The following is a 144,179-nucleotide window of genomic DNA, read 5'->3' as shown; positions in this document are numbered from 1 at the left end:
ACAAGCAACTAAAACAAAAAGCTAGTTAAGCCAATAATGAGCAAAAAATTTATATCCATATAAATTATGCATACTATTTGCATCCATAGAATGGAAAAACCTGAAAACTAGTAAATATATAGTGTTTAACCCTACTAGTGTTAAAAAATTAAAAAATAGATCTGACACCACTTTGTAGCTATCACCCAGAAAACACTAAGTGTCAGCAAACCGATACTAAACAAAAACATCTGTTCTTCTGGTAGAAGAAGAAATGGTATAATCTTTCTAGAGAGTAATCTGGCAATACTTGTACCATAAGCCTTCTTCCAACTGCTGGATGTATATCCCAGAGCAACTCTTCCCAACTTCTCTACAGGTACATATAAATGCATATGCATCTATGGCAGGGGATACTGAAGCACCCTGGATGACCATAGCCAGAGTGGAAAACTAACATGCTGGATGGACAAATCTTGAACAACACAAAAATGAGTGGAAAAAATAAAAAACATTGAATGTATTTTACATCCCATTTAATTAGAAATAAACACATTTATAAAATAATGCTGTATGATTTTATATAAAATGTATATATTCAAAGACACATAGCAAGTGTGTTAAATAGGACTTACTGAAAAGGCAGTGGAAGAAATGGGAATGATAATTGGAAGGGAAAAATAAAAGCATTAAAATTAAGGTAACATTAAACAAAACTGGTCCCTTGCACTGATAAATACTGAGAAGTACACTGAGTTAGAAGCAAGACTCAGCTTCAGTCATGATAGCCTCATTTACTGAGACCTTGATCTGTACTAGTTACTGTACTAACAGCTTCACACATGTTATTTTATTCCTCGCACAAAAACGTGCACAAACATATAGAACTCATATTATTATTCCCATTTTACAGATAAAGAAGCAGAAACTCAGAGAAGTTATATTATTTGCCTAAGGTCAAACAGCTAGTAAGTGTATAGCTGGGGTTTTAATGCAGGTCTACATGACTCTGAATCTCATGTACTATGTTTCTGCTATCTGTTCATATATTCAAGAAATAAGTGAAGGTACCAAAAATAAGTTCATTCTTTCTGACCCCATTCCCCAATCGTCCATCACTGACCACTTTGGTTTCTTTGGTAGGCTGAATAATGGCCCCTTAGATATGCTCACAGCCTGACATCAAAAACCTCTGAATGTTTCCTTGCATGGTACAAGAAACTTTACAGGTGTGACCCAGTCAAGGATCTTGAGATGAGGGGATTCTCCTACACTACCCAAGGAAGCACAATAAAGTCAAAAGGGTATTTATACAAAAGACGTTGGAAAAGTCAGAGAGGAGTAGGAGACATGATGATGACGGAAGCAAGAGGTGGAAGTGATCCCAGGAAGGGGCTATGACCAACGAGTGCAGGGGCCTCTACAGGCTGAAAATGGTAAGGAAATGGATTTTTCCCTAGAGATTCCAGAAGGACCTAACACCTTGATTTTAGCCCCATGAGACCCATTTTGGACTTCTGACCACCCTCCAGAATTGTAAGAGTTTATATTGTGTTCTTTAAACCACTAAATTTGTGGTAACTTGTTACAGTGGCAACAGGAAACTAATATACTTAGAAATCATTCATATTCACTTCAAGATATTTCAAGCTGTCATAGGAATAGTAGTTACATTTCCAAGAGCAAACAATAGCTAAGTAATGCCAAATCCAGAACTAGAATCCAGATCTCTTGACTGCCTCAGTGCTAGGCTCTTTCCACTATACCTAGCAGTCAACAAGTGTAAGTCTCTGAAGTAATAGCTATAGGGAATTTAAAATCAAGTAAAATGTAGACATTAAAAGTGGATACCTTGTTTCCAAGGGAGCACTGTGGTTCTGTTACAGAGAATAGCCCAAGATATGCAAAGAAACTTTTCTGCATTTAACTTCTGTACTGACTATTTGTGATGTAGAATAATTTAGGTTTGATTCCACTGCACTAGCAATGCTATCTATATATACAAATGTGCTCTTAATACAAATCCCTTTTATAGGGCAAGGACGATTTTTAAAAATTATTGAATTTTTAAAATGTTAATAGTGTAAAAAAATTACTGAATTTGAAATCAGAATGCAGTTCATCTCTCAACTCTGCCATTAGCTCTATGACCTGAAAAAGTCAGTTCACCTCTCTAGGTCAGATTACTTATCCATGGAATGACCGGCATAGTCCATTACAGATCTCCTGTGCTAGACTAACGCAGGCAGTGCTCTCCTAAGGAGATGGTGCTGTCCCAATATAGACACTGGGCTGATTCTAGAAAGAGGAGCCTTGACATTCACCAAGTGCTTCCTGTGAGCTGTGCATCACACTTCACTTCTGTGGCTTTGGTCAATATTCATAATACACAAGGTTGCATTATGACACATATTTTACAGCTGAGGAGACAGATACCCATAGAGCTCAAGTAACACACTCAAATTCATGCAGCACATACTAGTTACAACTAGTTCTGTCTGACTTGAAATGTGGTCTGTGACAATGTCATCAGTTACCTAAAGATTAAATAATAGTGATTCGCACTCTGACAACACTTTTCAGGTTGCAGACACTGCCACATTCATTAGTTAATTTAAACCCATCAAGAACCCCACGTCGAAGCCAAGGAATGTGAAAAATAGGACCAGATATATTTCAGGAATCTGTCCAAGGTAACACAGGAAATGACAGAGATGGTGGAAGTTGAATTCAGGTCTCTCTGATGCCGTGCCCTTTCCAGTATGCCCCAGCACCCTACTCTACCACCACTAAAGCGACCTTGGACAAATCACTTAACATCTTTAAACTTCAACTCCCTTTACTAGAAGCTCTCAATTATAATACCTGCCCCTGGCATCATCCTGAGGGTTAGGGAACTCATAGAAAGTATTTTGCAAGTGTTTATAAACATGCAAATGACAGGGTGTTTCAGCTTTTCTTGAGCAATGACCATTTGTGTCATCCAAATTGGCTCCTTCTTTAAAAGTTTAGAAAGAACTATCAAAACAAATTGGGGACTAAATACCTCTGTGATATACACTTCTATAAGGCCTGGCACAGGATGAAGGCTCAATAAATGTGTGTTTTCTATTGTTGGTAAGCAAAGAGGCTTTAATCAATAGCTGTCCAGAATGACAATTGTAGCAAATCCTGATCATGGATAACACGTATCTAGAATAATAGCTAGTCCATCAAATCATGTTAAAACCACAATACCACATCCCTGCTGTGCTAGGGAAGAATTCTTTTGTCCTGAATGAAGTTCAGTATAATATCAAAACTTCTGTGAGAAGGATAAATCCAAAACAATTAAAAATAAAAATTGTTGTGTTAGGACAGGTCATACAAGTAGTTTCCCTGGTGATAGCCCCTGTGATCCTGGTAATAAAGCTATTATGTGGTTAGCAGACACATCATCAACCACAAAGAAAGAGCTGTGTGCCATAGCAAACTGGCCACACCATTAAGTTTCTACTACCTGAATGCACCTATTGTGTGGAGTCATGTGGAAATGTAACACGGGTTCTTTTTTGTTTGAGATTGACCTGGTTTTTGTAAATCATTAAATTTTCTTTCAGAGCAATTGGATTAACTTTTGTTGTAAGTAAAATGCAACTTCTTTTGGTTTGTTTAGAACAATGTATGTATAGTATGTGGGAGGAGAAGGAGAGGGGAGAATGGGAGAAGCAGGAGGGGAAGAAGATAAGCAAACGGGAAAGGAGATAAAAATGGCCATTGTGAAATAAATGTTTTCATTCAAGAGAAAGACAAAATATTTCCAAATCTTTTTTTTAACTTTTATTTTAGGTTTCAGGGGTACATGTGCAGTTTTAGTATGTAGGTAAATTGCCTATCACAGTGGTTTTATGTGCAGATTATTTCATCACACAGGTAATAAGCATAATATATGATAAGTAGTTTTTTGATCCTCTCTCTCCTCCAGCTCTAAATTGTTATGTATGTAATAACAGAGCCTCAAAATAAATTCTCAACAAATTTCAAAGGGACAAAATCATATAGAGTATATATTTGACCACAATAAATTAAGAAATCAGTAATGAAAAGGAGCTTGAAAAAAAACACATATTTTAAATGACCCATGTGTTACAATAAGTCACAATGAGAATTAAAAAATATTTTGAACACTTCTTTGCAATGATAAATGGATATATCCTTGCTTAATTTGTGCAAAAGTCTCTGTGTTTATTTTGTGGTTTCTAAAACACTGGGCATACCTCTGCTTGGCTGAAAAAAAAAACCAGCATGGTACCTTCATGCCAAGTGTAATTCTCTGCTTTATAGAAACAAATTCTGAAAATCAGGATTGAATCTCCATTTGCTTAACATTAATAACCTCCTGCTCTATCTCAAGTTAGTTGGTGTTGGCTACAAGCCAGGTTTATATTTTAAAATAACAGTGGAAGAAAGCTTTGTACTGTGGTTATCAATTGCTGAAGGAAAAAAAAAAAAAGGTCTTTTTAACAAAATTTTCCATATGACAAGATAGGTGTTTATGAGTTAAGGCAATATTGTAGTCAAAATAGTTTTTCAACCTGATATATTATTGTTAGCTTGCTAGAATTAAAATAGTTTTACTTTCAAGATGTTATGCAGTAACTAGCCCGAAAGGAAAAACTTTTAAAAATTTTCCTTTAATGATAGATTTATTTGTTGACAATTTTTTATACTAGCATTGTAGTTCAGTTTGATTATGAATTAATAACCTGTGTATTTAAAATAATCATAAATGTTGCTGAAGAATCACAGGTGGTACATTTAAAAAGATGTTTCTAAAGTGTTTTAATTAGGCATTTTGAAATATGTAGGATCATTTCAACTTATTCAAGGTAATGGGAATGATTTAAATTCATATACATCCCCAAAGTTGCTTTTTCCTGATCAAGCCCTTGCCATGCACAAATCCTGAAGATAGAAGACAAAAGTTTAAGTCCTACCTCCACCATGCACTAGCTGAATGGTTAAACTCTGAGCATGCTTCCTTACTGATTATATGAGTATAATGGTGATACCTAAAAGGTGTATTTTTTAATCAAATTCTGAAATGACTAATAAAACATTTTATAAATTATAAATGTAAATTAGTACTGAATACTAATAAATGACAAAACAGATACATTTGTTTCAAGTTCTAAAAGAAGTTATTGCGCTTAGCAAACAAAGAGAATACATTGTACATTTTTCTGTGTTCTGTTACCATATTGAGAAAGCAAAGAAGAATATTTAGAACACTCAGAAAAAGAAAGGCATGATTTAACCTGGAATAACTGAATCTGTGAAATAATGAGGAGCTTCAAAAATTGTCTCCAGATAATTTCTCATGCTAACTCTAGATGGAATATGTTAGTACAGTTTAGCAAAAAAATTATGAATGCCCTGCCACATGAAGTTGGCAGATAATGTTGTGTGTTAGAGAAACTATAAAGATGGGTAAGGTAAAATTTCTGCCTTCAAGAGCAAAGAGTAATGAAGGTCTTAATTATTCATTATTAGCTGGGATAGTTGGCTCCAAAGTTATTTACCCCTTACCTCTCTCTCATTATCTTCCTCTCTTTCTCTCTCCTTCTCTCTCGTTATATATCTGCATATATTAAATCTATGCATGTATATATGAACAATTGAATATACACTCATACATATTCTTAACAACTTCTAGAATCATTCCTTACAAAATTACATACTTTTGTCTCATTTCTCCTATTTTAGTAAAGGGCATCATCATCAACCTGACTGTTTAAACTACAGGGAGCCTGGGAAAATACAAGTTAGAATAGCTATTATGTTATAAATGTGCTTGAAATCATAAGGGAAGATAATAACAATAGTTCATAATAATTGAATGCTTACAGATCTTATATTGCCCATCTCATTTCAGCTTCAGAACAGTGCTGATGGAGTGGCAACAAACCACCCCAAAGTATATACAATACCTAACCAAAACACCTAGAAAATTGGTTCATGCTATATTTCACATTGAGCTACAGGAGCAAAAACCAAGAATGTATAATGACTTGCTCAGATTTTTAATCAAGTTGAAGCTAAATAACAACTTCTTATTGCTTGCAGCTTTGTGGTGACTATAAATCTTTTGTTAATATAATGTCAGTAGTGATTTATTTTTGCTGTTTAAATTCGTAAATTGCAGGATTCTAGGCAAACATCCCACTAACCCCTCAAGGGTAATATACCAGATTTTAAAAGGTTATGATAAAAATCCTGAGTCTTTCAAGAGATATGATTTAAAAACTGGGATACCTGAACAAATTATAAATAGAAAATGATTCATCTCAAAGTCTTTTTCAGTTTATTTAGTTTAAAACATCATAAATTAAATTTAGTGAAGCTGGAGAGTTTGAGAAAAAGAATAAGAAAAGACAAACAAAAATCAGAAATTGTTTTACAATAGCTGGAGACAGAGTGAGATTAATTTTTTTCTTTTAATTCCTGCCAACCTGGGAAAGAGATGAATAAACGAGCTCCAAAACCTAACTTTATCCACAGACTGGGCATTCATTTTTACCTTCTCCTCCACTAAAGTTAAATGAAGAGCTACTTAGGTGAGCAGCATTTCCCTGGGCTGCATTCCAGATTCCAACCACCCTTCCAAGGTCATCTGGTGAAATTAGAAATGGCCAGAATATAGACAAAACCAAAGACTAAGAAAGAGTCCTGAATATTAAGAGACATTTTAAATGCACAAAATGTTTACTCCAAAAACCTCTGCAGAAATTCTGGAAATAAAAGCCTTCTGTCTGCCCTATATGTCACTCTATTTATCTTTAGAGCTGATGGTTGACTAGCGCTGTTGAGAGTCCTGTCTCCTCTAAGTCTCATGTATTCCTCCCAGTGCTAAGAGGTCAGCCCATGAGGACAATATTCCTCTCCAAGCATACACGAGTAACTGCAGTTCCCTAAACTTTTCTTCTCTAACAAAAGTCTATTTGTATCAAAGTATTCAGGAAATATCTTGAAATTATATTAAATGACAAGGAACCTCACATTCCAAGAATCTCTAGCTTTTTGACCTTTCCAAATCTATTTATGTATTAATCTAATAAACCTAAGTGATATAACAAATTTAAGAAATAATCAATGTATGCTCTAAGCTCTGAGCTAGAGAATGAATGTTAAAAGTAAAGAAAACATGGACACAGGCAGGGGAACATTATACACCGGGGTCTATTGGGGGGTAGGGGTCTAGAGGAAGGCTAGTATTAGGAGAAATACGTCATGTAGATGACGGATTAATGGATGCAGCAAACTATCATGGTATGTGTATACCTATGTAACAAACCTGCACATTCTGCACATGTATCTCAGAACTTGTTATAATAAGAAAAAAAGAAAAAAAAAGAAGCAATGAACTTTCTAAAAACATAAAGAAAAGCAAAGAAATTCACAAACTATATAAATCTTTATTGGTAAAAGTAATTATTTAGATAAGAGTCTCAATCATTACAATGAGCACAAAAAGTGATTTTGCTGAATGGAGTTCTCTGATACAAAATGAAATAATAATATACTATATTTTTCTTAAATTCTAATTTGTTTTATTTTTAGTAGCTAATAAATGCATGTGGTTCAAAATTCAAATTATATAACACAAAAAGTCAAATTTCTAACCTGTCTTCCCTCTATCCAGTTTCTCTGCCTACAGTTGCTTATGTACTCTTCTCAAGATATTTTATGCCTTTACAGGCATATATTCCCCACCCCTACCACCACAGGTTTTTAAAATGCAAGTGGCGACCTTATATTTGTATATTATTCCACAATGCACATTAAGGTAAATGTGCACTTATTTTTTAAGTTTCAGATCTCCTTGAGGTAGTCATTTGTTCCAATTTTACAAATAAAAACACTGAGAAAACATTTAAAATATTTGTCCACAGGCAGAGATCAACACTCCTTGAGGTAGCCTTTTACTTCAGCTTCACAAATAAGGGCACTGAGAAAACACTAAAACACTTGCCCAAAGGCAGAGACAGCAAATAAACCTACCGCTTCTTATTCCAATTAACATTCCTTTCACTGTACTCCAGCATCTTTATTTATTTATTCATTCATCCATCTATTTATTTTCCAAATACATACTAAGCTCTCATTCTATGCAAAAAATTATGTTAGGTAGTTTGGAATGTGTATATTTTGGTAATACACAATTTCTTCTTCCTAAGCTTAATTGTATAGCAGAAACAAAACAGACATCAACCACATAGATGATTACGGTGATTTTAAGACTGTAAAATAAATATGGATATCCTAAAGAGAAAACAACTATTTTGCCTGGAGATATCAAAAAAGGTTCATGATGAAAATAACATTTTTGTCAAGTCTTGAACTACAAATACAATAAAAAATATTCAAACATACCTGTACAACTAAAATGTTTGTTTGCAGAGCATTATACATAAAACAGAGGCCTTTAAGTAAGTAAATAAAACATTGTCCAGAGAAATAAAATGTGAAACCCCCATACTTCATTAATTCATTCAATAGTCTTCCCTTATTCAAAATCAGAATAGTTATAAATATGGATTTTTTATATAGAGTATAGCATATTTTGGACATTCAATAAAAAAGTAAAACACACTCATCTAGCAATGGCAAACAAGGTAATCAGAGCAATCCTTCCACTGAGAACCTATAAAAAGAAGTGAAAAAGCTTATGCAAACATGGATCTCACAGCATCTAAGCACTAAAAATATAGAGAAAAATTAGGTGGCCAAATTCTGGGAGAAACCCAGAGTTAAACCAGGCACCTCAGGCTGATTTTCCCCTAGGGATATCTGCCAATTCCAGGAGACACAAGTGAGCGGCTGAGAAGCTGAGCAAGGATGTAAACAGATTTCATAGTTTGTAGGACAAAATTGGGGTTCAAGACCTGCCAAGGATTGAGGATCCTGATGGACTACAGGTCTTTTGTTGGAACCCTAAAGGGTACTACAGTAAGAGGAAGGAAACACTAGAAATTGACAGGGCTTTGTAGGGACTGATATTCAGCTTAATATACTAATTCCTGATTATATATCTGGATTTGTAAACATAAATCATTTCTAGAAGAACATGACATCATTCTAAACTTCTAACAATCTCTATAATTTTCAAATACAATTTTGAATGACCAATAATTGAAAGTAATAAGACATATCATGAGGCAAGACATAGATACACCAAGTAAGAAAGTAGACCCGTATGAGATACAAATAATGGTTATTAAACATGTACTTTAAAAAAAGAAAAAACCATGATGAATATAGTTAACAAAATTTTTTTTAAAGATTTGGAAGGTAAAACATCAGGGAGGGTCCAAGATGGCCAATTAGAAGCAGCTGAGGTCCACAGCACTCACAAAGAGGAACAAAAAAGGTGAGTGAATACAGCACCTTCAAATGAAATACCCAGGTTCTTGCATTAGGACTGATTAGGGAAACAACTCGACCCATGGAGAACAAAAAAAAGCACAATGGGGTGAAGGCCCACCAAGGAGTGACACGGAGCCAAGGGAACCCCCATCCCTAGCCAAGGGAAACCGTGAGTAATTGTGCAACCCCAGGAAACCAGGCTTCTCCCATGGATCTTTGTAACCCATGGATCAGTAGTTTCCTCTTGTGAGCCCATACCACCAGGGCCTTAGGTCCAACATGCTGAGCTGTGTGAAGTCTTGGCAGAGCAGCTGTTCAGGCATGCACAGAGACCCAGGTGCTTTATATACTCTGGCCCTGGGATTTCCAACAAACACGTTTGCAACTCAGGCAAGGCAAGAGATCTGCACATACACCTAGGAAGTGGCCAGAATCCAGGGAGCTGAGCAGCATTGTTCTGCAGGCCACACTTCCATGGCACTTGAAAAGATAAGACCCACTGGCTTGGAATTCCAGCCAGATACCAGCAACAGGGTAGAGCTTGCCTGAGACCAGACAGAGCCCCAGGGGGAAGGGTGGGCACCATCTCTGCTGTTTGGTCAACAGCTGTTCCAGCTCATAGGCTCTGGAGAGTCCAAACAGTTGGGACAAGTAATGGTCCCCCTAGCAGCAGAGCATAGTGGCTTTGCCAGATCGTGGCCAGACTGCTTCTTTAAGTAGGGCCCAATCCATTCCTCCTCAATGGGCAGGACCATACAGCCAGGCCCTCCAGCCAGCCTGCCCTCCCCTCTTATGGACAGAGCTCTGATATCTCCATAAGATGGAGTACCCAGGGGAGGGGAGGCCACCACCTGGGTTGGTTGAACAACTCAGCCATTCCAGCCTGTGGGCTTTGGGGAGTACAAGCAGACAGGGGCAGAGGCAGTTCCCCAACACAACACAGCTGTTTTGCTGAGGTGTGACAACATTGATTCTTTAATTGGGACCCCAATTCACTCCTTCTTACAGGGCAGGTCCTCCCACTGGGGTTCTCCCAGATGGGGCCTCTAGCCACCCCCACCCATATTCTACCAGCCAACAGAGCCCTATTTCTCCCTGGGACAGAGTGCCTGAAGGTCAGGGCAGACTGCTACCTTGGCCATTCAGGTTTCTTAGCCAGTCCACCCTGTGGCCTTTGGAGAGCCCAAACCAACTGAGAGCTGAAGGGATCCCCAACACAGCACAGCTGCTCTACTAAAATGCAGCTTGTCTGCTTCTTTAAGGGAGTCCCTAATCCTGTTCCTCCTAACTGGGTGAGACCTGCCAACCGTGGTCTCCAACTACTTCCTACAGGCACCCTTGGGCCAGCAATAGGTCAGTCTCACCTGGGACAGAGCTTCCAGAGGAAGGGGCAGGCTGCCATCTTTGCTGTTTTACAGCCTTCACTGGTGATACCCCCAGGTATGAGGAAAACTAAGGCAACTAGGGTCAGGAGTGGCACCCCAGTAAACCACAGCCCACCTATGGAAGAGTGGCCAGACTGTTAGAAGAAAAACAAACAAACAGAAAACAACAAAACCACCAAAAAAATAAAAAATCCAAAAGTCAGCAACCTCAAAAATCAAAGGCAGATAAGCCCACAAAGATGAGAAATAATCATTGCAAAAACACTAAAAACTCAAAAAGCCAGAGGGCCGCTTTTCTTCCAAATGACTGCAACACTTCTCCAGCAAGGGTTCAGAATTGGGCTGAGGCTGAGACAGTTGAAATGACAGAAGTAGGCTTCAGAATGTTGGTAATAACTAACTTCACTGAGCTAAAGGAGGATGTTGTAATTCAATGTAAAGAAGTTAAGAATCATGACAAAATAATACGTGAGCTGATAGCTAAAATAGCCAGTTTAGAGAGGAAAATAACTGACTTATTAGAACTGAAACACACACTACAAGAACTTCACAATGCAATCAATCATGAGTATTAATAGCAGAATAGAAAAAACAGAGAAAATCTCAGAACTTAAGGACTATCTTTCTGAAATAAGACAGGTAGACAAAAATACAGAAAAAGGATGAAAAGGAATGAACAAACTTCTGAGAAATATGGGATTATGTAAAGAGACTGAATCTACAACTGATTGGGGTACCCGAAAGGGACAGGGAGAATGGAACCATGTTGGAAAACATATTTCAGGATACCATCCAGGAGAACATTCCTGACCTAGCAAGTCAGGTCATCATTCAAATTCAGGAAATGCAGAGAACCCTGGTAAGATACTCTATGAGAAGATCATCCCCAAGACATATAATCATCAGATTCTCCAAGCTCGAAATTAAAGAAAAAATGTTAAGGGCAGCTAGAGAGAAAAGCCAGGTCACCTACAAAGGGAAGCCCATCAGACTAAGAGTGGACCTCTCAGTGGAAACCCCACAAACCAGAAGAGATTGGGGAAAACTTTCAATTCTTAAAGAATTCTTAAAGAAATTCATAAAGAAAAGCATTTCCAACCCAGAATTTCATATCCAGCCAAACTAAGCTCCATAAGTGAAGGAGAAATAAGATCCTTTTCAGACAAGCAAATGCTAAGTCAGTTCATTACCATCAGACCTGCCTTGTAAGAGCTCCTGAAAGAAGCACTAAATATGGAAAGGAAAAACTGTTACCAGTGACTACAAAAACACACTGAAGTATACAGACTAGTGACATTATGAAGCAACCACATTAGCATGTCTATAAAATAACCAGCTACCAACATGATAGGATCAAATCCACACATAGAAATACTAACTTTAAATGTAAATGGGCTAAATGCCTCAATGAGAAGACCCAGAGTGGAAAGCTGGATAAAGAACCAAGGCCCACCGATATGCTGTCTTCAAGAACCCATCTCACATGCAAAGACACACATAGGTTCAAAATAAAGGAATGAAGGAAAATCTACCAAGCAAATGGCAAACAGAAAAAAAGCATAGGTTGCAATCCTAGTTTCTGACAAAACAGACGTTAAACAAACAAAGATCAAAGAAGACAAAGAAAGACATTACATAATGTTAAAGGGTTCAATTCAACAAGAAAATCTAACAATCCTAACTATAAATGCACCCAACACAGGAGCACCCAGATTCATAAAGCAAGTTCTTAGAGGTTTTTATAGAGACTTACACTCCTACACAATAATAATAGGAGACTTTAACACCCCACTGACAATATTAAACAGATCATTGAGACAGAATATTAACAAAGATTTTCAAGACCTGAATTCAGGTCTGGGTGAAGTGGACCTAATAGATATCTACAGAACTCTTTACCCAAAAACAAGAGAATACACATTCTTCTCATCCCTACATAGCACTTACACTAACATTGATCACATATATGAACAGACACTTCTCAAAAGAAGACATTCATACAGCCAACAGACACATGAAAAAATGCTCATCATCACTCGCCATCAGAGAAATGCAAATCAAAACCACAATGAGATACCATCTCACACCAGTTAGAATGGCAATCATTAAAAAATCAGGAAACGGCCAGGTGCGGTGGCTCAAGCCTGTAATCCCAGCACTTTGGGAGGCCGAGATGGGCAGATCACGAGGTCAGGAGATCGAGACCATCCTGGCTAACACGGTGAAACCCCGTCTCTACTAAAAAAATACAAAAAACTAGCCAGGCGAGGTGGCGGGCGCCTGTAGTCTCAGCTACTCGGGATGCTGAGGCAGGAGAATGGCGTAAACCCAGGAGGCAGAGCTTGCAGTGAGCTGAGATCCAGCCACTGCACTCCAGCCCGGGCAACAGAGCAAGACTCTGTCTCAAAAAAAAAAAAATCGGGAAACAACAGGTGCTGGAGAGGATGTGGAGAAATAGGAACACTTTTACACTGTTGGTGGGACTGTAAACTAGTTCAACCATTGTGGAAAACAGTGTGGTGATTCCTCAAGGATCTAGAACTAGAAATACCATTCGACACAGCCATCCCATTACTGGGGATATACCCAAAAGATTATAAGCCATGCTTCTATAAAGACACATGCACACGTATGTTTATGCGGCACTATTCAGAATAGCAAAGACTTGGAATCAACCCAAATGTCCATCAGTGACCGACTGGATTAAGAAAATGTGACACATATATACCATGGAATACTATGCAGCCATAAAAAAGGATGAGTTCGTGTCCTTTGTAGGGACATGGATGCAGCTAGAAACCATCATTCTCAGCAAACTATCACAAGAACAGAAAACCAAATACCACATGTTCTCACTCATAGGTAGGAATTGAACAATGAGATCACTGGGACACAGGAAGGGGATCAACACACACTGGGTCCTATTGTGGGGAGGAGGGGGGAAGGGATAGCATTAGGAGATATACCTAATGTAAATGATGATTTAATGGGTATGGCACACCAACATGGCACATGTATACATATGTAACAAACCTGCACATTGTGCACATGTACCCTAGAACTTAAAGTGTAATTAAAAAAAAAAAAAGAATCTGAAAGTCTAAAACAGAAAAAAAGGGAGGTCTTTAAATCTATAAAAAGTACTGTAACAGTCCAATGGGTTCACCTTGCCTGCAGCCTAGACAGAACCAATTTATCAAGAGGAATTGCAGTGGAGAAGTAATTCACGCAGAGCCAGCTGTGTGGCACACCAAAGCTTATTATGCAACTCGGTCTCCCCAAGCATTCGGGGATCAGAGTTTTTAAAGATAACTTGGTGGGTAGGGGCTTGGGCATGGGGAGTGCTGATGAATCAGGTTGGAGATGGAATCGTAGGGGGTTGAAGTTCGGTTTTCTTCCTGTCTTCCATTCTTGGGTGTGATGGCAAAACAGGTTGGGCCAGATTACCAGCCTGGGCAGGGTCTGCAACACATATCAAGCCCTAATCTTAGGTTTTACAATAGTGATGTGATGTTACCCACAGGAGCAATTTGGGGAGGTTCAGACTTTTGGAGCCAGAGACTGCATGACCCCTAAACTGTAAATTCTAATCTTATAGCTGATATGTTAGTCCTGCGAAGGCAGACTGCTCCCCAGGCAAGAAGGGGTTCTTTTCAGGAAAGGGCTGTTACCAATTTGCTTTCAGAATCAAACCGTGAACTAAATTCCTTCCCCAAGTTAGTTCAGCTTACACCAAGGAATGAACAAGGACAGCTTAAGGGTTAGAAGCAAGATACAGAGTTGGTTAGGTCTGATTTCTTTCACTGTCATAATTTCCTTAGTTATAATTTTGTAAAGGCAGTTTCAGTACTTCCATCAGTATGCCTAATAGGTTTTTATATGTATTTGTGCGTTGTGTACAGAATGTTCCACTACTAAAAATATATAAAAGAGTTCTAATTAAAAAAAAATTGATCACATAATCAGAAGTAAAATACTCCTCAGCAAATGCAAAAGAACTGAAATCATAAACAGTCCTTCAGACACAGCACAATCAAATTAGAAACCAATATTAAGAAATTCACACGAAATAGCCCAACTACATGGACAGTAAACAACCTACTCTGGAATGACTCTTTGGTAAATGATGAAATTAAGGCAGAAATCAGTAAGTTTTGAAACCAATGAGAACAAAGAGACAACATGCCAGAATCCCTGGGACACAGATAAAGCAATGTTAAGAGGGAAATTTATAGCACTAAAAGCAGAGACATCAAAAAGCTTTGCCCACATCGAGAAGCTAGAAAGGTCTCAAGTTAACAACCTAACATTATAACTAAAAGAATTAGAGAATTAAGAGCAAACAAACACCAAAGCTAGCAGAATACAAGAAATAACCAAAATCAGAGCGGAACTGAAGGAGATAGACACACACACACACACACACAAAACCTTCAAAAAATCAACAAATCCAGGATTTGGTTTTTTGAAAAAATAATGAAATAGACCACTAACCAGACTAATGAAGAAGAAAAGAGAAAAGATTCAAATAAACACAATAAGAAGTAATTCGGGGGTATCATCATTGACCAACAGAAATGAAGCCATCAGAGAATACTATAAACACCTCCATGCACATAAACTAGAAAATCTAGAAAAGATTGATAAATTCCTGGACAAGTACACCCTCCCAAGACTGAACCAGGAAGAAACTGAATTTCTAAATAGACCAATACTGAGTTCTGAAATTGAGGCAGTAATAAATAGCCTGCCAAGAACAACAACAACAACAACAACAACAACAAAAAAGCCCAGGTCCAGACAGGTTCACAGCTGAATTCTACCAGAGATACAAAGAAGAGCTGGTACCATTTCTACTGAAACTATTCCAAAAAACTGAAAAGGGGGGACTTCACCCTAACTCATTCTGTGAAGAGAGCCTAATCCTGACACCAAAACCTGGCAGAGATACAACAAAAAAAGAAAAATTCAGGCCATTATCTTTGATAAACATTGATGCAAAAATCTTCAATAAAATACTTGCAGCACATCAAAAGGCTTATCCACCACAATCAAGTAGGCTTATCCCTGGGATGCAAGGCTGGTTCCCCATATACAAATCAATAAATGTGATTCATCACATACACAGATCTCAAGAAAAAAAAAACACATAATTATCTCAATAGGTACAGAAAATGCCTTCAATAAAATTCAACATTCCTTCATGTTAAAAACTCTCAATAAAGTAGGCATCAAAGAAACATATCCGAAAATAATAAGAGTTATATATGACAAATCCACAGCCAATATTATACTGAATGGGCAAAAGCTGGAAGCATTTCCCTTGAAAACTGACACAAGACAAGGATGCCCTCTCTTAGCACTCCTATTCAACGTAGTATTGAAAGTCCTGGCCAGAACAATCAGGCAAGAGCAAGAAATAAAGAGTATACCAATAGGAAGAGAAAAAGTCAAATTATCTTTGTTTGCAGATAACATGATCCCATATCTAGAAAACTCCATTGTCTCAGCTCAAAAACTAATTAAGCTGATAAGCAACTTCGGCAAAGTCTCAAGATACAAAATCAATGTACAAAAATTACTAACATTTCTAGACACCAACAACAGGCGAGCCAAGAGCCAAATCAGAAATGAACTCCCATACACAATTTCTACAAAGAGAATAAAATACCTAGGAACACAGCTAACAAGAAAAGCAAGCGATCTCTTCAAGGAGAACTACAAACCACTGCTCAAAACAAACTGAGATTATACAAACAAATGGAAAAATATTCCATGCGTATGGATAGGAAGAATCAAGATTATTTAAATGGCCATACTGCCCAGAGCAATTCCAAATTCAATACTATTCTCATCAAACTACCATTGACATTTTTCACAAAATTAGAAAAAACTATTTTAAAGCTCATATGGAATCAAAATAGAGCCTGACCAGCCAAGACAGCCCTAAGTAAAAAGAATCTACATGGAGGTATCATGCTACCTGACTTCAAATTATTCTATAAAGCTACAGTAACTAGAACAGCATGGTACTGGTACAAAAACAGACACATAGACCAATGGCACAGAATAGAGAACCCGGAAATAAGACCACACATCTAACACTATTTGATCTTCAACAAACCAGACAAAAGCAAGCAAAGGGAAAGGAGTCCCTATTTAATAAATTGTGCTGGGAGAACCGACTAGCCACATGTAGAAAATTGAAACTGAACCCCTGTTTTACACTATATACAAAAATCAGCTCAAGATAGACTAAAGATATAAATGTAAAACCAAAAACTATAAAAACCCTAGAAAAAAATCTAGGCAATACCATTCAGGACATAGGCACAGGCAAAGATTTCTTGATAAATATGCCAAAAGCAAAGACTGACAAATGCAATCTAATTAAACAAAAGAGTTTCTGCACAGCAAAAGAAACAATCATCAGAGTGAACAGACAACCCACAGAATGGGAGAAAATTTTTACAATATATCCATCTGAAAAAGGCCTAATATCCAGCATGTACTAGGAACTTAAACAAATTTATGAGAAAACAAACAACCCAATTAAGAAGTGGGCAAAGGACATAAACAGACACTTCTCAAAAGAAGATGACATGCAGCCAAAAAACATATGAAAAAAAGCTCAGCATCACTAATCATTAGAGAAATGAAAATCAAACCACAATGAGATACCATCTCACATCAGTCAGAATGGCTACTATTAAAAGTCAAAAAAACAATAGATGCTGGTGAGGTTGTGAAGGAAAAAAAATGCTTTTACACTGTTGGTGGAAGTGTAAATTAGTTCAACCATTATGGAAGACAGTGTGGTGATTCCTCAAAGACCTCGTGGCAGAAATATCTTTTGACCCAGCAATCCCATTGCTGGGTATATACCTAAAGGAATATAAATCAATATATTATAAAGATACATGCACCTGTATGTTCACTGCAGCACTACTCACAATAACAAAGACATGGAATCAACCTAAATCGCCATCAATGATAGACTAGATAAAGAAAATGTGGTACATATACACCATGGAATACTATGCAGTCATAGAAAAAATGATATCATGTCCTTTGTAGGAACAAGGATGGAGCTGGACACCATTATCCTCAGCAACCTAACACAGGAACAGAAAATCAAATACCACATGTTCTCAGTTATAATCGGGAGCTGAATGAGGAGAACATATGGACATATTGAGGGGAACAATACACACTGGGGCCTGTTGGAGGATAGAGGGTGGGAAGATGGAGAGCATCAGGAAAAATAGTTCATGGATGCTGGGCTTAATACCTAGGTGATTGGGTGATCTGTGCACCAAATCACCATGGCACACATTTACCTGTGTAATAAACCTGTGCAAACTGCATATGTACCACTAAACTTAATATAAAAGTTGGAAATCAAAAAATAAATAAATAAAAAGTAACATTTAAGAATGTTTAGAAGATATTCAGAAACTCAAGAAAATTTTTTAACTAAAATGGATCGCTAGAAGAAAGAATGAAGTTCTGACACATGATACAACATGGATGAATCCTGAAGACATTGTACTAAGTGGAATAAGCCAAGAATAAAAGGATAAACATTGTATAATTCCACTTACATGGCATACCTTTATTAGTCAAATTCACAGAGACAGAAGATGGAGTAGTAGTTCCCAGGGGTTAGAGAAAAGGTGAAGTGGGTGTCACTATTTAATGGGCATGAAGTTTCAGTTTTAGAAAATAAAAATGTTCTGGAGATGGATGGTGGTAATAAATGCACAACAATGTGAAGATGCATAAATATATCAGCAATTATATTAAATATTAGTCCACTTTTATGCTGCTGATAAAGACATACCCAAGACTGGGCAATTTACAAAAGAAAGAGACTTAATGAACTCACAGTTCCACATGGCTGAAGAGGCCTCACAATCATGGCAGAAGGAGAAAGGCAAGTCTCACCTGGTGGCAGACAAGAGAAGACGATGAGAACCAAGTGAAAGGGGTTTCCCCTTGTAAAACCATCAGATCTCATGAGATTTCACTACCATGAGAACAATATGGGGGAACATGTCCCTATGATAAAATTATCTCCCTATGGGCTCTTCTCACAAAACCAGAGAATAATAGAAGTTACAATTGAAGATAAGATTTGAGTGGGGACACTGCCAAACTACATCATTCTGCTCTGGCCCCTCCAAAATCTCATTTCCTCACATTTAAAAACCAATCATGCCTTCCCAACAGTTCCCCAAAGTCTTAACTCATTTAGCATTAACTCAAATGTCCATTGTCCAAAGTCTCATCTAAGACAAGGCAAGTCCCTTCCACCTATGAGCCTGTAAAATCAAAAGCAAGTTAGTTACTTCTTAGATACAATGGGTGTGCAGGTATTGGGTAAATACGCCCATTCCAAATGGGAGAAATTTATCAAAACAAAGGGGCTACAAGCCCCATGTAAGTCTAAAATCCAGCAGGGCGGTCAAATCTTAAAACTCCAGAATGACCTCCCTTGACTCCATGTCTCACATCCATGTCATGTTGATACAAGAGGTGGGTTCCCATGGTCTTGGGCAGCTCCACCCCTGTGGCTTTGCATGGCACAGCCTCCCTCCTGACTGCTTTCACAGGCTGGCATTAAGGTCTGCAGGTTTTCCAGGTGCATGGTGCAAGATATCAGTAGATCTACTATTCTAGGGTCTGGAGGATGGTGGCCCTCTTTTTACATCTCCACCAGGCAGTGTCTTAGTAGGGATGCTGTGTGGGGGCTTTGATCTCACATTTCCCTGCCACACTGCCCTAGCAGAGGTTCTCCATGAGGGCCCTGCTCCTGCAGGAAACTTCTGCCTGGACATCTAGGCATTTCCACACATCCTCCGAAATCTAGATGGAGGTTCCCAAACCCCAATTCTTGACTTCTGTGCACTGGCATGCTCAACACCACATGGAAGCTGCCAAGGCTCAGGGCTTGCACCCTCTGAAGCCATGGACTGAGCTGTACCTTGACTCCTTTTAGTCATAGGTGGAGCAGCTGGGATGCAGGGCACCAAGTCCCTAGACTGCACACAGCAGAGGGACCCTGGGCCTGGCCCAAAAAACCACTTTTACCTTTTAGGCTCCCAGGCCTGTGATGGAAAGGGCTGCCCTGAAAACCTCTAACATGCCCTGGAGACATTTTTCCCATTGTCTTGGGGATTAACATTCAGCTCCTCATTACTTATGCAAATTTCTGTAGCCAGCTTGAATTTCTCTTCAGAAAATGGAATTTACCTTTCTATCACATTGTCAGGCTACAAATTTTCTGAACATTTATGCTCTGCTTCCCTTTTAAAACTGAATACCTTTGACAGTAGCCAAGTCACCTCTTAAGTGCTTTGCTGCTTAGAACTTTATTCTGCCAGATACCCTAAATAATCTCTGTCAAGTTCAAAGTTCCAAAAATCTCTAGGACAGGGGCAAAATGCCACCAGTTTTTTGCTAAAACTAGAGTCACCTTTGCTCCAGTTCCCAACAAGTTCCTCATCTCCATCAGAGACCATATTAGCCTGGATTTCATTGTCCATATCATTATCAGCATTTTGCGCAAAGCCATTCAACAAGCCTCTAGGAAGTTCCAAACTTTCCTACATTTTCTGTCTTCTTCTGAGCCCTCCAAACTGTTCCAACCTCTGCATGTTACCCAGTTCCAAAGTGACTTTCACATTTTTGGGTATCTTTTCAGCAGCACCCACTCTACTGGTACCAGTTGACTGTAGTCATCCATTTTCCTGCTGCTGATAAAGACACACCTAAGACTGGGCGCAGTCGTGGTGGAAGGCAAAAAAGTCACATCTCACCTGGTGGCAGACAAGAGAAGAGAATGAGAGTCAAGCAAAAGATTTCCCCTTATAAAACCATCAGATCTCATGATACTTATTCAGTACCATGAGAACAGTATAGGGGAAACTACTCCCATGATTCAATTATCTTCCACTTGGTCCCTCCCACAACATGAGGGAATTAGGGGAGCTAGAATTCAAGATAAGATTTGGGTGGGGACACAGCCAAACCATATCAAAATATAAATGGATTAAGTGTCCCAAATAAAAGACAAAGATTATTGTACTGGATATTATAAACCTATCTATATTCTGTTTACAAGAGACACACTGTAAAATATTAGAATGAAATGTTGAAATTAAAATAATAGAAAAATGATATACCATAAAAATTTTAACCAAAATAAAACTGGTATAGATATATTAATATTAGAAACTAGACTTCAAAACAGAGAGCATTTTTTAAAGATAAAGAGGCTATATAGGCCAAACATGGTGGAATACTATGGAGCAATTAAAATGGAAGAACTGTAGCTCATCACAACATAGATGAATCTCTCAAACATAACAATAAGCAAAAGAAACCAAATGCTGAAGAATACATACTGTGTGGTTCCATTAATATAAAGATTAAAAGCACCAAAATGGCACAAGAAATCAGAATAATGTGTTCTGAGACTTTGTGCAGTGTCTTTAGTTGTAGCTGACTTCTTGTCTTTAGTTTCACAGAGGAGTATGTTACTGAAGTATTTCTGGTGTTGAAGCTTTGGGATGTGATCCAATAGGTGGCACTGATAGTTTATTGAGCAGAACACATAATTTATTCATTTTTCTGGATTGACATACTTAATTCTAACTTTTTCCATTTTAAAAATATGAATATAAAAAAGCATGTCTTTATTTTGTTTATTATGCTTCCACAGTGGAAAGTAGGAGTTGGTAAAAATTATTTTGAGTTGATAAAGTGTGATGACAATATGTAGCACCTGCTGTGATAACTGTAGAAACCTATTAGCAAATGAGCACATTACGGACATCTAAGTTTGATGTTTAGGAAGTGCCTCTTTAATCAACATTACAAATCACCATTAGATAGCGTTACTTTTCCAATTATATTATTGGATTCTGATATATATTAATATATGTTGCTTCACCTCAATATGACAATTGAATGATTTATGAAATTATTGAGATTTTATTAATATCTCCAAGGTCATAATTTTGTCAACATACATATATAGGCATTTCTTACATTTCTGCTTGTAGTAATCATACATTGGGACAAAATGAAAGGGAACAAGCCTTGAATTCTATATGGACTCTGGTACAAGAAAGAAACTAACAATCTCCAACCACTCGGTGATGACAAGGATGTCTTGATTCCTATTGCTGGTACGTGTATAAAGCAGATAAATTCATGATAAATAAGGTTCCCACTTCTAATGAGTTTCTTGTTGGAGGAAGAAAGCAGTGAGAGATAATCCTTTATTTTTGACGTAACTCTAGAAGAAGAATCTGTGAGAAACAGAATTCTGTAAGTAGATGAACTCTGGCCACAAGAGGGCGATATGAGGTGCACAGCACACTGATTCCAAGGCTGTGAGATCTGTGGCCACCCAGTCAGTAATACAATAGAAATCACTAACATCACCTTAATCACTAGCTGCATCCATTCCAAACCCTGTGCAATTTTCTGCCCTTGTCCAAGAAGGGTAAAAGGGGTACTCAGTGGCAGTTCTTTTTCCTGCTTCTTGATTGTACTTAATAATAGACTTCTTCCATGTTTAGGAACCTGTTCTTGAACACTCAAACAGTCCATATATTAGGGAAAATTGAATAAGCTCTCTTTTTCCCTCCTCAATTCTCCTAGTAAACTTCATTCTGTTCCTACCAGAATAAAATATGACAATAGAACTGTTCTAGAACCATTCCAGTCTTTTATGCCGTTGAATGCTATCTATATTTACTAGGCTAATACTAGTCTAATAGTTAATTCTAGTCTAATACTATTAGACTAATACTAGTACTACTAGACTAATACTAAGACTAATATTCTGCTCTACATCTATGTGAAAAATAAAATTAAAGGAGAATGAAAATGAAAGTTGGCAAGGTTCTGTAACAATTAGATATATCTCTAAAAGGTACAACTATATTATGTCTGTAATAATATTTAATGGCAGCTTTTTATTTTATAAATTTATAAATGTTATCTATAAAATACTTATTTAGGTTGGAATTGGTTGACTGTTCAAAGTTAACTAGAAGTCAACAAAAAGGAAGTATTTATAATGACAAGGTAGATGATGAAAACCCTTTGACCACATATTTAACCGCAAATCTGAAAACACTTTAAGATAAAGCCATCAGTAAGAGTTGCCCATTTTCACCACTATGGCAAAAACAGGCTGATTGATGTCAATGCTTTATAACTTAGCCACAGATGCAAGATATTTTCCTTTTCACCTGAGCTATAGCATAACATTTAATAACATCTTCCTTTACTGCCTTCATATAATACTACTACTTAATTCTTTACTTCTGGGGGAAGCTGGGTTACTTTAAGATATTTTATATATAAAATTTTATATTTTACATCTTAAAGTCACACTGAAAAACAAAAAAGTTAAAATTATCTAAAACTATTTTCTTCAGTCAGCATGTTGCCTATGGTGGTTTGGAAAGTATGTCCACAAATTATTTGACTCTCCTCCCTTTAAGAGCTATAGCCTAATTCCCCTCCCCTTGAGTATAGGTTGGTTTTAATGACTAATTCCTAATAATTTGAATACACCAAAAGTAACAATATTCACTCTTTTTATTATTATTATTATTATTATTATTATTATTATTATGCTTTAAGTTCTAGGGTACTTGTGTTCGCTCATAGGTGGGAATTTAACAATGAAAATAACAATATTCGCTTCTAAGACTAGGTTATTACAAACCTACAGCTTTTATCCTTGGAATCTGGTTTCTTTGTCCCTGGGGGAAGCCATGTCACGAGCTTTATGGAGAAGCCGACGTGAAGAGGAACTGAAGCCTCCTGCCAATACCTATAGCTGTCAGTCAAGCAGCTCCTCCAGACTCAGTTAAGACTCAGATGGCACCAGCCCTGGAAGATACCTTGACTGAAGCCACATGAGAAACCTAGAATTACAACTATCCACCTAAGACTCTCTCATATTCCTGACCCACAGAAGCTATGAGACAATAAATATTTATTCTTTTTCAGCTGATAAGTTTTAGGTAATTTTTACACAGCAATAAATGAGGAATATAGTGACACATGCTGAACTGGATGGACAAATTTCACAGAAGCTTAAGCGAACAACAGATTTGGCCCCTCTTGTTTTTTCAAATGTTTAACAAAAAAAAGTTACAGAAATAGACTCCATGCTTTTTCTACTACTACTGCTATCACTCTATGACTGTTTATAGCTAACAAAACAAAAGGTACAATTTAATTCAAAAGTTCTCTTAGCTTAACTTTATTTTTTATCCATATAATAAATTAAGATTCTTCAAGGAATATGAGGGCAATAAATCCCATAGAGGAACACAGAGTTCACCTTCCTATCTAATAGACTGACAAAAATTTATGATTCTAGGTCATTTTGACAGCCCATGTGGGGAGACGGTACTGCCAGACATGGAGCATGATAGAACTGATGACTAGTGCTTATAAATTGTTTTAAGGGTAGTTTTTAAATCATTTTAACTAGTTTTCATCTTTATTAGTTAAGACAATTGGTGTTTTTCCCATTTTACTGATAAAGAGCCTGGGAAAGAGGAATACTACATTCCTGAGTCAATCAAATATCATGAGAGTCCAAGTAGAAATCCACATCTCTTTAATTTAGATTAATAAGCATGTATTGAGTTTCCACAATATTCTAGACAATGTGCTAGGCACGGGAAGCACCAATGAAAATAAGTATATCTCATTTTCTCCAGAAGCTTAAAATCTAGTAAATTTAAAAGCAAATGGTAAGAGCTATGATAGTAGCAATATATAAAGTACAGTGGAAGCAACGAGGAGGAGCACTTACCATATTCTCTTATGATCAGGAGATGATACCTGGGCTTCAGTTTCTAATGATGAATAAGGATACTTATTTTTCCTATTTCTTTTGTATCCCAATGAACTCTAAATTACCTGTATCCTAATTCTCGTCTGTTTATGAGGACCTTTTTGATCGATCTATTTTGTTGTATGATAGGATATCAAAGAGGAATTTTTATCTCACACATCAAGATACAATAGATACTGAATCCCAAAGTGAGTGTCAGACTCTACATAAATTTTCAAATAAAATTATGAGAACCAGTTTTGATACATTTAAAACCTGTCATCCACATTGAAGACATAAAAGGTTGAGAATAGACACAGAGGGTAGAATTACAAACTTACCTCTTGAAAAGAGCTTTGTCCTTCAAATAGGTCTAGGAAGTGTTTCAGGAGACCCTTGGAGACCTTAATCAGTGCTGCTTGCAGTTAGGGAGCACACTGGACGGGTGTGGGACACAAGTCTGAGCTCTCTGTGGCAGGATGCTGTGACTGTTTGCCTGAGGGATCCAGACAGAGACATCTAAGACACTTGCTGTTGGCTTTTCAGGAAATGGGATCTGGGAGGATCTCTGCCTGGAATCATTATGGCAGTGATCCTGCCAGGTTAACTAGAGCTTTGGGTAGATGGCAGGGAAATTCTAGCAGAGTCTGGGCTTGGCATGGGCTGCTTAAAATCCAGAAGCTAAGGGGCAGTGGTAGTGATCAGCAGAATGAGGACACTGCCAGTGCTGTGTCAGGTATGGTCACAGGGGCCCAGCAGGTGAACTGTCAAAGAATCCAGACCGGCCCCACAGAGAAATTTTTACCTTTAAACATCAGTCAGGCTCAGAGAGTAAAATGGCAGAATTAAAGCATGGTCAAGTAAGAACTTTCTAGTCCCTTTCTTTTTGTCCTTCCCTGAGCTCTATACTTGGAGAGACCTGAGGGTGCTTAAGTGGGGAAAGCAACCCACTGCCCTCCCTGCCAAGGCAGATTAGAAAGCAGCAAGGGACAGAAGGGGGCAGGAGAGAGGAAGGAAGTCTTACTTTTAAATAAAGATTAAAATTTGGACTAGAATTTCTGAATCAAATTCTGTTTTGCAACTTGAACCAACCATGTGATTTTTTGTCAAGTTCCCTTGGGTTTTTATCCAGCAGCAGAAAAAACCTTTATTCCACTAAATACACTTGAAAGTGACATTGGGAGACAAAATTAAAATTGTTTTCCTTATTACATTGTTCAACCCATATTTAGCCAATATATCAGTTCTATTTACATTGATTGAAATATTATTTAGGTTAGCTTGTGAATAAAAGCAGGAATTTAAGTGGGATATTTCATTGCTATCATGAAAAAAATATGACTATAAGTAACAGCCACAGGCCAGGTACGGTGGCTCATGCCTTAATCCCAGCACTTTCATAGGCCAAGTCAAGGGGATTGCTTGAGCCCAGGAGTTTGAGACTAGTTTGGGCAGCATAATGGGACCTTGTCTCTAGACAAAAAAAAAAAAAAAAAAAATAGCTGGGCATAGTGGCATGTGCCTATAGTCCCAGCTACTCAGGAGGAAGAGGTAAGATAATTGCTTGAGCCCAGAAAGTCAAGGTTGCAGTGAGCCATGATGTTACAATCGCATTCCAGCCTGCTCGATTGAACAACACTCTGTCTTTTAAATAAAGAAATAAATAAATACAAGCCACAATGCCTTACATCTAAAAAAACTTTTTAAAAACTTAAAAGTCGCTTTTACATCTATATTTCATTATCTCTACAACACTTCACAGTAGTAGCAGAATATATTAAGCACCACATAGAGATCCACATACACATAGCCAACAAAACTCTTCTAGGAAAACAGGCTGTTGCATGTCAAGAGTAATGCTATCTTGAAGCAAAACCACCATCATGGCCGGTGTTTGACCCCCACATACCAAGGTGTTCTGCAATAAGGTTTTTACACAATGTCTGTAGCCTAGATAACTCCTCATAAAGATGCTTCTCTAACCTCTCCATGAGTTTTGGCAAGAAAGTCTGAAACTTGACCAGCTGCACATATTTTACCCTAAAATCTTGCTTTATAAAGAATACTTTCTGGAGGGCAGGTATGCAGAGCCACCATCTAGTGACTGCTCAAGACATTGCTTCTATTTTTATATCCCAATTAAATGTTTCTTTCTGAGAAATGGGACTTGTCAGCCTCTCTCTTCAGTCTGTCAGCTCCCTCAGGATTTTGGGGTAGGTTTGCACAGACCTGATCATCGTGGAACATTTGATGGTTTGGGTCCTGGGGCACCTGGTAGCAGAGGCTGCATTGTGGTTTAGACATTATACTGAAATGTTTTTTTATGGTCTTGTTTTTGGCTTTACTGTTACTGTGGAAACTGCCTCCAATGGAGCTAATGCACTGCTGTTAAGCTATGCAAAATTAGGCACATTTCCTCTAGACCCAGGGACTATTGAGGAAGAGGTAAAGGAGTAAGACTGTAAGGGCCAGTTTGGGCTCAGGGGAAAAAAAGAGGTTTAATGAACTTACAGTTCCACAGGCTACAGAGGCCTCACAATCATAGTGAAAGGCAAAGAGGAACAAGTCACATCTTACACGGATGGTGGCAGGCAAGAGAGAGCTTGTGCAGGGAAACTCCCATTTTTAAAACCATCAAATCTTGTGAGACTTATTCACTATCAAGAGAACAATGTAGAAAAGACCTGCCCCCATAATTCAATTATCTCCCACTGGGTTCCTCCCACAACACATGGGAATTGTGGGAGTTACAATTCAAGATGAGATTTTGGTGGGGACACAGTCAAATCATATCATTCCACTCCTGGCCCCTCCCAAATCTCATGTCCTCGCATTTCAAAACAATCATGCCTTCCTAACAGTCCCCCAAACTCTTAACTCATTTCAGTATTAACTAAAAAATCTGCAGTCCAAAGTCTCATCTGAGACAAGGCAAGTTCCTTCTGCCTATGAGCCTGCAAAATCAAAAGTAAGCTAGTTACTTCCTAGATACAATGGAGGTACAGGTATTGGGTAAATACAGCCACTCCAAATGAGAGAAATTGGCAAAAACAAAGTGGCTGCAGACCCCATGTAAGTCTAAAATCCAGCAGGACCGTCTTGCACCCCTGTAGTTTTGCAGAGTATAGCTTCCTTCTTGGCTGCTTTGAGTGTCTGTGGCTTTTCCAGGTACAATAGTGCAAGCTGTACGTGGATCTACCATTCTGGGGTCTGCAGGATGATGACCATCTTCTCACTGCTCCACTAGGTGGTGCCCCAGTAGGGGCTCTCTGTGTGGGAGCTCCAATCCCACATTTTCCCTCCCTACTGCCCTAGCAGAGGTTCTCCATGAGAGCCCTGCTCCTGCAGCAAACTTCTGCCTGGACATCCATGCATTTCCATACATCCTCTGAAATATAGGAAGAAGTTCCCAAATCCTAGTTCTTGACTTCTGCGCACTGGCAGGCTCAAAACCACATGGAATCCGCCAAGGCTTGGAGCTTGTTCTCTCTGAAGCCATGGCCTGAGCTGTGCCTTGGTCCCTTTCAGCCATGGCTAGAATGGCTGAGATAAAGGGCACCAAGTCCCTTGGCTGCACACAGTAGGGGGACCCAGGTCCCAGCCCATGAAACCATTTTTTCCTCCTCTGCCCTTGGCCCTCTGATGGGAGGGGCTTCTGTGAAGACCACTGACATGCCCTGGAGACATTTTCCCCATTGTCTTAGGGATTAACATTCAGTTCCTCATTATTTCCACAAATTTCTGCAGTCAGCTTGAATTTTTCTTCAGAAAATGGAATTTTCCTTTCTGTCACATTGTCAGGCTGCAAATTTTCCCAACTTTTATACTCTGTTTCCCTTATATAACTGAATCTTTAACAGCACCCAAGTCACCTCTTGAATGCTTTGCTGTTTAGAAATTTCTTCTGCCAGATACCCTAAATCATCTCTCTCAAGTTCAAAGTTACAAAAATCTCTAGGGCAGTGGCAAAATGCCACCAGTCTCTTTGCTAAAATATAACAAAAGTCACCTTTGCTCCAGTTCCCGACAAATCCTCACTTTTTATGTCTGAGACCAACTCAGCCTGGACTTTATTGTCCATATCACTATCAGCATTTTGGGCAAAGCTATTCAACAAGTCTCTAGGAAGTTCCAAACATTCTTACATTTTCCTATCTTATTCTGAGCCCTCCAACCTCTGCCTGTTACCCAGTTCCAAAGTTGCTTCCACATTTTTGGGTATCTTTCCAGCAACACCTCACTCTACTGATACCAATTTACTGTATTAGTCCATTTTCAGACTGCTGATAAAGACAGACCTGAACTGGGAAGAAAAAGAGGTTTAATGGACTTACAGTTCCACATGGCTGGGGAGGCCTCACAATCATGGTAGAACACAAGGAGAAGCAAGTCACATCTTAAATGGATGATGGCAGGCAAGAGAGAGCTTGTGCAGGGAAACTCCCATTTTTAAAACCATCAGCTTTCCTGAGACTTATTCACAATCACAAGAACAGCTTGGGAAAGATCTGCCCCCATAATTCAATTACCACCCACTGGGTTCCTCCCACAACACGTGGGAATTGTGGGAGTTATAATTCAATATGAGATTTGAGTGGGGACACAGTCAAACCATATTATTATCCAAGACCTAAGGCAGTACCTCTACGAGTCTGCAAGTGTCACAGCATTACTTGGCTTGAGGTGTGCCCTAATGCAGATATGGCTACAGTGACCAAAGATTTAGATCACAACACTCAATTCCCTTTGAATACTTGGAAAACTTTTCTAAGAAGGATGAGTACAAGAAAGCTCAGACTGTGAAGACTACAATAAATACCTAACTCTTTAATGCCCAGGCATCAACAAATACACACAAGCATCAAGATCATCCAAGAAGACATGACCTCACCAAACAAACGAAATAAGGCACCAGTGACCAGTCCTGGAGTGACAGAAATATGTAACTTTTTGGACAAAGAACACAAAATAGCTGTTTTGAGGAAGCTCAATTAAATCTAATATAACACAAAGAAGAAATTCAGAATCCTATCAGATAAATTTAACAGGGGATTGAAATGATTTTCAAATATCAAGCAGAAACTCTGAACCTAACACATTTAGTTGACATACTGAAAACGCATCAGAGTCCCTCAACAACATAATTAATCAAGGAGAAGAAAGAATTAGTGAGGTTGAAGACAGACCATTTGAAAATGCACGGTCAATAGAGACAAAAGAAAAACAAATAAGAAAGAATGAAGCACACTTACAAGACCTAGAAAATAGCCTCAAAAGGGCATATCTAAGATTTAGTGGCCTTCAAGAGGAGTTAGAGAGAGAAATCAGGGTAGAAAGTTTATTTAAAGGGATAATGATTTTAAAATTATCTAAAACTAAAGAAAGACACTGATATTCAAGTACAGAAGGATTATAGAACACCAAGCAGGTTTAACCCAAATAACACTAATTCAAGACATTTAATAAGCAAACTCCCAAAAATTAAGGATAAAGAAAGGATCCTAAAGCAGCAAGATAAAAAAACAATATGCAAAAGAGCTCCAATACATTTGGCAGTAGATTACTCAGTGGAAGCCATGCAGGCCAGAAGAGAGTGGTATAAAATGCTTAAAGTGCTGAAGGAAAAAAAAAAAAATCTTTTAACCTAGAATAGTATATCCAATGACAATAATCCTCAAGCATGAAGGGGAAATAAAGATTTTCCCAGACAAACAAAAGCTGAGGGATTTCATCAACATCAGACCTGTCCTACAAGAAATGCTACAGGGGGTCCTTCAATCTGAAATAAAAGAATGCTAATGAGAAATAAGAAATCATCTGAAAGTACAAAACTCACTGGTAGCAGTAAGTACACATACAAACACACAATATTATAGTATTTCAATTGTGGTGAGGAAACTCTCATGAGCAGCAAGACTAAAATATGAACTTATAAAAATTAATAACTACAACAACTTTTCAAGCCATAGACACTATAATAAGATATAAATAGAGTCACCAAAAAGTTAAAAAGTTGGGGGGGGGATGAAGTTAAAGTGTAAAGTTTGTATTAGTTCTCTCTTTGCTTTTTTGTTGGTTTGTCTTTACAATCAGAGCTAAGTTGTCATCAGTTAAAAATAATAGATTATAAGATATTATTGGCAAGCCTTATGCTAACCTCAAAACAAAAACTCTACAACAGACATATTAGAAATAAAAAAAAAAAAAATTAAAACATACCATCAGAGAAAACCACCTCCACAAAGGAAGACAGGAAAGAGAGAAGGAAAAAAAGATCAGAAAACAAGTAATAAAGTGGCAGGAGTAAGTCCTTACTTATCAGCAATAATATTGAACATAAATGTAGTAAATACTTCAATCAAAAGATATGGAGTGGCTGCATGGATGAGAAAATAAGACACCACAATCTGTTGTCTACAAGAAACACACTTCATGTATAAAGACACACATAGACTGAGAGTAAAGGAATGGAAAATGATATTTTACACAAATGGAAAGAAAAAAAAAGACAAGAAGTACATATAATTATATCAGACGAAAACAGATTTCAAGGTAAAACTATCAAAAGAGACAGAGTCATTATATAATGAAAAAAGAATCAAATCAGTAAGAGGATATAAAAATTGTGACTGGGTGCAGTGGTTCATGCCTATAATGCCAGCACTTTGGGGAGCTGAGGTTGGGGGGAATTGCTCGAGTCTAGGAGTTCAAGACCAGCTTGGGCAACATAGCAAGAGCCTGTTTTTACAAAATTTGTTTATAATTAGCTAGGTGTGGTGGCAGGCACCTCTGGTCTAAGCTACTGAGGAGGCTGAGGTAGGAGGATTGATTGAGCCTGAGAGATAGGCTGCAGTGAGCTGTGATCATGTCACTGCACCCCAGCCTGAGCAACAGAGCAAGACCTCATCTCTAAAAAATAAAAATAGAAAATAGAAAAAGTGTAAATATATATGCATCCAACACTGGAGCACCCAGATATATAAAGCAAATATTAAAGCTAAAAACAGAGATAGACCCTGAATTAGTCAGCGTTCTCTAGAGGGACAGAACTAATAATACATATATATAGGAGTTTATTAAGTATTAACTTACACGATCACAAGTTCCCATAATAGGCTGTCTGAAAGCGCTGGTACAAGGACAACCAGCCTGAGTCCCAAAACTGAGGAACTTGGAGTCCAATGTTCCAGGGCAGGAAACATCCAGCACAGGAGAAAGATGTAGGCTGGGAAGCTAGGCCAGTCTCTCCTTTTCATGTTTTTCTGCCTGCTTTATATTCACAGGCAGCTGATTAGGGCAGATCTGCCCTCCCCAGCCCACTGACTCAAATGTTAATCTCTTTTGGCAACACCCTCACTCCCAGGATCCATACATTGTATCCTTCAATCCAATCAAGTTGACACTCAGTATTAACTATTACAAGTTCACCCCTTGTCAGCTTGAACCCATACACATCTCAAGAGATCATACATAATCCTCAAATAAAGACAATAATAAGATCATAATTACACCTAGCATAATACAACTATCCTTCATACAAAAGGAAACACACCAATCCCCAACGCAAATACTATTACATAAAGTTAACAATACTTAAATGCTGATATGAAGTCAATAAATCTTATGTCATATGATAAAGGAAAAAGAAAATAAAGATACTTTCTTAATACAAGTGTATACATGAACAAGCATATTTTTAGTAAAATAAGGAGGAAATACATGTGACAATTACAGTCTACATTTCTGCAGCTGGTCACGTGATTGTAGCTGGTATTGATGACTACCTTCTTCTACTACCCATTCTGTATTCCCTTTGCCTTCAGAAAGCATCTCATCAGGTCGTGGTTGTTTTCCTGGTGGAATAACCCAAACCTTCATTCCTGAAGGTCTAGGTCATGTGTAGTCCTGCCTGGATTGGGCTGTTGTAGTTTCACATTGACATTAATCACAGGGCACGGTTGTACTAAGAGATGACCTAATGGATCTCCTGTATTCCATGCATATTCTTCCTTTCCTCCATTGTGGAGTAGCAGACTAATTTCATCTTGATAGTCCAGGTCAATCACCTAAGCCAACACTGTAACTTCCTTCTTAGCCTGTTGACTTAAAGGTAGGAGAAGCCCAAAGTGCCCAGGTGGCAATCTTAACTTTCAGTTTAACGGAATTGTTGTCATATCTCCCAGAGGCTTAATTCCTCCCTCTGGAACTAAGACCTCTAGGCCAGCAGAAAGTAATGTCGTGTGAACAAGAAGCAAACATTTTGCTAGTTGATCACTAGGAGTGATGGTGAATGGTGCCACTTCCACTTCCACCCCTTGATTCCTGGACCTGGGAATCCTGGCCATGGGAAAAAAAGTACTTTATATTGGACACTGATTCACAGCCCACACAGCCTTCTGGAGAATTTGCCCCAGCCCTGCAAAGTATTGTCACCTAGTTGGCATTGCAATTATGACTTCAAAAGGCCATTCCATTGTTCTATCAACCAGCTGCTTTGGGATGATAGGAAACATGGTAGGAACAGTGAATTCCATAAGCATGAGCCCACTGCTGCTCTTCTTTAGCCACAAAGTGAGTGCCTCGGTCAGATGCAATGTTGTGTGGAATAACATGACAGTGGATAAGGCATTCCATGAGTCCACGGATGGTAGTCTTGGCAGAAACATTGCGTGAAGAATAGGCAAACCCATATCCAGAGTAAGTGTCTATTACAGTGAGGAAAAACCACTGCCCTTTCCATGATGGAAGAGGTCCAATACAATCAACCTGCCACCAGGTAGCTGGCAGATTACCCTGAGGAATGGTGCCATATTGAGGGCTCAGTGTTGGTCTCTGCTGCTGGCAAATTGGGCACTCAGCAGTGTCCATAGTCAGATCAGCCTTGGTGAGTGGAAGACCATGTTACTGAGCCCATGCATAACCTCCATCCCTGCCACCATGGCCACTTTGTTCATGGGCCCACTGGGCAATGACAGGGGCGGCTGGGGAAAGAGGCTGAATGGTGTCCACAGAATGGGTCATTTTAACCACTTGATTACAGAAATCCTCCTCTGCTGATGTCACTCCATCAGCAGAGGAGATATTTGGGATACAAATATCTTCACACTATTTGACCACTTAGAGAGGTCCATCCACATACCTCTTTCCCAAATTTCTTTGTCACCAATTTTCCAATCATGCTTCTTCCAAGTCCCTGACCATCCAGCAAAACCATTGGGTACAGCCCATGAATCATTATATAATCGCACATCTGGTCATTTCTCCTTCTGTTCAAAGTTCACAACCAGGTACACCGCTCAGAGTTCTGCCCACTGGGAAGATTTGGTTTCACTGCTGTCCTTCAGGGATGTCCTAGAAAGGGGCTGTAGTGCTGCAGCTGTCCACTTTCAGGTGGTACTTGCATATCGTGCAGAACCATCTGTGAACCAGGCCCTAGTCTTCTCTTCCTCTGTCAACTGATCATAGGGAACTCCCCATGAGGCCATCAGTGCAGGCTGTGGGAGAGAAGACAGGGTGGCAGGAGTAGAGACCATGGGCATTTGAGCCACTTCCTCACGTAACTTACTTGTGTCTTCAGGACCTCCTTAAGTCTGATCACATATATACCACTTTCATCTGACAATAAAATGCTGCTGTGCATGACCCACTTTGTGGATAGATGGGTCAGAAAGCATCCAGTTCATGATAGACAGTTCAGGTCATCCATAGTCAAACGTTCAGTTTCCATCAAAGTCCAGTAACAGGCCAAGAGTTGTCTCTCAAAAGGAGAGTCATTATCTGCAGAAGGTGGCAGGGCCTTGCTCCAAAACCCTAGAGGTCTCCACTGCAATTCACATATGGGGGGCTGCCAAAGACTCCAAATACTATCCCTATCTGCCACTGACACCTCAAGCACCATTGGATCTGCTGGGTCATATGGCCTATGTGACAGAGCAGCTTTCACAGCAGACTGGACCTATTGCAGAGCCTTCTCCTGTTCTGGACTCCACTAAAAACTGGCAGCCTTTCGAGTCACTCAATAAATGGGTCAGAATAACACACCCAGATGAGAAATGTGTTGCCTCCAAAATCCAAATAGGCCCATTAGGCATTGTGACTCTTTCTTGGTTGTAGGAGGGGATAAATGCAGCAACTTATCCTTCACCTTATAAGGAATACCTCAATAGTCCCCACACCACTAGACCCCTAGAAATTTTACTGAGGTAGAAGTTCCCCGAATTTTAGTCAGATTTATTTCCCATCCTCTGGCATGCAAATGTCTCACCAATAAGTCCAGTGCATTTGCTACTTCTTGCTCACTGGATCGAATCAGCATAATGTTATCAATGTAATGAACCAGTGGAAGCAAAAAGCAATCAAGGTCTCTCCAAATAAGATTATGACACAAAGCTGAAGAGTTAATATACCCCTGAGGTAGGACAGTAGAGGTATATTCCTGGCCTTGCCAGCTGAAGGCAAATGGGTTCTGGTGAGCCTTATGGACAGAAATGGAGAAAAAGGCATTTGCCAAGTCAATGGCTGCATACCAGGTACCAGGAGATGGGTTAATTTGCTCAAGCAATGAAACCACTTCTGGTATAGCAGTTGCAGCTGCAGTCACCACTTGATTAAGCTTACAGTAATCCAGTGGCATTCTCCAAGATCCATATGTCTTCTACACAGGCCAAATGGGAGAGTTGAATGAGTATGTGGTGGGAATCACCACCCCTACATTTTTCAAGTCTGTGATGGTGGCAGTAATGTCCACAGTTTCTCCAGGAATGAAATATTGTTTTTGATTTACATTTTTCTAGGTAGAGGCAGCTCTAATGGCTTCCATTTGGCCTTTCCCACCATAATAGCCCTCACCCTAACCAGTCAAGAAGCCAATGTGGGGGTTCTGCAAGCTGCTAAGTATGTCTATGCCAACTATGCATTCTGGCACTGGGGAAATGACCACACAATGAGTCTGGGGACCCACTGGGCCCACTGTATGTCAGACTTGGGCTAAAACTCCATTAATTACCTGAACTCCATAAGCCCCTACTTTAACTGGAGGACCACAGTGATATTTTGGGTCCCCTGGAATGAACATCAGCTCAGAGCAAGTGTCCAGTATTCCCCAAAATGTCTGTTCATTTCCTTTTCCCCAGTGCATAGTTACCATGATAAAAGGCTGGAGGTCTCCTTGGGGAAGGATAGGGGAAAGACTCATTGCATAAATTATCAGTAATGTAGTAGGGTCCTTCCACAAAGGGACCCAGTCTTCCCTTCACTCAAGGGGTCCTGAGTCTGTAAACTGGCTTAAGTCTGGAAATTGATTGAGGGGCCATGATTCCCTTTCTTTATAATTCAAATTAGTGTTTTGTCCATTTGACCTACATATTTTTTGCTTGTATAAATTAAGTAGGAATGCAGTAGGCTTCCTATCAATTTCACTTCTAGGAACACTGTGCTTAATTAGGCAATGCCAGAGCTCTACACAAGTCAGACTATTCTGATTGCTGCTTTGCCTCTGCTGTTCATTACAGTAGCTACACCCACCTTGCCTTTGATGGTTGAGTGCCACCACTTGGCCCCTGCCACCTTGGGATCCAATTATTCCCATTGTATTTATATTTTGTAGTTGAGTAACTGTGGTTCCCACCATTAGATCTGACATACAGAGAAGAGCAATTACAGGGATCTTCAAAGATGCAGGTGCTGCCCTCACAAGTCTATTTCACAAAGCATTGGTCAAGGGTATATCTTCTGGCCCCTTCCAGCTGTGATAAGTAGGTCTAAAGTGACTAATCCACTCCACCATCCCAATCTTCCCAAGCCTTTGGATTCCTTCCTCTACATTAAACCAAAGGAGATAAGGCATTTCCAGTTCACTCACAGTGGGCCATCTTTTAATGCATTTTTCAGCTAAACAAGCAAATAAATGATTAGAATCTTTTTTAACTCCCCAAGCTGCAACACTAAAAGCAGAATCCCTACTTAGTGGGCCCAGATCAATAAATTCAGCCTGATCCAATTCTATGTCTCTTCCACCATTATCCCATACCCTTAATGTCCATTCCCATGCCTTTTCTCCAGATTTCTGCTTATTTAAGTTACAGAACACAAACATTTCTTTTTGAGTGTAGTTCACCTCCTAATGGGTCACACTCTGAACCTCACATCAAGGGGCCCGCCAGGACTTTAATCTAGTCATAGGTCCAGAAGCAAACAGAGGTGTTGGGTGTGGCTCCTGAGGAGGATCAATATGCCAGGACTTTAGTCTAGTTATAGGTCTAGAAGCAAATAGAGGTGTTGGGGGTGACTCCTGAGGAGAATCAATATTATCTTGCCTGGAAACTGCCTCAGGGGAGGCCATCACTGTTGCCTCAGGAAGCACAGGGTTTATCACCTCAGACAAAGTTGGAAAGACTAATGGCAGCATGGATCAGGGAGGAGATGTTGCCACTACTGGGGATGTGAAAGCTTTCCCTTCTGGCAAAAAGTTTCATCAGAGTTTACAACCTCAGTGTCTCCAGCTTCATCAGCATCCTCCCACTCGTCCCCATTCCAACTTTCCAGGTCCCACTCCTCTCCAATCAATACTCTTACTTTAACAGGAGACCCCTGGTGAGGCTATGCATGCATCTTTCATTGTCGGTCTGCCATTTGCATGATAAGAGCTTGTGTCTGTTTTTCCACAATTTTAGCTCTTTCTCTACAGGAGATAAGACTCTCACTCAGGGCAATCTTAGCAGATTTGAGGCTCAGTATCTGCTTCTGAAGCTGGGAGACAGAATCCCTGAGTTCATAATTTTCTTTCATCACTTTGTCCATTGAACTTAGGAACAACCAACCAACTTCATTATGTTCCTTGGTTCTCCACGTATGGCCAAAGGTAGTATGTATAGAGTCACTAAACTCCTTGCCTTTCATGAGTGATGAATCAGGAGTGTCAAATGCATTTATTTTGCATAACTCCCTAAACAGTTCATGCCAAGGACTATCAGTGTTCTCCATACTATTAGAAGTAGAGTCCTTAGCACTTTAAGGTCTAATCACATTAAGCAGCTGACTCCAGAAACCCCACAACCAATAAAAGAACTCCATCCTTAGTATTATGTTCCTCTAGAACCACTCCTGGTACCAAAATCTGTAATAGTCAGGGTTCTCTAGAGGGACAGAGCTAATAGAATATATATAAAAAGGGGAGTCCATTAAGTATTAACTTACATGATCACAAGGTCCCACAATAGGCTGTCTGCAAGCTGAGGAGAAAGGAGAGCTGATCTGAGCCCCAAAGCTCAAGAACTTGGAGTCCAGTGTTCTGGGGCAGGAAGCATCCAGCACTAGAGAAAGATGTAGGCTGGAAGACAAGGCTGGTCTCTCCTTCTCATGTTTTTCTGCCTGCTTTATATTCACAGGCAATTGATTAGAGTGTGCCCACTAGATTAAGGGTGGACCTGCCTTCCCTAGCCCACTGACTCAAATGTTAATCTCTTTTGGCAACACCCTCACAGACACACACACAGGATCAATATTTTGTATCTTTCAATCCAGTCAAGTTGACACTCAGTATTAACCATTACAGACCCCAATGCAACAATAGCTGAAGATTTTTAAAACCCACTTTCAGTATTGGACAGATCATCTGACAGAATATAAACAAAGAAACATTGGACTTAATTGACACTATAGAATTAATGGACCTAATAGATACTTAAAAACTATTTCATCCAGTAGCTATAGAATACACATTCTTCTCCTCAGCTCATGAATTATTCTCAAAGATAGGCCATATGTCAGGTCACAGAATGAGTCTTTTAAAATAAAAAAAAAAAGTGAAACTGTATCAATTATCTTCTCTGAAAACAATGGAATAAAACTAGAGATCAATAACAAAAGGAACTTCTGAAACTATACAAATACATGGAAATTAAGCAATATGCTGCCGAATGACCAGTAGATCTATGAATAAATTAAGAAAGAAATTTAAAAATTTTTGAAACAAATGAAAATGGAAACACAACATACCACAACCTATGGGATAGAGCAAGAGCAGTTCAAAGAGAAAAGTTTGTATCAGTAAGTTTCTTCATCACAAAAGTAGAAAAAAATGAAATAAACAAGCTAAAGATGTATCTTAAAGAATTAAAAAGGCAAGAGCAAACCAAACCCAAAATTAGTAGAAGAAAAAAAATAAGAAGGATTAGAGCAGAAGTAAATGAAATTGAAATGAAGAAAACAATACAAAAGATAACTGAAATGAAAAGTTGGTTTTTTGAAAAGAGAAATAAAATTGACAAATTATTAGCCACTTCAGGAAAAAAGATAAAATGCAAAAAATAAAATCAGAGATGAAAAAGAAAACATTACAATTAATATCACAGAAACTCAAAGGATCATTAGCGGCTACTATGAACAACTATATGCTAATAAATTGGAAAACCTAGAAGAAATTAATAAACTCCTAGACACATACAACATACCAAGATTAACCATGAAGAAGTCCAAAACCTGGATAAACTAATAATAGGTAACAAGAAGGAAGCTGTAATAAAATGTCTTACAGCAAAGTAAAGCCTGGGACCCAATGGCTTCACTGTTTAATTTTACCAAACATTTAAAGAAGAACTAATTCCGTTCCTACTCAAACTATTCCAAAAACTATAGGAGGAGGGAATATTTCTAACCCCATTCTATGAGCTCAGTGTTACCCATATATCAAAACTAGACAAAGACACATCAACAATAGAAAACTACAAGCCAATATCCCTGTTAAACATTGATGCAAAAACCATCAACAAAATATTAGCAAATCGAATTCAACAATACATGATAAAGGTCATTCATCATGACCAAATGAGATTTATCCAAGGGATGCAAGGATAGTTCAACATAAGCCAATCAGTGTGATACTCATACCAACAGAATAAAGGACAAAAATCATATGATTATTTCCTTTAATGTGGGAAAAGCATTTGATAAAATTCAACATCCCTTCATGACAAAAACCCTCAAAAAACTGGGTGCAGAAGGAACATACCATAACACAATAAAAGCCATATGTGACAGATCCACAGCTAGTATCATACTGAACAGGGAAAAACTGAAAACCTATCCTCTAATATACGGAACAGAACAACAATACCCACTTTACCACTGTTATTCAACATAGTACTGGAAGTCTTACCTAGAGCAATTAGACAACAGGAAGAAATAAAGGGCATCAAAGTCGGAAAGAAATAAGTCAAATTATTCTTGTTTGTAGGTGGTATGATCTTATTTAAAAAAAAAAAAAATACTGAAGACTCCACCAAAACACCATCAGAAGTGATCAACAAATTCAATAAAGTTGCAGAATTCTAAATCAACATATGAAAATCGGTAGCATTTCTATATGCCAACAGTAAACAATCTGAAAACTAAATCGAGAAAGTAACCCCATTTATATTCACTACAAATTTTAAAATACCTATGAATTAGTCCAAGAAGTGAAAGACCTCTACAATGAAAATTAGAAAACACTGATGAAAGAAATTGAAGACAACACAAAAAAGTGAAAAGATATTCCATGTTCATGGATTAGAAGACTCCATATTGTTAAAATGTCCATACTAACTAAAGCAATCTACACATTTAATGTAATCCCTATCAAAATACCAATGACTTTCCATACAGAAATCGAAAAAACAATCCTGAAATTTGTATGGTCCCAGAAAGACTCAGAATAGCCAAAGCTATCTTGAGCAAAAAGAACAAACCTGGAGGAATCACATTACCTGAATTAAAATAATACCACAGAGCTATAGTAACCAGAACAACAAGGTGCTGGCATAAGAATATACACATAGACAAATGTAAGAAAATAGAGAACCCAGAACCAAACTCATACATCTACAGTGAACTCATTTTTGACAAAGATGCCAAGAACATATGTGGGAGAAAGTTCAATTTCTTCAATAAATGATGCTGGGAAAACTGGATATCCATATGCAAAAGAATGAAACTAGACTTCTATCACTCACCACATACAAAAATCAAACCAAAATGGATTAAAGACTTAAATCTCAGACCTCACACTATGAAACTACTACAAGAACACATTGGGGAAACGCCAAGGCATTGGCCTGAGCAAAGATTTCTTGAGTAATACTCTACAAGAACAGGGAATCAAAGCAAAACTGGACAAATGGGATCACATCAAGTTAAAAAGCTTCTGCACAGCAAAGTAAACAATCAACAAAGTGAAGAGCCAACTCATGGAATGGGACAAAATATTTGCAAACTATCCGTCTGGCAAGGGATTAATAAGCAGAATAAATAAGGAGCTCAAACCACTCTGCTGGAAAAAATCCAATTATCTGATTTCAAAATGGGCAAAAGATCTAAATAGACCTTTCTCAAAATAAGATACACAAATGGCAAACAGGCATATGAAAAGGTGCTCAACACCACTAATCATCAGAGAAATATAAATCAAAACTACAATGAGATATATTCTTACCCAAGTTAAAATCGTTTTTATCCTAATGGCAAGCAATAAAGAATGCTGGTGAGAATGTGGAGTTGGTCAGAGTGTAAATTAGTACAACTGCTATAAAGAACAGTTTGGAGGTTCCTCAAAAAACTAAAAATGGAGCTACCATGTGATCCAGCAATCCCACTTCTGAGTATATACCCAAAAGAAAGAAAATAAGTATATTGAGGTGATAGCTGCATTCTCTTATTTATTGCAGCACTATTTACAATAGCCAAGATTTGGAAGCAACCTCAGTGTCTATCAACAGACAAATGGATAAAGAAAATATGGTACATATACACAATGGAGTACTGTCAAACCATAAAGAGAACGTGATTCTGTTATTTGCAACAACACGGATAAAACTGGAAGTCATTAGGTTAAGTGAAATAAGCCAGGGAGGAAAAGACAAACATTGTCTGTTCTAACGTATGTGTGGGGGCTAAAAATTAAAATGATTGAACTCATGGAGATAGAGAGTAGAACAATGGTTACTAGAGGCTGAGAAGGGTAGTGTGGGGGTGTGGGAGTAGAGGGGGGATGGTTAAGGGTACAAAAATATAGTTAGAGGGAATAACTAATATCTAGTATTTGATAGCACCACAGGGAACAATAATTTGTTGTACATTTTACAATAACTAAAAGAGTATAATTGGACTCTTTGTAACACAGAGGATAAATGATTGAGGTGATAGATACCCCATTTATCCTGATGTGATTATTATGCATTCTATGCCTATATCAAAATATCTCACATATCCCATAAATACATACACCTACTATGTACTTACAATTTTAAATTTTTTAAAAAAGAATACTTTCTGGAGAGTTAATGCCTGGATCCACCATCTCACAGCCACCTGAGATATTCTTTCTTCTTGTAAGTCCCTATTAAATATTTGTTTCTTTCTGAGAAACCAGATTTGTCCACCATTTTCTGTATTCTCCTGCTCCCTCACCTTTGGAAGTATGTTTGCATAGACCCTTCACCGCAGAACAGTCATTGCATAAAATCTAATATAGATTGATAAAAAATTAGATTTATAAAGGGCCTTGGGTCTAGCTCAACCCAGTTCCTGACCTCTATATTTTTCCCCACACAGAATCACTGGATCTGTATCCAGGTTCACACCAGCCAGCTCAGTCCCTTGGCCTAGCTTGAGACTGCCCCATCTCCACAACATCTCAGAGCTCCATGTGGCAACCTTCATTCTTAATCCAACCCTGGCTCTGGGCCCCACTTCTGATAAGTGGGACTTTGCTGCATCACCAAGCTTCAGCATCTACCTCTGTGGCTTGCCTAGATATCCACCCCGGTACACGCATCCAGTTGCAGCTCCCCTTTAGCAGTGTGTTGACGGGTCCTAGCCTCTCCTGTGAGCCTGTTATCATGGAAATAGCTGAACTGCTCTTCTGAATCCCAATAATAAAGATTAAACATGTATCAATATCTTATTAAGTTCCAGTCACTGTATGAAGTATTGTATTATTTCAGTTTGTTCTTACAAAACCCTATGAAGTACATATTATTGCCTTTTAAAAATGAGGAAATTGAGACACATACTGGTTATATAATTTGCCCAATATTAATTGCTTATAACTAGTAGAGACAAGACTTCAATAAGCTATGTTGTGGTTTTTAGTACAACTGCTAATTTAATGCATACACATTCTCCAGGGGGAAAAAGAATTAAACTAATTCAAGAAATGCCATTGAAAACCTTAAACCATGTATGTAGGAAGGCTAAATGCCCTTTAGAAAAAGGAAAGACAGGTAACGACAAATGGCTTTACATCTGTTGATACACAGGTGAGAAGAGCTAGAAAGAGACATAAAAAGCTTAAGTTGACTTGGAAACTGGACAGTATTTGATGAGAGACACAAGAGAAAAAGACTGGCTTCTGAGGAAGGACCTTTGATTGCCAAAACCCTAAAGAGGGAAGGAGCCTGAAGTCAGTCCTAGTTGAACAAGAGCTGGACCTGCTCCAGAGAGCTGCGGGAAGCTGTTGGATCTGTACCCCGGGCACTTTAGCTGTCTATCCAGGAAGGTTTTTCACTACCTCATAAGAAAATAAAGTATAGTGTAGCTGAGTTTGGAGTCCAGTCGAACTAGGGTCCACAGAATCCTGGCTTAATCATTTACCTTGAGATCAGTGATTTTTATCTGTCTCACTTTCCTCAATTATAAAATGAAGATATTATCTAAGTATTTATCTAAGATTATGATGAAAATGAAAAATACTTATGTAAATAATCGCCACAGTGTCTAGACCAGCATAAAAGCTTAGCAAACACTTAACAATCACAACCATTGTGATTTGTGAGGGGAGAGGTGAAAAGACGATCATGATGCCAAGAAAAAGACAGTGAGCTCTCTCTAGGTAGTCTATTTTTTTTTTAACTGTCATATTTCCAGGTCCTGGCAAAGTTCCTGGCACATAGCAGGCAATCAACAATATTTGTTGAATGAATGAAGGAGTAAAGCAAGGAATGAATGAATTCTAGTGACTTCACCTCAATGGCCCAGTATACAGCTACTTGCAGAAGAGAAGGCAGCATACCCAAAGTTCTGTCCTTCTCTGTGTCTCATGAGGTTTCCAGATTCTGCAGGTTCTAAGGCAGGATCCAGGGCTGCTGCCACACTGGGCTGTTGTAGGATGTTCTAATACTTGTCTTCAGCATATAGGATTCATTCAAAGTAGGACATGTCACACCTAAGTCACTTCATAACTCTCATGTGTCTAATGAGTGTTTTTTAAGGCTCTACTTTTACCCTGGAAGTGGAGCGGGTCAAGGAAAGGATAAACCGGTTATTCCAAAGCTTAGATCCCTGAATTGCCTCACTAACCTCCTGGTCTGTATTCAAGTAGTGGCAAAGGGTGGTAAAAAGGGAATTAGTGAATACAGACAGACGATATTCTGGAGTGGCAAAAATGTGACATCCATTACCTTGAAGAAGAATTGAAAGATGGGTGGAAGCAGTGTAAGGAGTTCCAGGAATAGGCAGGGTAGATTAAAAGAAAGTTAGCATAGAATGAAATCATACAAGAAAAATGTGGTAGTCATATTGTAAACATTGTTCCCCATATTCTGAGAGACTGGCTATGCTTGCTCCACCTTAAGAATGAAATAAAATACATCATAACAAGCCAGAGATTTTGAATCTTGTGATCCTTTCATAAACAGAGAACAAAGAATTATTTATATTTATGGCATTTTAAAAGTATTTGAAGCTTCCGAATGATACCAACATGTACTGCAACTAATAAAATATCCATGGTCTCTGATATAGAAGGGGAAACCCAGACGCCTTCAGGAACCCACCCTTTGTGTGAGGGTTGAATCTCTAGAGCAGTAAAAGTGCTAATGAAGAAAACTATGATCAAAAAAAATGACTTGAGTCATCATACGGTAGTTGGTTCAAATCTAAATCAAACGTCAAACCAATCTTTGGCACTCTAAAACTTCCTTCTACAGGCTGGCACCATGCAACAAATAGCCCATCTGTATTGCTGGGGATAGCACCAATGAGAACGGACTTCCATTTACATAAAGACAGACTTTAGTGGCTAATATGAGCCTATATATAGTATGGTTTACTTATACAAACTGAGCATTAAATACGCTAGTAGGCTATAATGCGTACAGTGAATCATTTTCTTACAAGCATTTTCAGTTTTTTTCAAGAGGCTAAATCTACAATTTGGAAGGGCCTAAATTGTTTTAGCTTAAAGGCAGTTAACTAGAAAAGAAAAAATATTTTACATGTCCTAGAGTATAACAAGCTGGCCCTTTTTACTAAATATACACACACACACACACACACACACACACACACACATAAAATTTCATTCCAAAAAAGGTTTTTTTAGTTGTACTTTTTACTGTTGGAGAAATAATTTTTTTTAAGAAAGCATAAACTTTGGAGTCATATGGGCCTTAATTCCTTAATTCCTTAATTCTTACTAGCGGTATAGCTATGGTTACCTGTAAGACTCTGTTTCTGATCTGCAAAATAAGGATAGGAACATCCATCTCAAAAAATTGTTCCGAGGCTAAATGGGTTGCTGAGGGAGCGCTTAGGAAAGAGTCTTTAAAAAACTAAGTATTAAGTAAATATTAGTTACTGTGTTTCTTTTTTCTACCCTCCATGTTCCAAGATAAGAAAATATATTTTTGAAATTTAAAAAGCAATCTGTCCTAAATTTAGCACCACATCCAAATGGATATATCTTTTAGGAAGTGGCTCAGATAGATACATCTATGCAGTTGTAATGGTAGCAGGCATACCCCTAAAGCCAGTACACAAAATAAGTTTTCAAAATCTAATTATTAATTATGTTTAAATCACAGTTCACAATTTAAACAAATCCTGTGAATCATCCTTGCATAGAATAAACAACCACTCCTAATTAGTCATTTTTATAATTCTATTTGTGATCTCTATATGAAGTTTGCTTAAAATGAGATACATCTCCACTTAGTTCTTTGTAAGCCAATAATTTTATATTCATCCATCAATGGCAGTAGACTTTGCAAAAGAGTATTCTATAATGCTTATTGGAATTCATATCTGAAAACAAACTATTATCAGGAAGAAAATAAGATTTGATTTATTCAAAATCATGAGACTATTGCTACATTTCAGTATTCCATGGACATGCCTGTCCAGGGTATATGTATGTTATAACATGTGCTACATATGTCACAACTATGGCAGAGCACCAAGAATTAACAAGAGGAAAAATAACATTGAATGCATCAAAAGGGTCTGGTCCCCTTTATTGAGAGGTAACTTTGTCTTGACTTGGGTGGGCATTGAAGAAAAAAAAAAAAAAAAAGACAAATTCACTACAAAACGAATACATCTGAAAAAGAAGCACAGAAACATTTGACATTGGTATATGCAAGGTATAGGCTAGATTGTTCTAGTTGCAATAAAAATTCAAAATAGACTGGGTGTAGTCACTTATGCCTATAATCCCATCACTTTGGGAGGCTGAGGAAGGAAGATTGCTTGAGCCCTGTGCTCCAGACCAGCCTGGGAAACATAGTAAGACGTCGTTTCTACCAAAACTTTTTAAAACTTAGCTGAGCATGGTGGATGTACACCTGTAGTCCCAGCTACTTGGGAAGCTGAGGCAGGAGAATTGCTTGAGCCTGGGAAGTTAAGGCTGCAGTGAGCTGTGATTGCACCACTGCACTCCAGCCTAGGCAACAGAGAGAGACCCTATCCCCCTAACACACACACACACACACACACACACACACACACACACACACACAAAATAATGATAACAGTAAACTACAGGCTAGTGTGATTTTGTAGGGAATTAAACATCACAAGTGGTCATCTAGCAGCAGATACCAATCATTAATGTCACTGCTTCTCACATCAGCTTAAGCCAGTTGTGATTTGAATCTATTTCCACTGGTACAGATAAAGAATCACTTCCTAAGGAGAATTTAGTTTTCAGCTCTTCTAGAATCTGTTCTAAAAAAATCTTAAACAAAGATTGAAATGCCATCTGCTAAAAAACATTCTGGCATAACAAATTTAAACAATGTGAAACCCAGATATTAAAAATGTAGTTCAATCACATTACCATTCTTTGGCTGGCATTGAGAAGCAGATGTTATAGGAAACTGAAAAGTATTCCACTTGAGCATAATAGGTCTCAAATGTCCTTGTTATAACTCCCAAAATATTCATATTCCAATGGGGTCTTTGTGATTTTGTTGTTGGAGTTATTAACTTGTCAGATTGCTCTGGTTTTTCTGGGTCTAAAATCATACATTCTGTTTTAGGAGAATAGAGGGTTATTGTTTTATGATGAAAATCACCACTTTCAAATATTTCTATGATGTTCAAATGGCACGTTATTTGGAGTCATGTTTACTGTACTTGAAAAATGCTTGAGAGTTACTTATTTGATAATATATTTTGAATGAGCAAAAAAAAGTGAGAAAGATTTCCAACTTGAATTACACGTTCACCGAGGTATATGAATTTAGTTAGGCATCTAAGTTCTTATTTCAGTGAAGTCTTATGCTTACTGAATGGATATCTCTCTTAAATCTAATCTTAAAAAGCAAAGGTTTTGAAATGGTCTCTAGGATCTACTTCATGAAACCTCTTCAGTGAAAGAACAAAGCAAATGCTCATCCCACACAACACCCAGTATACCTCAGTCTGTAAGTCGCCCTTCATTTTCTTCATATTAACTACATCATATTGTCACTTATTAAAGAGAGACCAGGCACACGCTCTATTCACAAAATATAGCTCCTCCTCAAGAAATCCCTGTAGGGTGCTGTTGAAATTGCTGTTCATGTAGCACCTAAATATCTAGCACTTGACTTAGAGGCATGTAGCACCACTTGAAATCTCTCCATTGCCATTTAGTTTGAAGAAGAATATTTGCCATGCAAGGGGTCTTGCTTTGAGCAAACAGTCCCTACTCATTTCTAAATGAAATAATTTAAGGATCTTGAATGGAAAATGGACCTATATGCAATGCTGCCAAAATTCTCATTTATTGGATGATAATGACCAAGATATCTCAAATTGTTGAACTATGACAAGGCTGACCTCAGAAAGCTTAGGACAAAACCAAGGGCATTTGTGCTACTGAAGGGACACTGGAACAATCATTGGTCCTGCTCCAGAGTTCCCATGCGTGCCCTTGCTTTCTCCTCACTGTTTTATTCTCTTGCCTATTTCCTTTTCTTCATTCTCCTTTCATTTCTCTGTTTCACCTCTTCCTGGAAGACTTTGTGTGGGTAACGGACAGAGGCAGGCCTTAGAGTCAGACAGGTTCCATCTGAGACCAACTCTAGCACCAACCTCAGTGACCTGAAATAAGTTAACATTTTATTCTCTTCACCTAAATAAAGGGGTGACATCTAGCTTATGATGCTGTCACAATAATATGAATTAGTAAGTATAAAGCTCCTAAACAGAAAGTGGCAAACAAAAGTAGCCACAATACTATTTTGATTGCCATTATGCAATCAAAAATTATGCTATTATGACAATTATTATTATGAGGTAGCATTAGATTCTTGCAACAGCTGTTTTTGACCTCCATTCTGAGGGTCTTTACCGGGCTACAGTATCCATCTCCAGCCACTGTGGGTATTGGCTGCTCTAGATTCACACCACCTTCCTCAAGAGATACTTGGCAACTTATGTCCCCAATTGGCAACTTATGTCCCCAATGTCACCATTCCTTTAAAGCTTTCTTCTGAGAGGACTCCCTCAATAGATCACCTACAGAAGAATTCCTCTCTTGGGATTTGCTTCTGAGACACTAACCTAAGCAAATTAGTATTATTACAAATACATCTTAGGCCTTTCTAGTAACCAAAGATACTTCAAGCACTCAGCTGAAGACAATGCTAATCTCTTCTGGATCAAAATCGCCCCCTTTCCAATTCTACTTCTGGCATGACAATGTGAGACTCTCAGTGGTATCACTCTTCAGCAAAACTGGTCAAAATTAATTTTAAAACAGTCACTTCAAGTCTCTGCAAAATAGCTCTATGTGCATACAGCAAATGAGGAAACTTTTATTCGAAAAAATGTACTAAAACTCCATAAATCTGCAAGAGTCTGTGGTATTTTAACCAAAACCCACAACCTCCCTCCTAATTCCCAGTTCAGTTTGATGACAACTTCACTCTACACTAGTGTCTGAGGCATTCGAACCAGAGCGACTGCATCTTGAGTAAGGCTAGGAAAAATGAGGCTGAGACTTGCTGGGCTACATTCCCAGAAAGGTATTCCTACCTTCTAGATGTTAACGGTTAAGGGAACAGATTGATAATGTTTGCTAAGCAGATCCAGACTTACAAGTGTCCTGATATCCTGACATCTTGAGAACAGATGTATTCCTAATTTTGCTTTAGAGATAATAATATGGATTCTTGCAAAATATAGTAATTAAGAAAATTAATCCTTTATCAAAAACCTTTGTAGTAGAGCACATCTCCCCATATATAAATAAGTATTGTACCTAGGGTGGATGTATTCCTCCTCTCACTTTTGGGAACACCCTACTCTGTCTATGGAGTAGCTGCACTTTCACCGCTTTACTTTCTTAGTAAACTTGCTTTTGCTTTGCACTGTGGACTCGCCCTAAATTCTTTCTTGTGCGAGATCCAAGAACCCTCTCTTGGGGTCTGGATTGAGACCCCTTTCCTGCAACACTGGTATAGCCAAGAACACAAGGTTCTGTCTCCCATCTGGAGAATTACATTCCTGGGAGAAGTGGGACATCACATTTTCCTGACTGCCCCCAGTTACTTGTTGCTGAGGCAAGGTTCCTGGAAAATGCAACCAAAAGAGGGGAGCTCCATTCTCCCACTTAGCTGCCACTCATGGAATCAAGGCTGCACATTGGGCACAGGGCCACTTAGAACACTAGGGTCCCCACTGTCCTTGCCCTGATTCCTGGGGCAAAGTTTCTATGCCAAGAGAGACAAGCCAAGGACACCTGCATCCACTAAACACTTAGTTCTTTAAACTGAGTGTCACTCACAGAGAGATGTACAATTGTCCCTCCCTCAGCACAAGGTGTAGGTCAGATATTTCACCTGGGAGAAGCAGGTCTTAGAACAGAGAGCTTAAAATCTCTCCCCAAAGAAACTGGCTCTGTAACAGAAAGTAAAATTCAAGCCTAGAGTGTTCTCAGAAACTGTAAGTTGGTGAAAGGCAATTGGGAAAAGAATGTATTGGAGGTATAGGCTAATAATAAATGTATTGGAGGTATAGGCTAAACTGTAAGCCCACTAGTTGCTAGAGAAAAATGAGGAAAGTCTTGGAAGACCCCTTCTAGAGTCTGAATAAACCTCAAACACGAAACATAGGAACCATCCCTTCAAAGAAGATTAATTTGACTGGATTTGTGTGTGAAGCAACTTATGCCCCACAGCATTATTGCAAGCAATAGAGCAATCAAGCAGTAACTAGTGGAGCTTCACAAATGTATGTCCTCAGGTAACCAGCTATGGTGCTTTGGCATACTGAGCACTTATGAACTAAAGGAAATTGGAAGACCTTAGAAATTGCCTCAGAACCAAAGACTTCCTAACTTTCTCTTGTTATCCCCTCCCCACATCCTCCAGTGCAGGTAGGGAGGGTCTTTCTGAAAGTTCCCTTATCTGACAGAAAAATTTCTTTACAAACATATGCGATTGTCTTAAGACCCAGTCCCTAGGAATCTCATCAAATAACCAGAAAAATTTGAGTAGTGAAGAGAAGAAAAAAGTCTTGCCACAAGGCCCAGAAGACTTCTGGTTTCTTCTTCTGAGGACAACTCCAAAAAAACTACATGGGAGATATCTACATATTACATGGTAACTCAATGTTCAAAATTTTGAGAAATTGCTATTCTGTTTTCCAAAGTGGATGCACCATTTTATAATCCACCCTGCAATGAATAAGGGTCCTTTCTCCATATTTTCAGTGAGACTTGTCATTGTCTTTTTATTTGAATCATCCTAATGAGTCCGAAGTAGTATCTGGTTACGAGATGTCTTTTTAAACATTTAGTTTTGGTTTGGCGGTACATGTGAAAGTTTGTTATGTAGGTCAACTCATGTCATGGGGGTTTGTTGTACCAATTATTTCATCAACCAAGTATTAATCCCAGTATCCAACAGTTACCTTTTTTGTTCCTCTCCCTCTACTCTCCACTTTCCCTCTACTCTCAAGTAGACCCCACTGTCTGTTGTTTCCTTCGTGTCCGTAAGTTCTCATCACTTAGCTCCCACTTATAAGTGAAAACATGTGGTATTTGGTTTTCTGTTCCTGCATTGGTTTGCTAAGGATAATGGCCTCCAGCTCCATCCATGTTCCTGAAAAAGACATGATCTTGTTCTTTTCATGGCTACATAGTATTCCATGGTGTATATGTACCACATTTTCTTTATCCAATCTGTCATTCATTTGCATTTTCCTAATGATTAATGATGTTGAGTGTCTTTCCATGTGCCTATTGGTATTTATATATCTGTTTTGGGAAAAATGTCTATTCAAATCCTTTGCCCATTTCCCCCCAATATTTTGGTGTGGTAATAAAATTTACCATCTTAACCATTTCAAAATGTACTTTAGTGGTATAAAATGTACTCACAATGTTGAGTACATTTGACTCACAATGTTGTGCAACCATCTCAACCGTCCATCTCCATAAATCTTTTCATTTTATAAAATTGAAACTCTATACTCATTAATTAATAAGTCCCTTTTCCCCTATCTCTGCAGTCTCTGGCATCTACCATTCTATTTTGGGTCTCTGTAATTTTGACTATGCTAAATACCTCACATAAGTGGAATCCTACATTATTTTTCTCTTTGTGACTAACTTCACTTAGCATAACGTCCTCAAGATTCATCCATAATACAGCATATTTCAGAATTTTGTTTTTAGGCTGAACAACATTCCATTATATGTATTCTATTTTGCTTTTCCATTTATTTATCAATAGGCATTTGTGTTGCTTCTATGTTTTAGCTGTTGTGAATAATGCTGTTATGAACATGGGTGTACAAATATCTCTTTGAGACCATACTTTCAATTCTTTCAGGGATATACCCAGTATTGGAAGTGTTGGATCACACAGTAAATCTACTTGTAATTTGTTTAGGAACTGCCATACTGTTATTCACAGTGGCTCTACCACTTTACATTCCCACCAAGAATGCATAAGGGTTCCAATTTCTCCACATCCTTGCCAATGTAATTGCCTTACGGGTTCATCTTGTCCACTGCCTAGAAATGCCAATGCACTGAGAAGAGCAGGTTTTTGCCAGAAGGACAGAGTTCAATAATCTCAGGATCAACCAAGTGGAAGAACAGGAGATAATTCTCAAATCCTTCTACCCAAAATCTCAGAGGCGAGGTTTCTGAGGATAATTTGGTGGACAGAAAGCTGGAGAATGAGTGTTGCTGATTGGTTGGGAATGAAATTATAGGAGTGTCTAAACTGGTCTTCATGTGCTGAGTCAGTTTCTGGGTGGGGGTCACAGGATCAGTTGGGTCAGTTCTTTGGTATTAGTTATGGGTCTAGATGACATCTGCTGGTCTGCCTAAATGCAAAGGTCTAAAAAGTACCTCAAAGACCAACAAAAAAAGAGAAAATTTTAGATCAATATCCCTGATGAACATCGATGCAAAAATCCTCAATAAAATACTGGCAAACTGAATCCAGCAGCACATCAAAAAACTTATCCACCACAATCATGCTGGCTTCATCCCTGGGATGCAAGGCTTGTTCAATATACACAAATCAATAAACGTAATCCATCATATAAACAGAACCAAGGTTTAATAATAGTGATGTTATCTATAGGAGCAATTGGGGAAGATATAAATCTGACTTCTGGAACTGTGGCTGGTTATTGTTTACGGCTACATCTTAGCAGAATTCAGGCCTCTCCCATAATTCTAATTTTGTTGCCTTTCATTAGTTTTACACAGGTGGTTTCCGTCCTCAAACAATGAAGGGGTAGTTTTGGGATGGGCGATTATCAACCCTGCATTAAGGTTAAACTACAAACTAATTCCTCCCATAGTTAGCTTGGCCTATGCCCCAGAATGAACAAGGGTAGTTGTTAGCTTGTGAAGTAAGAAGCTAATTGGTGTCAGCTATGTCAGATTTTTCTGTCATAATTTTTGCAAAGGTGGCTTCTCTACTACTTGTAATTTTTTGGTTTTTTTTCAATAATAGTTGCCCCAATGGGTATGATGTGTTATCTCGCTGTAGTTTTGATTTGCATTTCCCTACTGATTGGTTGATGTTGAGCATCTTTTTGTGTGTTTGCTAGCCATTTGTATAAATTATTTGGAGAAATGTCTATTCAAGTCATTTGCCCATTTTTTTTTTTTTTAAGACGGAGTCTCGCTCTGTAGCCCATGCTGGAGTGCAGTGGCAGGATCTCAGCTCACTGCAAGCTCCGCCCCCCGGGTTTATGCCATTCTCCTGCCTCAGCCTCCGGAGTAGCTGGGACTACAGCGCCCGCCACCTCGCCTGGCTAGTTTTTTGTATTTTTTAGTACAGATGGGTTTTCACCGTGTTAGCCAGGATGGTCTCGATCTCCTGACCTCGTGATCCGCCTGTCTCGGCCTCCCAAAGTGCTGGGATTACAGGCTTGAGCCACCGCGCCCGGCCCCTTTGCCCATTTTTAAAATCAGTTTGTTTTTCTGTTTTTGAGATTCAGGAGTTCTCTACATACTGGGTATTAATCCCTTAACAGATACATGGTTTGCAAATAGTTTCTCTCATTCTGTGAGGTGCTTTTAAAACTCTATTGATAGTGTCTTTTTGGTGCACAAAACTATTTACTTTTCATATTGTTCCATTTGTCTTATTCTTTTGTTGCCTGTGCCATTGGTGTCACATCTAAGAAACCATTGCCAAATACAATGTCTTGAAATTTTTACCGTATGTCTTCTTAATGGTGGCATTATTTTAGGTCTTACATTTACTTCTTTGATTCATTTGGAGTTAATTTTTGTATACGGCGCTAGGTAAGGGTCCAATTTCATTCTTTTGTATGTGGCTATCCAATTTTACCAGCACCATTTGTTGAAAAGACTGTCCGTTCCACATTGAATGGCCTTAACATCTTTGTTGAAAATCCTTTGATTGTATGTGTGAGAGTTTATTTCTGAACCCTTTATTCTATTCCATTAGTCTGTCTGTCTGTCTTTATGCCAGTGTCACACAGTTTTGATTATTACAGATTTATATTAAGGTACAAAATCAGAAAGTGTGAGTTCTTCAGCTGTGTTCTTCCTTTGCAAGGTTATTTATGATATTTGGGTTCCCTTGCTATTTCATATAAATTTGAGGGTGATTTTTTCTATTGCTGCAAAAAAAAATCTTTGGGATTTAGATAGAGATTGAATTGAATCTGTTGATTTCTTTGGGTAGTATTGACATCTTAACAATATCATGTCTTCCATTCCATGAACATCAGGTATGTTTCCATTTATCTGTCGCTTCTTTAATTTCTCTTGGCAATCCTTTTTAGTTTTCATATGCATTTTATTCTTTCGATGCTATTTTCAATTGAATTGCTTTTGTAATTTCCTTTGCAGATTGCTCATTGCTAGGATGTAGAAATGCACCTCCTCATTTTTGTGTAATTTTGTATTCTGCTACTTAATAGAAATTATTTACTAATGCTGCAGTTTTTTTGTGAAATCATTAGTTTTTTCCATATATAAGATCTTATAATTTAAGAGCAGAGAAATTTTTACCTTATTCTTTTCCAATTTGATTTTTAAAATTTCATTTTCTTGCCTAATTCCCCCGGCTAGAACTTCAAGTACAATGTAAAATACAACTGGTAAAAATGTGCGTCCTTGTTTTGGTGCTGATCTTTGAAAGAAAAGGCTTTCATTCTTTCACTGCTGAATATCATGTTCACCGTGGGTTTCTAATTATGGCTTTTATTATATGGGAATTTCCTTCTATTCCAAGTGTGCTAACAGTTCTTATCATAAAAACGTGTTAAACTTTGTCAAATGCTTTTTCTCCATTAATTGAGATGATCTTATGAATTTTTTCCTTTAGTTTGTTGATGTTGTGTATTACATTGATCAGTGTTCTTATGTTGAAATATCCTTCCTTGCACCAGAAATAAACTCTACTTGGTCACGATGTATAATCTTTGTAACATGCTGCAGAATTCAGTTTGCTACTATTTTGTTGAAGATATTTGCATGAATTTTAATAATTAACATTGGTCTGTAGGTTTTTTTATTATTATTCTTGTAGCATCTTTGGCTTTGGTATCAAGGTAATTGGGCCTCATAGAATGAGTTTCAAATTATTCATTTCTCCTATTCAATTTTTCGGAAAAGTTTCAGAGAGATATTTTTGTGTGTTGTTCAAGTCCTCTAGTTTCTTTGTCTAGTTGTTCTATCCATTTTTGAGAGTGGCATATTGGAGTATTCAATTATTACTGTAGAATTGTCTGTTTTTCCCTTCAGTTCAATTAGTTTTTGCTTTGTAAATTTTGATAGTCTGCCATTAAGTGTGTAAATGTTTCTAATGGTTGTATCTTCCAGCTATATTGAATATTTTATTAATATATAATATCTTTCTTTGTCTTTTGTCATCTTTTTTACTTGTTTATTTGTCTCATATTATAATAGCTACCCTACTGTCTTTTTGTCATAGTTTGCGTGGATCATCTTTTTCCATCTTTCACTTTCAATCTACTTTTGTCTTTAGATCTAAAGTGAGTCTCTTATAGACAGCATATATTTGGATTCTGTTTGTTAATCCATTCTGCCAATCTCAGTGTTTTGACTGGAAGTATATTCCATTTACCTTTAAAGTAATTACTAACTAGGAATAACTTAATTCTATCATTTTGCTGTTGGTTTTCTATATGGCTGATAGCTTGCTTTTTCTTCATTTTCTGCATTACTGTGTTCTTTTGTGTTTCACTGATTTTTTTGTAGTGAAACATTAAATTACCTTATAGTTTTCTTGTGTATATATTTTATAGCTATCTTTTTTTGTGATCACCATGGGAATTATATTTAATTTCATCAAATTAGAACACTATAATTTGAATTTAAGGTAGCATAATTCAATAACATACAAAAACTCTGTTTCTTTAACAGTTCCATCCTTGCCCATTTTTGTTGTGATGTCACAAAATTACCACTTTATACATTGTATAGCCCAAACATAAACTAATGATTTTTTTAAAATGTATTAGTCTCTTGAATCACATAGACAACAGAATGTGAAGTTACAAACCAAAACTACAATTTGCTAGCTTTCAGTCTTTCAGGAAAAGTTTTTGTTAACTTTTTTCCTTCGAATGGGCCATATTTTCCTGTTTCTTTGTATGCCTTGTAATTTTGTTGTTGGTGGTGGTGGTGTTGAAAACTGAACATTTGAATTTAATAATGTGGTCACTCTGGAAATTAAATTATTTTCCTTCCCTAAGACTTGTTGGGCTTTGATATTGATTTTGTTTTTGTGTTCTTGCAGGCTGTTTCTGTGCCAAGAATCAGCCTGAGGCATAAAATTAAGGTCCTTTAGGTCTTCACTAAGCATGCCCCTTTCCCTGGGCATGTTTGGTAACTTTTGCATTTCTCATTTTCCCTGTATATACAGTTGCTTTTGAATCTTCCAGCCGTTAATGTCTGGCTCTCAAAAGGAAAGAAAAAAATGAAACAGGAAAAGGGTTTAAATCACCCGCAATTCACTTCTGCTAGAAGTAGAGGGGCTAGAAACAGTTGTGGGAGATGTAATACCAATGGCCGCCTGAGTCTTTGTCTGCACCTCTGTCTTCAGAGGGACCAATCAGGGACCAGAGCACAGATGCCCAACATCTGGAGGGCAGGGTTCTTTTTGCCTACCTTGGATCTCACCAGCTGTGTGTAAACTGCTCCTGGAACAAATTAACAGCTATCTGCCATGGAGGAGGAGGGGTAGGAATAGGGGTGGTATAACTGCTACTGTGCTAAGAATTGAAATAACTAAAATTAACAGCAATTTATTGTCCAGGCCTTCCCCTGAAAGCTACAAGCCTTCAATAGACTCCAGAGCTTCAAAATAGATTAGACAGTGTAATTGTTGCCTAGGTGAGACAAAGATGCTTTCTACTCTGCTTCCCCTCTCTGGGGTTGGGAACTTCCCAGAATCCTCTCCCTTTGTCCATTTGTCCATTTGTCCATTTTTTTAGTTTAGTTATTTGACTTTTTATTTTTGAACTGTGCTTTCGTATTAGGCTATTCTTGCGTTCCTATAAAGAAATATTCGAGACTGGGTAATTTATAAAGAAAAGAGGTTTAATTGGCTCACAGTTCTGCAGATTATACAAGCATGGCACCAGCATCTGCTCAGCTTCTGGTGAGAGCCTCAGGGAACTTTTACTCATGGTAGAAGGGAAAGTGGGAGCAAGCATGTCATGTGGCAAGAGCAAGAACAAGAAAGCAATAGGGGAGGTGCCACATGCTTTTAAACAATCAGATCTCATGAGGACTCACCCACTATCATGAGAACACCACCAAGCCATTCATGAGGGATCCACCCCCATAACCCAAGCACCTCCCACTAGGCCTCACTTCTAACGTTGGGAATTACATTTCAAAATGACATTTGGAGGGGACAAACATCCAAACTGTATCAATTTTCATACATTCTGGATACAATTCCCTTATCAGATATGCGATTTGCAAATATTTCTACCATTCTGTGGCCTATCTTCTCCCTTCACATTAAACTTTTAACTAATGTTGTCCCTCTCTTTCTACTTACAAAGACCAAGAAAGAACACCACATTTGTACAAATGTATGGATGCAAGAGCTCGGAAGGAATGGCAGAAATACAAGGCAAATAAATGAGACTTGGCATATGAGTGAAAATCATGTCATCCTCAATGCTAAAACAAATCTTAACTTGCAACACGGCAAAATATGTCTACTGTGCCATATTCTATTCCTAAAGTCCAGGATTTCTGAACACAAATCAGAATCTCCCTTCCAAAACCAATCAACTAAGAATTCCTACAGTGTGAACATCTCCAGCAGAGAGGACTAATGTTGCTTAAAATATTCTGTGTGAGTGGCTTTAAACTTACAAAACGTTTAGGAAGCAGTTACCACACTTTCCCATCCCCACACACCTAGACATATAAAATAAAAAAGCATTAATTTCATGTTAATGAACAGTTTATTGACTGCCCACTATCCCAAGGTACTATGTTAGGCTTTGGAGTACCAAAGGGAGGAAAAGACATACTCAAGAAATTTAGAGTCTAGTTAAGAAGCTTGCCTCAATTTCCTAATCACCTTTCTTCCATCAGTCAAGGAAAGCATCAATCACTTCTCTAACCACATACATACATGTAGAAAAATGTATGGATGAATTGTCCTTGTTTGAAAACAGTAGGTTCAGGAGGTTGCTACCGTTTGGATGTTTGTTCCCTCAAAACTTATATTAAAATTTGATCTCTAATGTTGGAGGTGGGGCCTAATGGGAGGTGTTTGGTATGTGAAGATGAATCCCTCATAAAGAGATTAATGCCTTCCTTGTGGTTGGGGAGGTAAGTGAGTTCTCACTCTTATTAGTTCCTGCAAGAGTCAATTGTTATAAACAACCTAGCACCTCCCTCCCTTCTCTCTTGCCTCCTCTCTCACCATCTAATTTCTATATTCTGGCTCCCCTTCACCTCTGCCATGAGTGAAAGTAGCCTGAGGCCCTTACCAGAAGCTGAGCAGATGCTGGCACCATGCTTCCAGTACAGCCTGCAGAACTGTGAATTAAAGAAACTCATATTACCCAGCCTCCAGTGTTCCTTTATCAAAAACAAATGGACTAAAACAAGGGCCTTAGAGACAAACTAACCAAAGCCTCTCATTTTAAAGATGAAAATTATAAATACAAAGCAGGTAAGTGACTTACTTGAGATTGTTATCACAGCTAATACTAATATGGGACTTATTATGTTCCCAGAACTGCCTTATCACATTATATATTCGATCCTCACCACAATCTATTCCTCAAGCAGCAAACTAATGCACAGAGAAATTGAATAACTTGACAAAGACCAAACAGTTCATAAGGACAAAGCCAAGATTTGAACCCAGTAGTTTTGCTTCAGAATCCAAGCTATGTTTAGGCAGCTATTTCTAAATACAGGCATGAATTTCTGACACACGTTCATACACTGGCCTATTTGATACTAATCATCATGGTTGTTTGCAGCATCTCCAAATCTAACATCTCATGATATTATGGTACTTAAAAGTCACTAAACACACAGGTTGAAAAGAGTAGTGTGATTGTCAACGTGGATGTGGACGCTACCAGGAGGAGGAAATGAAGACATCCAAAGTCATGACAAATATATTTGTAATAAGCTGACTTTGGCAAATATTGCCACTTGTATATTATTCTTTTGTCATCCCTAATCACCCCCATGTACTCCCTCCTACCTCCAAACCCTGGTCTTCTATATGTGTTTTCAATCAAGTAAGAACAGGTTAAGCTGTAAAACCTAAAGTGGGTGGAGCTGGGGTTAAATCCTGGGATGACCCTGGAATATCCAAGATAGAGAAAATCTGTTTCAGAAGTCTCAGACCTCATTTCATTTCATGCATTCACTCATCAATGAATAAATATTTATTCTGTGCCCACTTGGTAAAAAACACAGACCCATTTATTGGAAATACACCAATGTGATGAATTTGACCTTTTCCCTCCTCACACACACAGTGTCGCAGCCTTCCTCCAGAGGAGGCAAGAGATCTGCAGTTAAGCAAGTGTCATCTTTCCACCTTGTGGACCTCTGAATGGTGCCTGAGCTGCAGGAAGTTTAACAGAATGACTCAGCAAGGCGGGCGAGGGACTGCTAAGATTATTACTCACTCTTAGGTATACAAGCCATAGGAGTAAGAGAATGTTGTTTAGAAATGGCTATAATACATTATTTGAGTGATTTGTATGAGCTACCAACTAGTTTATAAGTAAAAATTGTTTGCTTTGTTATTGTATTTTGTCAGAATACACATATCCTTTTTGTCCTTGGGGACTCTGAATAGCAAAATATTATATCTGCTTATTGAATTGATAAACTAAGGAATTCCAGAAATTTTGGAAATTGAGTTCACTCAAAGACAAATATGAAATTGCAAAATTTCTACCACCTATATATCTATTTTCATCTTTTAGTATGAGTACCCACGTCTTTCCTTGTAATCAAGCTACCATAACTTTCCCACCTACACTGAGGTCTTTGTCAGCCACCAAAATCTGTTCTGCTTACTAAAATAACAGGCTTCCTCTGAAGCCCTAAGTTCTTTAATTCACTCAGCATGATTTCTAAAAATGTTTTTCCCACTTTAACCCACTCTCTCCTTTATCAAGATAATAACTAATTAATTACCGTTGTCCCTTAATTTTGTAATGAGGTAAAAAAACAACAACAACATTATTTTAATACCCTTTATCATACGGTAGCCAGGCTACATTCAGCTATCACAAAGCACATTTGAGTTATAGGTGTAAGTCTACATATCTTGTATATAGCTTGTGTTAGGGGATTCTACTGGACCCACATATTTGCTCACATATCTGGTTACATATTTACCAGCATATTTTACGTTTTAAAAACTTCAAGCTTCTTATGAGCAAGTGTCCTATTGCCTTTATATGCTCCAGAAACAGAAATTTGATGGAGACAAAGAATTGGATAAAAAGAAGGATGCAGAGATAAGTTAGTAGAAGAACAAGCAGGTAATTGGAAGGTGTGTTTGCATTTAGGTATGTAAGATTCAGGAACAAGGCCAATGAGGCTGGTATTTTGAAACAGACTGAAAGTCTAGTTAGTTACAGTCTATCAATTCATAACATCCAACCCTCACACCCTTCTTAGAAATCTGCAGGGGCCGGGCACAGTGGCACATGCCTGTAATCCCAGCACTTTGGGAGGCCAAGGCAGGTGGATCACAAGGTCAGGAGTTCAAAACCAGCCTGGTCAAGATGGTGAAACCCTGTGTTTACTGCAAACACAAAAATTAGCTGGGCACAGTGGCAGGCGCCTGTAATCCCAGCTACTCAGGAGGCTGAGGCAGGAGAATTGCCTGTACCCAGGCTTCAGAAGTTGCAGTGAGCCAAGATTGTGCCACTGTATGCCAGCCTGGGTGACAGAGTGAGACTCCATCAAAGAAAAGAAAGAAAGAAAGAAAGAAAGAAAGAAAGAAAGAAAGAAAGAAAGAAAGAAAGAAAGAAAGAAAGAAAGAAAGAAAGAAAGAAAGAAAGAGAAAGAAAGAGAGAGAGAGACAGGGGGGAGGGGGGGGAGGGAGGGAGGGAAGGAGGGAAGGAAGGGAAGGAGAGAGAGAGGGAGGAAGGAAGGAAGGAAGGAATCTGTAGGACTGTAGGCTACAGGAGAGCAGAGAAAGAAAGAAAGAGAGAGAGAGGGAGGGAGGGAGGGAGGGATGGAGGGAGGAAAGAAGGAAGGAAGGAAGGAAGGAAGGGAGGGAGGGAGGGAGGGAGGGAGGAATCTGTAGGACTGTAGGCTACAGGAGAGCAGAGGCCACATAAATCACAGACTCATGTATCTCCCAAAACTCCTATAATGCTTTTCACACTGTAGACATAGAATAAATATTTATTGGATAGTAAACGAATAAATGAAACAAAATGAATTCTGAGAATTCTGAAACCTCTTCTTATATAGTCCAGGATAGATATAAAAAACATATTGAAAAAAGAAACTCCTATCTAGACTGTTAATGGCTTGCCCCAGGTCTCATGGCCAAAAGAGCCACCAGTCAAATCCAAGAGAAGACCCCATGTCCAGTGCTCTTTCTGACATACATCTTTTCCTTTCCAGCTCTATAAAATTCTGAATCTTGTTCTTTTATAACTTATTTTGAGTTTTTGCAAATTCTTAATAAGCCACAGACATATATCAGCTCCTACTCTTAGAGAATCAGTTTGAGAATGAAATCCAGTATTCTATATGTATTATAATTAACAGATAGCTTTATAGTAGGCTGAGAACATAAAAGAAAAACCCTACAGCTGCTGAGAAAAAAAGGGAAAATCAAGGTCTAGCCAGTGTCAGACCTGAGTTACTCCAAACCCAAGAAATGGATGCATTCAGTATGAGGAACCTCAGAAGCCAGCTTTCACACCACCTGGAAACCTCTTGCCCAGATTTCAACAGAGTTCAGGGAACACAGATTGAATCCTCCCAGGGATCCCAGCAAATATCTCAGTCACTAGCAAAACTCATGAGGGCTTTTTTTAGACCACTTCACAGGAGCCGAGGAGCACCAGTTCTGCTTTAATTGTGGACTTTCAGCTTGGCTTTCTTACAAATATTTTCTTGGAAGTCATTTCCTTTTTACAGATAGGAAAAGGACAAGAGTCAATAACTGCCTGGCTGCTCTATGGTGGATTCCCATACGTGACCCAGATGACAGCAAATATTCTTTCTTTAAATGGGATGCATGGGAAATTTTCAAAGAAATTTTTGGACAACTTCCCAGAAGACGGATTAACTGAAGATGTCAGGCATCCCGCTGCAGGAATTGGGTGTTTTTCCTAGAAGAAAGGTCTGGAAGGTCACCTTCACAGCACTTGTTTGATAAGGAAGGGGCACAGTATAGTTCAGGCAGAGTGGGCAGTCAGCACAGTGGGTAGTGATCAATTCTGTGTGAATTGATCCCCAATCATAGTCTCGGTTTGAAATAGTCACAACTGGTTACTCTGTGTTCTTGCAGTCTATGTTCTTATTCAGCCAGTCTCGCACAATTGCAGTTTGAATTTCCAGATCAAGCTACCTTAATCTGAACACATGGGCAATATCCAACTCACCTCATCTTCAGAATTCTCACCACTGAGCTCATTCTCCAGGGTCATTCTCAGAATTTGTCCCAGGCCCAAAGAAAACTCATTTTAAATCTCTGCAACATGTCAGAAAAACATGACCAACTGTCAGAAAAACATGACAAACTGTTTAACCAAAAATAAATAACTAAACATTCCTTATCGACAACAACGTGCTCAATCATACACAGCTGAACCATTGGGATTCTGGCAAACTTCCTGAGAATGCAATTTTTTTTTTTTTTCTTGAGACGGAGTCTTACTCTGTTGCCCAGGCTGGACTGTAGTGGTGCAATCTCCGCTCACTGCAAGCTCCAGCTCCCGGGTTCACGACATTCTTCCGCCTCAATCTCCCAAGTAGCTGGGACTACAGGCACCCGCCACCACGCCCGGCTAATTTTTTGTATATTTTTTAGTAGAGATGGGGTTTCACCGTGTTAGTCAGGATGGTCTCGGTCTCCGGACCTCGTGCTCCTCCCGCCTTGGCCCCTCAAAGTGCTGGGATTACAGGTATAAGCCACCGTGCCCAGCCGAGAACGCAAAATTATGGGTGGCCTTGATTCATAGACTTCGGTTCTTTTCTTCTGATCTGACACTTCATTAGAACAAACTTGATCCATGATGCTGAGACAAAATTTAAACACCATGGCCGGGCATGGTGGCTCACGCCTATAATCCCAGCACTTTGGGAGGCTGAGGTAGGTGGATTGCTTGGGCTTAGGAGTTCGAGACCACCCTGGCCAACATGGTGAAACTCTGTCTCTACCAAAAACACAAAAATTAGCGAAGTGTGGTGGCAAGCGCCTGTGATCCCAGCTACTCGGGAGGCTGAGGTGGGAGGATCACTGGAGCCCAGGAAGTTGAGGCTGCAGTGAGCCATGATTGTGCCACTATATACTAGCCTGGGTGACTGAGCAAGACTCCATCTCAAAAAAAAAAAAAAAAAAAAAAAAAAAAAAAGAAAGAGAAAAAGAAAAAAGTTAAAATATAAAATGTATGTAATTAAAGAAACATTTTAATTGAGAACGCTGAAGGTAAACTTCCTCAGACCTCTGTTCAATGCGATTCCCCCTCAGTCCTGCACCAACCTCAACTCCCCTGTAGGAGGCTGTGTTTTCTCTGGTTATGCCTTCCCCACCAGAGTACAATATCTTTAAGAAGAGAAATTACTATATTTATCTTGGTATTCTCCCTCAGCTCTGTCAGGTCCTCAGTGCTTTTTTTAATGTGTTGTAGGCATTCAATGTTTAATTAATAGATATAAATTCAATGTTTAATAAATTTATTTCTTTAAAGAAACAGATTTTCATTCTCATAAAGTATTTTTCAAATGCTAAATCGAAAAAAAACTTTAGTGTTGGATAAGATTGTCTTTATCATAAAATTTTTCTCAAGACTCAGAGAAAACCAAACTCTTATCAAGGTGGCCACATGGAGCATAGCTTAATGTTGATGACACTAAGAGATTTTCTTTAAATTTTGGTTGTTTTTCAGGGAATCAGCCCAGGAGACACCTGCCAAACCCAGGAGTTAGGTGGTTATTTCACGTGGGTCATGGAATTCAACCACCAGAAGACCAAACTGTAGTGATTGTTTCATTTTCTATATTTGTGACTTTGTTTATGTCACTGTATAGAGGAACTGGCCACACTTACTGTTCATTCTCATCCCCTTTATCACCTGAGTGTAAAGACCCTACCTTGAGGTATTCTTCAGATGTTGTAGAGACAGAATATTTTCATACTGGCTTCTTCACCAGATTCTCAGCTTGCCAGAAAAGAGCCAGGAGGCTGGATTGGTTATTTTAAGACAAAGTTTAGGGCCAATAAGACAAAGGTAAAGGATGTAGTCCTTTTAAATCCTGCTCCTGTTTCAAAAGTTTAAGTTCCCTTCTCTCCATAACGCATTTTCTGACTACTTACACCCATGTTGTTCAATCTTCATTTCCTTTGAGAAGAAGATGCCCTTGTTTTCTGTGTTCATTTAAGTTGTGGGCTGCTGGGGTCAGGCACCAAGTTTTATGCTTCTTTGGTATCATCCATGATGTCTAGCACACGGCTGGGCACGTAATAAGTACTGTGAGACAAAAACGGAATCTCTGGACCCCAAACTCACTATGTCAAAGGAAAAGTTAAGCTTTTCCTTTGAAACTGAGTCACTAAAAAAACTGCCTTCTTTTGTTATCAGGTAGCTGCAACAATAAAAGGCCACATATCTCCCCAGATAGGCTCCCTCACAAATTGCTTACAGAGAAATTCCTTATAGGTCCCTAAATCTTTCAGAATGCATATCTCTCCTATAAATGAGCCCTAAAACAGAGTGAATCTCACTATAACAATAAAATAACAGCTCATCTTCACAGGTATGGTTTAAGGACAAGACATCATCCCTCTGCCCACCTCAAGACAAATTCATAATTGACTTTCCCCCTATTTTCACGTTTATCTTATGTAAAATGTAGATTTACTGAGCATGAGGGGAACACATAATCACCATTCCTCTACCCACTCCTCACATGCAAAATGTGAATTCACTGGGCACTAATCAAAGCCTCACAAGAACGTAACTTCTTCCCTCATTGCCTACCCTCCCACTTCCCTTTTTTTTTTCTTTTCTCCTTCCCCTCCTGCTGGCTCTTTCCCCTTTAAATATTGAAGTCCTCAAAACTCTATTTGTAAAAGGCAGAGATCACAGACGTTCCTGTATTTGTGCTTTTTCCTGGTAAATGTCCTTAACCTTGGCAAAATAAACCTCTAAAACGATTGAGACCTGCCTGTCATTTTTTTGGTGCTTAATATCACTATTTTAGACTTGGGTAAATCTGGCTGTGGAAGTAGTGACAGAGTCTTTTAGAATTTTCTTCTACCAAAAATAATTAATCAGAAAGTCCCTGAGAGAATTTCAGATATTTCTGTAAGGATCAAACCTAAATTTAAATACACTCATAGATCTGTTCATAATCCCAGTGTCTCACACATATAAACTCAATAAAAATTTACTGAATGACCAAGTGAAGAAATGTTCTTTCAGCTTTTCCTTTGAGACTCAGAAAAAAGATATCTGCAATTCCAGAATGGACTGAGTGAACAAGAACAGATCAGTGACACAAAGACAGCCTTCTTTTTCCCTTTCAGGGTGACTCAAATTGTAGTCCTAATCTGAACAGTGTGAGACACAACTCCGTCTCATATAACTCGATAGTGCATTTGCTATACTCCCATTTACACAAACTGCTCAGATGCCCCAAATGCTGAGTCTGTTCGCCTTCATTCTATTCCTTTGGGAGATGCCGGTACAAACTTGTTTTTCCTTTCTTTTTTAAATGGAGATGTGATCACCATAGCAACTAAAAGATATAAATCTTGCCTAATTGAATCAGTGTGCTCAAGATAATAGGGCACAAACTGAGTTAAAACTGGGGTGAGGGCAAGAGTGGGGAAATGGATGAAGATGATAAAAATATTTACATCCCTAGAATTTCTGGGTTTGGATTAATTGTTTCATAAGGAATATTTTTGGCCTTCAAATGCAGGGCCACTTGGGAGAGAAGCAGGTGGGGCAGTAGTTGAGGTGTCTCTGCAGTTGATTCGCAGTGAAAGGCAGGTTATGAGTATAGGGACAGCCCTTCGGCCATATGGTCCCCTCCCTATCCCGAGGATAAGGAATTTGAGAGAAGCCAATGGTATTGGAGGGCCAGAATCGAACTTAAGCTGCTTAGTTGGTACAACTGTAAACCCTCCCTCACAGGGGCTGGGCCCTGCAACCTTTCTAAGCAGGGTAAAGAAAGGTAAAGGGACTTCCTTGTCGAAGAGGAGGTTCCCGCGTTCGCACCCTAGCTTTTCCTCAGGGTTCAACACGCGTTATATAAATGCCAAGTTACTCAGGGGCGCACACGTGAGAAGGCTGGGGCCCGACACACGCGGTGTACTGCCGGTCACCGGTGTGGCGCGCCGGGGGTACACACCAGAGCCCCTGTCCCTCCCGCCTCTGGAAAGCAGTCCCCGCTCTTTCCAGCTGCTCCGCGGGGCGTGTGGCTGTGCGCTGCCTCCTGCGGATCCGAGGCTGGGCGAGGGGGCCGCGGTGGCCACATGGCGCGCTCGGGGAGATGGCAGCTGCGCTTTGTTTCCAGCAGTGAGAGGTGAGTCACCGGCTCCCGCAGTCCCAGAGCTGGGCAAACACTCAGGCCCAGGCAGCTGAAAAATTCACAGCAGGAGCAGCTACAGAAGCGGCTGCAGCCTTTTCCTCCTCTTCCTCCTCCTCCTCCGCCACTGCTACCGCCACCGCCGTGGTCGCCGCCTCCACGCCCTGCCTCCGCCCAGTCCCCTCCTCCTCCACCCGCGAACTTAGTCAGCGGTTCGCGCCGCCGCGCGCCCATTGGCCGGCGGAACGCGCCGCGTCACAATGGAGCCGGTCGGAGGCGGTGAGCTGTGCAGCGCGGGGGCTTCCCGCTGAGCCCGCAGCCGCCGGCAGCCGGGAAAGTGCAGGCGCGGGGCCGCCGCCTGCGCGCCCGGAGCGGCCCGGGAGCACGCCGAGGGGAGCGCGGGCGCCTGGGGCTGGAGTCGCGCAGGTAGGTCGGAGCGTGACATCCCGGTTCCAGGAGGGGGAGTCGCGCCGACCGAGGTGGGGAGGAGGAGGACCGGGTACGGGGACGCAGCAGGTGGGGCTGGCCGAGCAGGTGCGGTTACCTGTCCACGCCTCACCTGCGAGCCAGGCTGCGCGTCGGCGGCCCGGCTGCAGAGACGAGTGGCGGCTTCGTTCTGCTCCCTGCCTTCGGGAGAGACAGAGCCCCACACTCAGAGGACCTCTCCTGTGTGCTGGGGTCATTTGGGGCAAGAGGAGTGGGCGGTCGCGTGGAGGCGGTTCCCTCTATCTCCCCCGGGAGTCTTGGCGTTGCACCTGAGCGTGAGTCCTCGGGGCGGGGCGGGAAGCGGGTTCCGCTTTCCCAGGCTGGCGTCTCGCTCCAGGTGAGCGCAACTCCCCTGAGGGTGCCCCCATTAGGTTGCTCTCTTTTGCCCCCTGCACTGGAGCTGTTTATTGGGAACTATTTTACGCTCTTGGATACTCGTTGTTTGCCTATAATTTGGTGGCGGTGTTGGCTGTTGATTTGAGAAAGAAGGGGCAAGCGATACCAGTTTAAAAAGAAGACTCAAGAGTTTCCCCTGAGCTTAGTTGAGCAGGTGCTGAGAGGTTAGAAGGGAGGAGGCTCAGTATTGGCTCATTAATCTGTGTCCTCAACTGACTTCCTAAGGTCCATAGATTGCCTTTAGATGACATTTGTGGAAGACTTTTTTTTTCTTTGTGGTCAAAAAGACACCACTCTAAAAGAACAAAACCGACATGTGAACTTCCTTGAATAAATTCACTTCGCCTAAAGGCAAAACAAACAAAACATCCCACTGATAAAAGATATAAGTATGAACATTTTAAATTGTAAATATATAGCCAAATTAAAACAATTTGTTCAGCGTATATTAAGACATTAAATAGCATGATTTTTATTAAAAGACTTAACCCATTTGCAAATGATATAATAGTCTTTCTAGAACACCCCAGAAATCTAAAAAAAAATATATCTTGATCAGATGATTTTGTCCCCTAAACCTAGGTGTAGGAGTGAGGATGGAAAAGAAGTCAAACTGCAGTATAATTTTTTAAACCATTCCAGTACCCTCTATGTGTACAGGCCACACATCCTGGGAACCCCAAATGCTCTTTGTTTTGTTTGTTTGTTTTGTTTTGAGACAGAGTCTCAGTCTGTTGCCCAGGCTGGAGTGCAGTGGTGCGATCTCCGCTCACTGCAACCTCCACCTCCTGGGTTCAAGTGATTCTCCTGCCTCAGCAGGCGCCCGCCACCACGCCCGGCTAATTTTTATATTTTTAGTAAAGGCAGGGTTTCACTATGTTGGCCAGGCTCATCTCGAACTCCTGATCTCAAATGATCCACCCACCTCGGCCTCCCAGAGTGCTGGGATTACAGGTGTGAACCCAAATGCTCTTTGAATTGTGGGTGCCGGGGCGACTTTCTTTTTCTCCTGGCTTTCCTTGTCAGCAGCTCTACTCAGAGAATATAAAGTGACAGCCAACCCTCCAAGGTAATTGGGCCTGTGTAATTTTAGAATATAAGCCCTAACATGTCTGATACTTCTGTAAGCTAAAAAGAGGTCCCTTCATTCTGGTAGAGAATGGGGGTGATGATGTCATCGAGTGCACCCTTGGGTCATGGCACTTTCCTTAGCCTTAGTATCCCCCAAAACATTTTAAAATCTGCTTGTAGGAATTAAGTTTACCATTCTCTGAAACGTGTTCTCTTTTTCTTCAATTGGTAAGGTGTTCCAACATGTTCAGCCTGTTATGAATCTCTTCACGTTCTGAATGATTTGACTAGTTGAGATTTGCTTTTTGAAATCTCTTCTCTACTGCTGTCACAATTTCCCATTGCTATTTTAATTTTCAGGATCCTCAGAATGAAAACACCAACAGTAATTAAAATGAAAAGGGGCTTAATAAAACTTAAAGGATACTAAGCCCTCCAAGTATTTTAGGCTAATCTATGTGAGCATTTTCCTGCAGTGGCCTGAAATTTGTTATTTTTTGTTGTTTTCTGAAGTTTAAGGGGGGAAATATTTTAAAATTTAGAACATCCTTGCTTTAGCCAAACTTTTTCTAATAAACAAGGGTTTTTGTTTTTGTATTTTAGTTTTCAAATTCTTCTGATGGTACCTGAGTATTTTATGTTTTCTGGATTTTTTACTATTCATAGCCTGTTTAATCCAATCCCCGATTTTCATTTGGTGTGTCTCTAAAGTTGAATTCTCAAATTTTACTCTTATTTCTCCTTCCCAGCATCCTTCTACCACACACTGATATTTTTAGAAATGAATGCATTCTGATTCTGTCATGTTATTACACACTTGGTGGAATGATTTGCATTGCCTTGCATGTAGCAGATTCCCTACTGCTATCCTGACTCCCAGACCACTGGGTACATCAGCAAACAGTTCAGACCTGTGACCATTCAGGAGGAATTTGGGAGACCCAGTTATAGTGTAGAATTTATTTAACCATTTGTAAAATGCCTTCTAATTTGTGTCATATCTGTTTTCATATTGCTGCCTTTTATTGCTATTGCCTGCTTTCATTTTATTCCCCATCCGTATTTTCTAAACTTCCTACATGCCTTTATTATGACTTAATTTCTCTGGTGTTTAAACTAATGCCTTTGGCAGACATAATAACCTATTTTTCTTTTTCTGATCATTAAGATTGATCTTAAATAAAATTAGGCCTAGCTCCAATCATTGATCTCTCTCCTGAGTTCTTATCACTGTGGTTCATTTAGAAACTGAACAAAGGGTAACAATAAACTCCCTGTTCTATGACTGCCTTTCCTTTAGGATTCTACTGAATTGCAACACAATTTACATTTACTCCTTCAATGCTGCCAAGAACCTGAGCAAAGGAAATTAATAAAAATGAGTTGTCAGGGCTTCAACCTTGACCTTTCCCTTTGGCCTTTTTGACTTTTTTGCTGTTTTTGATATGGGTCATGTGATTCTACTTGTTTCTTTCTAGACCGTATATATTTAAACTTCATCTCTTGCTTTTTTTAAATTTCAGAGCCCCTTTAAATTCTTTCTTCTCATCTGTCATCCCGTGACCATTTCCAGGGCTCCGTTCTGCAATGCCTGTTCTTCGACTGACAAGCACAGCATCTTTCACAGACACTGCCAGCTGCACAGCTTCTATTTCTCTTCTGTTTCCACCTCCATGCAGGTGACTGAGATCTTCCTCTGCTCATCTCTGATGGAGACCACATTCTTTATTGCTGAGTAGCATATTCCTTTTGATTCTTTCTCAGGTAGCAGATTTAAGAGCATATTTGAACCTTCCTTATTCTGTCAGATTCCTTTTCAGCATTTTGAAACTTTTTTTTTTTTCCAAAATCTCTTGCAAATTACAAGCAAGAGTTCTTCAAGGTTTTACCTAAGAGAACAAACTTGGCAGACTGACAGGCCTGATTCTGAATTCTGTGCCACCACTTTGGATGAGTTGTGGATTAGTTAAAATTAGTTGCCAGCTACAGAGACTGCAAAGAACAATGGCTTAGTCAAAATGATGCTTGTTTCTCTTTCACATTAAAAAAACTTGCAGAGAGGCAATCTATGGCTGGTATGATGGTTCTACAGTCTTCTGAGAACTAGGCTGATTCTACCCTTTGGATCATCTACCATAAATAAGATGAGGTCCTCAGCTTCATAATCCCAAGATGGAGCTTCAGCCATCACCCCCAAGTTCCAAGTAGCAGAAAGGAGGAAAGAAGGAAAAAAGAAGGAGGGGAAATGCAAGAGCCCATGGTCTCTGAAGGAAAATTCCTGGATGCTGTCATATACTTCTTGTTATATATCATTGCGTAGAACTTAGTAACATGACCTCAGGTAGCTGGAATAGAGACTCGGAAATACTATCCTTATTCCAGACAGTCTTACTCCTAGCTAAATTAAAAAAAAAAGAGAAACTCAGATCCTTAGCAAAAAGTGGGGAATTTTGGAGCTATCCAAACACCATAGCTATCCTAACCCTCTTTTTTCTTGACTAATATTGTCTTTCTCACAGGAGTCTTAGGATTAAAATAAATGTTATACATTAACACATCTAATGTAGTATCTGGCATAAAACATGCTTTCAGTAAATGCTGTTTATGTTGCTCCTTATTTCTTTTCCTTGAATTGTCTAGTTTCTCTGCTACAACATCACTGGCTCCCAAATCCTATTAATATTTTAAATACTTGGACACTTACCCCACTTGGTGTTACCAGACTGCTGTGTTGTATCTTGTCATGGGAGGAGATGAGGTTTTTGAGTGTCAGGGAGCAAGACATTATTACTCAATGTCAGCATTTATTCTTAGCCTAAAAACATGGCCCGTGAAATCAAATAGATCTGGACACAAATCCTCCCTCAGTATGCAACCATAGTCTCTCTCTCTCTCTCAGGTTTTTAAATCTGTAAACTGGATAATAGCTGACTGTTAGGGTTGAATGAAAAAAGTATATAAAGTGCTTAATACTGTCCTCAGTAAAGTGGTAGCTTTTCTTTTTTAATTTGGCCTAACCTGTGTGAACCTTTTCAAAAATCAATACTTATTCTGTTTTTTTAAAAGTTATAAAATTATCTGTAAAATCAGTTTATCACCCAAGTGATAGCAAAATTTTTTCTATCTATTTTGATATAACAAAATACAGAATGGTTAATGATACAGAATGTTTAAGCCTTAACCTTCCTCAGCCTTGAATTATTTTTGGCTGAGCCACTGTCAGAAGCTAAACATTACCACCATTTAAAATATTTCACAGTATTTTTTCTTCAGTAGCTATTAAGCATCTAGTTTATGCCAGGCAATGATGATGAGCAAAAATGCACATGGTCCCCACCCTCATGAAGATCTGGGATCATACTGGGGAGGACAGGTGAATCAATCACTCACTGCAAACAGATGAGAAGTTGTCACTGTGAGATTGCTATAAAGGAGACATTGGTTGGGCATGGTGGCTCATGCCTGTAATCCAAGTGCTTTGGGAGGCTGAGGCGGGCGGATCATCTGAGGTCGAGAGTTCGAGACCATCCCGGTTAACACCGTGAAACCCCGTCTCTACTAAAAATACAAAAAAAAAAAAATTAGCCAGGCGTGGTGGCGGGTGCCTGTAGTCCCAGCTACTCGGGAGACTGAAGCAGGAGAATGGCATGAACCTGGGAGGCGGAGCTTGCAGTGAGCTGAGATCATGCCACTGCATTCCAGCCTGGGTGACAGAGCAAGACTCCGTCTCCAAAAAAATAATAATAAATAAAATAAGAGTATATCATGTATAACTTCTCAATGTGACACTCAGGAATAATCTAATGCTTTTACAGTTTATTTGGGCTATGTTAGCAAACTTTAAATACAGATGCTGTCTTCATACAACAAGCAGATGCATCTGAGACGGCACTGTAAAGTAGTATATTTTTGTAGAGGGTCAGAGGGTTGATCTGCATCATCCTTAGCCAATGGAATTTGAAACCACGTGGCTGAATGGAGAAAGACTGTTGGCAAAAAAATCAGTAGCCCATAAAGCAGCAATGGAAAATGACCACAGGATGGGAAGTATGAGCAGTGTGTTTCAGAGGATTGGGTGACTGGACTAGGCATGGGATGGCCTTCTCAAAGACGTTGGACAACCCCCACAGCCAGTCCCTCTGTACCTTTCCATTTTGCACAGACAGGAACCAGCATGGCAGGGAGTGCTATTGGCAGGTGCATTAGAAGGTTCCATTTCTCCTTGCCATGTCCTGCTGAGCTATTAGGGGAGTTTGTGGGGGAAATGATGCCTCTCTAATCCCTGTAACAGCCTTGGAGGATGGCAGGGAACACTCTACTTTGATGCATCTTCCACATATTGTAGTATTTTCCATGTATTGTGGTATGGCATGACTGAGCCTTGGGGGTTAAACCATGAGCCATTGCACTGCAGAATGTTTCTTGCTCTGAGTCGACAAATTTAAGATAAATTCTGTTCATCTAAAGATTTTAACTTCATTTCTCTTAACAAAACTGAGTTTATTCCTGGCCCCATTTCAATGCTAAAATAAGCAGTCCTAAGCTAAGCAATGACTTGTCTTTGAGAAGCATATGTGGATCATGTAGGGAAGCTTAAATTTTTCCCTGAAGGTTTGATAATTTGAGTCTATGAAACAAAGTGATAATAGCTTCACAGGAAAAAAAAAAAGCTGATAAATTTTATTATGTGCACATGTGTGCACAGGAGTCATGTAAAATATTTTAAAAACTCAAAGAAATGGCCAGATGGTTAATGCTTGTATACCATCTTGAGGTAACAGAAAGAATAGGGGCTGAGAGCATGGCTAAAAACAGGTAATGGTGGTAAATCAGGTTATGGTGGCAAGACAGGTTATGGGAAGGAGAGAAGAGGAGGCCTGGCCAGCAAAGGTGGTCTTGTTATCTAAATGAACCTCTCTGGTAGCAGCCCTCAGATAGAATAGATGGTAAATGTTTCTTTCAGACCTTTAAATCCGTCAGACTCTCAGTTAATCTTTCCTAGATCCAGACAGACAAGGTGAGGCCTCAGAGAAAGCCTGGCTGCATCAATGCAGATACTCTACAGACACAAATCTCCCCAATAAATGACAGCTTTACAGGCCTACTTCTGTTTTGCCCTCCTAACAACCATCTCAAAATATGTCAAAGAAGTATATTTTGGGGTGCGATATTTTGGTTTCCTTCAGTCATCATGCTGTTTCTCAGAGGCACAGTGTTGTGCATGGTGGCCAGGCGTTTGCAGGCAATCCCAAGAGAGTTTATCCTGGCCAGTGGTGCCCTCCGGTGCCAGAGTCTTTCACCCTCCCTCTCCCTGGAATGCCCTTGTAACTTGGACTTCCTGCTTCGGATTTGCCCGGGTATTTGCAGTTCCTCCCTCGGTGGCACACCAAGCTCCTTCCTACCTCAGGAGTTTCTCAGTTGTTGTTCTTTCTGCCTGGAATGCTCTTCCCTTATACATTTCCATGACTACTTTCTGCTCGAGAGTCAGCTCAAATGTGACCTCAGAAATACATTCCCTGGCCAAAAGTACCCGTACCCCCTACCTATGTTCCCATCATAGTCTTTCAAACCTCGGTTTATTGTTTGCTTGCTTGTTTATACTCTATTCCCCTCACCCCCACCAAAATATAAGTTCTGTGAAAGCAAGAACTTTGTCTCCCTTGTTTAACTGCTCTCAAGTCTGGTGTGTAGTAAACGTGCCCAAACTGCTGCATGTGATAGTGGGTGAATAATATTACCTCACTGATATGATTTGGCTGTGTGCCCAGGCAAATCTCATCTTGAATTGTAGTTTACATAATCCCCACGTGTCGTGGGAGGGACTGGGTGGAGATTATTGAATCATGGGGGCAGTTTCCCCCATCCTGTTCTTGTGATAGTGAGCTAGTTCTCACACTATCCGATGGTTTTATAAGGGGCTTCCCTCTTCACTGGGCACTCATTCTGTCTCCTGGCACCCTGTGAAGAGATGCCTTCCATTATGATTGTAAGTTTCCTGAGGCTCCCACAAGCCATGCAGAACTGTGAGTCAATTATACTTCTTTCCTTTATAAATTACCCAGTCTTGGGTATGTCTTCATTAGCAGTGTGAGAATGGACTAATACACCAAGTAGTTATAAAATGGGGATAATAATATCCATGCCACCTACCTCACAGAACATTGAAGATGCTTTCCTCAGAATTTTCTGTTCACCTTTAGATTCTGTGTTTTTGCCAACAGCAATACTATTTACCCAAGTATATATCCCAAGTTTCTTGGAACTCATTCTGGGCTTCTCCTTGCTTTATTCTCCGTACAGTCCTCTTACAGGATTGGTAACCCATTTGTCTAGAGTCTATAACCTTCAAGTGCTTCTATTACTGCCCTTCCTCTACAGCCCATTTTCTGCTGTGAGTCTTCAGGAACACTGCCAGTTATCTTCTAACTGATAATGACTTTGTAGTCTTGAGCATAGTCTCTGCCACCATCACCTACGAATTTATTGTCCACACTGCAGAAAGTAATCTTTCTAAAAGACAAATCTCATCCCATAATTGCCTGGTTTAATAAGCCTTTAATGGCTCCCTATGCCTCAGGATTAAGTCGAAACACCATGGTGTGGCATGTGTGAAAGTCTTCCTTTGTCTGACTTCTGCAGCTCTTCAGCTTCATCTCTTGCCACTCTGTCATCTCTGTGTCCGCAGTGCATGTACCATAGACACAGTGTGCGGTCACACCCCCATACACCAGCTGTCCTAAACTATTTGCAGTACAGGGAGGAAGGTTCTAGATAGCCAGATGGCTTCATTCCGTAGCTTTGTTCCTTCCCTTTATTTGGGATCCTCTTGACAAGCACACGACCATCTTTCAAGGCTCAGTTAAAGCATACCTCTTCTGAAAGACCCTTCCTGACACCTTCTCTCTGCCTGTCACCCCCAACAGCTCCTCATTCCCTCTTCTGTGCGGCTTCTGAGCTATACCTATCATAGTACCTAGGCTAAGGAACATCTTGGCCTCCTCCTGGATGCTTCTTCATGATAAACACTATATTGTGTTCATTTCCTGGGATTCCTGGGCCAGATGTCATACATGGCATACTGTGGGCATGTGGTGAATATCCAGGAGAGAATTAGGGAATAAAATTAGCATAATTATTACCTAGTCTAGGGCTTCATTTCAATAATGTACTTTTGACTGGTATTTGCATAAAATTTTAAAGAATATCTCCTTGAAGGTTAGAAGTAACAAGGTATATTATACATGCCGTTAATAGATATCGGTTGAATAGCTAAAGTACTTTGTTTATGAGCTACGGTTTATTGAACACTTACTGTGTTTAGAGTTCCAGATTTAGCAACTTGTAGGGGATGCTTGAGATGGCTTTTGTACTTTAATGAAATAATCCTGACTTTGGCTTTCTGTTAGAAGTCAAAATTTTAGGTGGTTCACACAGGTTCTTCTTGGCTTACAAGTAGTTTATAACAGTATCTCTGAATGTTTTTGAGTGTCCTCTACAAGGATTTTGAAAAACGATTTGTTCTCATACGTTTTTAAAGTTAATGTCTGAAATTTTTCATCATAATTTTGAATAGTTGCAGACAGTTGCATTTCTAATGTTTTAACTATTGCGTTTTTAAAATCCCTCTTTTAAATGTACCCAATGGAAGTTAAATTAAATACCAAAGTAATTTGATGTCTCTCGTCATCCATTTAAGAAACATAAAAATAAGCTCTTCTAGAAAAGTCAGGAATTTTACATAGATCTTTTTTCTCATGAAACTCATTTTATTCCTCTTCTATTCTATAAAACTTAATCCCAGTGTAACACTGTTGTGATTGAAAGTTTTTCATTGATTATCATGTCTTACTTTTGTGACATACACACACACACTCAGTATATTTGTTTTTAAAAAAGTGACAAGGCTCTAAATGTTGAAAAACATTTCTTTTGAATTGTTGTTATGATTTTTCACTAGTACACAATTGACCAGAACAACACATATAATCAAAGCAAGTGTTTCTTTTTAAATGGAAGTGCTTAAGAAGTCTTGCCATATAAACATATGGAAATGAAGTCAGTATAATTCCATTCTGTCTTCTAATCTCCTGAGTTATATGCCCAAAGATATCTGGTGATTTATCACAAAAACGATTTTTCAATGTTCTATTGCTTGACGATTTGATTAGGTCTTCCTCCAGTGTTGATCTAATCAAAGAAATAGAAACTGCACTCTGACTCCCAAAAGGATTTTTCTCAGGCCTGAAAGTCTTTCACTTTGTCGGTATCTGTAATCCTATGGTTATTTCAAAATGGCCCTCTGCTTGGGGGCCTGGAGATTTTTACACCCCAAGACAATGCACCATAAGTGAACTCCTGAGAAATAAGATGTTTGCCTTTCTTTTTTACTGCAGTAAAAGGGTGAATTTGAAAAGGGGAAAAAGAATATGGTTGGAAAGAGTAAGTAGGACAATATGTATTTTGAAGGAGGTCCTCTTAGGCAGGGTTAATTGATTTTAGAAGTAGATTCCACCACATTGTCAATCACTCCAAATAAGACTCCCAAGCCCCATACCCCAGCTTGAAGATCACTGGTTTGAACACTAAAGAAAATTTTTCAGTCAAATTAGGTATCAACCGTTAGGTCCCTAGTAGGCCAATTTAAAGATTCCCCCTTGGTGTACACAGGGGTATCAGATAGGGAAAGAGCATGGTTAGAACATATCACTCTTTTGGACCCAGGCATGATGGCTGGAGCCTGTAATCCCAGCTACTCAGGAGACTGAGGTGGAAGGATGCCATGAGCTATGATAGCACTACTGCACTCCAGCAAAGGTGACAGAGCAAGACGCTCTTTTACAAAAAACAGTAACAAAAAAGAACATCACCTTTATAAATATACCTAATAGAAACTAATTTGATACTAAAGTGTTTTAGTTACCATCATCCATTTTAAGAATGCATGAACAAACTCACCTAGAATAGTAAGAAATTGTACACAATTCTTTGATACCCATTATTAGACTAGATAGGAAAAGAACATTGGTTAAAGATAACCACACGCTTGACTGACAGTCATCTGGGTGAGTGAGTGACTGGTTTCTAAGAACAAGTCTTAATCCCACTGGGAAAAAAAATGCTTAAGCATTTTATCAAGAAAACTAATTTCTTGGAAGAGTTTGTGAATTCCAGCATGCAAAAAGGTTTGGTCCTGGGCTAGCTTTGGGACATATTTTTTTTCTTTACAGATAAATGCAATTGAGAGGGAAAGGAGTGGACAACAGGTTGGAGTTGGGCCTGGCCATCACCTTGTTGAGTTGGGAGCCTTTCCTGGGGCCCTCTGGATTTCTGGACATTCTATTCCTGTTTAAGAGGGTACTGTATAGCTGTCGCCTGCTCTCTTGCCTTCATATAGCAAAACAGCTTGTAGCAAATCTCTGCAGAAACCCCCCCAACACATCACTTACTATGATAGACATTTGCCCATCACTGCTAACATATTAAGTGTTTATATTCACATTTATTTTCCTGATGACCTGCAGTAGAGGGTACAAACATTATCCCCATGATACAAACGTGGAAACTGAGTTCCTGAGGGGATATGTGGCTTATGTAAGTGAACCACACAGTTACCAGCAGATCTGGCACTCGAATCCTGATAAAGCAGCTTTTTCTATAATACATTGCTTGGCTCCTTTTTACAGGTGTATTATTTTAGAAAAATCTCTAAGGATTGGGAAACTTGCCTTAAAGTAATAGTATGAAGATTGAGATAGATAATTTCATAAAATGCCTGGTAGAGTGCACGGCTCATAGCAGGCCCTAGAGTTTTTGAAAAGAAAATTAATGTATTTGAGTATTTGTTCTTACATGCTTCATTTTACAGATTTTTTAAAAATTAATTCTTTCAGTAGATTTTTTGAGCACTTAATATGTGCCAGGCACTGTTAACAGGCACAGGGAAAAAATCCAACAGAGAAAACAGAAAAAACCCTTTTTGCATGAAGCGTATATGCTAGAGGAGGGGAAATAGGCAAATGCAAGGTATAATGTCATGCAACAAAGTGCTATTAAAGAACAGTAAAACAGAGTGAAGGACTAGAGAGTGGTTCTTGGTGAGGATTAGGTAGTATACAGTCAGGGACAACATTTCTGGGGTGGGCAGTTTTGATACCGAGTATTATGCTCACCTGAGTCTAAGTTCAAGCTTTGAGTTTATTTGGGTAAGTTGATTCAAATCATGGTATTCCAGAGTTGTGTGGAAGTAACCTGAGAGGGTACTTTTAATTTTTAACTTTTTAATATTATGGATATACTTGAAGGTCTTTCCCAGAATACACACATACTCATATGTGTACAAGTTCAACCTGCCTTGAAATCATCCTTAGAATCCGCAAGCTCATACCCCTGTTCTATTTCAGTCATTTCTTTTAACTGGTAAGATACTAAGATTGAGAAAGGCAAAGTAAAAATTTTCCACGGTGTCACAAGTAATTAGTGACTGAATCAAGGACCTAAGATTCCCACAAAGTCCTTTATTGTTTTTTCTATTAAAATGTGTAAGTAACACCAGGTCTAGTAGGGGAGGCTTGAGGCTTGAGTTCAAGGCTGTGGCACTACGATCATGCTATAAATAGCCACTACATTCCAGCCTGGGCAACATAGCAAGACCCTGTCACTTAAGAAAAAAAAAATTTGCAAGTGGCTAGGGTGTTTCTCCTGATTATTTTGTATATGCATTGCTATGATCTGAGTCTGAGTGTTGGTGTTCCAGCAGAATTCATGTGTTGAAACCTAATCCCGAGGCAACAGTGATGAGAGGTAGGACATTTGGAAGATGATTGGATTGCAAAGGCAAAGCCCTCATGAATGGAACTGGTGTTCTTTTTTCTTTTCTTTTTTTTTTTTTAAATTTTGCGACAGCGTTTTGCTCTGTTGTCCATGCTGGAGTGCAGTGGCATGATCTCGGCTCACTGTAACCTCCACCTCCTGGGTTCAAGCAATTCTCCTGCCTCAGCCTCCCTAGTAGCTAGGATTAAAGGCACATGCCAATACACCAGGTTAATTTTTGTATTTTTAGTAGAGATGGGGTTTCACCATGTTGGCCAGCCTGGTCTGGAACTCCTGACCTCAAGTGATCCACCCACCTCAGCCTCCCAGAGTGCTGGAATTACAGGCATGAGCCACCACGCTATCTAGGATTGGTGTTCTTATAAAGGAGGTTGGAGGGAAGTTGTTTGCCTCTCCCACCATGTGAGGATACAGCAATAGGGCACCATCTATGAGGAACTGGCCCTCACCAAGTCTGCTGACATCTTGATCTCGGAATTCCTAACTCCTGGAACTGTGAGAAATAAATGTTTGTTGTTTATAAGCCACCCCAGTTCATGGTATTGTTATAGGAGCCTGAATGGATTAAGACATGCATCATTTTTATTTACACAGAGTAAAACCTCCCCAAGTAGTTTATGTGGCTGGTAGGCTTCTTGTCCTGTTTCCTGACCAGCATCACAAGATAAATAACATTTCAAGTATTCCAAATGTCCTAGAAAATTATGAGCAAGGAGAACTCTGGCTGGTGGCAGGAGAGTAAAAAGCAAATTAAGAAGCGGAGGTCTTGCAGTGGGAAGATTTCTCTTTCCTTACAGATGAAATTTTGTTATGGCAAAGAACAGTTAGGAACTGATAGTGCCTTTGAAAGTCTGAACCAATGGACAGCAGAGAATGTTCCTCTTTCTTTCATAGAAGCAGTGACTCCCTTAGAGTGTAGCATCAGCCATCCCCCACCCCAACACCAGTAATTTCCTTTGGGGACATTTTATACAGAGACTTGGAAGATAAACTTGTCACCTTTAGGAAAATATTCATTGTAGTAAGTTATCTTCCCAACCACACTTCCTTAACAGATGTCTCAACTTTTAGTACTACAAAGTAACTAAATATTTTAAGTAGCAGTCATCCACACTGCGGCATGAATACGTCATTTCCAAAACTGGATGCTGTTTAAAGGTTTCAATTAGCGTCTTCAAGATTGTTTTGTTTTGTTTTGTTTTGTTTTTGAGACAGAGCCTCACTTTGTTGCCCAAGCTGGAATGCAGTGACATGATCTCAGCTCACTGCAACCTCCACCTACTGGGTTCAAGCAATTCTGCCTCAGCCTCCCAAGTAGCTAGGACTACAAGCACCCACCACCACGCCTGGCTAATTTATGTGTTCTTTTAATAGAGATGGGGTTTCGCCACGTTGACTAGGCTGATCTCAAGCTCCTGACCTCAGGTGATCCGCCCATCTTGGCCTCCCAAAGTGCTGGGATTATAGGCATGAGCCACCGCGCCCAGCCCCTTCGAGGTTTTTAATACATCTGGCTTTAAAATCTCAGAAGCCTAGCAAGACTATCTCCTAGAAACATTGATATTTATTGAAATTTTAGGGTGTTTTCTATTGTTGCTCTCTTAAAGGCAAAGAAAACTTATTTTTCTAGTTAGAATTACCCCTTAATGCATTGACAACTCTGAAAGAAGAAATTCTAGCCTTTTCTCTCTTAATCAGTGAAAGGCCCTTTCCCCAATATTGCCCTCTCTGCCCCCCATTTTTGGGTATTTCTAGGCTACTTTTTCATCTGTATGCCTTGTTACTATGGTGACAGGCACCATAGAAATAGAGAACAAAGCAGATGTAATAAGCGTCTCCTACATGGTTTACAATGCTAAAAAGAGATCTAAGATTTTCAGGCATTGCTTTTTCTGCATTGATGGTAGAACTGGACCAGCCCAACATTGTTGGGATATAGGGGCTGGTATGGGCTGCTTTGGACCCTGCAATTCCCATTGTCCTTGACTTTATCAGTCCTTATTCTACCCAGGAGTCATGAAGGTGAAGAAAGACTAATGGGAGTCTGCATGGAAAGTGTAATATAGAAATTAGGGCTGCAGAAACAGCGCGTTGCAAAGAACAGATACTTCTGCTGAAGCATATTCCATGGGAGGAAATCTTGAGCCAGCTGTAATGTTCACCAGTCATTGATCCTTTTGCTGGATTTTGCATTGTTGAACTTAACCTTTCAATAGAAATATTTATCAGCTAGGTTTCTCCCACTTCAAGGTACTTAGCCTATATTAGATTTTTTAAAAAATTAAATAAAAATAAATCTGGGTTACTAATAACTTGCAATATTTGCTCCTGGCCATTGTGGCCATTGAATTTTTTAAAATAAGTAGTTAAACAGCTCATGCATGCTTATCTTGTACTTGTTTTAAAATTATAATTAAATATTTAGCAGATATTGTGAAAGTTATTGTTTTCCATAAGATCCAGGAGAAATTGTCCATACATTGCTTTTAACTTTCTACGTGCATGTTTATTATTTTATTTATTACATCTTCTTGTATCATTTCTGGATATCTTTAATCAATTACCTAAGATTAAATAAAATGTTCCAGTTACTCAATTCCATCACCTGGACGATTATTTTTAAGTTTATTATTTTTTAAGTTTCATGTTGCTTATATTTTTATGTTGGAGACGTGTATAGTTTTAAAATAATACTATGCTTAGAATATAAAGTTGTGATACATGAATCAAATGTTTGGAGCTATAGAAGCTGAATGATCCATGTGCCCATTGCATTGTGGTATGAGGGCCTGAAACTCCTTCTACCTCTAAATTCTTGTTTCTTTGCCTATGTGGCTCGTTTCCTTTTGCTTGATGAGCAAAAGAAGTATTCTTTCCCAATTTCGTTATCTGTTGTGATGGCCCTAATAGTGATGTGAAAATATGTCTGAATCAACCCCACACTTTGAGTTTTAAAAAACCCACACAGTGTAACCTTTCCCAGTCATGTCAACTTTTCCCCTTTGTGGCATGAATGAAAGAACAAGAGCATTGGAGTGGGAGTTGGAACACCCAGTGCTGACCATGGCACAGCCTCTGCCAGGGGTGAGCTTGGAGATACATTTATAACCCTATACACAGCATACGGCTTCACCAGGAAGAGCCCAGGAGCCCCAAGGAAGGTTTTGAGAGATTATATTGATTTGTTTTGGGAAGTAACACTGGCAACTGTATGGAGGGTGTGCTGAAGATGAGAGAGATCATATTGCAAGACCAAGTAGGGCAGTGGATGAAGTAGAGGAGAGTAGTAGAAAAGTTAGTTTAGAAAAAAGTCATAGGATTAAATATTCTATCTCCTTTTATCAGAAGATCCTATGGTAATTACTTAAGTCAAACTGTGATTACTGCCATTTTACTAGTTTTACTGTAACTTCTAACTTTTTCAGAGAAGGAGTGGATCATTTTGAACCAAATGATTTGCGGTCAAATGGTCAAATTTCAGGTTACCAGTGAGTGTGCTTTATATTAGCACAACTTTAAAAATCATAGCTTCTAAGCATGGATGTCTTCTGACTGGAAATGGGAAAGGATTTGGGAGAAGTACTATTTGTTCTATGGAAGAATAATGACATTTTGTACAGGAGAGGTTTGCTGAAACCAGGTAATCCCTCCAGGCAGTGTAGCTCATTGTCTTCCAGAAAGCTAAAAAATTATGGGCTCATTGGGTAGGATTTCTTAGCCTAGAGAGAATAGAGGTTGTATTTGTGAGGAGCTTATTCTTTCATGGACTGCTGTTCTCTAAAACCTCCCGGGCAGAGAGAGTTCCCGTCACTTTTGGTGTTGTCATCACTGTGAACGTAGAAAGTAGACCAGGTAGAATTATTTCTGTTTTTATCAATTAAAAAGCTGACTTTCTGAGACTGCATAACTTGGCTAAAGTTAAGGCAGATGGTAGGCAGATAAGAGTTCAGTCTCCTCCATCTTTTTCCTGACTTCTACTGTACCATGTGCCTGAAGTAGCCACCTTCACACATTCTTTGGAACCGAAAGTATTGACTATACCAAGAATCAAATTTTCCTGATAATTTTTGTAACTGTCCTCTTGATATAATCTACAAATTATATTATTTAAATGAATAATTCACAGATTAAAAAATTTCAATGTGCTATATGGCTTTTACCTTTAAAAGTTGTAAAATCCTGGGAGCATTTGAAACTGAAATGCAAACCCAAGGCTACTCTCATGTACCAAAAATATGGAACTAGACAGAGATCTCCTGGCCTTGAACATGTCTTGCTTTCATGACGTCGTGGTTATTATTTATTTCTTGAACCTGCACCTACCTTTAGCTAAGGGACTAGAGAAGAGTATCATCTGCTAGGGCAAGCTTTTGAGCTCTCTGGCTCAGTTCTCACAGTGGCTCAGTCTCCTAAGAGTTTCAGAGTCTTCAAGGTGTTTCCTCTACCGCCCCGCAGCATCTAAAGCACTTATTATGATTATAATAAAATAACAGAGGATTTGTTTAATCTTTGTCTGTGTCACCAGACTATAAATTCCATGAGGTAGAGATAGCACCTGTTTGAGGACATCACTGGTTTTGTTTATTTTGTTGCTTCTCCAGTGCCATTTACCACGTAACAGCCACTAAATATTTACTGAATGAGTGAGTGAATGAGTGAATGAATGAATCCATGTTTAGCCTGTTGTTCCTTCCATTGAGCTAAGCTACTTTTTATTTTTCTCAGAGATCACTTTGAAGAATATTCATATTAATGCTCATTTTACTATTATGAATTTACTAGTCGTGCATATTTAGATAAGTCACATAACTGTCTCAGTTGCCTTATCTGTAAAGTGGAGAAAATCTCATGGGGTTTTTGAGAGTTTTAAATAACTTATATAAGCACTTATAAAAATACTTAACATAAAGCTATCATCATGAGTATTGGCATCCGTTATTGTTATAGTATACAAGCATATTCAACTACTTCAGCCTCACATCAGCTACTTCTTAGGGCTTATGTGTCCTCACACTAGACGTGTTTTGTCTTATGTACTGGGGGGAGCTATTAAGGCAAGCTCCACCTGATTTATCTTTTGTAAGTTGTCAGTTCCGTTAACTAGACTTAAATTTACTTTTTTCTGGTAATTTTTAAAGTAGAGTCAAATTACTTAATGCTGAAAAATTAGGCTTGCATAGTTGTTGATCTAATAAAAGCACTATTGACAAAATAGAAAAAATTAAGCTTTCTTGGGACAAGATCACAAAAGCCTCTACATTTCTGTTATAGCCTGAAACTTTTTCAGTCTTCACATTTTCTGAAATTCAACCTTATTTGGTAAATAGACAAGTAAAAGAAAACTGTGGTCCTTCACATTTTTAATGGATATTTTGAGATATGTAGACTATAACCTCGAAAAGTCTTTTATGCAAATTGGTCATCATGGGTAACAACACTGAAAGTATTCAAAGTAACATAAGTCTAAGGTATAAATTCATGTTTTATTTGTTAGGAGTCTTAGAACTTCTTTGATTCTTTTTCTGTTGTGCATGAAGGTAACAAAAACCAGTGAGTGGTAGTTTTCTTATTATAAAACAATCTTTACAAGAGAAAATTTATTCTAATATTATCTAAGTTTTGAAAAACTGATTTTTTTTTTTTAAGATGGAGTCTTGCTCTGTCACCCAGGCTGGAGTGCAGTGGCGCAATCTCAGCTCACTGCAACCTCTGCCTCCCAGGTTCAAGTGATTCTCCTGCCTCAGCCTCCCAAGTAGCTGGGACAACGGGCACATGCCAGCACGCCTGGCTAATTTTTTTTTTTTTTTTTTAAGTAGAGATGAGATTTTGCCACATGGCCAGGCTGGTCTCGAACTTCTGACCTCAGATGATCCACCCACCTTGGTTTCCCAGAGTGCTGGGATTACAGATGTGAGCCACCGTGCCTGGCCATTTTTTTCTTTTTCTTTTTTTTTTTTTTTGAGATGGGGTCTTGCTCTGTCTCCCAGGCTGGAGTGCAGTGGCACTGTCATGGCTTACTCTAGCCTTGACCTCCCAGGCTCAGGCTATCTTCCTGCCTCAGCTTCCTGAGTAGCTGGGACCACACTTGCATGCCACCAAGCCTGGCTAATTATTTTTATTATTAATTATTTGTAGAGATGAAGTCTTGCTATGTTGCCCAGGCTGGTTTTGAACTCTTGGACTCAAATGATTCTCCCTCCCTGGCGTACCAAAATGCTGAGATTATAATCGTGAGCCATTGCACCCAGATGATTTTTAAAATCTCTATAAATGTCTGTTTATGCAGAACAAGATGTAAGAATACATAGTTATTTTGGTGTGTGCAGTAGGGTTTCATGAGAAGGGAAGGGAAATAAAAGAAAGGAAGCTGTTGTTCAGTAGTTTACCCTTTTGATTCTTATTGTTTTTCTCTCTAGTAACATCCCAGGGATGTTACACATGGTGAAGTCATATTTTTTAAAAAAAGTATTTCTAAACAAAATGTTTCTTTCCCTAATGAGATTCTGGTTTGGGTGCTTTATTGTCAGTGTGCTGGGAATTTTGGAATGTTCTCTGTGTATTTCTATGATTTTGACCTAATAATCTCATTTGGATTTACCAGGCTCAGCAGCTGTTGTTTTTATCGACTATTGCTAAGTCGTATTAATGTCCAAAGTTGAAAAATCCTTTTCCTGTGCTGGCCTAGATTATTCAGAGTTTTATAAAATTTAAGTCTTTTTTCCAATGCCTGTGATTTTTATTTGCTTGTAAGAAACCTTATAATATTAATATCCCAGTGGGTTCTTGAGATGGGCTAAGCCTATTTGCAGATCTCTCACAGGATGCTAGTGATGTTTGCAGGATGGTTTGTAGAACAGTGCTTTCCTGATAGATCCATCTATCCTCTTTTCTACTGGAGCAAGAAAAAAGCCTCAATTCCATTGACTTTAAGTACTGTTTGGTGTAACATGATAGATCGTTGCAATTTGATATTAATGATTTTCCTTTGGCAAAGCAGAATGCAAAGTTGAGAAGTCAAAGACATTGAGAATGCCCTAGGAGAGCATAAACTCAAAATTATAACCATTTTATTGGATACAATTGAAAAGTTTTATTTGAAGAGGAAATCAGATGTTGAATTTTGCCTTTTGATTTGATTTTTAATGTAATAGGAGGTTTTCTTACATAGTTGAAAACATATTGCTTTCTTTGTAATTTCTAATTTGTTTGTTTTAATTATAAGGCAGTGGTTTTTGAGGTCTAAGAAAGATACTAGTATGCTGTTACATTCCTCCCAGGGTGAGTTTTCTTGATTCTTAATCCCATCTGATCTCTGTACTGTCACATTCCCTTTTTTCCTGTTGGGAGTTTAAAATTATTCTCCTTATACATTTAGGATTCAAACCAATAGCTTTTCTTGTTGTCTAGGGATATGGTTAATGATTTCCGCATTTACAGGTAAAGATGAGCATCAACAGTGTACTTTATCAATTATAAAATCATCTTTACATAATAATCACATTTGATTCTGACAATTTAGAGAGGGAACGAGGAAGAATGACTGCAATTAATTCCTGTTCCTCAGAGAAGTCACACAGTATACCCCAAATAGCATGTAAACAGAAGGGCAGGACAAGAACCAGGCCTTTTAGCTCTGTGTCCAGTCTTCTTCCCACCCTCTCATACTGTGTCTGCATGCCCTGTCCAAGACATTTCCCAAGGCATTTACCAAGACATTTCCCACGTACAGAATTTGGTTAATATGCTGAATAAAATTGTTGTGTCGAATTTTAATAAACTCTATAAAACCAAGTGTGTATCCTTCGGTTCTTTCCCTGTTAAATGTGAATTCTTGCACTATATGTACGGTGAGAGAGCTTTCCTGCTTTCAAGGCCAGTGACAGTGAGTGTCCAACTTAAAGGTAAGAACAAGAGGACAACAATAAGACAGATATCCCAAGGAGGCATGAGTCACAAGTTCAGTGGAAACATCGTAGGAGGTGAGGCTTGCAGGACGTGATAAGATTTGGAAAGCTGAAGAAGGGGGTGGATGGGAAATGTTTGAGCAGAGGTGTGTAGGAAAGAATGTATGCAGTACTGAAATCATTGCAGATGAAATGATACATCCAGGATTTGCTTCAAAACACCTGGCATGGGTGTGATATGAATTGATCATTGTTGGGACTGGGTAAATGGTATATGGGGGACCCTTATAATATTATTCATACTTCTATATACATTAGAAAATTTCCATAGTAATATTTTTTTAAATAAAAATGGTATATTATGTGTTTTTTGGACAATAGGTTAGGCTGGCCTATCAGAATAGAGAGCATGTTCAAAGGCATAGTAGGAAAGGTTGGAAAAGCAGCCTGGCACCCAATTCAATGGTGAGAGAGGATTTGTGAATGTATGCTGTGGAGTCTCGGTGAGTGCTAATAGGCACTGGTTCATTGGACTTGAGTTCTACTTGACTGTGAGCCCAAAGTAGAGTTGCAGTCCAGTGTTGGCATCTTATCAAGGATGGCAGTAACTCCACTTTACCATCTGCTTCAGGACTGTCACATCTAATGTGCCATATTCAGTTCTGGAAGGCACATTTAAAGAGGACTTTTTGCGAACCAAGTTTCAATGGTGGGATATGTCAAGCCCAGAAGAGTAACTCACATCTTCCTAGCAATCTTCTTTCTGTCAGAACACTCCATCAGCTCATGGTTGTCTACCTGGAATAGACATATTTTCCTTTCTTCCAAGTCTCTCTACTACTCCCTTTCAAACTCTTTTTCTTTTGAGAGCCAAAGAATAGGCAATAAAAAGCAAATTAATCACATCACTATGATTCCTGAGTGACATGAAGGTACATAATCACAGTGGCATCTGACTCAACCTCCTGGCAACAGACTAACAGCTGACTGAGCTATACCCAGAAAGGAGCCCTTAGTGTAGCTTTCTGAAGCAAAGTTCCTCCTCCTCCCTGCTGAAGCTGTTTCTCTATAGCTAAGTAGAAAAGACAAGAGATATATCAGAGAAATTTGGGTAATTGGTAACATTGAAGAATTGTTAATTATTTGTATATGATTTAGTAATGGTTCTAGAGCCGACACACATAAGCTTGTGAAAACTGTTGTGTTGTAGGAATTTTGCAAGCTAGTCAAACATAGTCATTAAAAACTAAATTGTACAAACTTAAAGTATTAAAAGTAAAATAAATACTCAAAACTCTTACTCCCTAATAATTTTACTATAATTTGTTGTTATCTATGCTGTTAAGGTTATTGATGTCTAAGGTGTCTGCAGAATAGAAGTACCATATAATGACGTATGACACATCTCTTCTCAACTCCACATTCAGTGACGTCATGTTGGTACTTTGAAGTTGGCCATGGTGGGAATCATGGAAAATGGCAAAGAACCAGAGTCCTTTTTTTTTTCTTTTTCTCAGAAAACTGGTTGCTAAATATTTACCAGCATACCACTGGATATTATTATGATATTGTGGTTATGTCTTAAAGACTTTCTGTTTTAGGGATCCAGACTGAAATAAGAATATATCGAGAATCTGTTTCAAAATAATCCAATGAGGGTGGGTATTGTGATGTTGAATCAGAGTGGTGGGCAGATGGGTGTCATCGTACCACTCTCTCAACTTTTGTGTATGTTTAAAATTTTCTATAATAAAATGTTAAAACAGCAATTGTGGAATGTTACAATGAAAATAAATTGCCTGTACCTAGTAGACATAGATAGCAATCCAGTCTGGCACCTGTCTGTCCTTCAAACTTTGATGCCAACATCCCTTTGATAAAATCATATTCTCAAATTTTTGAGCGCTTATTTTGTAAATGGTTCACGTAGGTCATTGATTTTAAAGATCTGTTTCTCATTAAATAAAATCAAGAAACCACTATGTGCAGTTTATCATGCCCATCAGGGCAAAGGAATCCACTAGAGCCTTCCCAAGGATAGCAGAAAGCTCTCTTCATAGTGGGCGGGCGGGGAGGCGGCGGGGGGGCATTCATTTGTTGGATTGCAATCCTGTTTGCAAAACCAGTTGTACGAATAGGGAAAAATGAATCAAGTAATTGCTCAGAAGGCTACTTGCGGCTACATGACAGCTGTGTACCCTTTAGATTTATTTTCAGTCTAGCTGATTTGAGTCATTGCCCAAAAAAGGAGTGTTGTCAAGTGAATTGTCTTTTATGCAGATGATGACAGCCTTTCTAAATATTGCCTTGCTGATATAAGGGATGTGTTTGGAATTATTGGCCTATGAATTAAACTAGTCCTAATCCAAACGATTTAAAAAGTTCTCGCTTAGGTTATATATTGATTACATTTCACAAAAAGCACAAAAGAACTATATTTTTTCTAGCATATATTTAGACATCAAATGGAAAAGTTATAGCATGAATTACTCAGAATACATCATTTTTTTCTAAGTTTGAAGTTTTAATTTCATTCTTAATATCAATTTGGAGTATGGTAATAGTTTCTCCTTGGATTTGATTATGCAATAATACATACAAACTAAATCCAGTTTACCAGGAAAAAAATTTATGTTGAGTAATGAATGCAAGTGGTCACTATGATTATCCCATCAAACAGGGTAGTGAGGAAATTATTAGGTTTTATAATGGGGACAGAGAAGGACAATCAGAACCTTGAGGGGGAAAGTAGTCTATTCTGTCTTGTAATATTAAGTTAATGTGAGTTTCTGGTCTGTGTAGAAATACAGGCTTAGACCATTCTCTTAAGTTAATGACAAAAAAATTCAAAGCCTCGAGCAATGAAAACAACAGATGCAAACTCAGGTTTGTTTTGACCCCTCAGTTTTGTTTCACCCTGGGCTGAAACAGATGCTGCAAATAGGAATTAAGATCAGGGAAGCCAGAAATCAGAAGAGTGTGGGTAGGAGAAGAATCATTATAACTTCTCCTCATAAGACAGAGCTGGACAGAAAAATCACCTGGAGAAACTGGGAGCCTTCGTTGACACTTTGCTGCAGTTTTTCCCATGTTAATTCCTTTGTACCAGTACCCTTCAGGGCCCTGCAGGGTCCCTCCACAGCATACATTCTGAGAGTTTGAGGCATATAAATATAATAGAAGTCATAGTTTGAAATTAAGTTGGAGCATGAAGATTGGGGTGTGATTGCTAAGAAAAAAAGCACATATTAAGTTCCTGAAGTGAGATAATCACAAGCTTGTGATTATTCACTCAGAAACTATTTACTGAGCCCCTACTATCTGGGCTAGGCAATGGGATACCACAGTGAGCCCTGCAAATAGAAGCCCTGTGCTACCAGAGCTTACTGCTTACTGTGCGGAGAAATGCAATAAACAGCATAAGTATATAGTACATTAAACGGAGACAGATTCTGTAGGAAAAACAAAACCAGAGCAATTCTTCAAAATTAAATTCCCAAAGGATAACATTTTCCAACTCTATCAAAGCTAGCAAAGAAAGGACATTGATATTTATAAAACGTAACGCACACCACATCAGAAATTCTTTCATGTTTCCATTAACCCTGTTGATATGCTAAATATATTCACTATCTCTACAACCATTAGAGAACAAATTAAAGATGAAGTAGCTTGGGAAAGGGAGCAGCTTTTTAACACTGAAGTGAAATGAAAAATATGCCCTAATGTTTTGTTAGTGAGTTGACAGTTCATGATCAGGAAGACAGTGAGCACCTGCAATAGGGAGGCTGGAAGTTATTTTTATAAAGAATGTCTTTGATTGCTTCCAATTCTATTTATCTCCAGTTGGACAACCAAGTAGAAGTCATTCGAAGAGATGTTTTGTAGTTATGTGGATGCAGGTTTGCATATGTGGGTGTTTTTGAACATATAAACTTCGTATTTTAATGAATTCAGTCATCTTCATAAAAAACTAAATTGTCCCAATTTTAAATGGAAATATTCTGGAAGTAAGGTATTAAATGAGTTCTTTTATGTGGGAGATGGACTGAGACTGCATTGAGTTATTTATTTTAAGTAACTTTTAAAATTTTACCAAGTGCAGGTCTTTAAGTCCAACATTGGCCCAAGTCTTCGGCAAAAACAGCCTAAGAAACTCATTGATATTTTTTCCTCTCCCTAGGGCTCCAGTTTGTGTTTTCAGTTGCCTACTAGACCTCACTACCTGGATGACCCACAGGTACTGCAAACTCAGTGTTTTAAATAACACACTCACTAGCCTGCTTCATCATTGACCCTGTGGCCAAAGCTAGGGTAAGTCACTTGTCATTGAGTCCTGACTCTCCTTGACATCTAATCTGCTACCAAGTCCTTCTAATGGATACCTAAGGAGCCCTAGAGTCTATGCCCATAAGCTAGTTAGCAGAGCACCTGCTTGAAAGCACTTACAAGTAATAGTAGTAGTTTTGCTTCTATCTGCTCTTCTCTTCCCACTCAGTTACATCTTAGTTCAAGCCTCCTTTCCTGATGTTTATCATCTGGACAATTGATCTATCCTGGTCTCCTCCCTATGTGTATTTCTCCTTTTTAACGAGTTGTTCATGCTGCTACCAAAGTGGCAAATTCTAACTTTTTAAATTTAAGATTTGACACTGACTGAAGTCACTTCCTTTCACAAATACCTTTTTGGGTTCAATAGAATGGTACCTGTGTCTCATTAGGTCTGGACCTAAATGGTCTTTTCATCTCACCTTCTTCAGCTTTCCCGTTAGGTTCACTTGTGAGAACAGTACTCAGTCAAACCTTTGCTATGCCAAACCTTTAATAAAGTATAAAAGATTAATTATGTTAATTATTAGCCTTGCTTTGAAATGAAAGGGCAAAATTCACCACATAGCTTCTTGGTCTTCCACTGAATATTGGAATATTAACTAGCACTTTATAACAGAGCTTTTCACCAGGCCAACTTTACTGCTCTTCCCTTTTCCCATCTCTCTCATCAGCCAGAACCCACCGTTCTGCCTAAATTCCTTCATTCCTTCATCCACTGATACTACCATGGTCTTCACTCTGACTGCTTCAGCATTGAATGACTGCAGTAGGATCCTGCCTGGTTCCCTTACCTTCATTTCCCCTGGCCCCCGATCCTACCCCATTGTATCTCTCATGCCTCACCAGATTAATTTTCCTAAAACATTGCTTGCATTCTGTTTTAGAATCTGTAATTGTTCTCTTTTGTAAGTCAATTCAAGCCATACGCTCATATTCTGGAATCTCCAACCGTAAATGTCCTCACTGCCTCATTTATTTGTGAAGTCATCTCCCTCTGACCATGAAGATCCTCTGCAGCCTCACTGCTCTTCCTCAGACAACACCCTTCTGCTCTGTCCCTCCCCACCGCCTCACTGGAGATCTTTTTCCTGCCCCAGCCCATGCATATCCCTAACAGCTCAGAGATACCTTATCTATATTGCCTTCTCCATTCCCTGAGCTATACCTGTTCACCTTATGGGAGGAAGCTTTGGATGGTTGGAAGAGCACCATGTTTGGTGTCAGTTATGGGATCAAGCTGTTGCTCACCAGTCATGTGTCTTCAGCAGCTAATTTTTTTCTCTCTGAGCTTATATCCTTATTCTAAAGTCAAGTGTATGATTTAAATGACTATGAAAAAAAAATGCTCCAAAAACTTTTGAGCATTATATAGATGTTCAGAGTTGTTCTACTCCACTATTTAATCCTTTATTTTTTTTCCTTTTCACCTTGTGTATAAATTTCCCATTTTCCTAACTTTGTAAGTGTTTTAAGGATAGATATAAAATGAAATATACTTTCTTATCTTATTCGGACCATACCACAGCAAATGCTCAATGAATTCTCCCTGTCAAGAGAATTCATTGAATATAAATATAAAGGATCAGGCTCTGTGGTGAAAGTACAGTATTTGATAAAGTGAGTGAGGCAGTAACAAGAAAAGAGGGTGCCCAAAGAAAAGGGGACTGATTAGGGGACTGGCCAGCCTCAATACTTTTTGGTGCATCCACAGACAAGCTCTGAATGAGACCCACTAGCCAGGCTCTTCAACCTCTTAACACCATGGCAATAGAATTGACTCAGTTTCTTAAGTGTCACACTGTTCTTAAAACATAGTAGGCTCTCAAGTGTTTCTAGAATTCACTAACCACATGGTTTGCATATCATATATATTTATACACATGCATGTATGGTGCCAGTAGATTTGTCTGTCACTGCTTATTTATTCATAGTTTTTTTTTCCTTTTAAATTTCATTCTTATACAGAGCAGCAGTATGTCTGCTTTGTCTGCAGAGTAGCACTAATGTTCAGATTTGCATTGTGTTTGTGCAGTGTCTGATAGGGGCTACCTGATCACTTGCTGAAGTCATAGGTAGTTCAGGAACTATCTTCTTATTTAGATCGCTACGAAGTTTTCATAAAAATATTGTCCTGTGTATAATACTAAACTTACTCAAATCCTGCTTAAAATTAAAAATAAGTATAAAGAATAATAATTAGTAAATGAGAATTTATTTTATTTTTGCATGGTGTCTTCTAGCCCCTTCTCCCACACCCGACCTCCTTGGAATAAGAGATATGGTAATGGAAACCAGAAATTGATGATCCTACTTAGTATCCATCTTAGCAGAAAAATGTAAACAGTAGTGAGTTTTGTTTGCTAATACTATCCTTGGACAATAAGAATAATCGTTAGGTACTTATAATAACTCTCACTATGTTTAGGTCACTGAGTCAGTTAAAAGCAGACTAATCAGTAAAATACATTTTCTGGTTTTAGAGAGCTTATAATTTACAGTAGATTAAAGGGAATGACAGTAACCCCAGCAAAATAATTAAGAGAAATGTGATTTACTTGTTACCTAAGAAGCAAAAGATACATTTTTCTCCAAAGTAAGTCATTAAAGATTGCAATTGTTTATACCAAAGTTGATTTACTAGCATGAAAATGATTGCTTAACCCTGCTCCCTGCATCCACCAGGCGGGCTGGGTGAGTGCTTGTGTTTCAGATGAGCCAGCCTGGCTACAGGAAAAGATATTTGCGTAGAAGACTGGGGACATTGCCACACAACAAAATGAAGAATTATGCTTTCAAAATTCCTTTTATTACTGCCTTGATTAAATTGTTGTTTCCAAGGGAATGGATTTTCAGATGAAATTTTAATATGCTTCAGATAATTCCAATTGTGTTCTTTCGTTTTACTCGGCTTTCACAATATGATCATATTTGGTTTCACTTCCTGGTTAGTGCACACAAGCCTGTTGCTGGGAAATATTTGAATAAAGTGTTTATGAGAGAAGACTATTGTTTCAAAGTAGAGGAAGGCATTTTGGTTTGATTTAGACTTAGTTCATGTAGTAATTTTTATAGAAATAAAATTTCTGACATGTAAATTGGTTAAAAACACTCTTTAAAAATAATTTAAAGGACTTATTTGACACTGAAATTAAGTTACCTTGTGGTGAAATCATCTCGTCTACAGAACTGTTTGATTAGGTACCAGTTGTGCAACAAATGAAATGTTTGTCCATAATTAGAGTAATTGTTACTTGATTTTAAACAGAGGTTTTATTGCATGGTGAGTGTCATAATGCCAAATGATTTTTCCATTGATTAAGGGCCCAGTGTATTCTTAAGTTGATCGTTTGCTCTCAGTGTGTTTAACCTGGCTAGAATATATCTGGCACCCTTTTGTGTGTGTTGTAAATGACTGCTCTTCTGTGTTACTTCATACAAAATCTTTGCCTATTCTAAAAGTGGTATTTTTACCATTAAGTATTTAATTCCACCAGAGTACTCAGGTATTACCTAGTCTAAAAAAGTACAAATCAAATTTATTTCTCTTTTGAAAAAGTCAGTTAAGACTTTCAGGAAACGTGTGCTTCCTTAAAATCTAATTGCTTTGTCCATTTGCATCAATTTACTGGCTAAATCTGAAAGTTTAATTTTTTAAAGTGTAACTATTTTTCTACTCAGAATTTTAATTTTAAAGTCCATCTGTGTTTTATTTCTCAAGGTACCCAGATATATACCCTAATATAAAATTAGGCTTCCTGCTGTCAATCTTGAACTCTCTCCAATGAATTCCTTCTGATGCTTTCAAATTAATTTTCTTGATATATAATAGTATGTCCCTATTGATATTTTTCTATCATTCCCTTGCTCAGATACCACCAGTGACTTCCTACTACTTATATCAAGCCTAAATTCCTCTCTGCTTATAAAAATATTTGAATATTCTAAAAGTGATATTTTTACCCCTAAAGCAATAATTTCTCAGGTGCCGGTTGCATTCTGCGCCTGAGTTATGTCTTGAAAATTTTTTAGTGTGGCATTTGAGACTTACTTAGCGTTTGATCCTAATCACCTTTACACTCTTATCCCCATCATTTCTGTCTCATAAATTCCACTCCATCTCTGTGTGTGCTAATTCATTAAATTGACCTTGACTTTCTTTTGCCTTCTTTATTGGTTGTTCCATTCCTCCACATAAAATATTATGTGCCCTGTTACTAACCACCCCTTTTTACCCCTTATTCCTTCACCCCCTAACTATATAAATCTTATGCGTCTTTCTTGGTCCAACTCATAAACCCTGTGCAGTGACTATTGTTCTTCTAGCATATATTACCTTAAGATGTAACTGTGTAATTCATTTGTTTGGTCTTGTACTTATGCCTTCTTTCACCAATGCATAAGCTCCTTTTGAGATTTAGGTCTGAGTGTGACACCTTTCTATTGCCTTCATCACCTGGGCCAGTTCTTTGAACCCAGCAGAAGCCTCCTCATGATTGTCGAGTATACCTAGTGTCAGAGCATGTGCAAGATGTAACATTTCCACTTTCTCTTGGTGCCCCATGACACAAGTTGGTGTCACACAAGACCCTCTTCATTTCTACCTTTCTTCAACTGACAGAGACTAAGTTGTTGCCTTCCTTAAATGGATAAGAGTCTCCACACAATAAAAACAGATGGTATTGTCAGATATAAATAGGTAAATATTATTTTTTGTGTGTGGGTGAGAGAAAAAAGACAGGAAAAAACTACACTTGTAGCTTTCTTGGCACAATCTTTTTGCCTTTCAAATTTGGTTGCTAAGAAATAACCATAGATTCATCTGCTGTGTATAAAAGAGAAACGTAGAGACTCTGTGTGTTTTGCAGCCGATTTTGTCACTGAGCTATGACAGAGCCTCACCCTGATTTAGAAGTCATGTGTCAGACTTCCAGATGGGGAGTCTATCTTTTGTCTCCTGGAAAACCATTGTTTCCAGAGTGCCCATGTTTCTCCCCTTTGCTGAGACCAAGTGAAGCTGCAGAATCCTGCTGAGTTATGAAGCCCGAAGCCAACCTAATGTGCAGGAATGACCTGTCCCATTTTTTGGAATGTAGGCATTCTATTTGATTCATATTAGTTATTTGTGGGTTATCTTAGAAGAAGCTTAGTCTGTCACTTCAGAGTGCCCAGAGCTGCACCAACTTATTCTGAAAGCCATGGCAGAGCTAAATTCGTCTTCTCTGCTGATGAGGCTCAAATGGAGTCTTTAGTCTCTGCTAAAGGATTCAGGAAGCCTTGCATGTCACATAGAATTTGGGATGTGAATTGAAGGTAAGAAGGTATGAAGATTGTAAGATACTTTTGCAGCTTTTGCTTCCAAGCAAGGAGGTCTAATTAAAACTCTTGTATCTGTTAAATTAATATTTACTAGCAGCTTCTACAAGCTAAGCCCTGGGATGCTATGATAAGCATGATACACATAGACCAGACCTCAGAGAGAAATAAACCTTTAATCAAACAATTACTTATAGGTTTGTGATAAATGTTATGAAAGGAAGGGATAGAGAACTACAGGAGCATGTTGTGAAGTGACCTGTCATGTCAAGAAGGTGTCCCTTAGGAAATAACTTTATTAGTCATTGATTCAGGGCATCAATGACTTAAACGACTGCCTTGTTTTGGCCTTGAAAGCAAGCTTGACCTTTTAAGTGAACTATCTGGCACTGTTTGAAATTGCAACAGCCAGCTGAAATAAGAATTCGCTCTCCTTATGAGACTTTTCTTATACAGCATCATGTTATGTGTATAATAAATTCATATTTGGCCTTTGCCCCCATGTCACATCACAGAGCCCCATTCCTGATAAGAGTGTCCTTTGTTATTCATAGTGAGCCCCTGTTAACCATACCTAAGTTTTGTTTTAATGTGGTAACTCATTGTAGGCACCTGGGTAGCCTCAGGATGGGGGCTGGTCACCAGAGGATCCAACCATGTGATTCCAGCACTGGAACTTTTACACCCACCATCAACGTCTGGAAAGGGGAGAGGGACTGGAGATTTTTCAATCACTAATAGCCAATGTTATGTAATCAATGATGCCTACATAATGAAGTTTTCATAAAAACCCCTAAACGATGGGGTTCAGGTAGCTTCCAGGTTGGTGAACACATGAAAGTGCTGGGAGGGTGCTGAGGTTGGAAAGAGCAGAGAAGCTCCATCCTCCCACTACCCTCAAATACCTTGCCTTTTGCATCTCTTCCATTTGGCCGTTCCTGAGTTGTATCCTTTATAATAAATCAATAATGGTGAGTAAGGTGTTTTCCTGAGTTCTGTGAGTTATTCTAGTAAATTATCAAATTTGAAGAGAACGTTATGGGAACCCCCAAATTTATAGTCAAGTCAAACAGAAGTACAGGTAGTCTGGATTCCTGGGACTTGTGATTGAGTTTGAAGCAAACGCAGTCTTGTAGAATGGAGCCCTTTAAACCTGTGGAGTCTGAGGCTAACTCTGAGTAGTTAATGTCAGAATAGGATTGAATTTTAGGACACCCAGTTGGTGTTACAGGGAGTGATATCAGAAAAAAAGACATCTCACTCTGCATTTACCCTAAATGTAAACCAGACGTTCTCCCTCTCCAGCTGAAGAGCAAACGGCAACCAGTGATTTTGACTACCAGCAGCCATTAACCAAGTCACAAATGTGAAGCATTAATTTAACACCAAGGTAAAAATGGACATTTTACCTGAATCATACGTGACACAAGAGCTTGCTTTTTCAAAACAGACTGGTTTCTCTCTGAATGCGCTTGCCCAGTGTTTCATTCCCCACACCTTCTTCCATGGAAAATAGGAGCTGGAACAGATAAGCAGTGTTGACTGACTGGAATCTTTTAAAAGAGCTTCTCTGGGTTGGGCAGTTAGGCATGTGCACTCCATTGGCACAGTGAGCTAGAGATTGTGCGCATTCTCTTTTTGTCTTTTTCCAAATCCCCAATTAACAGACCTTAAGTGATCCATTATCCGTCCATTATTGCAAGGCAGATTTGGAGAATAATTTTCTACTGAGGTTGTTGTTTTGTCACAGTGAAACAAATGACTGACGTTCTGTGTTTGGGCCACGTAGTTCTTCTGAACCCCTGGGCCTCAATGCCTTTTTTGAAGAGTTCTTTTTGACTTCGCAATAGGACCTAAATGTGATGAAATGTCAATGTCTTTGCAACACTTGCTGTTTTGTTTCCCTGGAACCGGAGTGGCATAAATAAAGCTCACTTCCTGGGTTGTTTTGTTTCAAAGATACTGTCCCAAGGCCAAAAGCATCCTCTTTTTAAATCACTTTGCTAGTAAAAGCATTAGCTTTCTTTATAAGAGTTCTCTTTTGCATTTGTTTGCTACTGCAGTGACTTCAGAGTGCTTCCATGATATTTGTTTTACCACTAATATCAATTCTTGAGCCAGTATGATTGTCTGTATTTTAAAGCTGAGGAAATGGAGGCCTGTATTTGGTGAGTGATTTAAGCCCATGCAGATAATGGTGGAGGCAGGCCTGGGACTCAGTCCAGTGTTCATTTTCCACACTGCTGCCATGGAAAACCAGCCCCTGCCTCTTACTCTCACTAGTGCAAGGAGTGGAGAAGCAAAATGATACTGTACTCAGTTAGCAGCAGACACATAAATAAAATTTCCTAATTTTTATTTATGTGTTTTTTCCTATGTTGTGTGTTCCCCTGCTAGGGCTTGGGGAACGTTGAAATTAGGAAATTTGTACTTACCTAAAACAGCTCCAGAACACTTACACGGCAACAGATCAGCAAATAGGGCAATTGCTCTAAGATGTGCAGGGTTGACTCTCACAGCAGTGACTGCTGCTGACCAGTAAGTCAAGAAAACTGGGCCGGGCACGGTGGCTCACGCCTGTAATCCCAGCACTTTGGGAGGCTGAGGCGGGCGGATCATGAGGTCAGGAGATCGAGACCATCCTGACTAAGACAGTGAAACCCCGTCTCTACTAAAAATACAAAAAAAATTAGCTGGGCATTGTGGTGGGCGCCTGTAGTCCCAGCTACTCGGGAAGCTGAGGCAGGAGAATGGCGTGAACCCGGGAGGCAGAGCTTGCAGTGAGCCGAGATTGCACCACTGCACTCCAGCCTGGGCGACAGAGCGAGACTCCATCTCAAAAAAAAAAAAAAAAAAAAAAAAAAAAAATCTGTAAAAATGCCTAGTATCTGTAAGCATAGACACCACTGAAGTATAGATAGAAATAAAGTCAGAGGCTTTGAAAATCCCTTGCCATCACAGCAGGGTTCCAAACTGATTGGAATCCATGAGACAGGCAGCATGATAAAGCAAGAGGTGGCCATAGCTAACTGTGAGGCTGAGTGAGTGTCCACAGTGAGTCACAGGGCGAAGCATCCTATTGTCATGTTTGTACTGTTCTGAAGTGATCCATGATCACTGTGATCACAGAATTAATAATCCAATCTGCCCTACATTTTGGGGTCAAACTTAGCACTCCTGGGAGGAAACAGTAAGAGCCAATAAAACATAAAGCAAGAGAAGCTGGAGATCACCACTCTTTCCCCTCACTTCCCAGTGGCAAGCCTCCCAACCCTCCCTGAGACATTGCTTTGTCTTTATAATAAGAAAGCAGCAAGTCAAGAGGTGACATGTTTTAGAAAGAGCTCTCTGGCTGCAGTATGGAAATGGGACTAAGGAGGGCAAGAGAAGAGGTGATTTCAGAGTTGTCCTGCCCAAAGAGGACATGGGCCCCACTCAAGACAGTGGTAGCAAGATTGTAGAAGGAACTGGTTTAAGAGGCCGTTGGATTTGAGGGAATAGAAGAAGAGAAAGTTTCTGGGTTAGGTGCCTGCCTTAGTCTGTTTGTGCTGCTGTAACAAAACACCTAAAACTGGGTAATTTATAAGTAACGTAAATGTATTCCTTTTCAGCTCTGGAGGCTGGAAAGTCCAAGATCAAGATACTACAGATTTGGTTTCTGGACCATGAACATGGTATAGGAGTAGAAGAGCAACAGGGATAGAATGAGAGAACTTACCCTTCAAGCCCTTTTATAAGGCACTAAATCCCATCCTTGAGGGCAGAGTCCTCATAGCCCAATCACCTCTTAAAGGCTCCATCTCTTAATATTGTTGCACTGAGGATTAAGCTTCAACATGAATTTTGAAGGGGACACAAACATCCAAACCATAGCAGTCAGTGCCTTAGCCCTTGATGTTGCTATCAACCTGAGATTCAGGGATCGAGGAAGGGCAGGTATGATATCTAGGTGTGGGAGGAAACAGTCGATGCAGTTTGGGACATGCTGCTTGAGTTGCTTCCACACATCTGGGTATATAGCCAGGAAGATGTTGGGGAGACAATTCTGCAGCTTGGGGTTAGGAAGCTGGGCTCATGATATACACAGAGATGGTGGATGAAACCTTAAGCATAATGCTCAGGATGTCACCGAGCATAGCATATGTGTGAGTAGAGAAGCAACAGGCCCAAGACTGAACCCCAAGGCTTACGGGGTAAGGTAGTATTAGAAACCTTCCATGGTCCTAATACCTTTTTATCTTCAGTTAAAATTAGTACTTCCTGCTGGGTGTGGTGGCTCATGCCTGTATACCCAGCACTTCGGGAGGCCAAGGTGGGACAATCACTTGTGTCCAGGAGTTTGAGACCAGCCTGAGCAACATTGTGAGACTACAAAAAAATAAAAATATAGCTGGGTGTGGTGGCATGTACCTGTAGTCCCAGCTACTCGGGAAGCTAAGGTGGGGTGCATTGAGCCATGACCACAACACTGCACTCAGCTAAATGGCAGAGTGAGACCCTGTCTCAAAAAAAAAATATATATATATATATATATACACACACACACACACACACGCACACACACATATATATGTACACACATACACCCACACACATTTTTGTGTATATGTGAGGCAGAGTGCCCATAGCAAGCCACATGGTGAAGCATCCTGTTATCCTACTTATTTATAAACATATAAATAAATTTTAAAAATTAGTACTTCCATTATATTGGCTTGGTGACCTTTTCTTGCTATAACCAATTTTTACTCTCTTTTTCGGTGAGACCAATTTATGAGTTGGCAATTGTAGACACTGTACTCCCTTTCTAAGAAAACATACACCATTGCTTTTCCTGGTGTTCTAACTTTTAAACCCCTTCTCAATCCTCACCACTCCAGAGGAGTCTTTCAGACTAGATATCCCCTAGCTCCAACCACAGTTAATAAACTCATTGCATTGTGGGAAACTGGAAGTAGAGACTCTCTCAATCATTTGCTCTCTCTGACATTACATGTAAGGAAAATTAGGTTAAGTGAGGTGACAAAGCCAACATTATACCATCAGTAAGATGTAAAGCAAGGAGTAGAACTTGAGTTTCCTAACGCCTAGTTGGGTATTCATTTGATCAGGTCATGCTGCCTTGTAGTGTTGATCCTTCCCTATATCTCAGTAATGGTTACTTTCCTTCATTTGAACAGCTAATCACATTACTACGTTCCTCTCATCTACCAATATAGTTCTATGGAGAGGCAGAGCAGCTGTTTCTCTATTATTAACTCATTTGATATGGCTTTTAATATATCTGTCTCATTTGGTATATCTTTTAATATGTTTGTCTCATTTGATATGCCTTTATCCACTTGTGCTTTAGTGAGCAGTTCGACCCCACATATCCAGAGACTGTGGAAGTAACAAGGCAATCATGCAAAAATGGGTTTATTACGAAAGTCTCAGGGATACGTGGATGGATGGATGGATTGATCTGTTTATTTCACATAGGCACCCAGTAAGTGTGTCTGCTATCACTAAGGCCAAGGATTGCTATTACTGTCTTATAACCACCTCCCAAAACACACACACACACACACACACACACACACACACACACACACCCTCTGCATTACCACCACCAATCCTCTCACCTTTTTATCTTTTCCTTTTCCTCCCTGCCTTCACCTACCCTATTATTGCTGTCCTTGATGCCTTCTGGTGGATTGACCTCTTAGCAAAAGATTAACAAGAGGATCAAACACTTTGCATATCCATTAAATTATTAGTGAATTTTGTAAACATGGGAGCTTCAATTGTTATTTTAGGGAAAAAAAGATCTTCCATATTCAGTTACCTTAATAGTTACCAGAAGATTTTTTAAATTTCTTAACGTCATATATTGCGATTTATCCTTTTTTTTTTTTTTTTTTTCTTTCAGAGACTTGATCTCACTCTGTCATCCAGGCTAGAGCTCAGTGGTGTGCAGTCTCGGCTCACTGCAGCCTTGACTTCCTAAACTCAAGCAGTCCTCCTGCTTCATCCCCCTGAGTAGCTGGGAGTACAGGCAGGTGTCACTATGCCCAGCTAATTTTTAAATTTGTTGTAGAGACAGGATCTTGCCTGTTGCCCAAGCTGGTCTCAAACTCCTGGGCTCAAGTATCTTCCCATCTTGACCTCCTAACGTGCTGGGATTACAGGCATGAGCCACCATGCCTGGCCATATTGCTATTTAGTAAAGAAGACGTAAACCTTTTCTAGACAAATTTGGGGGATCACATTCTCTCTCCCACCCAAATCAGGATGCTCTCCCACCCAAGGAAGGATGTACCCTTCCTCTGGCTATCTATCATGTCAACCTTAAGTATTTAAAACAGGCAGGCAGCATGGAGGAATTCAAGGTAACAAACAAAATTGATAATTAAATATTTAGTATTTATTGTAACCTATGAATTATGAACAAAGCAAATTCAACACATTAAAATTATATTTTTTGTGTTGGTATGTTTTCTAGTATATTGAGACCGACAGTATATTTAATTTGCATAATCCATTTATGTTCATTTTAAAGCAATAAGAACAGTTTTCCTGTTTTACATGAGTATAGATTTTTTTGTGGAGATATATATATGTAACAAAATTTACTTTTTAAACTATTTTAAGTACTTTTTACTTTTTAAAGTATTTTAACTGTTTTTAATTCTGTGACATTGAGTTCATTTATATCATTGTACAACCATGATTATAGATTTTAAGTCATGACCCTCTGCTTGGGTGACAGTCATATCAGACCTGTCTGCAGCATAAATCTTGATAGACATTGCATCAAAGAGTAGAGGTTACCAGCACAGGTTAACTTTTTAAAAATGTGGCATCAAGGTATATCAAAGATTTCACAACACTTTGCCTTCCTTATGGGCCATATAGTAAATGATTAAGAACAGTTACATTGATATTTCACGACACTTTCTAGTAATGAGTCTTGTGATATATGGTGAGAACTGGCATGGAAATCACAACTTAGGTGGAAAGCCAAACCTCCAGTATCCAATCTGCTATTTGTTTATAGGATCATACTTTAAAGGCAATCATTAAAGGATTAATTTTAGATAAAGCTACTACTGTGTTAATAAATAACCATGTTTAGTGCTTACACTATACCTGCTGCTGTGCTAAGCATTTGAATTGTAGTTGCCTCAATTAATTCTTAAAACAACTCCATTAGGTTGAAACCATTATTATGGTTATTATCCCTATTTTACAGATGAGAAAAGTGATAGCTTATCTAAGATCAAGCAGATGGTAAACAACAAAGTCAAACCTCAATCTTAACTATTCTGCTACCTTCCCTTCCGAGTCTCTCACATTTTCATCAGTTTTAGGATAAGAACTAGGCCGAACAAAGTAACACATTGAAAACATGTGATACTCCTTTTTAAAGTCTTTCAAAAAGAAGGTCATATATGGGTAGTATGGTTTTGATTTATTTTAACCACATTTTAATCAATATGTCTGGAAGAAAAGCCATGTAAAACACTATTATTTAACTGCAGATTAAACTTGGGTTATTCATCTTGTTATTAAATTGTTGGTAAATGTTTCTTCATAAGAGGCTGTGCAAGCAGGATGTACCCTTGCTCTGGCTATCTATCATGTCGACTTTAATTATTTAATAGGCAGCCAGGATGGAGGAAGCACTTGTTGATTCTGTTTCCTAGATGGAATACTGAGCAATGAGCTAGGAAAACAAAATAGATCTCATTCTTAAATTGTCTCTTTTAGTTCTAAAAGATAGATTGTAACTTTGAGAAAAGGAGAGAGCTGTCACATTCTATATAAAACTCCTTTTTATATAGCTCCTTGGGGAGGCTGTGTACCAGATGGCTCTTAGTCAGCTCTGTTGTGAATGCTGGGTCTGCTTCTGAGCTTGAGCAAGTTTGTTTCTCGGAACCTCAACTTTTTCACCTTTAGAGTCGGCTAATACCTATTTCACCAGGTACACTGTAAATGTTACCCTTCCCCTACCATCACCCCTTTCCATTCAACAGTAATTATTGAGACTGTTAGTGTTACTTCTTCCTGCACACCTGATTCTTCCAAGAGCTCAAAGGCTGAAGCAGGAAGACATCAAATCAGATATTGTTGATTCAGTTTAATGGAAGCATAATAGAACTATCAGTATTCCCTAAATGCTAAAGAAGCATGAAGGACTAACTGCTTGTTTATGGGGACACACAGGGTAGCAGTGTTTGTTTTAAACATATTTTGTGTTTAATAGTCACTTAATACTGAACATTAAACCTTTGTGTTTTGTGGTCAGAAATTAGCTCAAGCACTAGGCTGATTTGCAATGCATAACAATTTGATTTTGTCTTTGGGTTAAGAGTATATTATAGCAGATGTAGCATTCTTTACAGTGATCATTATGAGATGTTATTGGTTTTATGAGACTAAAGCTATCTAAGGACATGCAATATTGGCATCTCAATCACAGCTCACAGCATTGTGGAATTATAACATTTATGAAGCACCTAATATGTGGTTGACTCTCAGGACACTAGAAAGGTCCTTGCCTTCCAGAATTCAGGACAAGTGGGCACAGAATTGTATGATGTGCAGCATGCTTGTTTGGATGATACCTTGATAATTCCGTTGGTCCTAGTATTATTCTTGTTGCATTATACTTAGGTTAACTTGTGGAAAAGGGAATAATTGTGAAATCATAATTTGATAAGATATTAAGGTCATTTTGGAATGCTCTGGCATTTATCCAGTGGTCCAACACTGATTCAAAATGACTCTCAGTCATTATAATGCAGCCACTCAGGCTGAATTGACAGCAGTTTTCCATTCAGATTTGTGAAATGTTCCATTTGGTGAGTAAGTCGGCAAATATAAATTTTTCTCCTTTCTCACTGAAGGATGAAGACTTAGTCTCTGCTTCTGAATTTCTGCCCCTGCCATGGGGTCTTGGAAATGCCTGAGTCTCTGTCCCTGTCATTTGCTTTGCCACCCTTCCATACCCACCATGTGTGTGCACAAGTGGTGTTCACAGAGCTTTCTGAGAGCCAGGCCTTCTCCTCTGTACCCTTGGTTCCTAAATGGGTGGTGAAACCTGATCTGCTGTCCTTCATTTACTCAACAGTGATTTACTAAATATTCATGGCACAGAGAGAGACAAGACTGATGCAAGGGGAGTGGGCTTATCACTGATCACTCTGGGCTCTGGACAGGCTAAGGATTTGATGCCACTTCACACTGGTATTCATTAAATATTTGTTCACAGTGTTTTTAAGTGGAGTAGTGAAGCACTGTATGGAAAAAGAGTAGCAAAAGAGCCCTCTGGGTCCTCCTTTTGCCAGTTTCTGACCCAAAGGAAATAGACTCATGATATTTTCTTCCAACCACATTCAATACCATCCTTGAGAAAGGTTCAGTAGGTACTATTTTTGTTTAATCTAGTTAAGTTTCCAGAGATCTAAATGCCCCATTGATGAATCCATACGTGGTAGCTGCTATAAGATCTAGGACCTTAATCTAGCCCATGAAAGAGACATTGGGTTTCATCCCCGGGATACCGATAAATGAGATACTGCCCCAGCCCTCAAAGAATTGGAGGCAATAGCTTCACATATATTAATAAACACTGTAAAAGAAATATTAGTAAATGACTTCCTGGAACACAGATGAAGGAGCAACAAATTCAGCCTGTGCTGGTCTGGATGGCTCATAGAGGTGATTCCACTTGATCCAGAATGGGAGAGATGATGCAGTGGGATGTTCTTTTTTTAAATCCATCTGTTATTTATGATTTTGAGATTTTCAAACTGATGAAATGGGAGGCTTTAATTTTACGTAGTCTGAAGCCTTAAACTTATACAATTGCCTGAGGCAGGGTGAATGAGTATGATATTACAGTGATTTCTGCCATAGCTCTCCTGCCAAAAAAGGTCCCAGTGACTATGCCTTTAACCCAGTTCAGGTCCTTTGACCAGAGATTCTTGACATCTTGCTAGATCTTTCCTAAGATTTAACTATCCCTACAAAACAAATACGCCCAAATGGAAAGCCATGCTCAAATTCCAAAATTGTATAGTAGTTCTTTGTGCACTACAAAAAAGTTTGTTTTGTCAAATCCACCATCGCTCCTAACCAGAAAGAAACAAGAACATCAAGAGTAAGATCCTTTGGGGCCTTTTGTTTTTCTATCAGAAAGCTGATTGTTGCTGTATTGTTCCTTAATCCTCAGTCACTTGGGAGCCGTGCCTTGTATGTCCTTCATTGGGAGCCTTCCTTTCAGGAGGAAGCTCTTATTTGAGAAAGAAGAGAATTATCAGTGTTATACTTATCTCCAAATCTTCCAGAATACCCTTTTATTTTTAGGTTATCTTGGAATTGACTTTTTAAGTTAAAATACACACGTCTTGTGTCCTTCCTCTGGAGAGAGAATGTTTTTGAAGGGGTAGATCAGCTAGTTGTGTAACACTCATTAGCATAGCAAGCTGGCGGACGTGCTGACGCAGGCCGCCTGCCTCAGCAGCTGGGTCGGTCAGAATTGCTGTAACAATCTTTGTCCTCTTTTTATCCTGCCTAATATGGACTATTTATGCTATTCTAAGAAGCATTGTCATTTAGTATTTCACATTTCATTCTTCCAACTTGGTACTTTTGTGTTCTGCTAAGGAGGAAGAAAGGTGATAAGTTTAGTTATAGTTTCTAAAATTGGTTTGAATGATTTGGTTTTATGCTGAATAAAGAAACTCAGCTACATTTTGTTATTTACTTTACTTGACAGCAGTGGCTTCACCCTGAGATGACAAATTTTCATTACGAGAGAGCTGTCATTGAGCTCTACATTTTTATCTTCTCAGCAAAATATTCCTCTGGTTTAGGCAAATGTTAAATAGGAGAGAGGAATGAAATGTATTAGTAAGTATGCTGAAACATGTTCAATTCAACTCAAAGAAATGCCAAATAAAGCAGCAATAAGATCATTTTTCACATAGGAATTAGCAAATTTTTTTAATAATGATTTCTAAATCTGGTGAGGTGTTACTCATACATTGTTGACAGGAAAGAAAATTGGTATAACCTTTCTGAGAAATAATTTGATGCTGTATATCAGAGGCCTTAAAATGTTTATGCTCTTTTGACCTAATTCCTTCATTTTGGAAGTATATGCAAAACAAAACAAAAAAAAAAACATATGAAGAGTACAGAGATGTTTACAACATTATTAGTATTTAAAAAAAAGGAAAATTGAAAATTTAGTAGGGGAATGATTTCGTAAACTAAGACATATCCATGCATGAACTATATGCTTCCATCAAAAATGATTCTTAAAGAAACTTCGTAGCAGTATCAAAAAAGCCTGTGATATATAAGTGGCAAAAAAAGATCTCAGTATTGTGCCATTGAATTTTATAATGGCATAATTGTATAAAACCAGTAGGTCAGCAAAAATTAAAAACTGGACGAAGAAAACTATCCCAAATGTTAAGTCTTTCACTGCGTTTCCCCTTTTAAGAAGCATAGATACTTTCAATTTGTTTTTCTGTCTTATATTTATAAAATCAGTGGTACTCATATATAATGCTGTCTTATTCTCCATTAAAAATTCATTGTGCACTTTGGGAGGCCGAGGCAGGTGGATCACGAGGTCAGGAGATCAAGACCATCCTGGTTAACATGGCGAAACCCTGTCTCTACTAAAAGTACCAAAAATTAGCCGGGCGTGGTGGTGGGTGCCTGTAGTCCCAGCTACTCAGGAGGCTGAGGCAGGAGAATGGCATGAACCCGGGAGGCGGAGCTTGCAGTGAGCCGAGGTCGCGCCACTGCACTCCATCCAGCCTGGGCGACAGAGCGAGACTCCGTCTCAAAAAAAAAAAAAAAAAAAAAAAAAAAAAAACACAAATTCAACGTTTATGTTTTGTGCCTTGTAAGCTACTGTTGTGATGAAGTAAAATGTGTAGTTTGTGACAGTGATTTGTTTCTCTCCCTGGGTAATAGTTAACCTCTTCTTTGAGAAGTCAGAAGGTGATCTCTTTAATGCTTTCTTTTTAAGTAAGTTATCTTTTGTATGTTTCATAAAATTATTATATATGTTGGAAATTTTAGAACCATATCAGTGGATGAATTATCTTGCAGTCCTGTGATGCGTAAAATATAACAATATGCTTGTGATTTCTCCTTAGGAACTTTTCAAATTGAGACTAATTGCAGAGGTTCCAGTTGACCAGCATTCATAGGGTAAGATTAACATCCTGAATTATAAACACATGGTAAAGATAATTACAATTAAGTTGTAGCTTGAGGCAAATAGATACTGAATACTTAGTATGTAAAAGAGATTACTATTCTTACAGATAGATGTTTTGAGTAAAATCTTTCTGAGGTTTTTAAACCAGTTAATAAACAGAAAATTAGATCTGTAACCTTTTAGTAAAAATGTCATCTTCCTACCTTTTGTGGATTTTGTTTGCAGGAAAATATATGTGTATATGATATTCGTCATTTTTAACAGTAAAATCTAAGGAATATAATAAATGCCTTATACTAAGTCCAATCTAAGACATGGACTTAGAGTCCATGTCTGTATTTTTCTGATTTTTGTTTAAGGTAGAATTTTTAATACTGCCATAGATTTGGTTTGCTGTATTTCTATTAAGGTGGAATTTTTAATACTGCCATAGATTTGGTTTGCTGTATTTCTATTAAGTAAAAGATGGCCATACTTTCTTTGAGTAGGCAAGTCAGAAATAAGCCCTATACTCTGTTGCTTCCTGCAAACATCATTCATCTTTTGTAATTGCAGAAGATTAATCTTAAGTTAGATTGTAGCAGTGCTTTTAGCTTTGACACAATGAATGAAGAATTTGTACGCTGTATAATAGCACAACTCTCTAATGTTCTGAATACACCTTAAAAGTGTCACCCAGCTCTGAACATATAGTCTAGATGAATCAGTGGTGAAGATAAGCGATCTGTCACCTACTGCATTCTAAACACCCTTCTTTTTTACAGATGAAGGTGAAGATCCTTTGACTTCTTAGGTATATTCACATTTCCATTCTGACTCATTGAGTTAACTATAAATTCTTTTTAATTTTATAATTTCAACTTTTATTTTAGATTCAGGGATACATGATCAGGTTTGTTATCAGGGTATATTGCATGACACTGAGGTTGGGAGTAAGAATGATCCTGTCACCCAGGTAGTGAGCATAGTGTACAATAGGAAAACTTTCAGCCCTTGCCTCTCTCCCTTCCTTTCTCCTTTTGGAGTCCCCAGTGTCTGTTGTTTCCATCTTTATATCTGTGTGTACCCAATGCTTAGCTCCCACTTATAAGTGAAAAAATGTATTTAGTTTTCTGTTTCTGCTTTAGCTCACAGAGGATAATGGCCTCCAGCTTCATCCATGTTGCTGCAAAGGACTTGATTTCCTCCTTTTTTATGGCTATGTAGTCTTCCATGGTGTATATGTACCATATTTTCTATTTTTTTCTTTATCTTTTTTTTTAATTTTTATTTTAAGTTCAGGTGTACACGTGCAAGTTTGCTACATAGGTATACTTGTGTCATGGGGGTTTGTGGTGGATATTATTTTATCACCCAGGGGTTAAGCTCAGTACCCATTAGTTATTTTCCCTGGTCCTCTTTCTTCTCCCACCCTCTACCCTTTGATAGGCCCCAGTATGTGGTGTTCCCCTCTATGTGTCCATGTGTTCTCACCATTTAGCTCCTACTTGTAAGTAAGAACACGTGGCTTGCAGAACATTTGGTTTTCTGTTCCTGCATTAGTTTGCTAAGGATAATGGCCTCCAGCTCCAAAGGGACATGGTATCGTTTTTTTTTATGACTGCATAGTATTCCGTGGTGTATATGTACCACATTTCCTTTATCCAGTCTATCATTGATGGGCATTTAGGTTGATTCTATGTCTTTGCTATTGTGAATAGTGCTGCAACGAATATACACACGCATGTGTCTTTATAATAGAATGATTTATATGCTTTGGGTATGTGCCCAGTAATAGGATGGCTGAGTTGAATGGTGTTTCTGTCTTTAGGTCTTTGAGGAATTGCCACATTGTCTTCCACAATGGTTGAACTGATTTACACTCCCACCAACAATGTGTACGCATTCCTTTTTCTCCACAACCTCATCAGCATCTGTTTTTTGACCTTTTAATAATATCCTTTCTGGCTGGTGTGAGATGGTATCTCATTGTGGTTTTGATTTGCATTTCTCCAATGATCAGTGATGCTGATCATTTTTTCATATGCTTCTTGGCCGTGTTTATGTCTTCTTTTGAGTAATGTCTGTTCATGTGTTTGCCCACTTTTTTATGGGGTTGTTTTTTCTTGTAAATTTGTTTAAGTTCCTTAAGATGCTGGATATTAGACCTTTGTCAGATGCATAGTTTGCAAAAATTTTTTCCCATTCTGTAGGTTGTTTGTTTACTCTTTTGATAGCAGAAGCTCTTTAATTTAATTAGGTCCATTTGTCAGTTTTTGCTTTTGTTCCAATTGCTTTTGGCATCTTCATTATTAAATCTTCGCCCATGCTTATTGTCCTGAACGGTATTGCCTAGGTTGTCTTCCAGGGTTTTTATAATTTGGGATTTTATGTTTAAGTCTTTAATCCATCTTGAGTTAGTTTTTCTATATGGTGTAAGGAAGGGGTCCAGTTTTAATCTTCTGTATATGACTAGCCAGTTATCCCAGCACCATTTATCAAATAGGGAATCCTTTCCCCATTGCTTGTTTTTGTGTTGTTGAAGACCAGATAGTGGTAGGTATGCGGTCTTATTTCTGGGTTCTCTATTCTGTGCCATTGGTCTATCTGTCTGCTTTGTGCCAGTACTGTGCTATTTTGGGTTATTGTAGCCCTGTAGTATAGTTTGAAGTCTGGCAATGTGATGCCTCCAACTTTGTTTCTTTTGCTTAGCATTGCCTTGGCTATGCAGAGTTTTGTTTGTTTGTTTTGTTTTGTTTTGTTTTGTTCCACGTGAATTTTAAAATAGTTTTTTCTAGTTCTGTGAAGAATTTCAATGGTAGTTTAATAGGAATAGCATTGAATCTATACATTGCTTTGAACAGTATGGACATTTTAATGATACAGATTCTTCTTATCCATGAGCATGGAATGTTTTTCCATTTATTTTGTGTCGTCTTCAACTTCTTTGAGCAGTGGTTTGTAGTTCTCCCTAGTTAGCTGTATTCCCAGGTATTTTATTCTTTTTGTGCCAGTTGTAAATGGGAGTTTGTCCCTGAGTTGGCTGTCGACATGACTGTTGTTGGTGTATAGGAATGCTAGTGATTTTCACACATTGATTTTGTATCTGGAGACTTTGCTGAAGTTATCAGCTTAAGAAGCTTTTGGGCTGAGACTATGGGGTTTTCTAGATATAAGACCATGTTGTCACAAACAGGGATACTTTGCTTTCCTGTTCTCCTATTTGGATGCACTTTATCTCTTTTTCTTGCCTCATTGCCCTGGCAAGGACTTCAATACTGTGTTGAATAGGAATGGTGAGAGAGAGTATTATTATTGTGTGCTGGTTTTCTTTCTCTTTTTTTTTTTTTCCTTTTTGCTAAGGAGTGTTTTACTTCCAAGTTATGTGATCAATTTTAAAGTATGTACCATGTAGCAGTGGCAATGAGAAAAATGTATATTGTGTTTTTGGTTGGATAGTTCTGTAGATACCTATCAGGTCCATTTGATTCAGTGTTGAGTTTAGGTCCTGAATATCTTTGTTAATTTTCTGTCTCAGTGACCTAATATTGTCAATGGGGTGTTAAAGTCTCCTACTATTTTTGATTGGGAGTCTAAGTCTCTTTAAGGTCTCTAAGACCTTGCTTTGTGAATCTGGGTTCTCCTATGCTTATGAAGCTTCATTTGGCCAGATATGAAATTCTGGGTTAAAATTTCTGTTAAGAATGTTGAATATTGACTTCTAATCTCTTCTGGCTGGTAGGGTTTCAGCTGAAAAGTTTGCTATTAGTCTGAAGGACTTTTCATTGTAGGTGACCTGACCTTTCTCTCTAGCTGCCTTTAACATTTTGTCTTTCACTTCAACCTCGGAGAATCTGTTGATTGTGTGTCTTGGGGATCATCTTCTTGTGAAGTATCTTACTGGGGTTCTCTGCACTTCCTGAATTTGAATGTTGGCCTCTCTAGCTAGATTGGGGAAGTTTTCATGGATGATATTCTGAAATATGTTTTCCATGTTGGTTCCATTCTCCCCATCTCTTTTAGGTAAACCACTCAGCCATAGATTCAGTCTTTTTATATAATCCCATATTTCTTGGAGGCTTTGTTCATTCAGAAAGGCCATCCTCCAACTTTGAGATTATTTTGTCCACTTGGTCTCTGCTGTCTGCCTGTCATTTGAAAGGTGAAAGTGTGATTCAGAAGGGATTACATAGGCAGTGGGTTTTGTTCTACATAGTATGACTTGCTTACTGTGGTGTGGGGTGTGGTCAGGAAAATAGTCTTATAAACAGCAAAAGGTGATGGAGAAGGATTTGAGGTTGCCTTCTCTGTAAGAATTATCCAGCAACTCGTGGCTTATGCTTGTGTTCATATTACAAGAATATGGCTGCAACTTCTTTTATTTTAAGTAGATTTTAGAAAATATAGTAGCTTACTAAAAACTTCAAAGAATTGGGAGATCTTTTCCTAAAGAGAAAAATATTATCTACATTAAATATATGATGTATTCTATAACTGCCAGGAATAAGTAAAAGTGAAGCAATATTCCTTAAAGTTTAGAACAACTCAAATGTCGGCCGGGCACGGTGACTCACGCCTATAATCCCAGCACTTTGGGAGGCCGAGGTGGGTGGATCATGAGGTCAGGAGATAGAGACCATCCTGGCTAACACCGTGAAACCCCATCTCTACTAAAAATATAAAAAATTAGCCAGGCGTGGTGGCGGGCACCTGTAGTCCCAGCTATGTGGGAGGCTGAGGCAGGAGAATGGCGTGAACCCGGGAGGAGGAGGTTGCAGTGAGCCGAGATCACACCCTGCACTCCAGCCTGGGTGGCAGAGCGAGACTCCATCAAAAAAAAAAAAAAAAAGAACAACTCGGATGTCATTAGGATTTCTATAATTTTTCCCATAGTTTTAATTCACTCAGTAACTTTTTAATTTAATGTATTACTTACTATTTATAGTTTTTTATTTCATTTATTCAGTAACTTTCTCCGAGGGCTTCTGATGACTAGGGTAATTTTCCTAATGTTTATTCATCAGATTGTTTCCCAGATGCATTATCTTACTACAGCTTTGGGTCAGAAGCTCTGGAAAGGCAGTTGTGTGTCTCTCTTCTCCTTTGGTTCTCTGTATTATTTTATGATGATGTCAGCTGCTTTCCTTGAATTCTGATTTTTGTGTTCCAGAAATACTGTGCTTCTCCTTTACCACACTGACCCTGCTTCTCTATCCTTTTTCACTCTTCCTTATCTAATAAGCCTTCCTGATCTATTTTATAGAGGGAACAGCAATTCTGTCCTTCACTCACTAAATTATTTCTCTCAAATAATTCATTTCTGTGGCACTGACCACCACTTAAATGGTCATGACTTCCTACAGTGGGCTAAACATGGCTGCTAAGGCTTAGCAACTTATCCATCAAGAGGTGGAGTTGATTTCCCCACCCTTGGAATCTGGCTGGCTGTGGTAGGTTTTTTGATCAATAGAATGTGGCAGAAATGGTGTGGAATAATTTCCAAGGCTGGGCCTTAAGAGACTTGTAGTGTCTGCTTTTGTGTGCTTGAAACATTCCTTCTTAGATCTTAGTCTCTTGCTGTGAGGAAGCCTAATTAGCCATATAGAGGACTGGCAAGGCCCCTCCTGGTCGACAGCCTAAGCTGGGCTCCCAGCCAGCAATCAGTAGAAGCACCAGTGTTGTGACTGAGGCACTTTGGGCCTTCTAAGTATTCTAGCACTCCAGCCAACACCATATGAACTGCCACATCATTCCATAGAATCATGAGAAATTATTAATTGTTAGTTTAGCCACTAAGTTTTGACTTGTTACACAGAATAAAGAATCAAAACAAAAGTTGGTACCTAGAAGTGAGATGCTGCCATAACAAAAAATCTGTCATTTTGTCTTTGAGACCAGATGTCAGTGAAGGCCTGAAGGGCAGTTAGAATACTGTTGCTGCTGGAGGATGTCAAATGGTACCCTTGCTTTATATTGAGAAAAAAGTCAGCAAGACCATCACCTGCAGTAACATGGAACATAGAAAATGAACCTAATGAACTTGTGGATCTAGCTTAGGAGATTTTCCAGCAAAATATCAGAAGCTCCGAGTGACCCCTTTAACTCCTTTTTTAACTCCTTTTTCTTTTTGTTTGATACTATGATCAAAGTATTTCAAAAAAGAGACCGATTAAAGAAGAAACTATTTTGATTTTAAGCAGACTTTAGAGGAAGTATTTCCAATCCTGAATTTTCTCAGATTGTAAATCCAACTGTTTCTCATCCCCAGCTCTTCTACCCAGCAAAAGATACTCAAAGAAAGAAATGGCCTCAGGTCCAAAGATCAGATCCAGAACATTACTGCCAGTAAAACATGGTCTCAAGGTGAAAATAAAAGTAAAGGCATAGCTGTAAGACCCTTTATTAAAACTTCAAAAAGATTGAAAGCAGTGCCTCATAGAACCTCTCAGCTAAATGGAAGGGCTTCTAATAATTTCAAGAGTCTTGTCCCACAGCTTTCTGGAACTGAGTTAGATGACAAGATCCTGGACTTCAAGCCTGAATTTGATGCCATAGTGGGATGAAGTTTTGTGGGGGAGAAAGTGTTAGTGTGCTTTGCATGTAAGAGGAATGTAAATCATTGCGTGGCCAGAGAGTAGACTGTGGTGGATTAAGCATGGCTGGAGACTCTTTGCCACTCCTCCCATTAAAAGGTGGAGTCCACTTCCCTTTCCCTTGAATCTGGACTGGACTTATGACTCCTTTGACCAGTCGATTTTGGTGGATGTGTCAGTGTGTAGCTTCAAGCCATGCCTTACAAGAGCTATAGCTTTTACTTTTGTGCTTGGAAGGTATTGTCTTAGAACCCACCCACCATGCTATGTGAGGACACTCAAAGAGCCACATGGAGTCTCACATGAAGGAGTTACCAGCCAGCAGTTAGCACCAACTACCAGCCTAAGGAATGAGGACATTTTGTACCTTCCAACCATCTGGAAAGTGTGCCAGCCAACACTATGAAGTGAAAGAACCTCCCACAGAATCTCAAGAAATAAAACCTTTTCTTAAGCCATTAAGGCTTGGAATATGCAGAACAGTTAGCAAAAACCCTCCCATCTCTATTGCTGCTGAGTTCTTGCCACTCCCTGGGAAAGGCTCTGTCACCCTGAATACACCCTAAAAGTTTGAATGGTTGGGGGATCTTTTTCATTTTGTACATTTAATTGTTATATAAATATTTATTGTGCCCCATGTGCTAGAAACTGTGTAAGATACTATAATATCATAGGATCAAAATCTGAATCCACTTGACTCCTGCCTCTGCGTGGACCTCTTTATCTGATGTTGCTATAGGTGGTACTGAATTTTAATTTCCCTTGACTATTTTATTCTTGGCTTTCTTTTTGAACATATTATAAACTTTACCCTTATTATTTCTCACCCACATAATTGAAATAGGCTTTCAGCCGCTCCCTTTATTTCTAATCCCTCCTCCCACAATCCATCCTGCATATCTCCATAGCTCAGTGATTCACTGTTCTACCGCTTCACGTTTCTGAGACTCTGAAGGGTTCATGTGGAGATGGTATCTGTTACTTTGTAGTCTGTAGAGCGGAGAGAGCATCCTAGATGTCTAGTGCAACTTCCATGAAGACTTAAAAGATAGGCGCTTTTCTCAGATAACTTTATTGTCTATCTTGTAAGCTTTCTCCTCCTGGGGAGATTTGGGGGAAAAAAAAATCTGGCCTCTCCTAGACCAATTGACTTGCTCTGTGGGAGTAAGGCCTGGGTTTAGGTTTCTTTTAAAAGTGCCCCAAGAGGTTCTAAGGTGAAGCTGACGTTGAGAATCACTGTCTTAGATTTGTGATTCTTGAAAAGTGGTCCTTGGACCAGCAGCATCAACATGAACTAGGAATTTGTTAGCAATGCAGTTCTCGAGACCTACTTCCTACCTTATGAATTGGCCACTCGGAGGGATGGACTCATCATGTGATGTTTTAATAAGCTCTTGTGACTTTTATGTCCATTAATGTTAGAGAACCACTATTAGAAAAATCTAGGTCTCAAAACTACAACTGAGTTTGGGAAGTGTGTTTGTTATTTGAAAATCACTGTACTAACAAGATCTGAAAGAACTGGAAAGGGACATAAGGAAACTGGTATATCAAATGTTACTGCTGGTGATCATTTAGGTACTTGAAAATGTTTAATGCATGTCGTTAAATCTCTCAAGAGTGGTTAAATGAGTTACTTAGCATAAAGAAAGGGGGCAAATTAATCAGAGATACTGATGCATTGTTTCCTGGAGAAAGAACTCAACAAAAGGTGAATTTAAATTTCAGTTAGATATATGTTAGTCCCAAAAAACATCTTAATGGGAAGTAGCACTAAACATTTTGAAGGGCTCTAAGGTGATTTTTAAATCAGTGTTCAATGAGAGTAATGTAGAGAACCACTTTTTGGAATTGTTCGGCTATAATCCCTGCCTGGGGTCAGAGACAGATCTTTGAAGTAGCCTCCAGTTCTCAGTATATAATGACACTAAATACCATCTGATCATCATTTGTTTATTTTTTCACTTGTTATTTTAGAAATGCTTTCAAAGTAAAATAAGGACTACTGGGAAGTACTGATGCCTAACTTGAATGTTGATTTTACAGTCTTAGAGACTTTGGAGTAAGATTGTCAAGTGAATTCATGTGTTTTGAAGAAGCTTTTATGACTTCTTAATGAGGTTTAAAAGCTAAAAGAATGGGATTAGAACTGTAAAATCCATTACTCTCAACATTTCTTTGGAATGATTTAGTGTGTTTGTATATTAGAAATAGAGATCTTATTTGGATTGAGTCACCATTGTTTACTAAAATATGGTCTGGAAACAATTTCCTGGACAGACAGTATTAAATGGCATAATGACAAAGGATAGCTATGCTTAAACTCTCTAGTTAAGCACTTCATAGGAAAATTAGCATCATTTTATATATAGGAATGCTGAGATGTTTTATATATACTTAAATCCAGATGCTGTATATTTAAATATTAAGTTTTAGTTCAGTAGAAAATATTTAGTAGGAAAATGTTTAGCTGAGAAAGTAGATTGTATGTAATGGAAGACATTACAGAAAACTAGATTTACATCCTTATTCAAAAGATTATAATAGAACCCAGTTATAATGCAGATATTAGGTGAGTTGGGAAAGAGCGATAATTAGCTTTTTCTTCAGCTTTTGAGAGACCTAAGACTGTTAATTGGATTGACTGAGACCGTGTCATCTGGTGTGCATGAGGTTGGGATTTGAGTCTGAGGACCTAGGTTCCAGTTGCAACTTTATTTTTTGCAGGTTTTGTCACCTTGGGCAAGGTAAATTCTTTAAGCCTGCCTTAATTTGTATGCATATAAACATAAAGAGTAATACTATTTATTTCAGTGGCTTGTTTTAAGTATAAAACAAATTAATGTAAATGAGACATGCTTTGAAGGTAGAAAAACAGATGTTAAATTATTAATAAAGTAGAAAGTGTATTTCTGATATTTAAGGAGAACTGTATTGTATAAAAAGAATCATGGCTGAGTAGCATTTTTGAATTATGCAATAAATTCTTTTCTGGCATGTTACAAATGCAGCTGCTGTGAAAGAATATGTAAAATGTTTCACACATCAGATGTCTTTATCATGCTCAGTGCACATAAATGCAGTCATGTGATATATGTTGTAAGACTTGTATAAAGGCTTGTGAATTGTGAATGAGAAATTCTTACTCCAGTGGTGCCATGTAATTATGAATTAGTATACAGCTAGGTTCTTATACATACTAACTGTGCTTTCTAACCTTCAAAACAATTTGATGCTGGATGGTGACTAATTGTAAAATAGGCTTTGCACATGACTTGGTAAACCCAAAGTAAGTTTCGGACATGCCCAGTTTTTTGATATTTGAAATGACAAGCTTACAAGATTATTGCTAAAAGTATCTTAAATACAATTTGGGGTCAGTACTCCTAGGAGTATTTGAAGTACTTTTTAAAATGGATTGTATAATATAAAACCTCCCTAGAAACTTTTCTTTGAGGTTTCATAGGTACTAAAAGATATAATTTTTACATTCAATTAAAAACAAATTCTAGCATTTTACAATTTTCTCACAGTTCAAATTATCAATATATATGTAATTTAACTATCACAAATTATTGAACTATAAATGTTACAAATGGGTTTTATTAACCTCTAAATTAAACAAATATAAAGCCTAAGTATGTTTAATAATAACATAATTTCCAGTAATTTCAGCCATATTTCTGAGCTGTATCTGAAAAAGTGTATTAACTTGTCACTTTTTCTAATGAGATTGGTAGGCTAAATTTTAGGAGCACTGAGACTTATTTGGATAGATGTTTGGTTTTAAATATGGGTACAGAAATCACTTGGTGTGACAAGCCATCTGAAAAATGCAAATAAGAACAACTGTATATGAGGAATGAGTGAGAGAAATTAACATATGTCGACTACTTAGAAAAGCTAAGTGTTCATCTAAGTGTTGTAGATACAGAATTTTGAAATATGTTGTGTTTAAATTTCTGAAGGAACTTCCCTGTAATTGAAAAGAAGTTCAGGGAGTGAGTATGGTTTAATGAATATGAGTGGGGCCCTGTAGATACAACTTTGCCAGAATGTGCCCCAGTGTGAAAAGTAAACTGACCTGTGAAAATCTAAGCCAGGCACAGTGGCTCACACCTGTAATCCCAGCATTTGAGAGGCCAAGGTGGAAGGATTGCTTGAGGCCAGGAGTATGAAAATCTATTTGCCATATCATGTCTTATGACAGAGAGGGTTTCTGGAGACAGTATCTCCAGTTTGTTTGTTTGAATGACTATAGCTATTTTAAGATATTTATGTTTTCTCATAGAATGAAGACAAACACAGAGATGGTGTGTCTAAGAAACTTCAAAAGGTGTAGACCTCCTGACTGAAGTATATTGATTTATTTAATCTTTTTCATTATAGTAAGTATAAATATTTAAAACACGTTATTTTGGTCAATGTTGACTTGTATTTTTATTGACTAAGTATTCACTCTCTGTCAAATGCCTTATCATTGTTAGAGCTACTGTTGTTTTCATTCTTCTACAATTTCAGTTGCATATGTTAAATGAATTTAATTCTCAGGACCTTTGAGAGGACAAATGAAACATGAATTTAGAGCTGAAAGAACCCTTTGAAATTATCTGCTTCACTCTTTTTATCCATTACAAGAAATTCCTTTGCAACTTCCCTGATGGATGGTCATTTTATTGATCAAGATTCTGCTCAGGACATAGAGCTGAACTGTTTCACAGAGCAGCCAGTTCGATGACTTTCCACCACAGACTGAATCAAAATGTAATTTTCTAAAGCTTCCACCTACCTGGTTCTACCTTGGGAGCAAATCCACTATTCTTTCACCTATGAGGTTGTTGTGCAAAAATGTAAAGATAAATTCTCGGGCTCACCTAGTCATCTATTATCTCAGCTGAATTTCATCAATTGCCTGTGTTCCTCTGTAGGAAATGGTTTGGAAGCAACAGCTCCTGGTTAGGTTTTGGCCCATTTTATCTTTAACCTGTAACTGAGCATTGGGTTTCAGTATTGTAATCTCACCAGGCAGGTACAGGAGGACTGCAGCTCCTTTATCTGGGTTCACCTATTAATATGGCCAGAAGTTATAATCAATATTTCAACATAACAACTATCACATGACTAGCTGAAAGTATGCATACATGTCAACTAGAATCCTAAAGCATTTTTCACATGTTCTTTCTTTCATCCAGCAGTGTTTTCTACTATCCCTCACACCCCTGGCCACATCATATTTATAGTATTTTGAGGTCTAAGCCCAGGACTTTCTCTTTGCCTCATATATTCCTCTCATTTTAGTTTCTGTCTTACCTTGACACACAATTATGTAAGGCAGAGAGGTGAGGCAGAATGAGAAGAGTTGAGAGTTAGAAATAGACCCACTTAGCTGGAGTGAAGGAGAGAAGCCCTGAAGAGTTATATAATCCACCTGTAGGTCCTAGGAGGAAGGTGAATCCATATAATATAATGTGATGCCCAGAGAGGACACAAGCAGAAAGTAGTGCTCCAGTCCAGCAATTAAACTCAGAAATTGTAGAATGTCCTAACAGGTACAGGAGCATGAAGCTGTAGGGTTCAGGGTCAGATGGTCAGGAATATGCTGAGGATGAAACTTATTAACAGGGAGCAGGGACTCTGGAATGGGACTCTAAGGTTCAAGGCAGGATACCAGACCCCAGAAAGAGGGCAAATGAGAGTAAAAAAGTCTTCCTGGCTGGGCACAGTGGCTCAGGCCTATAATCTCAGCTCTTTGGGAGGCCAAGGCGGGCAGATCACAAGGTCAGGAGTTCGAGACCAGCCTGGCCAACATGGTGAAAGCCCATCTCTACTAAAAAGACACAAAAATTAGCCGGACATGGTGGCATGCACCTGTAGTCCCAGCTGCTCAGGAGGCTGAGGCAGGAGAATTGCTCGGACCTGGGAGGCGAAGGTTTCAGTGAGCTGAGATTGTGCCACTAGACTCCATGTCAGGAAAAAAAAAAAGTATTCCTTGGGGACGCTACTAATATTAGGGTGTCTAGAGAGAAACTCAGGCCCAGAATAGATGATAAGACTCCAGACTCAAGAAAATCCAGGAGAAGCCCTTGGAAATAGGTTAGAGCTGGACTACCAGCAAGGGAGGACCATGCTACCATTACTATTTTTCTTCTTTTTCTTAGCAGATATTTTCTAAGACCCACATATTTCCTTTTACCTTACTCTGTGTTATCTTATAGATGATCTGGATTTTACTGATTAGCGATTTTTGAAACAATTGGTGTATGTAAGACTCAACATAGAAATTCTCAGGAATGTTGTCTTAATACTTTTCAGGATGAAAATACAAGATAATCTTGTTTTCCTGAAGACAAAAATAATTTAATAATGGAATATACCTTATTCGTTTATCTTTTTAGCACTTTGCCATCACAACATTAAACATGAGAGGGAGTCCCCGTGATCGAGTATTCTAGCAGAGCTTTTCTTCCTTATTCTTTTTTTTAGCCATAACTTTTAACTACTTCCCAAGTTTTAAATACTCAAAGTTTTTTAATACTCACGTACTTAAATTACAAAGCGAAAGCTTGTGTGGAAAGGAGACAATACATTCAGTGACAGGTTGTTTTGGGCATAGAATTGTAGACCCCTCTAAGCCTAAGGGGTAATTTTACAAAGCAGAGCTTGCTTAAAAGAGGCTCCTTGTGGTGACTAAAACAACTCTCGGGCTATAAGTGATGCTTCAGACATGGGAGAAGGTGTGGAAAGGAGCTTACTCAGACATTTTGGAAGGTACAGTGTGACCATTGGAAATTAGGTGGCTGGCTGTGGTGGCTCATAGTTGTAATTCCAGCACTTTCAGAGGCCAAGCAGGGAGGATCACTTGAGGCCAAGAGTCTAAGGCCTGTGAGACCCTGTCAAAGAAAGAAAGAAAGAAAGAAAGAGAGAGAGAAAGAGTGGGGGGTGAGGAAGGAGCATAGGAACAAGTTTTTCAAATGTCAGTTGAAGACAGATTGACTCCTGGTTTTTAGTAGCCTAGCCTGGAGTTGAGATCCAAGACATAATGAGATAATTACCTCAAGAGCTCCCCCTAAATTTCTTTCTAGTCACTATCACTAAACGGTCCCCCATCTAAGAGACTATGGCTCAAAGTTGAATGGCCTGTGGTTTCAAATGAAACCAGAAGACTTAATGTGCCCCTTGATCAGCTCTCCCTTTTAGGTTTGACCCCAGAGCTAAATCCTGCTTGGGAAGGAGGGCATATGTGTATGAGCATTAGAGTGAAATGCTTATTTGAGTACTTGCTTCAGTAGTGTTTATTTTCCTCTTCCAGTTTCTGTCCTCCTACAAGGGAAAGTCATGATTACACTAACTGAGCTAAAATGCTTAGCAGATGCCCAGTCATCTTATCACATCTTAAAACCATGGTGGGATGTCTTCTGGTATTACATCACACTGATCATGCTGCTGGTGGCCGTGCTGGCCGGAGCTCTCCAGCTGACGCAGAGCAGGGTTCTGTGCTGTCTTCCATGCAAAGTGGAATTTGACAATCACTGTGCCGTGCCTTGGGACATCCTGAAAGCCAGCATGAACACATCCTCTAATCCTGGGACACCGCTTCCACTCCCCCTCCGAATCCAGAATGACCTCCACCGACAGCAGTACTCCTATATCGATGCCGTCTGTTACGAGAAACAGCTCCATTGGTTTGCAAAGTTTTTCCCCTACCTGGTGCTTTTGCACACGCTCATCTTTGCAGCCTGTAGCAACTTTTGGCTTCACTACCCCAGTACCAGTTCCAGGCTCGAGCATTTTGTGGCCATCCTTCACAAATGCTTCGATTCTCCATGGACCACCCGCGCCCTGTCAGAAACAGTGGCCGAGCAGTCAGTGAGGCCTCTGAAACTCTCCAAGTCCAAGATTTTGCTTTCGTCCTCAGGGTGTTCAGCTGACATAGATTCTAGCAAACAGTCATTGCCCTACCCGCAGCCAGGTTTGGAGTCAGCTGGCATAGAAAGCCCAACTTCCAGTGTCCTGGACAAGAAGGAGGGTGAACAGGCCAAAGCCATCTTTGAAAAAGTGAGAAGATTCCGCATGCACGTGGAGCAGAAGGACATCATTTATAGAGTATATCTGAAACAGATAATAGTCAAAGTCATTTTGTTTGTGCTCATCATAACTTATGTTCCATATTTTTTAACCTACATCACTCTTGAAATCGACTGTTCAGTTGATGTGCAGGCTTTTACAGGATACAAGCGCTACCAGTGTGTCTATTCCTTGGCAGAAATCTTTAAGGTCCTGGCTTCATTTTATGTCATTTTGGTTATACTTTACGGTCTGACCTCTTCCTACAGCCTGTGGTGGATGCTGAGGAGTTCCCTGAAGCAATATTCCTTTGAGGCGTTAAGAGAAAAAAGCAACTACAGTGACATCCCTGATGTCAAGAATGACTTTGCCTTCATCCTTCATCTGGCTGATCAGTATGATCCTCTTTATTCCAAACGCTTCTCCATATTCCTGTCAGAGGTCAGTGAGAACAAACTGAAACAGATCAACCTCAATAATGAATGGACAGTTGAGAAACTGAAAAGTAAGCTTGTGAAAAATGCCCAGGACAAGATAGAGCTGCATCTTTTTATGCTCAATGGTCTTCCAGACAATGTCTTTGAGTTAACTGAAATGGAAGTACTAAGCCTGGAGCTTATCCCAGAGGTGAAGCTGCCCTCTGCAGTCTCACAGCTGGTCAACCTCAAGGAGCTTCGTGTGTACCATTCATCTCTGGTCGTAGACCATCCTGCACTGGCCTTTCTAGAGGAGAATTTAAAAATCCTCCGCCTGAAATTTACTGAAATGGGAAAAATCCCACGCTGGGTATTTCACCTCAAGAATCTCAAGGAACTTTATCTTTCAGGCTGTGTTCTCCCTGAACAGTTGAGTACTATGCAGTTGGAGGGCTTTCAGGACTTAAAAAATCTGAGGACCCTCTACTTGAAGAGCAGCCTCTCCCGGATCCCACAGGTTGTTACAGACCTCCTGCCTTCACTGCAGAAACTGTCCCTTGATAATGAGGGAAGCAAACTGGTTGTGTTGAATAACTTGAAAAAGATGGTCAATCTGAAAAGCCTAGAACTGATCAGCTGTGACCTGGAACGCATTCCACACTCCATTTTCAGCCTGAATAATTTGCATGAGTTAGACCTAAGGGAAAACAACCTTAAAACTGTGGAAGAGATCATTAGCTTTCAGCATCTTCAGAATCTTTCCTGCTTAAAGTTATGGCACAATAACATTGCTTATATTCCTGCACAGATTGGGGCATTATCTAACCTCGAGCAGCTCTCTTTGGACCATAATAATATTGAGAATCTGCCCTTGCAGCTTTTCCTATGCACCAAACTACATTATTTGGATCTAAGCTATAACCACTTGACCTTCATTCCAGAAGAAATCCAGTATCTGAGTAATTTGCAGTACTTTGCTGTGACCAACAACAATGTAAGTAAATCCATTCCTTCTTTTGTTCAGTATCTGCCGCACTTGTAGTGTGTTACATAGGGCAAGCAAACACACTTCAAATCATGCTATGTGTTCTCAAGCCAAGCCCAATCTGGTCTTGTATAAATTACCAAAACACTGAGCATCCATTTTTAATCTAACTTACAAGTCGTCATGGAGATTTTATAAAAAAACATACAAGCATTCGGCACAATTCCTGGCACATAATAGTTGCTCAGCAAATGTTTTTCTCGTGTTTTTTTTTCCCCCAGTTTTCTACATAAACATCACAAAGTATTTTAAACTATTTAATTCGTTATGGTAGAGCTTACTTTTTGTTTTATGAAGGTTTTGGGTATTAGGGAGTTTGGTAAAACTTTTCCACTTTCCAAATCTGTCATAATAAAATAACTTCTTATTTTAAAATGCTGGGATTATGAATTATTCATAAATCCTTTTTGTGACGTTGTGAAAAAGATTGGAAATCTGCATGCATGTCTAGAAAGATGATTCACAATGAAAGGCCTGCCTCCATAATGCAACACTATGGCTTCTTAGAAGCTTTTTCCAGGATCCATACTTTAGAATGAACCATAATTTGCAATAGTAAAGCCAAGTTAAGGAAAACTTAACTTTACCAAAACATGAAAAAACAAAATAAATGAGTAGTTTCCTAGGTTAAGATATGGAGGAGGAGGAAAAAGGAAAAATTCATGATAGTCTAAAGGTAAGAGAGTGAGGCTAATGTCCATTTTGGAAGAAAGAGGGAAAACCTGGTCAGAAATCAAATCTACCAAGGGATGAAACTGATATTCCTCTACTTGAAAATGGGTACAGCTGTTCCACCACACTTCAAAATATATTATCCAAAAATTAGCTGGGCATGGTGGCGGGTGCCTGAAGTCCCAGCTACTCAGGAGCCTGAGGCAGGAGAATCGCTTGAACCCGGGAGGCGGAGGTTGCAGTGAGCTGAGATTCCGCCACTGCACTCAAGCCTAGTGACAGAGCGAGACTCTGTCTCAAAAAAAAAGAAAGAAAAGAAAAAGAAAATCTATTATCTTTTAGACTTTTTGTAGTTCATATGTCATGGTAAATATAGTTATGAGCATCGTGTTGGCTAATAAGCATATTAATTATACATTATTTTTGAAAACCATGGGTGTTAGAGAAATACCAGAAAATTGGGGGCTGAGAGCAAAATTCATGCTGATTTTTAGAACTCTCTGACTTTATTCATATATAAAAGGAGCGAGTCCATTGTTAGACAAATGAGACATCTTCAGATCTTAAAAGTTTGTGAGATTTTAAAACTACATTAGGATTGACCTAGATTAACGGTGTGCATCAGAATTCCCCAAAGGGCTTGCTGAAACACAGATTCCTGAGCCCTGCTGCCAGGGTTTCCAATTCAGTAGGCCGGATGTAGGACCCAAGAGTCTGCATTTCTAAAATGTCCCCAGGTGGAGCTGATGATGCTGGCCTAGTGACTGCACTCTGAAAATCACAGGTCTAGAAGTATATCAGTGCCATTTAATTAGGCACATGATTAATATTAATATTTTGCTCACTTTTTTTATTGTTAAATTTTAATAAAAATATAAATAATATTTTTAAAGGCATTGGTTCCACTAAGCAGTTATAGACAGTTAAATCACTTTCAAAAATGGATTTTTGAAAGTCGCAGCTTATTCAGGTGTTAGCTGGCCATGCATTATTTAAATGTATGAGCAGGTGAATGTTTTCACCGAGTTAATGTAATAAAGAAACCTTAAGACCCTTAGTACTTTTGACACAAGTTTATGGAATGGAATCCTGGACAATATCTGAAGAATAAGTGTGAATATCAGACACATGCTTTCTTGAATAAGAAAGGATACTTTGTACCACAAGAAAAGTCTTATGCTGAAAATACTTTATAACCAAAATAGAATGGTATCTTTTTGAGTGGGTTGTCCCAGAAATCTGAGAAAAAGTAGTTGCTGAGCATCTTTGGAGCCAAAATGATGAACATGACATCTTTGGTGAACTTAGAGTCAAAGAAACACTGTGCAGAGACTATGTAACAACAATATAAATAAACTAAAACCCATCAGAGGACAGCCACCAGGAAGATGAAAACTCTGATGGAATACTTTAGCCTCATGATGGGAAGTACAGGTGGGAAGGGAGAATCGTCCACAATATTGGTCTTCAGATATTTGAAAAATGTACATGGAGAGTAAAACTTGCTGGGAATAACTACAGTGTTAGAACTTAGGGCAAGTGGAGAGAACTAGGGCCTGCAGGGGAAGATTTCTCATCTTTCCCATAAGCATCCAAAGATTGAATGAGCATTTGAGGAGGGAAAAGTCATTTTCTTATTAATAAAACTCTCCAGACAGGGACTGCCAGATACTCAGCAGGAGGGTTGTTAAACGGCATCAGGAATTCATGTTTCATGTGGGGATTTAACGAATTTCAAGATTATTTCCAACCTTGAGAGTCTCATGATTCTGAGTTAGACCAAAATATTGAACCATGAGGTCAGGAGTTCGAGACCAGCCTGGCCAATATGGTGAAACCCCATCTCTATTAAAAATTTAAAAATTAGCCGGGCATGGTGGCATGTGCCTTGTAGTCCCAGCTGCTCAGGAGGCTGAGGCAGAAGAATCGCTTGAACCCGGGAGGCAGAAGTTGCAGTGAGCCGAGATTATGCCACTGCACTCTAGCCTGGGCGACAGAGCAAGACTCCATCTCAAAAAAGGAAAAAAAGAAAATATCACACTGGCTGCATACATAGTTAGATATGCATATACTCAGAAATTCAAGCCAATTAATCCATGTGGAATGGCAGTTGATAAAGATTCCTATAGCATGCATTTTAAACGTCTGATCTCAAGACTTGGGCAGTGTATCAGGTTTATAGATGGAGGCAACAAATACTACCTCATAAGCAGAAAAGACGTTAGTTGAAAGGATATTAGGTATCTCATATTACCACTGAAAAGACTGCAAAAGTAAGCTTGGAAAACAGGCACAAAGTAAGACAGCAGTGAGGACTGTAGCCAGAATCATAGCGGAAAAGCACAATGGTGAGGATACACTTCCGAGGACCTTACCAGCTCAGAGCACTGGTTCTGTTCCTGAAAACTTGATGTTGCTGTTCTTGTGACCCTGGGCCTCCCACAGAATAGATTCTTCGTGGCTTCGACTTCTTTGTGATGTTAGCCCCAATTCAAAGTCCGAGTCTGAACAGCTGATTGGCACAGCTAATGAATGCCCACATTGTGGCTGTAAGAGAGCTGAGAACACAAGAATCTGGTGGTGTAGTTTCTCTAGTAGGAAGTGAGCTCTACTACCCACCAAGACTCATAAGGTAGGGAATTACCTCGACATGGGAAGGTATTCGGCAGTCCCTGGGTGGCAGATATTCACTGAGTGGGAGAGCCTTTAACATATGAATATGCGTTGTGCTTCTCCAGTGAGAGATGGTATGCAATATTTGCCAAATGTGTTTGAGCAAGACACTTTTTTTATAGAGTGACTCTTGTGTTCTGTGAAGCATACCCTAGAACACTGGATTAGGGAGGTGTTAAAAAATAGAGGTCATCCACAGAGGACTGAAATAAGCGTGCCCAGATGTACAAAGAGATGAGACCATTTAGTAAGGTGGGTCAGAATGGAGAGTGCCTGGAAATCTGCTGGTCAAATTCATGTTTGATTCATTGGATAGTGACTAGGGTAAGACTTGAGCTTGAAAGTGCTAGTTAGCCTGCACCGGTACCTTCAAAGGAGGCTCTGATTGTAGCATATGAAAGGCTTGTGAGAGGACAGCCAAGAAACAAAACCCCATGGAAAGGTTGAATCAGTTATGATTTAGAAGTAGGAATACAGATTTAAAACGAGACAAAGACTCTCATACCTGAAAGGAACACTGAGTCCGCAGACTGCAGCCTGGGGGTCAGGTCTACCCACTGCCTGTTTTTATACAGCCCAGGCTAGGATTGGTTTTTACATTTTTAGATGGTTGGGGGAAGAAAATCAAAAGAATATTTTGTGACCCATGAAAATTATATGAAATTCAAATTTCAATTTTCACAAATAGATTCCATTCTTCTTATTAGGGGGCCTGTATTACAACAAAATGATATTCAATTGTTATATTTTGAATTTCATCACTTAAAAATGTATGGAATTTTTTTTCTATTATATAAGGACCTACATAATATTTTCAGTTTTGCCTCTTGGCCCAGAAAGCCTAAAACACTTATTTTTCTGGTCCTTTGGAGAAAAACTTTGCCAGCCCCTACTCTAGTCCACTTCCCTTATTTTACTGATGCTCAGAGCAGTTCGCCTGAGGTCTGAAGTTTCCTGGCAAGGGGGCTAGTATGGAACCCAAACATTCTGATTTCTACTCTACTGTTCTTCTACTATGTCTCGTTGGATCAATCCAAGTGATTTTACATGGGGAACAGTATGTGCGGGTGGGCGTGGAAGGTGGGAGAAATGGAGGCCAAGATCCATCCCTATCGCAGTGCCAAACAGTAATTGGATTATGGTGGCATTGATTGTAATGGAGAGAAGCACAAGGCTTTGAACTAGGTTTGCTGAAATCTTAGACCAGTCCAGTTTACAGCTAGGTCTTCTTACTTCCACATTTGTGCTTTTTTTTTTTTTTTTTTCTTACATTAGTTTGAAGACTTCTAGCCAGAAGATGAATAATGTAGAAATTCCTTCTGAAGATCATCTGTGTGACACTGAGTTTTGTTGTTTTTGGCATCACTACTTAGAAATATTCAGCTGTGTTTCTTGAAATGATTGGACTTTAGGGTTTGGTAAGCATTTCCCAAGATAGCATGTGTCATTGGCCAGGAAAAAAAAAAGGAAATCTGGTATTGAGAAGGATTCTAAAGTAAGATCCCAGCCTCTGGGAAAAAGCGGGGGTATTTAATTTACAATGTCAGCCGTAGATGTAAAAGAAAAGCATCCTGTTCTCGGGGACTTCAGTTCATTTTGCTGAAGACATTTGGTTGTCAGAGAATTCTAGGATGTAGAGAGATTACATAGCCATTAGTTTGTTGTTGTCATCTATTTTGTAGTTTATTATATAGTTTATGTATGTGTGTATTATATATTATAGTTTATTCCATAAAACCATTTTGTTGTTGAAGTATGTCATCCCCATAATAGCCTGTAAGCTTTATCTTGGTTTTTTAGAAGAAATCAGTGATCCACTGAGGTAATATTTTGCTCTCTGGCTCATGTGTCATACCGTCTAAGAAAGGGCATGCTAAATAAATTAGTTTTAAGTAATTGTTTTCCAACATTTTTTATAAAATTTGTTTTTATAAAATTTGTTGACCCAGGCAAAACTGGAGTTCTTGTAAGCTTCAAGGCAAACTATTTTTAAAACTATAAGTAGATTTTTCAGGATACAATTGCTGAGTTGAAGGAAAGTCTTGAGTCTTTAACAAAACTCTCCAGGCTCGTTTAGAAAAATTGAATGAGAGTAGGTGAGGTAAGATCCTGTGCCTTAGTTGGGCAGAGAGCTGGAGAGAAAGCCCTGGAGATGGACCCTTGCACATAGGAGGAGTTTCGCCAGCGCAGCTCTTGACTCACATTCACAGCAGCAATGCTAAGGGACTGGCCCTGAGGCTCACTCCCACTGCCTTGGGAAATCCCTTTCCTCTGCTGGAGCCTGAGAAGTCCACTGAAATCACAGATGTAGAGATTTGAAAGGAGACTGGTGGGAATGTGGTAGTGCTGATAACCAGACAAGAGAGTGAGGGCAATGGCTTCAGGGTAATCACCCAGTAGGAAATCAGTCCAGTTAAAGGAGGTTCTTGCTGGGAATCTGAAGCTGACTGAAGAAGGGAAATACGGAATTCCCTAATGCAGTTCAGGTTAGGGTACTTTTCTTCATACCACTCATTACAGACAGTTGTGTAATTGTTTAATGTTTCTCTCTTCCGTGAGACTAGTGCTTCTCAACTGGGAATGATTTTGCCTCCCAAGAGACATTTGTCTGGAAACATTTTTAGTTGTCACAACCGGGAAGGGGAGTGGCACTGGCAACTGGTGGGTAGAGGCTGAGGATGCTGCTAAACATCCTACACTGCACAGGACAGCCCCACAGCAAGAATTTTTCCACCCAGAATGTCAACAATGCTGAGGCTGAGATGTCAATGGTGACCTGCATTATTAGGCTAGTTTTCAAAGGCAGTCTTTCTAACTCAGTACTTTATCCCAGCAGCTAGCTGGGAACCTGGCACATCAGAAGGCACTCAGCACGTGCTCACTGAATATAAATGAGCCAAGCCTAATTTCTTTTTTAGCCAGTTTGCCTGAGTCATTTCATAGGCACCAACAAGCACTCTTAATAATGCACACTGTAAAGGACTGATTTTTTCTCCACTTGGACATCACTGACCCTACTTCTGAGCTGCAGGTGCCTCTGTGCAGAAGGGGTTGCCTTAGAAAGAGGTTGCATTTCTTCTCATCTCTCTGCCTCATCTCTCAATGTAGGTCTGCATATGTCGGGTTTGTATTGCTCTTGGAAAGGAAATGAAAGTAAAGGGTAGATATTTTTCCCTTTGTTTATATCTAATATTTTAATGTACAGTGACGATCTATATGGAATGTTGTTCTTAGCAGTGACAATCATTAGATTTATTTTTAAGGATATATAGCACTGAATGTGTGTTTGAGGGAGGGGTGATGTAGGAGAATGGAGTTTACAACATCATTAACATTTTTTATGGAATTTGGTCATTTTTTAGCTTATATAAAAGCTATTTATCCTTTTGAGGAGAGACAGTTCTGGATGGCCCTAGAAACTTGTCTCCCATCAGGTCTGCATTAGCCCATCAGAGGATATAGGCCAAGTCCCTGAGTGCCCTTTTTATCCCTGTTTCTAACAAAGCCAGTTTTTGAACCAAGGAACCTACATTATTTCATAGTTTTGTAGGTGGCCCCTGTCCCCAGCCAATATGTAAAGTATTATGGGGGTGGGGGGCGGTGGTATGTGCAGTCTATCTATGCTGAGGCCAGACTTACCCCTCAGTGAAGTGATGGGTTGAAGGGATTGTGTATGTGCTCAACTTCTTCTCTGGAGATCTTTCCTCAATAAACCCTATTTCTTGTATGTACTGTGGCTCCCTTAGAAATCGACATACAACCTATCTACCATATAGGGGAGCAGTCAACATGAGCAGCTTTAGGAGTTAACCTAATTTGCATAATATGTATTATATTTAAAATTATCCCTGTATTATAAATTATTTAATTGAAACCATGCCAGAGGGAAGGAACAAGAGTAAATATTCAGGTGTATGTGTATGTAGAGGGGAATGAAATGTGCATGTATATATAATCATGTTTTTTTGCTTTTGCTTCTGTAGGCTTTTTTAAAAAAGAGAATAAAGTTCTCAGTCTGCTCTCAGGATCTTAGGATGTTTTTAAGGGTATTATTCATTACATTACACAGTAAACGTTTTATGAAGACTCTTGAGGGTGAGTTATTTCTGATCCAGGACTCAAGAGTAATTATTATTCTTCTTACTGGTTTGTTTTTTATCTTAACGACAATGTGTGTATAACTACATTTTCTTTAAGAATTGCTTGTTAGAGTGTTTAAAACCAAACTTGTTGCCCACCCATATACAGCAAGGATGTAGGTGTCCAAGGTAGCCACAGTCCTCACTCCTCGCTGTACTCCTGTCTTTATTTTCCCTCTATCTTTTCATCTGCTTCAAATTTATCATCATTGTAGTCTACATCACTTATAAACCTTCAGAAATGTGTTTTTGGGCAAAAGGTAAATGTCTTATCATAAAACACCAAAAATCTATTTTACCAATTTCTTTTTTCTTCCCTTTCCAGATTGAGATGCTACCAGATGGGCTGTTTCAGTGCAAAAAGCTGCAATGTTTACTTTTGGGGAAAAATAGCTTGATGAATTTGTCCCCTCATGTGGGTGAGCTGTCCAACCTTACTCATCTGGAGCTCATTGGTAATTACCTGGAAACACTTCCTCCTGAACTGGAAGGATGTCAGTCCCTAAAACGGAGCTGTCTGATTGTTGAGGAGAACTTGCTCAATACTCTTCCTCTCCCTGTAACAGAACGTTTACAGACGTGCTTAGACAAATGTTGACTTAAAGAAAAGAGACCCATGTTTCAAAATCATTTTTAAAAGTATGCTCGGCCGGGCGTGGTGGCTCACGCCTATAATCGCAGCACTTTGGGAGGCCAAGATGGGCAGATTGCTTGAGGACAGGAGTTTGAGACCAGTCTGGCCAACCTGGTAAAACCCCATCTCTGCTAAAAATACAAAAAAAATTAGCCGGGCATGGTGGCATGCACCTGTAATCCCAGCTACTTGGGAGGCTGAGGCAGGGGAATTGCTTGAACCAGAGAGGTGGAGGTTGCAGTGAGCCAAGATTGTGCCACTATACACCAGCCTGGGTAACAGAGCAAGACTCTGTCTCAAAATAAATAAATAAATAAAAATAAAAATAATGCTCCAGGGCTTTCAATGAGAAGTAAAATTTTCTAAGTTAATAGAGATGAAGAATGGGTGACTATTATGATGAACCATAACTAAATGTCTTATTAAAGCAACTCAGTGTCTAGCCCTAAATTAACCAGGTAAAAACTGTTAACACTAACCTGAAGTTTGTGAATAATTGTTCTTTAACTTATTGAGATGTTGCAAGAAATGCACATCGAGGGTGGACTGGGAGCTATGAAATGACTGAATTCCTCCTTGCAGTGTTTGCCTTCAAGATTGTATAGGTGTTCTCTCCTCTTCTTCCCCCAATCCCCATTACTTATTTGCACACTTGTTTTAACTGACTTCCTGTTTTGATATTTATCACCAAGAACATAAACTCATCAATATGAATTGTCTTGATGTATACTCACCACTGTCTTTGATTTATGTTCCCAAAGTTTTTTAGATGGGGTGTATTGTGCTTGGCAGAATTCGTTTTTGGCTTAATTTTTACTTCCTTTCCCAGCTTGCTTGAGTCTTCCTTAACCTGGTTTTCTCAACACCAATGATGACCCTGAGAAAATGCCTGCATTTGGCCTTTGCCTAGAACAGGAGCTGAGTATTTAAGATGTATTATCCTTGGGGCATCCTGAAAATTAATGTATTCCCCAAAATTTCTTCTTGTCTATCACCAAGGCCTTTTTTTATTTGTTAAGAATTTTTATATTAAATGTAAAACATATAAATATTTTCTATTGTATAATCTTGGATTCAAAATCTGTGAGGATTGTTTTTGTAAGATACATAGAATTTACGCATTTCTTTATGAACTTACTGTTAGTGTACTTGGTTTTGGCTGTTTATGACTCTCATGTTTGTGTACATTCTGCTCCAAAATGTTTTTGTACTCTGCAACTAATTACTTTTGGATAACAAAAGCCTTGTGTTTAATGCCCTAAAGTATTTGGGGGTTTCCTTGTGAGAGAGTGGCCGAATCATCTACCTCTCTCTTCCCTAGTCGCTGTGCAATCGTACGGGTACAATTCTTAATTACTTACAAAAACTGTGATAGAGGAGAGAGGTACAGATTTGGTTTTGAAATTAATTTTAAAATATAGAAATTTAGTAAGAGTTAAAGCAAAAGACTTTTTTTCCCCTCCATCTGCGTGATTATAATGTAAAACAGCCTCTATTCAGTGTCTAAAATGAGTTCTCAAAACCCACAAAGAAATAGATCCATTTAACTGAAATTCATCTCATGCCTTTATCTAACTCTTCTGGAAAATACATTTTGCTCCTTTTTATAAAGAGCTTTGTGTTTGGCCTTTTATTATGCATATTTTTTAATGAATAAAATCAACTGACTCATTTTTGGGAAATGTACATCTTTAATGTGTTTCTCCCTAAGGGTCTAGGCATTATGATGCCACCTCTTCATTTTGGATATAACTATGAAGAAATCTATTAACTGCACCTACACAAAACGGGAAAGCACTATAGGTAAACAGTACTGTGTATATGGAATTGTGGTGCATGGTAAATGTTTTCTCTTGCTTTGTTCCAGAAAGATGAAAGTGAGTCTTTAAAGCATAGCAAAGAGCTTCCCTCACCTGCCACACACTCCTGCACTAAAGTTCAGAGAAAGGAATTATTCAAATCAAATGAAATTTGAATAAAATTGGCTATAAGGAATATAGGACACCAAACACACTGCCTCACACATTATTGTTTATTCTGAATGGAAAGGAACAGTGTAAAAATAAATGACTTAACCAAAACTTGCCTTTAGTCAGAACATTCAGCTCTCAGGGAAGCAGGTATAACTGATGAAACTTCTAGGACTTCAGAAAACAGATTCTAATTATATCCATGTTTTTTGTTGTTATTTTCTTTTTTTTAAGTGTGAGTTGATGTTTATTTTAGTGTTTCACAATAGAATTATCATGTATACTGATTCCAGTGTGGTATATGATTAAGTTTTGGACATGAATATGCCAAAAGTGCTTAAACGTTTTTGGCCACATAACTAGCTAGAATTTGTATGAAAGAATCTCACCCTCTTTTATAAGAAGAATTTTCAAAACAAAATTCAGATTTGCTACCATTCATCACCTGACGAACTTCTCCATGGCTCGTCACTGGTTTGGTTCAACTGCAAAAGTCATTGGCTAAATTTTCCTTATCACCTACATAAATTTCTAGAGGAATTTACTAGCAGGATTAATAATAAATATTATAAACTGCTTTCCACACACTAGGGTATAATTTTTGGTGCAATCTATATTGTTTTTGATGCCATGGTTTTACATCTTTTAATTTAAACCCTTATACGCCAGTGTTTAGGTCGCTTTTGAGACAAGGTAGCCCTGATGCAAGGAGCAGTGAGGCTACTACTTCACATAAAAAATAGAGTGTTAATACCACCTTTACTGTACAGTTGGAGCAGATCTTTATTTCACAAGTGTTCATATTCACTTAACAGAATTTTAAATAAAGACAATTAAGTTTGTTAAATTATAATTATGAGACTTTCGTTGGCATTTGATTTCAAGAATACATATGCATTTTCAAAAAAATAAATGTGGAGGTTATTCAGAAAAAAATTCATAGCTTATGGTAGTAATGGCATGGGTTACTTTTATTTGCATGCACACATAGACACACTTCATGTATGTAAATTATAATATTATTTTTTGATATATCTAGTGGGGTTTTTTTCCCAAAATTGCAGGAGGTTGTAGATTAAATAGTAGGATAGCAAGTTTTTTAATTCATTAGTCATGAAGTGCTGTATTCCCTAAGTTATGACATTTAAAAGAAATCACATGCTCAACCTTGATCTGAGAACCTAAGTGCTTCTGAGCATTCCAGTGAAGGAGTAGTGTTCTTTTCCTAACTTACATCAGGGTACATCTGTGTGGCACATAGATACTATATTTTCATTCTTCACTCCCAGTCTTAATTTCTTTCTCTTGTATGTCACTGTATTTTATGTCACTTCACATTATGTTAAACAGGGTAAATAGAGATCCTCAGTATCTGTGCTGTGGCATAGCTCTGATAGGTGTGCTGTGGTGCACTGCAGTGATGTATTTGCATAACATTGTTTGACAGTGAAAAAATTTTTTTTCTGTTCAAGTGTTTTGTGATTAAAATTTTATGTTTAATTAAAATATTGCATAATATTGATGGGTTCAAAAACCATTAAAATAATCAAACAATTATTCTGTGGCCTTAACATTATTTTCTTGCGTTTTCAATAAAATTTTCTTTTCATCTTTCCATCTTCACATTCTCTTAGCATCATCCTATGCACATAAGGTATGTTGTTTTTTCTTATTCACTCACCTACTGCACTAAATTTGATCAGCACTTTAACAGAATATATTTATGCTAGAAGATTTGCAATGATATTTGAGCATGTATTTATTTAGGAGGAAGCCATTGCCTATAATTATGTCTCATTGAGTAGTTTTAATTTACCCATCCTGCAGTATTTACAGCTGATCTCTACCCAAAGCAGGACAATGTAACTCTTTTGTTTTCAGTAACTGTACATTGCATCAGAATCTGTTTATTTCTTTTTGGAAACAGAGACAGAATGGTGGGAGAGGGAAGGAGTTATTTTGCATTCCAGTTTGGATTATGAAGTCATTATATATATTTGAAATAGTGTAAACTAATTACTGTTGCAGAATGCCCTCGATATAATTATTTCTTTTCAGCTGGATGTGAAAAGCTGAAGCAGTGAAAACCTGCAGTCCTATTTAATTGGTTTCCTTCTGTTTCTTGTCCATCACTTCTGTATCCACAGGGAGCTATCTACTGCATACCTTTGGTAACAGGCTACCTTCTCTTCAAATTTTTAATATGAATAATTTCATCAGCACTACAGCATTAACATAGAATAATGAGCCAAAGTACTGAATTGAGATGGCTTTCAGTTGAGCTTAATTTCATATTTAACTTTTGCATTTGACTTGTATAATACACTACTGCTGAGAAAAACAATTATGAATGCCTTCTGCATGTTGTACATTATTTCTAGCAGAGATGGTGCAATTTTAAGAATACAAAGGGGTATAGAGTTAGAATGGATGTGTTCATGCATGTATATGTTGTGTTTAAATATTAACGTTTACAAGAAGATTTTTTTAAAATTCTTCAAATATTTCACTCAGTGACATAATGGGCCAATCTGGAATAGAGACATTTTCTTTGGTTAGTGCAAGAGTGAAAACTAGCATTTGTTAACCTTCACATATTTATCTGTGCACAATTGTTTTTGCTTCTGGTAATGAATTATTGGAAAATGGAAGATTTTGTTCAATATTTTTGGCCCTCAGGTTTACTGTGTAAATCTGCATTTTTGGTGGTAAATCTCTTTGCCGCAGATTCAGTAGCTTTTGGTAAACTTCACTGTTTTTAAAGTACCTTTTGTGTAAAATAAAGATCCAATTTTTATAACAAATGGCAAATAAAAACACTAAATGCTGGAAGAAGTTGACTGTACTAATTTTAACCAAGTTCCAAAAGTGATTCCCTCACTCTTCTCATGCTTCCTTGTACCGTCGTACTGTTATTCACCAAATGATAGATTTCAGATTTACATATGAATCTTATAACAGTGGTATGAGTTTTCAAAATATGCTACCATGGCCACAAAATAACAAGCACCTGAATAGAGCTGCGTGGATCCTAGAATACATGGGTTGTGAGGGACAGTAGATCTCTCACAAGTGGGCCCATCTTTCCTTGGAATTACTCAGGGAACAATGTTCATAGAACACTTCATCTCCTTTCTTCTTGGTGTCTGTTTCACCATTTCCTGTTTAACATTAACACTCAATTGTGAACCAGGTAAGCAAAAGCTAAAGAACTGCAAGACAGACAATTCCGAGATGGTTTAGTCAAAGGAGAAAAAATTGAATTACTGAATAAAATATGTTCTTGATAGTTTGAACTTTTCGATAGAAAACAGTCTGTCTCCATCTCTTACACACACGCACACGCACACAGTTTCAGGACCACATTAGAAAGCTGATAGCCAGAACTTTGATGGAATATATATAGACTGAATCAGATTATGAAGGAAAGTAACTTAATTGTTCCCTGGCCATATTCTCTGAAAATGCAGTAAGTCATTCAAGAAAGGCTTCCCCCATCTCTTAAGTGGTTCAGGAATGGGAAGTCTATTGAAATGAAGTAAGTGCCTGCCTCCAGGCATTAGCAGCCTTTCAGGGACTGCTAGGTGCTTTGAGATGCTGAAGTTATATGCTAACAGTCTGCAGGGCAGTGACATGCCCCCCTAAACACAGCAATAATTGTGGCTTCATGTGCTTCAGCATTCACTTCCACATTTCAAAATGGCTTTTTGAAAACGTGGTAAAGGGCTTGACTGGAAGGGAGAGACTCCGGTGCTGTTGAGGGCAGGGTTCCATTCTCTGGAGCTGCAACTTTTGTTATGATTTGTTTCCTTCTCCTCTGTTCCCACCTGGTGTTCTTTGTTACCCTCATTCCTGAGGTCTAGGGAAAAGCAGTTTACCCAAAATGCACAAAGCCAGACCTCAAACTCAAGTCCTATATTTACATAAGATCCTACATCGACATGCTAAAGAAGGATCCAAAAAGGCCTCTTTCACATGCGTAGTCTTTTTAAAATGCAAATCTCTTTATCCCATGTTTTCTCATCTTCCCCTAGACTCAAGTTACGTCTTTCTGCCTCCTAAATAGCAGAGATTCTATAGAGCTGCCTGTCATCTCGTGAGATTTTCAATTTCCTTATGATAAATACCTTCCATTTTGGATCCCTTTGTATTCCTATAGGGCTCAACCCACATCATTTTTTACTCTCTACCTCCCTCTGCTGCTGAGAGGAGAAAATGTCAAATAGAAGCATGCCACTAGCACCCCCGTGTAGGTAAATATAACTCCAGATTCTTTTGGAGAAAAAGATTCATGCCTGTCTTACTTACCTGCGAAGCCATCACAGATTCTCTCTGCTTTCCTTTAACACCAAACCTTCTGGTCAGTCCTGTTTCTACACTGACTGTTCACTTCTTAACCCACTTCTGTCCAGCTCTCCACATGTCCCAGTTTCTGCCTGTCCTGGTAATTTCTCTTACACAGATTACCAATCACTTATTTGCCAAGAGCAGTGACTTCTCAGTCCTAGACTCTGTAGGTAGAGTGAAAATGCCTTTTTAGGTTTATCAACATTTGTAAATCTTGGCCAACCTTCTTCCTCATGGAGTGTGGGCCTCATAATTGCAGGTATAAAAGATTTACAAAGTTATGAATCAGCACTGCCCCTGCAATTACTGTTTTGGAGCCTAGCCTCTCCTTCCTGATACGGTCCTTAAACCACAGCATCCAGTTTCTTGCTCCTATACTCAGTTTCTCCTTGCCTTGCTTTGCCTTTATCAAATGCAGCCCCCAAGGTAATATCTTGAGGATTCATTGGCCCTCACTTAATATCAGTAACTCTATCTCAAATGAGATGCACATAGAAAACCCCATATGGTTCCTGGCACCAGGATCAGACCATACTATGTGGGCACCCTGGGCAGGTAAGAGTGTGGTACCCCTTTAAAAGAACATGCTTAGAATGTTTATTCAACATGTTTTTGGCAGAAATGGGAAAACCGGTGTTCTGTTGGAAAAAACAATCATGAACCTTTTAACTATCTTTGTATTCCTTTTTCCAAAACTAAAACTCTATCTAGCAAGAATGAGATAGAGTTAAAGATAATATAGCGGAAAGACAAGTGGGCCTAGGGGCTGTAGGGAATATGAGTTTTTACAGCTCACGGCATTTCTGTTGAATATCCCCAACTGACAATCAGCCTCCCAGGCCTTGTGAGCAGGCCTGTCAGCTGCTAAGTCTCCCTTCTTGTTCCCTTTCAAAGCATCCTACTCTCTTTGTCCCCCACCTATCCTCACCTATTACTAACTCCCATCTTCAAGAATATGAAATACCTGTTATTCCAAGGATGATGCCTTACTTGTGCTCACCAAAATACATGTCTCCCAGTTATCAAGATTCTCTCTTTCTAGAAGGTACTTTCTTGCCACAGTTTCAAATTTAAAATAAGAGACTTATTCCATATGCTGAATGGGCAAAGGGCCAAGTTTCATTTGTTAGGCTGCTAACTTAAGGAATTACATGTGGAAACCTGAGTTAACTGGCACCAAATTTCCAATTACTCCAATGACATGTAGTTACTCCTTGTAAATTAATACCCCAGGCACCTGTTTAAGGGCACTTACCGTTAGTTCAGCACAGCCTAGCATGTGAGTACCTTGTATATGGCCATGACTATTTTCTTCTCAACAGGAATCAACGAGTTATCATTGTAGTGGGAAAAACTTTTTCCCTTGAAATACTTCTCAGTCATTAAGGAGTAGGTGGGAAGGTTTCCCTTCTGGAGTTTCTGAAACTGCACCACTAGTGGGGACTAAACACCACCTGTGTGAAGGGAGTTTCCTTGTAGTCTTTCCCTGAGCAGAGGTTGGATTCACACCCTTGTCTATAGTAATGCATAGAGAAACTTCTCAGATCCTCAAGGGGAGAAAAGAACAGTTCTGTTTTTCAAGTGGATCAAACTACCCTTTTCATAATAGATTGAGCCTTTCTCTGGCAGTTGTTCTGTGAAAAGGGAAAGCCTAAAGAAGTAGCCAAGTGAAAAATTGATGCAACGTGCATTAAGTGGCCTGAGGAAAATTTACTTGACTTGTGGTATCAGAGCAGCACAATGCACATCAGGAACCTCACTGGTGGCTTCAAATTGAGAAAAGATAATAATTTACTATTTAGTTCCTGCTTCTTGAGTTTGGAGAGCATCACTGTAGGAAGAAGTATTGAGGTGGTATACGACAACAACTTTATTTTGCACCTCCTGTGTGCCAGGCAGTCTACTAGCTTTTTCATGTGTGCTATCTCAATCCAGCCAACAACCCTATTTGGTAGGTTGTTCTGATTTTACAGGTGGGAAAGAAGACTTCAAAATTATTACCATCCCAAGGTCTCATGACTGTTGAGAAGAGGAACCATATTCAACCTACAGGTCTGCATGGCCTGTTTCTACAGAGATTTAGCTGAACATTAAACATCAACTTTATCCTCTCATAACCACCTTGGTGTTTTGAAAACTCTGGTTTTCAGAGCTCAGTGGTCTCGTCCAGTCTGCTTTGATCCTAGTGCTTCCTCTTGCTCCATATCTATCCTAGTTTCTATCTCCTTCTTAGCCATAGTCACTTCCTATATGTTTTATTTTCCTCCTCATCCTCTAATGTAATTCTGGATTCAGAGAACTCCCCAATGAGAAGAAACCATGGAGAATTTGCTGAGAAGGAAGGGTTAAGTGGCTTGTTGGAGATCACAACCCCAGTGATTCAGCAAGATGGTACCTAGATGTGTGCATGCCCCTGTTGAGTGCTCTTTTCACTCTGCTGGGCTGGCTCTGAAGAGCACAGATAATCCGCATTTAACCAAAGCCTAGTGGAAGAGCCAGATCAGCACCCATGTCTCCTACCTAACTCTAGAATCTGTGTATTCTCTAACAAGCTGCATTCATTTTAGTTGTAATCTGCATCTTAATGATAATCCCTTCCCATGCACAGTGCATCACTGTACCAAAGAACTTTAGGCCATTTTCCCCATTTCACATATAAGCAAACTGGGCTCTAAAAGAGACACCTTCAGTAGTTACCATTATTGGGAACTACTAAAGCACCTGCCATGAGCTTTATAAATATCATTAATCCTTAAAGCATATCAAGTAGGCATTACCTCTATTTTACAGGTTCAGGTAGCTTCACTAACACACTAGATTATACAGCTAGCATAGCACATGGAAGAGTCAGGTTTTAAACTGGGGACTCCATAGCACCATAGACTCTGCTTTTTATATACTATGCACTGCCATGATCATATGGCTAGTAAGTGGTAGGGTTGTGAACACAGTCTAGGATTTTAACATCTAACTTAGTACTCTGTTCTTTATAATGTGCAGACTCTGAATAGTCTGTTGAAAAGGATTGATACACATGTAGATGTGCACACCTACACACACAGTTTTAAACATTTTAGTACAATTTCTTCCAAATAACCCATTTATTTATAAACTTTGATCATTTTGAAAGTGCATAGTTTATATTTTAATGTTTTAACCTAAATCTATGAGTATATTTGCTCTCATTAGAAGAATGGAGTGTCATGCTGGATTTCTGACCCCGTGGGTGATGTTGGATAATGACCCCAACCTCTAAAAAAGAGTTGTTAACATGTAGCGTTTTTTGTTTCAGTTTGCAAATGAGGCTCACTGTCAGTTTGGGTTTTATTAGAGAATGGAAGTTCCAGTTTAACTCCCTGAAAGTGCTGATTTATTATAGGAAAATGCTGGCAAGCATTTTAGACTTGCAAAATGACTTCTAATCACAGTTCAGGCGAAATTCGTTCTTCTGCTGATTTAGAATGTTGGAGAGCGAGAAGAGTGAGGAGGAGGGACAAGTTATGCTGTCCTTATTGAATTCATGCCGTGTTCCAGATAAGAAGCTGCCTTCCTTGCCCTGGAAGATGCTGTGACCCTGGCTTTGCCTTCTGGCTGAATGCACTGCTAAGCAGGAAGAAAGCCTCAACCCCAGCTCTAACAATCCACTGCCATTTAGCACTGGTTCACTTGGCATTTCCCCTGAGATTCTTCAAAACGCTAGCTCTTTGAAATGTTTTTCATGTCAGGTCCACGTGAGTCACCTGCTCAACTGTCCCCAAGGCCCATTACACAGTGGGACTGTGGCTCTAAGGGGTCCCAGGCCCTCTCCACTGAGCTCTTCTATGAAAGCAAGATGGCTTACCAAATGACCTTACTGGGACTTTGCACTATTTTTAAATTTTCTAGAAGATGAAAGAAATTGGCCCTTCTCCCTTTTTCTTTCTTTCTGGCAGTGAGTATAATAATTTCTCCTGATGAACAGAGTGTCCACAGAGAATTGTTTCATGCTGGTAATCAGGCAGATGGCTTGGGTGTTGTCTCAGATCATCAGTAAAGGCCCCGGCTAAGTTAATGACTAGAAGGACCTGGAAGAAATTAACATGCTTCTCATGGTAAGCTGTGGCTTGGGGAAGTTGGTGATGGTGAGGATGCTGGAGGCTGTCGGACAGAGGGAGAGAAAATAGGGTTCTTGTAACTTCTGGGCTTCAGCACCAGCCCTCGTGATCCTGCATTGCCAGTGTGATCTGCCTTACGTCAGCATGCACAGGGTCCCAGCCTAACTGAGCCTCGTGAGTGGGTGGGCTTGGATGCTCGCTAGCCAGCCTTCCAACTCCAATATTCTGATCTACATAAAATGCTGAGTGAGTGGGAAGTGTTGATCACGTTTAATACTGAGTAATTTTCTTAAGAACTTGAGTATGTCATACATTTCTTTTTTCAGCTTTGGAAATGATTCACTTT

At 38.9% G+C, this 144,179-nt stretch overlaps 2 protein-coding genes across 3 annotated transcripts; both read left to right on the top strand.

Annotated features, from left to right (window-relative positions):
• The first annotated feature begins 67,019 nt into the window (after nt 1–67,019).
• On the top strand, nt 67,020–120,134 carry LOC103224467 (leucine rich repeat containing 8 VRAC subunit B). 2 transcript variants are annotated; one of them, XM_007978029.3, is made up of 3 exons: nt 67,020–67,072; nt 109,143–109,197; nt 120,071–120,134. In XM_007978029.3, the coding sequence occupies exon 3, from the start codon at nt 120,072–120,074 to the stop codon at nt 120,132–120,134; it is 63 nt and encodes a 20-aa protein (XP_007976220.2). In that variant the 5' UTR covers nt 67,020–67,072; nt 109,143–109,197; nt 120,071. The 2 variants fall into 2 exon arrangements, with proteins under 2 accessions (XP_007976220.2, XP_072864712.1); XM_073008611.1 differs by lacking the exon at nt 67,020–67,072 and adding an exon at nt 91,595–91,647.
• A 2,980-nt stretch (nt 120,135–123,114) lies between these two features.
• LRRC8B (leucine rich repeat containing 8 VRAC subunit B) lies at nt 123,115–135,104 on the top strand. Its single transcript, XM_073008610.1, has 2 exons — nt 123,115–125,253; nt 133,114–135,104. The coding sequence occupies exons 1-2, from the start codon at nt 123,115–123,117 to the stop codon at nt 133,384–133,386; spliced, it is 2,412 nt and encodes an 803-aa protein (XP_072864711.1). The 3' UTR covers nt 133,387–135,104.
• Nucleotides 135,105–144,179: the final 9,075 nt, after the last annotated feature.

The sequence above is a fragment of the Chlorocebus sabaeus genome, chromosome 20, assembly GCF_047675955.1.
Source record: "Chlorocebus sabaeus isolate Y175 chromosome 20, mChlSab1.0.hap1, whole genome shotgun sequence".
Lineage (NCBI taxonomy): Eukaryota > Metazoa > Chordata > Mammalia > Primates > Cercopithecidae > Chlorocebus > Chlorocebus sabaeus.
This window is presented reverse-complemented; position numbering and strand designations above follow the sequence as displayed.

Bases quoted from the DNA above. Each gene is read 5' to 3' on its own strand.
- LRRC8B (XM_073008610.1), top strand. From the start codon at position 123,115: ATGATTACACTAACTGAGCTAAAATGCTTAGCAGATGCCCAGTCATCT. The intron at 125,254-133,113 runs GTAAGTAAATCC...TTCCCTTTCCAG, and splicing joins TTGCTGTGACCAACAACAAT to ATTGAGATGCTACCAGATGG.